The following is a 127,980-nucleotide window of genomic DNA, read 5'->3' as shown; positions in this document are numbered from 1 at the left end:
CTGATAACTTCCCACTTGCTGTATCCAGTGGATACTTTTCAGTTATTATCTATAGAATTTGCTATAGCTTTTGACATTGACAATTTCTTCTTGAAACTTTCCCCTGTTTGGTTGCTATAACACTCTTCTTGATCTTCTCTCCTCTTCCTGCCCCTCTAATCACTCCTTTTCTTTCTCCCTGCGGTGTACTTCTTCCTCAATGTGGCTTTTAAACGTTGTTATTTCCCAGGGCCCTTTAGCTCCCCTCCACCCTTTAAAAAACAAAAAAAAGTTTCATCCTCCCTTGGTTGTTGTGGGATTGGAGGTGAAAGCACCAGCCCACAGCAGGGAGCAGCTCCCTCCCTGCTCTTCCTGCTTTACTTCAAATTCTTATCATACTTTGTTTGGATTACGAATTAGTGTCCCTATTTCCAATCCATTCGCTATAATCCTGTTAGAGATCTTTCTGAAACTACATTTTGATCATGATCTTCAGTGGCTATTCAGTACCTTCATTTGTTCATCAAATATCATTTAAGCACCTGGAATATGTTTTCCCCAAATGCCTTCGTGGCTTGCTCTCCACTAGAATAATCAGTTCTGTGAAGGGAGGGACTTTGGACTCTGTGCCAGGATTTATCATTGTGTAGAACAAGCAAAAATCCCTGCTGTCATGCAGATTATCTTCTAGTAGGGGCTTGACTCTACCTCTGCCAGCCCAGCCAAGGTCATTTCTTGCACTGCCCCGCCCTGACCTCAGCATGCACCCTGAGCTTCTGCCTCTTTTATGATTGTACAAGCTACTTGCTCTGCTTAGGACACCCTGCTCATTCTCCTTGCCTAGTTAATTCCTACCCATCGGTCAAAGCTCAGTTTTCAGACGTCAGCTCCTCTAGGAATCCTTCATTGATCAAGTCTTTATTACGTGCTGCTCTATGTGCTACCCTTGGTACTCTGTGATGACCTCTAGTAAGTCTTTAACATTCTGCATTTAAATTTTATACTTGCTTGTCTGTTTCTGCCCTCACTACACCCCACCCCTCCCACACTAAGAACAAGGAACAGTGTTTTATTTCTGCACTCCCAACATTGGGCACATGTCTCAAACATAGTATGGTTTAATAAATGTTCCATACGTGAATGAATGGCCTAGATTCATGTTTAATTTCTAAGAAACTGATCATAATGATAGGATAGATGACTGGAGAAATTTATTGTTTATTTCAGTAGGTCATTTTTGCTTTCTGATTTTTTTTTTTTTCCAAGAGCCTGAGTCTTTAGTGCCATCTAGTGGAAGTAGCTGCAATAAAAAGCTATGCTACTGGTAAAGCTTGGACAGTGCACGCTGTTCTATCTTGTTTATTTTGAACAGAGCCATAGAAGGTAGAACCTGGTTTCATTGCATTATTGGCGCTTTGATTTACATCTAGAAATTCACTGTACCCTGAGGTGATTCTAATTGTGAGATCTAGCAAGTATAAATCCTCCCTTATAATGGATATTTTCTGATAAATGGGCAACTCCTCAACTTTGAGGCATACGACGCAATGGCTAGAACGGTCTGAGCTTTGAGGCTCTCCTCGTGTAACTGCTTTTAGGTCAGACTGGAAGTAAACAAGAACTAAGTTCCATTATTACTTAACTACCTACCTTTTCAGAAAAAAAATGTTTCGCTGTCTTATCCAAGACCTTCTGGCTCTTCTCGCTTGACTGCTAATCATCTGACCACGTTCTCTGCCCTGAGCCCAGGCACTCTGTAGTTGTCGCAGTCAGGAAGCTGCACCCGATCTTCATTGGTTTGGCATAAATACTAACTATTCTTAGACTATTTATACATTATTGCACACTCTATTCATATCTTTGTGTAAATTCCTTCGCTATATCTATTACGTACTAAAACTCACTAACCTTTGAAAACGCATCTGATACATCATATTAAATTAATGTGGATCAATACTTTGTGATCATATCTCATATAAATTTATCTTCTATATAAAATATACATGATTAAATTAAATCAGTAATAATATAAAGACAATGGCATATTTGGAGGTTGGTGATGATTCTCGTGATTCAAATTAGAGCAGCAGTTGTGGAGTGCTCATTCTGTTATATTAGAGAATGGATCATAAAAGTCATGCTTTGCACTCTTTATAATGTTGCATTGTAATTTAACATACGCTATTTTTTTTCCTTTTAGGATTCTTTTGTGATTTATATTTAATGAACGTGTCAACTTCCAAGATTAATCATGAAAATTTTGATTTGGAAGAGACCCTTTGTTTGGAATATGTTTGCCCTAGATATCTTCATGGCTTATTCTCTACCAAAATGGTAAGTCTTTGAGGGCAAGGACTATTGTCTATTAAATTCCATGTCTATCCACAGTATCTAGATGCATGCCTGTCCCATAGTTGGAGCCCAATAATTATTTATTGAATGGATGTATGAGAAAATTGAGGCGTGGCTAGGTAAAGACATTGGCTTAAGGTCACACAAGACGTTAGTGGTAGAACTGGGCAAGAATCCATGTTTTCTGACTCCGATTCTGTTGAGTGATTCAATATACCACCTCGTCTCTAATCGGTGCTGCTTTTCAACCAGGCCTCTGGGTCCCCTGCCCTGGGTCCTTTGCTTTGAAAGGACCCACTGTGGCCCTTCTCCAGTTACATCCCTTCCCAGGGGCCAAGATATTCTAAGAGTACGTCTCCCCACTACTCTTCACTCCACCCCACCGCCCATTGACACACACACATTCCAGAAGATACTCTAGCTACCAGGGATTCTTGAAATTCCCTGACAGATCGCTGGAAGCCCACTTCCAGGGCCTGTGCTGGCTCTTCTTCGGTTATAGACAGGATAAGTGTGCCCACACCTAGGCCTCAGGAGTGGTAAAGGCCAGCTGTTGTGGGTGGTGGAGCTTGATCAAGTTTGTTGGGATAGCCACACAAATGTGTGTGAGGCCCCTCTGTTGGGTGGAAGGAGAAGAACAGATCATGGGCTGTTTGCGTCTGTTTCTCCTCTTGCTCATGGCCCCTCAGATGTTAGGGGCAGGCCTACCTCCATAATAAATCTGGTTCTCCCCACATATTAAATGTCATTTAAACCAGCACTAAGTGAATACCTGTATTGTGCCAGACGCTGCACTAGGCATTTTCAAATGTATTTTCTCATTTATGTGTTACCCTTAGGAAGACTCAGAAGTGACTTGCCTAAGGACCCACCGCTGACTAGGTGCAGAGCTAAATGCATAGCAGTATCTTCAGGGAGAGTTAAATGCTCTATACTTAACAAGACACACACACGCATGTGTATATAATGTAATTATATATATAATTATATATTTTACATATATATTATATAAAAATGTATATGTATCATATATATGCACGTGTATGTACTTGTCTGGGGGTGTATGTGTGTTACATACATACATATATGCATTGTATGTATATAGACTTTTTTTCATTGATAAAATAATGTTTGATAAAAACAGGTGAACAATTAAGAAAGCGTAAGTAAATAGTAAATCTCCCATGCCATGCCTTGAGTCAGAGACGACCAATGAACTTTTCTGTTGTTGCTGTTGTTAAAGATACTCATATATTTTAAAACTTACCACCAACAAGTTTTGAACTTTTTTTATCTGGGCAACTTTAGATATAAGCTGTGTACAAGTGGAGAGAAAAGTATAACACAGCCCCAAGTAACCATCATTCAGCTTCATCAGTTAATGGCATTCTGTCATTCTTACATATTTCTCCAACTTTTATTATCATTTTTCTTTGTTGGAGTATTTTAAATCAAATCCCAGGTAATCATGTCATTTTATTAAATTAAGATACTTATTTGAAAAGATTTAGATATAAAGATGGAAAAATTTTGACTTTCCATGTAGACTTTTTAGTTTTAAAAATGCCATATACCGTTAAATACCAGTTTTATATATTTATTTTTAAATTTCTTCCTTTATTTCAAAGAGGACTCAGATGGGGGTTAGACATTTAATAATGATTTTTGTAAGTATAAATAAAGCTTACATGATATGTGTGCATTCTGCTTTATGTCATGCTCTTTTTTCTTTGCAGGATTCTGTGGGACTGCCCTTTTATTTTGTTATAATTGGTCCACTTTCTGGTTTTTGCCTTTCCCTTCATTTGGAAGAGCTGTTAGAAATGGTAAGCAAATAAATGCTTTTTTTCCTCATTTCTGTGAGTGATAGAACTTGAAAATGATGAGTATGAAAAGGCAGACTGATTTAACATAGTGCCTTTTCTAATTCAAATGACAGCTAACTTTTCTGAGCTAAAGTGCACCACATCTTGGCAATAGCATTTAGAGCATGAGTAGATTATAATGTTTCATGGCATACAGAGAGGTCTGTACATTAGTTCCAGGAATGTTGCTAGGAAATGTAAATAAATAATGTTTCTAGTTGCAAGGAAATATAAATAATCCCCACTGAGGCAAAGCCTAGTTATTTATTTCCATAATGACAAAAACTACTTTTTTTTTAAGTACCTATTTTCTAGGTAGCATTTAAATCTGCTGTGCATTTTAATAAATTCTACATTTTCTTGCACAGTGTACAGGACTTGAAAGTTTTTCTCCCGTTATTAATGAGGCGTACACCTAATATTAATGAGGTATTTTCAGGAAACTCTGGTGTGATAAATTCCTTCTATTCTTCAGTGTTCCATGCCTCTCTTTTAGACAGAGTCCCATAAGAGAAAGTCTTTGCAGTGATACTGTCTGGAGGGCTGGACTGGGGAGGGGACTCTCTGGCAAGATGCTCCTGAATATCTATGTGAGAGGAGCTGAGAGCCAGCAATCTGGGTGGAAAGAAGATTCAAAGGGTTGGAAGCTGCAGTTGCAGAGCAAAACACTTTTGCCTTATATATGTATCCAGTGTGGCTTGGTGCTGCCACTGCTTTAGACTTAACGCTATCCAGTGTGGGAGCCACTCACTGTAAGTGGCTTTTGAGCACTTGAAATGTTGTTAATATGAATTAGAAACGGTGTATGTGTAAAATACGTGCTGGTTTTCAAAGATTTATTATGAAAAAAAAAGTAAAATATCTCATTTAATAATATTTTATCTTGATAGCACATTAAAATGTTATATAATATATATTTTAAATATAGACTTTTTAGAGTAGTTTTAGATTCACAGAAAAATTGAGCAAAAAATGTGGAGAGTTCTATATGTCCCCCCCACCGCCAGCCTCCCTCACCATCAACACCCTGCACTAGGGAGTTACACTTGTTATAACTGATTAGTTATAATCGATACAAATTATCACCCAAAGTCCATATTTACATTAGGTTTTACTCTTGGTGTTGTACATTCTATAGGTTTTGACAAATGTATAATGACATGTATCCACTATTATAGTATCGTACAGAATAGTTTCACTGTGCTTCACTTGTTTAGCTCTTCTCCCCAAACCGCTAACAACTTTTGTCTATAGTCTTGCCCTTTCCAGAAAGTCATACAGGGAGTAGCCTTTTCAGATTGGCTTCTTTCACTTAATAATATTCATTTAAGATTCTTCCATGTCTTCATGGCTTGATAGCTCGTTTCTTTTTAGCACCGAATAACATTCCAGTGTATGAAATGTACTATAGTTCATTTATCTAAAAGTGATAATATTTTAATTAAAATCCATTAAATAAAATCTATTATTAAATTTATTTTCACTTGTTTCTTTTTCACTTTTTAAATCTGCCTTCTAAAATAAAATTACATAGACTGCTCACATTAAATTTCTACTGGACAGCACTGCTCTAGACTGTGGTAAAACAGTGTTACTGGTAGAGTTTTTCTTCAATACAACATTCTCATTCAAACACCTAAGTTTCTCTGCCTCCTACGAAGAGCATTCTCCTTCTCCAGCACTTGCCTTGATTAGGTCCTTCTGTTGCCCCCAAACTACTTGGGATTGCAATGCTCCTCCCCTAACCCCTCCCAACAGGGACTTATGTTATTTAATTCATTTTGTCAGGACCAGATGATAATTGACTTATTAGGTCTTTTACCACCATACTAGGTTCTCTGGAGCATATAAATACGGGGTCTATGGCCAAGTGGCTTACAATAAAAAAACATTTCCTTAGAAGAACTGAAATAAAACATTAGGAGTTAACAACTTTTTTGTTAGAAATCTTAGAGTTTATCTTACTTTAATTTATATAAGTGATTCATATAATAATATTGTTTCTAAAAACTAATTGAAATGGAGTTTATAATCTGATTTATTCCTCTTTTGTGTTCTCAGTGGTAGTGACATGGCCTGTAAGTGGGCAGTTTTTTCATTCTTGGGGCATAAAAACATCTTACTCTTTAATGTACAAAGAGAGAGAGAGAAAGAGGGACCAGATATATAGTATATCTGTATATTAAAATTTCCTGAGGGAGGCAATTAGAAAATAAATGTCTGAAAATGTTCCTTAGGGTGTTGGTCACAAAAAACAGTTTGAGACACACTGGTTTACTGGACTAGGTATTCCTAGAGTATGCATAACAGAATGTTTTTATAACCAATTAATCTCCAAAGTTTCCAAAGAGTGGAGAGGAGGAAAAAATAGAGGAAAGATAATTGAAAGATGTACATTTATAGGTTGGGGGAAAAGGAGCATCTCAAGAATGTTAGAATTCTCTACCACTAATTGATTATTAACATTTTGCCAAATTAATTAGTTCATTCATTCATTCTCTCTTCCCCCACCCCAACCCATATTATCTAGGTGAACAGAATATAGACACTCATTGCACTACATTGCACTATTTTCTCAAGTGTTTTCTAGGTGTGAACATTTTTGAAATAAAAGTTGGGGTTAAATGCTATCATCTCCACATCCTATCTCTGTCACTCCTGTACCCTAATTCTACATTGGGGCCCTATTGAACCACAGTTTCTTGGTAACATGTTTTCTCTCACCTTTGGTCTTTTGCATGCATTGCTCCCTCTGCTTGGAGATATCATCTGGCCTCCCCATCTTCCTTCACACACAGCCTTTCCCTGGATAACTCCCAGAAGTCTTCTAAGGTTTAACTTCCTCTGGGAAGCCCTCCCTGACTACTCAGCACCACTCAAGCCTAGGTTAAGTGTCCTGCATTTATTCCCTTTGTTGTGATTGTCCTTATTATTGCCCTTGCCATGTATTATTATACCTGTGCATTAAACTTAATCTGTCTTTATTGCACTGTGAGTTCCTTAAAGGCAAGTATTATGACTTATTTTATTCATCTTTTTGTCCTCTGTGGTTATTATGGGGCCTCACACAATATTTGTTAAATAAAGCAACAGTTAGTTTTTCTATGAGATGCATTCTTGTTTTATATAATTCCATTTAAAAGGAAAAAAAACAAGAAATAAAATCTTGATGTTTTATTTATCTTGTAAAGCTTTACTGCTGATAACAGTATAATTTCAGGTTAGATTTTTATAAATATTAAATATAGCTCCCAGATTCCCATTATTACCCCTGTAAAACTCTTGGTGAAATGTCCCTGACAATCCCAGGAGAAATTGGTTTGTTATTTCTCTCAGCTTCAACAGAACTGTCTTTCTGCCTCTGTATTATAGCATTCCGGGGGTGGGGTGGGGTGGGGTGGGGAGATACCAAGATAGGAAGTTTGGAGTTTGGTGAGAGACTTATGAGTGATACTAAGCATTTTTCCAGACGTTTGTATCATTTCTTATAGTTTACAGTACACTTACTCCTCACAAAAGCCCTGCGAAGTAGACATTATTAACTCCTTTTTAAGGATGCTGCTAATAAAAGCCAGAATGTGTTATGAAGGTAAGAGAGTCTCTTTTTTTATTTTCTCGACTTTAGGCATTTCCCCCAAATCTGGGGTCCACTAATTTTAGATCTACAGCACCTTACCAAATTCTGCACTTCTCTTTTGTATAATATTGTGTAGGTACAACCCAAGCTGCAACTTCACTCTTCAGCAGCGGGAACTGCTCTCTAATGAATGATGTACTCCAGATTGAAAATTCCCCAAGTGAAATGCTTGAGATTAAGTAAGGTCAGTTGTTTTTCTAACTTATCAAATCTTTTGGTATATAATTCTATATATTTACCCAAGATGAAGGCTATGATTGCAGCTGTGTGTGCAGTGGGCAGAGACTGGAAAGGGCATGCACAGACATAGTAATCATTATTAGGGTGGTGGATTTAGGAGTGATTTTTTCTCTATAAGTTAAAAATTGTATATAATTTTTAGAGTAGGTACGTACCCAAGTTATTTTGCACATTAATTAAGGGAAGCTAATAGCCACCCATTTTGAATCTTACTAGATTCTTAGCTAATTTAACTCACTCGTTGAGCAGCCATTTTCCCTCTGTCTTTCCATCTCCCATCAAGAAATCTCCCTCCCTCTCCTCTCAATAACATGCATAGTACTCTGCCAGAATCATTGGATCAAACCACAGCATCATGCCACATTGACCTGGAAAGACTTGTTCCGCTATTTCTTAACTCTGTCGTTCCTCTGTTGCAAATCAGGCCTAATGAATTCTTGCTTTTCTCCTCCTGAAGCAAATTACTTTGTTCAGAAGAAGGCAGTCTTAAATTCTACCATGCCTCAAAGGGGTGGTTCTTGGATCAAAAATCAAAAATTAAAATGAAACTGGAGGCAAGAGGATTAGTTTAGAGGCTGGGCAGTTGTTCACGTAAGAGAAGATGCTGAATTAGGCAGGAACAATAAGCATGAAGAGGAGTAGATGGATTATAGAGGCATTTGGGGAGTGTAATTGACAAGAATTGATGACCAATTAATAAGGATGTGTTAGGGATCAGAGATGACTCTGAGACCTCTAGCTTGGATGACTTAAGTAGATACTGCAACTCACAAAAATGAGTTTGTTTTGGATATGTTTAGAATGAAGTAACTTCAGATGGAGGTACTCAGTCAGTAGTTGGAACATGTCTGTATCAAGAGAAGGTGATGAAAACTGGAGATAAAAATTTGAGAATTATCAGATTTTTTTGGTAACTACCAAAAATGTGTGTGATCTTTCAGTTAAAGTGACCCTCTTTCCTTTGGTGTAAATTACATCTGCTCCATAATATATGTTTGAGACATCTTTACTATTTTCATACTGTTAATGGTAGGATTCTGGACCATCGTTTGCCCAGAGAGCAACTGAGTATCTGAAGCAAAGAGGAAAGTCAAAGGGAAGGAATTGATCAGTTAGTGAACTCAAAAGCTATCTGTGCTCTGGGAATAAGAGACTGTGGGTGGTCTTCAAATGACAAGAGAACTTAAGAGACCCACTTTCATGGCCCTTTCTGGCAGTCTAACTCCAGAGGGGTTTTTTTTGTTTGTTTGTTTGTTTTTGTTTTTGTTTTTAAATCACAGCTTGGGTCCTAATACAAATCTGAGCAGAGAGTCCTGTAGGCCTCTTCTTTCCACCCCTGGCAGGGAGCTGGCTCAGTGTGGCCACACCCGTGTGAAAGCTCTTAAACAAAGTTGGTCAGCCTTTGTGCTGCCATTTCAACTGACCAATAGTCCAATGACATTTATACATACTGAGGATTGCCTGACCCTCCCTACAATGGCTGATAGATAGGTAATGTGATTATTCTTTTTCCTTGACTGAGCAGGCTGTGCCTCTGGAGGGCCCTGGAAGCCCTTGACAGGAGAACGACCTAGTACAAGCTTCTGAGCTTTGGAGGATACCCTTTCTAACAAAGCCATTTCCTCAGGGGTCTTCCACAGCAGCATAGTTGCCTGCTCTTCCTTTTCCTCCAAATACATAGAGCATTCGTGTGCAGCAGTGTCGCTCTGCACTGTAATGGGAGTTGGGTGACTACTGTCTACTTGAATGCTTGGCCCTGATGAGTCCGGTGCAGCTACGCCCAGCCTAAGCGCTCTACTCTAACAACAGCTCAGAGGAGTGCTCTGCTCCTTCAAATCTGCTTGGAAGTTTGTTCCCCAAACAAGCCCTCTTTTTTTCTTAATTCAAAAAATTTAAAAAATAATTTAGTACAATTTTTAAAAGTTACTTTGCATTTACAGTTATTGCAAAATATTGGCTGCATTCCTCATGTACAATACATCCTCGAGCCTATCTTATACCCAGTTGTTTGTACCTCCCACTTCCCCACCCCTATACTGCCCCTCCCCCCTCCCCACTGGTACCCACTAGTTTGTTCTCTATATCTGTAAGTCTGCTGCTTTATTTGATATATTCACTAGTTTGTTGTATTTTTTAGATTCCATATATAAGTGATAGTATTTGTCTTTCTCCAACTTATTTCACTTAGCATAATGTCCTCTAAGTCCATCCATGTTGCTGCAAATGGCAAAATTTTATTCTTTTTTATGACTGAGTAGCATTCTATTGTATATATATATACACCACATCTTTATCCAGTCATCCATTGATGGACACTTAGGTTACTTCCATATCTTGGCAATTATAAATAATGCTGCTGTGAACATTGGGGTGCATGTATCTTTTCAAATTAGTGTTTTTGTTTTTTTTGGGTACATACCCAGGAGTGGAACTGCCGGATCATATGGTAGTTGTATTTTTAGTTTTTTTCAGAAACCTCCATACTGTTTTCCACAGTGGCTGCACCAATTTACCTTCCCACCAACAGTGTACACGGGTTGCCTTTTCTCCACATCTTCTCCAACGTTTGTTATTTGTGTTCTTTTTGTTGATAGCCACTCTGACAGGTGTGAGGTGATATCACATTGTGGTTTTGACTTGCATTTCCCTGATGATTAGCGATGTTGAGCATCTTTTCATGTGCTTGTTGGTCATCTGCATTTCCTTTTTGGAAGAATGTCTATTTAGTTCTTCTGACCATTTTTTCAATTGAAATATAGTTGATTTACAGTGTTTTGTTAGTTTCTGCTGTACAGAAAAGTGATTCAGTTATACATATATATACATATTCTTTTTCACATTCTTTTCCCTGATGGTTTATTACAGGATATTGAATATAGTACCTTGTGCTATACAGTAAGACCTTGTTGTTTATCTATTTTATATATAGCAGTTCGTATCTGCTAATCCCAAACTCCTAATTTATCCCTCTCCCCCCATCTCCCTTTCCCCTTTGGTAACCATAAGTTTGTTTTCTATGTCTGTGAGTCTGCTATTGTTTCGTAAATAAGTTCATTTGTGTCATGTTTTAGATTCCATGTATGAGTGATATCATATGGTATTTGTCTTTCTCTTTCTGACTTACTTCACTTAGTATGATAATCTCTAGGTCCATCCATGTTGCTGCAAATTCTTCTGCGCATTTTTTAATTGGGTTTGTTTTTTTGATGTTGAGTCGTATGAGCTGTTTATATATGTTTGATATTAATCCCTTATTGGTCATATCATTTGCAAATATTTTCTCCCATTCAGTAGGTTGGCTTCATTTTGTTGATGGTTTCCTTTGATGTGCAAAAAGTTCCCTGGTGGCGCAGTGGTTGAGAGTCCGCCTGCCAATGCAGGGGACACAGGTTCGTGCCCCGGTCCGGGAAGATCCCACATGCCGCGGAGCGGCTGGGCCCGTGGGCCATGGCCGCTGAGCCTGTGCGTCCGGAGCCTGTGCTCTGCAGCAGGAGAGGCCACAACAGTGAGAGGCCCGTGTACCACAAAAAAAGAAAAAAAAGAAAAAAAAAAAACTTTTTAGTTTAATTAGGTTCCATTTGTTTAATTTTGCTTTTGTTTCCTTTACATTAGGAAATGGATCCAAAAAGATATTGCTGTGATTTATGTCAAAGAGTGTTCTGCCTCTGTTTTCCTCTAGGAGCTTTATAATATTTGGTAGTACATTTAGGTCTTTAATCCATTTTGAGTTTATTTTTTGTATGTGGTGTCAAATAAGCCCTCTTATATTTACATTCTGTAGCACTAGAGTTAGTGTCCCTTTTGCATGACTTTGTTTTGTTTGTGTCCCTTTTGCCTGACTTTGACCAACACACAGATGTTTCACTCTACAAGGACTGCAAAAAGGATTTTAGTGAGAAGGATAGAAAAAAGAAAAAAGCTGTTTTCTATCCTCAGAGCCCCAGGACAGAAAAGATTGTAGTCTACATCTAGCCCAAAGACAGCCTTAGTTCTCAGCAATTTAGTTTAGTCACATGGAGCCACACTGCCCTGTCACTCAATTCTACTTGTTTGAAGATTGGACCCACACTGGTTTTATTTTTCATCTTTTCATGCTCTGTGGTCTTTTGTGACATTTAAAATAGTAACCTGTGGTTTGCGGAGGCCATTAGCCAATTCAGTTCCCTTAACAGCGTCCACCTGCTGAGCCATTGTGCTCTAGTCTTCAAGTGTCCTCTGACCTGGTTTGAAGCAGTAGCTCTTTGGACAAGGCTTTCTCTTGTGTCCCAACTGTTCAAATATTAAACATCTATTCTTGGTCAAATAGGGAGAAAAAAGCTAAGTTGGTCACATCTTTCCTATTATGGTTGCCTTGATATTCAGTTGCCCTTCCCAACCCATATTTAATACTTAATAATAGCTAATTTTATTAGTTGCTTCTTCTGTGCCAGTGTTACGGACTGAACTGTGTTCCCCCACATTCATATGTTGAAGTCCTACCCCCCAGTACCTCAGAATGTGACTGTATTTGGAGATAGGGCCTTTAAAGAGGTGATTAAGGTTAAATGGAGTAATATGGGTGGACCTTAATCTGATATTACAGGTGTCCTTATAAGAAGAGGAACAGACGCCAAGGATGCATGTACACAGAGAAGAGACCATGTAAGGACACATTGAAAAGGTGGCCATCTGCAGGCCAAGAAAAGAGGCCTTAGGAGGAACCAAACCTGCTGACACTTTGATCTTGGATTTCTAGCACTTAGAACTATGAGGAAATAAATTTCTGTTGTCTGAGCCACCCACCGCCATCTCCAGGGAATAGCTGGGTGAATATATTTGCAAGTAACTATTCTTTTTCCTTTCCTATATATACTGGTTAAAATTGTAGGTCTCACAGGTTATCAAAAGTTCAGAAACAGATATAAGTATACATATAAGAACATGCAATATAGTAAAATATTTAAAAAGTCAGTAGGGGTGAGGATGAGTTAATTAAGAAATAGTATTGGAGAATCACTTGAAAAAACAACATTTAACTCCCTTACCTCACAGATTATACAAAAAATTAACTTCAGATGGAATAAAGATTTAAATGTTGAAAAAGAAACATGGAAATACTAAAATATAAAGATTAATATTTTAATGTAATCTAGGGTACAGAAGGCATGTTTAAACATATGTAAACATAAGTACTAAAAGAAGAAACTTTTAAAAATGGGAAAAATTGATAGATTTGATTGCATAAAAAGTGTGGTTGGTCCTGGCAGAGTGGACAGGACCATCTGTGGTCCAGTGGTCAACATTTGTGAATTCAAGGAGGAACTTATAATAATTAAACATGTTCTTTCCAGGTATATTTGAAGCCAAAGAACATGGAACATATAAACTGGTCTCAAGAGACATTTTGGATCATCTGGTAAAGACAATTATAGCAGATTACAACCATCTTCTGAAGTCTTGGAGACAGTCCCCAAGGAACTTTTGGGAACACATGAAGGTGACGTTAGAGTGAGTTAGGAGGAGGCTTACAGTTTCACTGCCAGCCCCTTTGTGAGTTAGGGAAGGGCTTTGGTGGAAATGCCCAAGTGTAATTTAGGAATCATTGCAGTCTCCTCCAGGGAGAAGGGCCGTCTTCCTTACAGATGGCTTCAGATCTTCATGAGCAATGAAGCTGAAAGCTCCCAATGAGTCCTCATAGTTTAATATATATAATAACACAATAGCCAATATTTATATAACGTTACAGATATTTATGGCACTTTTACACATGACCATACTGTTTCAGAAATAGTATGGGTTGTGATGAGAGATTTGAGTTTGAATGCTTTTTCAACCTGTTGGCTTATATGATCTTTGGTAAGTTACTTAACCTCTCAGGACCTGTTTTCCCCTCTGTAAAATGGTGATGGTGATGGTGCTAGGGTCAAGGTGATACCCACCTTATAAGATAAGGACTGAATGAGACAAATACCTAGTATGATGTTTGAGACCTAGGAAGCACTTGATTTCCTTTCTCTAAAGATGGTTATTTGCGTCAGTAGACCTCACATTTCCACAGTAGTTATATGTTTATGAAGGTAACATATTCAAATATGTCTCACAGTGATTCTTAACTCCCGCAATGGGGGTGGAAGTGGTGATGCCTGTATTGTTAAAGAGCACCCCCGCACCCTCAGTGAGAGTCTTTGGTCTACACTTGACACCCCAAGGATCTCTCTCTAGTTGGATATTTTTACTCCTGCTTTACTTCAGTGAAGTGAGGATTATTTACCTCTGTGGGAAGACAGTACATTAAGCTAATGAAAAAGGTAGTCGAGAAATTACCTTCTCATGTGTGGCTAGATGCCAGGGAGCATTGTTTTCTTGGGGTGAGGGGGTGCCTGTGGGGAAGTTGTGATGGAAAGAATGGTGGAAAGACAGAATACTCAGGGTCTAGAGGACCGTTGATTGGGCTGTATGGGAGAAAATGGATAAAAGGGAAGGTGAGAGGAACTGAAGACAATTGTCATTTTTCTCATAGGTCCTCATTTAGCAGTCTGTGACTTGGCTTCTTCTGGGGTACCTACTGCCTCTAAATAGGAACTGCTGTCTTTATGCTGTAAACTTGTCACATTTCCAGTCTCACCTACCCTAGGTATGAGACCTGGACCTACCACTTGGGTCGTATACGGTTATCTGACTCATCAAAGTCATATTAAGTACCATAAGGTCCTGGAATTTTATCCGTCAAAGCCTAATAGTTCTCCTTATAATGATACATAATGGTTACAAATAAATTTTGGGAACTACAAATAAATTTTGGGAACTGCAAATATGGAAGGCAAAGAGAGAAAGGAAATGGTTTCAGTTTGCTATGAACTGCTTACAGGCTAGATTAACTGAGCATCACTTTTGGCTTATTGTAAAGAAGGGATATAGGACTAAGCTATCCATAAAGTTCTTATTCGAAGTATCCTTTAGAGTTTTGGGTAAGGGACCTTATAATTGAAAATGCTAAGGATACTTCTTAGGCCAGGCAATTAGATTTGAACTGAAGAGATAAGATAATGCTGCAGGTGAAATTATGACTTTGAGAAGAGAGAGGCATATCATTATCTGGGGGAGCCTTGCCGTTCATTAGACACAGAGGCTCCTATAGTGGTAACTACAGACACCCCCCCTTCTAAGTTGTGACTTAACTGCTTTGGCCCAGAAGATGCTATCAGTAAACAAAGCTTCCTGGGAATGTCTGCTTGATCCTCTTAAGAGCAAGTTTCCAAAGACTGCCTAGGCCCCCATCCTTATTTTGTCGTCATCTTCAAACTGTCCAAGTGCTCAGCAATGAGGAGCAATAGACAAAAACAACGTGCGATTTTGTGTTAAATTGCATGTATAGACTAGAGAAGAGTAAAATCATAGTGCACAGGACCACTCAAAGACAGCTTCATGGGAAAGAAGAATTTATGCTCGAGAGAGATAGAACTTAAAGAAAGACAAGAGAGCATCTCTAAGGTTCTGTTCTTGTGACTGTTAATTTTTACTCATGGCTCCCATACTGAAACTCCTGGAGATGATTGATGTGAAAGAGGAAATAAGACAATGTTAGAAGGAGCAAGGTGCTCAGGCGTATAGTAAGACAGTCTGAATTAGAGCAGCTGGTTGGATGTATGGAGACTTTACCAGCTGGAGGGAGATTAGGAATTACAAATTTCATTAATAGAACCAAAGCACATCACAGATGCCATCAGGCAGAAGCCTTATTATGCAGTAATGACCCCCTGCACGCCCCATCCCCCAGTTGACAATGCACAGATTGCGGTCACTGTACACTTCCAACAAATCTGGGTATAGCTTGTAGCCAGTACTTCTCCTTGAAGTTTGACTTGTTCCCTCAAATTGTTAATACTTCTGAAATGTTTTAGCTTTTGGCATCTGGATTTGAGCGTCCCTAGATGTTTGTGGTGTACATCATATTCTCGTCTTTGTACTTCAGTTAATACGGTGCATCTGGTGTCTAATTCCTCTGCAAGTATCACTATGTGGTCATGGACAAGGCCAAAGAATTAACCTGGGTTGGGAGTCGTTATGCTTTCACAGTTTACTTTCTCAGTTTGGTTCAGCATTATTCTCTTCTTGCAAACGGCTGTTTGGGAAGAAGCTGGGAACGCAGCAGAGTTATTTCAGAAGTCCCCTGGGAATTTGCTCTTTAGCAATTAAATTATCTTTAGACTTTATTCCAACTACCAGTGTGATTTTGAGCAAGTTATATAGCCTGAGGATAGCCAGTTACCCACACTTCACCCTGGGCCTCTGAGTCTTCATCTGAAAAGTGAAAGGACTAGGAAAGAGGATTTTGAGGTCCTTCCACCTTTAAGATTTTGAGAATTTGATAATTCCTGACTAGTAAGAATCAGATTGTTTTGATACTAGAGCAATGGGTTTGTCCACCCGTGTGTATTCTCCCACGTTCATCTGCCTCAAGTCTACTGTCACCACTTATTTTCCCAGATGGAGACTTGGCAGGCTGGTAAAGCCTAATGTAGTTTCCTTAAGAAACTAGACCCAGCCACCTTGCCCATACTCACAGGCTCCTGTCATTCCCTCCCATTCATTTATCCATTCATTCATCCGTTCATTCAACAAACATTTATTGAAGGCCCGTTATGTGCTATGTACTAATCTTTAAAACCTGATGTATGGCTTTTTATCCATTTTCCCTTATACTCGCGCTCTTTGACAAACTAGGCAGACAACAGCATAGGAAATGTATATTCAGTCATTCTCTTGAATGGTCAGAACTCTAAAATCAAGTTTTCTATAACAAAATGTAATACAGGCACAGTAGGTCCAAAGTGCCAGGGAGGCAGTGGTCAACATGCAAAAAGTGTGGGAAGGGGCCTGGCAAGAAAACATTCTTTTCCATCAAAGTTTCATTCCTCAGGGCCTCATTTCAAAGGTTCATTGCCCCTGCTTTCAGAAATCTCTGTTTCAAGGAAGTTACATGTTTTTGCTGCCTTAATTTGAATTTTGACTAGGCAGAGTGCTGAGATCTAAATTCAGACTGAGAGAACTTGTGATGGAACTCAGGCAGCTCTCTCACAGGACTTGATTTGTAGAGTAGAAAGAAAGGAAAGGAACGTAGAAGCTCAACCAGCTGAAGATAATCCATCAGGAATTCCTGGTTGCCTGAAACTGAGTTCTGGCTCTCTGTGCTGAGGCAGCAGCCAAAGAGAGAGGAACTAATGCCTAATTTTAGGAAGCAAACAGGTTTGTTTGCTCCCCTGTTTTCTAGATCCTTTTCTACTCTACATTAGGGTTTCTTAATCTCAGCACAATTGACATTTTGGGCTGGATAATTCTTTGTTGTGGGTGGCTGGCCTGTTATGTTGTTGGATGTTGAGCAGCATCCCTGGGTTCTGTCCACTAGATGCCAGTAGCACCTCCAAGTTGTGACAACAAAATTGTCTCCAGAATTTCCAAGTGTCCCCTGAGGTGGTGCAAAGCCACCTGGTTGTGTCCCACTGCTGTAGATGCTGGTGAAAGCTGAGGTCATCACTGTCCATGCAGGATGTGAAGTAGAAGCCTCAAACCCTGTGATGGCAGGATATCACACACAGTCAGGATGAGAGGTCTTCTTTTCCTGGACCATTCAAGGATGAACATCATCTGAGAAGTAAAATAGCATTAGTTTGTTTTAAAAATCAGGTGTTCACATAGTTTAGAAAATCAGTGTTGCCCAACTACATTTTTGATGTTAAAATTATGATGATTTTCCACATATCTTAAGCATGTGTCAGGTGGGAGGAGATGCCAGGGCACTTTCGCATTGTAAATGAAAAGTGAATCATTTGACCCATCACTAAAATACAGCTACCTCTGAATTGTGAAGTGGCAGCTGACTGGCAGCTTCTTACTGAATCCACCAGTTTAATTTGTGGATTATAAAGTGTGGATATATTGCAATCAAAACTTTCTAGAAACTTCCTCAGAGCAACATTACAGCAATATAGCTAAAGATTCTGGGACAAATGAGATGCAGTATCCCATTCTCTCACTCCCTGGATGGGGATGGGGAGGTCCCTGAGATATGGGGATATACTCGTCTCTACATTCACTTTACTTCAGAGTCTAATACACTTCTCTAGTTCAGATGAATTGTTTCCCAACTTTTCATATATGTCTTTGAAGATAAATTTATCTTCTTCATATTGAAGTCTTCTGTGGGTTGCTTTTGGCTTCTTCTTCTTGATGTTATTTGTTCACTCCTGAGTTCTAGACATAAATTCATTTCTCCCCAGAACTATAAAACTAGGTCATATCTTGTGGTGAAATAGTTCTGCAGATTCCTGGAATTCTGAAAATAACAGCAATAGGATACCATTACAGCCATTCAACAAACATTTAGCAAGAACTGAAAGTCTCCCTTCCACTTGTTTTTCTGTATTTTGATGATATTCTGTTGAGGCCACATGGTATCATGGGTTGCTAGGGGAAAGGAGATGGCTGGAATCTTCCCTTAAGGAAAGGGATCATCCTCAGAGCAAACAGGAACTGAGAGGAACTATGGGCAGGCTCCTAGATAGAAGTGGAAAGGTGGCTTCTATCTGAGTTCTCAACCAGGCAATGTGTGTGACCTAAAGTGTCATGATCAGTTATAATATGTATCTCAAGTAATGATCTCTTCATTTATTTTTTTAAAATTGATTTAAGGTTATCCCTCTGTAATTCTAGAGAGAAAGAGATGGAGCTGCAGCTAACCAGGTAACAGTATATAACCCTTTGTGTACTGCATGTGAACATGTATGTCTTGGTTTATTTAAAAAAAAAAGACTGCAAATTTTACTGCTCTAAGGGAATACAAGATAAAGATGAATAAGCTATAATTTATAGGTCAGATTATCTAGTCACAGTATATTAAAAACTCATTTCCTTGTGGGACTCAAGGAAAGAAGAAAGGGCTCCTTCTACTAATGAGATACTCAAAGGATAGTTTCCTTAGGGAAATCTCCCTCCAGTGATAACCATGGAGGTCGGAAATGATGGAAACTGGCAGATTTCCTTACAAAGAATCTGTTTTGTGCACTTCACCATAGTGTTTGGAGAACAGGAGAAAGAATGAAAAGCAGATCAAGAGATCCCCAGCCAAGATGGTGGGGTAGAAATACCCTGAGCTCACCTCCTTTCACAGGCACACCAAAATCACAACCATTTGCAGAAAAACCATTGATGAAAAAGACCGGAGCCTACCAGAAAAGATCTTCTACAACTAAAGACATAAAGAAGGAACTACAATGAGACAGGTAGGAGAGGCAGACTCAACGATATAGTCAAGTCTCATACTCCCAGGTGGGTGACCCACAAACTGGAGGATAATTACATTGCAGAGGTTCTCCCAAAGGAGTGAGAGATCTGAGCCCCACATCAGGCTCCCCAGCCCAGGAGTCCTGCACCAGGAAGACAAGCCCCCAGAACATTTGGCTTTGAAGGCCAGTGGGGCTTACTTTTAGGAGAGCCAAAGGGCGGGAGGAGGAGAGACTTCACTCTTAAAGGGTGCACACGAAATCTCACATGCTTTGGAACCCAGGGCAGAAGCAGTAATCTGATAGGAGCCTGGGTCAGACATACCTGCTGATCCTGGAATGTCTCCCAGAGAGGCAGGAGGCAACTGCATATCACCCTAGGAACACAAGAACTGATGGCAGCCATTTTGGGGAGCTCCCACCATGTAGACACTGGTACTGGCAAATGCCATTGTGAAACTCTCCTTCTAGCTCATCAGCACCAAGACCTGGCCCCACCCAACAGCCTATAGTCACCAGTGCTGGGATGCCTCAGGCCAAGCAGCTAACTGGGCAGGGACACAGCCCCACCCATCAGCAGACTGGCTGCCTTAAGACCACCTGAGCCCATAGCTGCCTCTGGACATGGCCTTACCCACCAAAGGGCCCAGGACCCAGCTCCACCCACCAGTGGGCAGGTACCAGCCCCAGAATCCCCTGGACCCTGATGCTGCCCTCCAGGAAGCCTATTCTAGCCTCTGGGCCAGCTTCATCCACAAGGGGGCAGACACTAGATGCAAGAAAACCACAATCCCAGAGCCTGAAGACCTAGCCTGCCACCAGCAGGCCAGACCCTGCCTTGGGGAGCAGCTGGGCCCCAGCCCTAACCACTAGCAGGCCAACGCAAACTTTGAGACACCCCAGACCCAACTGTGTCAGGAACTGCGCCCATGCCCCCCCCCCCCAGCAATCCAAGACCAGCCCTGGGACCCCTGGGCCCTGCAGTTGGACTCTAGGACATGGCTTTGCCCACCAGTAGACCGGCACTAACACCCTTGCTTCACCCATCAGTCAGTGGACAATATTACCAGAGTTTTCTGGACCCTGACTCCATCCACTCATGACCCAGCACTATCCCTGGGTCCCTGTGGGGTTCCACAGTCAGCTGCCTCTGCAGCCAGCAGCCTCCACATGAGACAGGGCCTGGCAACGTTGGACCAAGGGCTAACCAAGCTTACTAGACCTCCCACATAGTCAGCCTGCGACAACAGGAGGACCCATGCAATCCTCATATGAAGAACTCTAGGGCATACAGCTTGAGTGATGAGAGAGGAGTGTGCTGTTGGGACGCATAGGAGGTCTCCCACAAAATATCACTTCTCCAAGGTCGTAAAATGTAACCAGCCTACCAGATACATAAAAATACAAACAGCAAGGTAGCAAAATGAGGTGACAGAGGAACGTGTTCCAGATGAAGGAACAAGATAAAACCCCAGAAGAACAACTAAGTGGAGATAGGCAATCTACCTGAGAAGGATTTCAGGGTAGTGATTGTAAACATGATCAAAGAACTAGGGAGAAGGATGGATCCAAAGAGCGAGAAGTTAAAAGTTTTTAACAAAGAGTTAGAAAATATATATTGATAGAACAACCAAACAGAGATGAAGAATACAATAACTGAAATGAGAAATATACTAGAAGGAATCAACAGTAGACTAAATGATGGATCAGTGAACTGGAAGACAGTAGTGGAAATCACTGACGCTGAACAGAAAAAAGAAAAAGGAATGAAAAGAGGACAGAGACCTCTGGGACAACATCAAGTGTGCTAATATTCACATTATAGGGGTCCCAGAAGGCAAAGAGAGAGAGAAAGGAACTGAAAGCATATCTGAAGACATAATAGCTGAAAACTTCACTCCCCTGGGAAAGGAAATAGACATCCAAGTCCAGAAAGTGCAGGGAGTCCCATCCAGGATTAACCCAAAGAGGAATACACCAAGACACATTGTTATTAAAATAGCAAAAACTGAAGACAGAGAATATTAAAGGCAGCAAGGGAAGAGCAACAAATAACGTACAAGGGAACTCCTATAAGGCTATCAGCTGACTTTTCAGCAGAAACTCTGCAGTTCGGAAGGGAGTGGCACAATATATTTAAAGTGATGAAAGGGAAAAACATACAACCAAGAATACCCTAGCCAGCAAGACTGTTGTTCAGATTTGATGGAGAGATCAAAAGCTTTACAGGCAAGCAAAAGTTAAGAGTTCAGCACCACCAAACCAGCTTTTCAAGAAATGTTAAAGGAACTTCTTTAAGTTAAAAAGAAAAGGCCAAAACTGGAAACATGAAAATTATGAAAGGAAAAAGCTCATAGGTAAAGGCAAACATAAATGTAGGAAATCATATCATGCACAAAGCTAGTAAGAAGCTAAAAGACAAAAGTAGTAAAAATCATCTATATCCTCAGTAAGCAGTTAAGGGATACACAGAACAAATAGATGTAAAGTATGATATCAAAACAGTAATCGTGAGGGAAGGAGAGTACAAACGCAGGGTTGTTAAAATGCATTTGAAACTAAGAGATCAGCAACTTAATACGATCATGTATATATGTGTATAGATTGCTATATAAAAACCTCATGGTAACCACAAATCGAAAACCTATGCTAGATACACAAAAAAGTAAAAGGAATCCAAGCATAACACTAAAGATGGTCATCAAATCACAAGAGAAGAGAACAAAAGAAGAAAGGGACAAGAAAGACAGAAACAAACCCCAAACAATTAACAAAGTGGCAACAAGAACACATACATATCAATAATTACTTTAAATTTAAATGGACTAAATGCTCCAGTCAATAGACTTAGAGTGGCTGAATGGGTAAAAGAACAAGACCTGTATACATGCTGCCTACAAGAGACTCACTTCAGATCTAAAGACACACAGACTGAAAGTGAGGGGATGGAAAAAGTTATTCCATGAAAATTGAAATCAAAAGAAAGCTGGGGTGGCAAAACTTATATTAGACAAAATAAGCTTTAAAATAAAGACTGCTATAAGAGACAAAGAAGGACACTGCATAATGATCGTGGCATCAATCCAAGATGAAGATCTAACAATTGTGAATATATATGCATCCACCATAGGAGCACCTAAATACATAAAGCAAATGTTAATGGACGTAAAGGGAGAAATCAGCAGTAACACAATAATAGTCGGGGACTTTAACACCTCACTTACGTCAATGGACAGATTTTCCAGACAAAAAATCAGTAAGGAAACACGGCCTTGAATGACACATTAGACGAGATGGCCTTAATGTCTATATCTATATCTATCTATCCATATATATATAGATATAGATATAGATATAGATATAGATATCACATTTCATTCAAAAGCAGAATACACATTCTTTCCAAGTGCACATAGAACATTCTCCAGGATACATCACATGCTAGGCAACAAAACAAGCCTTGGTACTTTTAAAAATTGAAATCATATAAAGCATCTTTTCCAATCACAGTGCTATGAAACAAAAGAAGTCAACTACAAGAAAAAAAGACTGCAAAAAAAAAAAAAAAACACACCGAAACGTGGAGGCTAAACAATATGCTACTAAACAACCAATGGGTCAATGAAGAAATCAGAGGAAATAAAAAAGAAATACCTAGAGACAAATGAAAATGAAAACACAATCCCAAAATCTACGGGACACAGCAAAAGCAGTTCTAAGAGGGAAGTTTAGAGCGACACAAGCTTACCTCGGGAAACATCTGACCTGATCCCACAACAGCCCCATAAGAAAGGGTTTCCTCTGATTTCGTTGTTTGCATACCACCTTTGCAATTTTTATAATATCCATGTACTACCTTTTATCTAAGTATACAACTTTATATTTGTATTTCAACCACTTTTTTTAATACATCTTTATTGGAGTATAATTGCTTCACAATACCATGTTAGTTTCTGTTGCACAACGAAATGAATCAGCCATATGCATACACATGTCCCCATATCCCCTCCCTCTTGAGCCTCCCTCCCATCCTCCCTATCCCACCCCTCTAGGTCATCTCAATCACTATTTTTTAAAATAAATGTAAAAATTTTTTTTACCACACTCAAAAAAGCAAAGCAGATCAACAGATTTTTGTCTGCCCTTGAGGACTTAACAATCTAGGCAAGGAATATATGTGCCTTAGAGAGTGTAAGATATTATAAATTATACATGCTCACCAAGGGGATGTGAGATAAAAGGACCAGCAGGAAATGGGTGAAGGAAGTGTGGACCTGAATTAGCATAGAGTAGAGGAGATTTCCAGGAAGGGGCAGAGAGAGAGGGAGCAAGGCTAGAGAGCAGTAGTAGGTAGCTGAGAGAAGGAGGAACCTTAGGGAGAGAAACTTAGAGAGCTGTGACTGCATAGCTGAGGACTTTAACTTTGATATACTAGTGCCCAGAGAGTCACTTTAGGTTGCAGAGTAAAGGACTGCTGTGATGAAAATAGCATTTGAAAAATTTTATTCTGGCACCTTGTTTCCTATCACCTGAAGCAGAGGGAGGAGCAAGTACAAGGTTCTAGAACTAGTCGGGGCATGAGATGATTAGGGTCAATCTGAAAGACAACATGGGCAAATACTGTAGAGCTTGGTAACAAATTGACCTGAAGGACAGAGGGGGACAAAAATAGCTCTAAGGTCGTGAGCCTGGTGCATGGTGGCAGTGCCACTGAGTAATGTGGTAGTGTTGACTGTAACTTCACAAGCTCAGCTGTATACAAATTCCACATGCAGAAGAATATTCAGAGGGAGACGTCCTACCAGTAATTAGAGCCAAAGGAGTGAAGTGAGAGTGGGAAGTCTTAGCAAGAGGGCTAGTTGGTGAGTGCTTTGTCAAGTCTCCAGTCAACAGGGGCTTTGTTGAGGGGGGCTGGGAGGAGGCCACTTATGCGAGCGATTATGCTCATGTCATGATGTTTCATTGTGAAATCCAGAGTAATGAGTCAGGGCCAAATATCTCTTCCTCTTCAGTAAGAGATGTTTGCCTTCAGGGATGACTGAATAAATGAAAAGGTGTTTGAATTTACACAAATATTTGAATTGCATAGAGTTGTTTTTCCTGTGCGCCTGTCAGTCAGGTCTCTACTCTTTGTTAACAAATGCTTACCTTTCACAGTAGCAGTGGAAATAGTGCCTACTGCCCTGACGTTATTAAATGTTTCTCTCTGGGGCTGGTGCTGGGAGCTGCTTGATTCCTGTTAGGGACACAAACACACATAGTGGCTCCCCGACACCATTCGTGATTCATCTCACCTGTCGTACCAGTGACTCTGCATGTTTCTGTGTAGCCAAGGTGCATTATTTAAGCATCAGGTAAGGGCAGAGAGGCAGGAGTACCCAGGTGATGGCAACAGAAGAGACACACAGGGAAGCCTTTGAGTTCAGCAGCTGGAGGTGACTTTGCCTTTTAATCTCAGAGTCTGTAAAGGGAGAGAAAAAAGTTCAGGGTCATAGAGGAAAAGCTGGATGTCTCCTTCACATGGCTGGTTAGCAAAGAAAAATACCCCCAAAAAACAGAACAAATTGTTCCTAATATAACTTGTGCCCTAATTTGAGGGCAGTTTTGTACCCCATTCTCTGCCTTTCTGTAACTAGCTTAAAAGCAGAGCTTTCCCTTTCTGCAAAGAAGTTCCATTCTCTCGTCCACTCCAGTGAGCACTCAGCCAAATGAAAAACGAATCCAATAAACACATTGCTATTGGTTACCAAATAAAGAATAGGTTAAACCAACAGCCATGGCCAGTCCTTGGTGTCAGACACATTTTTTTCCCTCTAGGCAGTGACCTTTACACGTTCTGTGTCATTTGCTTTCATCACACCACTACAGAGTAATGAGAAAGTACTGTTCTCATTTTGAAGTAGAGAAAGGCAGAAGTGAAGAAATTAAATTACTCTTTATTTTCTCCCTCGACAGTCCAGTGTCATTTAGCTCATTTCAGCTCTGACACTTACTAGCTGTGTGACTTCAGGCAAGTTCAGGCAAGTTACTCTATATGTGCTACAGTTTCTTCATCTATAAAATAGGGCCAAAATAATAATAATCAACTTCATAGGATTCTTGTGAGGATTAATGAGTTAATACAAGTAAAGCACTTAGAACCTGGCACCATAGTAAGCATTCAGTTAAGTATTAGCTGTCAAGACAATAACAGTAACCCCACTCAAGCCTAATAAACATTACTTCCATTAAGCTGATCATTTTCCAAATCCACCTCCTTAGCCCGAATTCTGTCCTAAATTCCACATCTGTATTTACAGTTGCTACTGTATGTCAGTTAAAAATATAATTATTCAGCAAATATTTTTGAGCACCTGTTTGAGTTCAAAGGAGTCCAATAAACACCGTCTCCCCAGCTGAGTTCTGAACCAATTAAAGAGCAAGACAAAGTGAGGCAACTGGAAGACTAAAATCACCTTTATTCCTGATAAATCTGATAATAAAGGATTAAGCTTTGTCTGCAGGGAAGTGGGCTGCAGCCCAGACTTCCCCAGTGACAGGCAGCACAAGACTGGGGAAGGCTTCCTCCCACAAGGGCAGATTCTACCCCTGAAAACTGTTGGCTTAGAGGAGAAGAGTAGAATGTATACTTCTGGTTAGCTAGAGAGAAAAGGAAAAATGAGGAGCTGAGCTATTTATACCCAGCTTCTCCTAATAAACTCACTAATCGGGAAAGTTAATTTCTCTTCCTCTGGGGAAGAGTGAAAGAGGAGAGAAGAGAGACTAGAAGGGTTACGTTGGTGGGGATCTCTTCCCGTGGAAGGAAACGAGGAGGGATGAAGCAGTCTCCCCCAGACTTGGTGTATGCTGGGTAATGTGCTAAGCACTGGACATCTCTACCTTTGTACATAGTGGGCACTTTCAACTCAACAGCTCTAAAATCTTCCATCTTTTTACCAGACATGTTGCTTTTCCTACATTCTCATTTTTGTTGTTGGTAGCATTACTAACCTCCTGAGCAACCTGGATATAGCAATAGCAGACCCCTTTTGACTTGTTCCTTCTCTTGTCCTTCACATTTGTGTCACCAAGGCCTGTAGGTTATTTTCTTCATTAACTTTTGATTCTCCCACCTTTCCTTCCCGTTGTCACTGCCCCAGTTAAGGCCCTCGTAATTTCTCCCCTGGACATTGACATAGGCTTCTGACTTCATGCCTTCCTAGTCTATCAAAACCATTCTTTTTCTTCAAAACCCAGCTTGAACTCTTCCTCATCTATTGAGCCACTACAGTCGTAATTAACTGCTCTTTCCTGTGGGTACCGTATCCACACTGATCAACTTCTCTTATGACAACTGTGCTATTCATCTCAGTGTTTCATGGGACTTACAAATTACTTTGTATATATTTGGCACTAAATAGATACTTGTTGAATGAATGACCCAGATGAGCAGTATAGTTAGAGAACACAGGATATAAACCTCATGGCCTCATTCAGTTGTTTAAAAACTTACTTTGTGCATGGTAAGAAGGAATTATGTTATTTTATCTTAATTTTGAGCTATGTCATGCTTCTAAAAGTTGGATATAGTCCTAGTAATGGTACATGGAACACTTGTTCTGATGTATCCTATAAGCACGTATGGAAAAAGAACCTGCTCACTGAATAAAAGCTGTGCCCAATTTCTGTGGTTTGTTTGGTTATTGCCATTTCTATTAGAAGACATTAGTTATATAGTCTGGAGCTTTTAATTGAGATCTAAACTCAAATACTGTTGTTAACACTCATTGTTTTAAATGCCTAATGCTTATTTCCCCCTTCTCTTCTGGGAAGGCCTTCCATCCAGGTACTGCCTCATTGGTCTAAGTATGGGCAGCTGACCCAAGTTGAGCTGTTCTGGGAGTATATTCAATAGAATCAGACTGAGGGATTGAGCTTCCGTCTAGTTACTCTCTTGAGTGAAAGAGACTTTTAAAGGTAGGAGCTCTTGGCAACCATATTCTGCCCTATAGACTAAAACAAGAGAGAGTAAATTAGAGAGCAAAGAGAATAAAGTAGAAATGAGAGACAAAGAATGGAATTTAAGTTCTTGGATCCAGCTGTTATTGAAGCCACACTGCACTTTCTGTCCTTGGTTTCATGAGACATCCTAATACCCTTCTAATAACTTCCTTCTTTTAGCTTAGGCTTCAGTTGGTTTTGTTTTCTGTTATAGGCAACTAAAAGTGTTCTAATTGGTACAGTCACCAGTTTGTTTCACGGGATAGTGGAAGAGCTCTCTCTTTCTCATATATATGATCTTTTATTAGATACTTTTTTTTATTGTGGTAAAAAATGTAATATAAAACTTACTATCTTAACCATTTTAAGTGTACAGTTCAGTAATGTTAAGTATATTCACATTCTTGTGAAAAAAACCTCCAAAACATTTTCATTTTGCAAATCTGAAACTATACCCATTAAACAACAACTCCGTATCCTTTCCCCTTGGCCCCAGCTCCTGGTAACCATCATTGTACTTTCTGTTTCTATGAATTTGATTACTTCAGATACTTTATAAGTGGAATCAAATGGTAGAATCAAATAATATTTATCTTTCTGTGACGGGCTTCACTTATAGCATAATATCCTGAAAATTCATCCATGTTGTAGCATGCAAAAGGATTTCCTTCCTTTTTAAGGCTGAATAATGTTCCATTGTATGTATACCACATTTTGTTTATCCATTCATCTGCTGGTGGACGTTGGGGCTGCTTCCTCCTCTTGGCTATTGTGAATAATGCTGCTGTAAACATGGGTGTGCAAATATATCTTTGCGACACTGCTTTCAGTTTTTTTGTACATAATACACAGAAATGGGACTGCTAGATCATTTGGAGGTTCTATTTTAAGTTTTTTGAGGACCCTCCCACACTGTTTTCTGTAGTGGTTGCACCGTTTTAGTCTCACCATCATACACAAGTATTCCAATTTCTTCTCATCCTCACCAGCACTTGTTGTTTTCTGTTGTTGTTGTTGTTAGTAGCCATTCTGGTTAGTATGAGGTGATACCGTGGTTTCCGTTTACATTTCTCTGATGATTAGGGATGTTGAACATCTTTTCATATACTTGTTGGCCATTTTGTATATCTTCTTTGGAGAAATGTCTGTTCGAGTCCTTTGCCCATTTTTTAACCAAGTTATTTGACTTTTTCATTGTTTAATTATAGAAGTTCTTTACGTATTCTGAATACTAATCACTTACCAAACATATGATTTAAAAATATTTTCTCCCATTCCGTAGGTTGCCTTTTTGTATATATAAATTTTAATTAAAAAATAGCTGATGAGGGACTTCCCTGGTGGCTCAGTGGTTAAGAATCCACCTGCCAGTGCAGGGGACACGGGTTCGATCCCTGGTCCGGGAAGATCCCACATGCTGCAGAGCAACTAAGCCTGTGCGCTACAACTACTGAGCCTGCACTCTAGAGCCTGCGAACCACAAGTACTGAGCCCACGTGCCACAACTACTGAAGCCCGTGTGCCTAGAGCCCATGCTCCGCAACAAGAGAAACCACCACAATGAGAAGCCTGTGCGCCACAACGAAGAGTAGCCCCTGCTCACCACAACTAGAGAGAAAAGCCTGCGCCCAGCAATGAAGACCCAATGTGGCCAAATAAATAAATAAATAAAATTATTTTAAAAATAGCTGATGAAAATATGGTTTATTCAGTTAAATTCAGCAAACATTTAAAGGGCACTTAAAATGAGCAAGGTGTTCTCTTTGGTACTAGGCTTGATATAAGACAGTGGTTCTCCTGATACACTCCTTCCCCTATAGCTTGAATTCAGTTTAACCCCAGCAGGGATGGTTTTAAAATTCATAATTCAGTCTATGCATTTCCTTGACACTAGCTCAACCCTAGGTTTTGTAATATACTAAAGCACTGCAGGGAGACTAGGGTGTTGCGCCTCCCTGGCTCCGGGTCTTCTCAGCCTGGGAGGCCAGCGTAATCTGGAGCTTTCAGATTAATCTTGTGCCAATATTAGTGGAATCTTGAGCAAGTCCTGGAAGGACTGAACAAGAAAGACTAAGGCAGACTCTGAGACCTTTAGTCTTCAAATCAGAAGTCTTCTCAAAGGCAGGATAGACCCAAACCAATTTTGGGGGACTCGGGATGTAGATCACCAGCTGAATATATCAAAGATTTCAAATCATTATCACTTCTTCTCCACTGCTTTACCAAACCAATCCTTCTGAGTTAGGGCCTCAGAATCCTAAACACTGCCCTCCAGACAGTAAGAAGGTATACAAGATGAAAACTCATTGCCACCTTTGACCTGTATGCCATAAAATATTGTTTTGTATTAGTTTTCTTCTTACATAATGCAATCCCAACTGGAATTGTGATCGAGATCTCTGTGAAACTTTCTATGCCCTGGTACGTAATATATCTGTTAAAGAAATTAGATTTTAGTTTACACTAGATTATAACCCCAATAAACCCATACCAAACGTGTAAAGGAACTCACCTGTCACTTTGATATCCCCTGTGGCTTTGGCAATGTTGTTTTCAATCATACAGGAGTATGTGTTGTTGATCGTGACACTGTAGAGTACAGATACAACCTTCATGGTCACATTCTTAGAGTTCAGCTCAAAGCTGGTGTCGGAGACTTCTGAGAAGTTGGCTCCCTGGTCAACTTGGGATGCCCAGACCACTGTTGGCTGGGGAAACCATCAGGGAGCCTCACATCGTAAGCTCTCTGAGGTGGCGTTACAGTCCACGTTCACTTCTGGGATGCTGAAGGCTGCAGGGTTGAAGGTCAAAAAGGGGCAGGGGTCAAGGTCAGACGGATAAGACAATATAGCCTTTGAAGTGCTAGGTCTTAAAAACACATTGAAGTGACTCAGTACTTTCCCAGTGGGCTGTCTATGTATGACCCATTGTATTGTAGATGCAAAAAATGATTTGCTCATAGTATTGCTATACATCACAACACTTTGGACAATATCACAAACTCCAAGGACCTAAGTTCTAGGTATACTTGTTACAACAAATAAATTTCTCCAAGTAAAAGAAGTTCCAGTGATCACACAAAAAAATTATCAATTAGGGAAACTGGGTATTTATTTTCCTAGGCACCTATGAAGCCTCCTGAATTTTATGTAATTTTTCTGCCTGGAGGGTAAAAGCGTGGGGAGGGAGAAGGAAGAAACAAACAGCATTCACCTACCCACAGAAATTCCATACACAGGCCTTGTCATCATGGGGATCTGAAGTTTGCTTGGGTAGAGACTGCCCAGCCCTGGTATCCATGAATAAAGACAGGCATTTGTTTTCTTTTAAGATAATTCTCCTCACTGGAGAGGCAAGTACATTTTGAATTTAAGACTAACTTCCTCCTCTATCTAGGCAGAGAGACACTTATAGAAAATGTTAAGGCCTGGACTTCGGCCTGTAAAATGTTTATTATGCCAAAAGGGCAAGATACAAATCATTAATTTATTTAGCATCTTCCTTTGCCCAGGACTGTGCTAGTGTGGAGTGAGAGGTGGAAGGAAAGCCTTTGCCATGCCCTTCAAGAGCCTGCTGCCTAGCAGGAGAGACGTACTTGGAGCACATACTTGGAGCAGGCAGGGCACAAGCTCCTGGGAGATGATGTGGGAACCTGAGTGCACGTGACAATGAACCACCGTGTATTGAGGGTGTGCTCTGTGCTAGGGACCAAATTCCAGACATTTTTTTTTGTTCCTCACAACAGTCCTAGGGATATCTATTATTGTGCCCATTTAACAAAATAAGCTTTTAATTTTAGAATAACTTTAGATTTACAGAAAGGTTGCAAAGATTAGTACAGAGAGTTCTTGTATACTTCTCACCCAGTTTCCCCTAACATTAACATCTTAAATAACCATGATGCATTTGTCAAAACTGAGAAACTATCATTCGTATATTACTATTAACTAAACCAGCTTTTATTTGGATTTTACCAGTTTTTCCACTAACGTCCATTTTATATCCCAGGATCCCATCCAGAATACCACATTGCACTTATTTGTCATGTCTTTTTAGATTCCTCTGGTCTGTGACAGTTTTTCAGTCTTCCCATGTTTTGCATGATCTGGACAGTTTTGAGGAGTACTGGCCAGGTATTTTGTAGAATGCCCCTCTATTGTAATTTGATGTTTTTCTCAAGATTAGAATGAGGTTATGGGTTTTGGAGAGGAAAACTATAGAAGTAAAAGTGCCCTTCTCATCATGTCACATCAGAGAGTGCATGCTCTTAACACGATTTATCATGGGGATGTTAACTTTGATCACCTGGCTGAGTCTGTGTTTGCCAGGTTTCTTTGGAAGCTGGACTTCACTAAGTCTAACACACCCTAAGTGCGGTGGTCGGGGAGGGGGAAGTTCTAAGCTCCGCTTCCTGCAGGGGGAGAGATCTAAATACATTATTTGGAATTCATCTATAAAGAAGACTTGTTTCATCTCCCTCATATAAGTATGGACTCGTGTATTTATTTTATGCTTAGTTATAATTTAATACTATATTGTTTATTTTGTTGCTCAAATGGTTCCAGCTTTGCCATTGGAAGCCCTTTCAGTTGGCCCCAGTGTCCCTTTGACCTGACTTTATTAACCCCTATTTTAAGATAAAGAAGCTGAGGCTCAGTGAGGTTGCCTTGCCCAGGCCACTGTATGTGCCTAGGTCTGACTAGATCTATGCTTCAAACCACTACATACACATATTATGAAAGGTCCAAGAAAGATCTGTGCAGGCTAGCTTAGCCTGGGATGCCTCAGGATACTTTCTGCCTATCCTTCAAGGCTCCTCCCAAATGTCAAATTCTCTCTATGGGGGCCTTCCTGTCCCTTTCCTCCCTATGCATTTGGATATGATCTCTTTCTTCCTCTGAATCCCCAAATCACTCTATTTATATTTTCTCTTAAAGCATTAATACACTTTACTAATTATTGTAGATACGTTTCTTATCTACATGTTTTTCTTATTTACATATGTTTCTCATCTCTGCCCTGACCCTCAACTCTATAAGCTCTACACTCTCAGCTCTACAGAAGGAAGGACAATTATCTTTGTTTTCTTAATCGCCTTTTTACTCCTTCCAATATCTCAGTCCCTTGTACATAAATTCAGAAAATATGTTAAATTTAGTTGGTAAGAAAGCATGGATTTCATTGGAGGAGGATTAGTGAGTTTATAGGCCAATATTGTTTTGGTCATTTACCTTTGAACTTCTCCTATAATGGGTTCCACTGTCGTGAGTCCCTGGAGATACTGATTTCAGACTTGGGCTAGGGCCTACCTAGCACAGAAAAGCCTCAGACCAGATTATAGTCTTTCTCTCACTAGCAAGACCAAAGGGAAAGAACAGAGAGCTACTGACGGAGAAAACATATTCTGGCAAAATATTTCAGGGAATATATGAGAAAATTCAGAAGAGGCTAGAGTCCTGAGCAAAAGATTTTAAGACCTAATATTATAGTGGGTTACTTCCGGAGCTGGTGTGGGTCTTGGACAGCAAGGATGGCTGCTAGCAGAATTCGGATGGTCTTTGATATTAGTCACTCGTGAGCATAATATGACATTTCATCAGCAATTCACACTCTCTAGTCTCAAATATCTTCTGGCACCTTCTTTCCCTCTCTTCAAAAGTAACTTACCTCCAGTTTTATACTCGAGGTTAGCATTCCCCTTGCCTTTAGAAGTGATGATGTAACACTTATAGGTACCAGCATCTGTGAGTTGCACATTTTTCAGCCTCAGAGAGGCATTGCCAACTATTACTTGATCAGCAAACACTGCTGTCCGACCTCTGAACATTTCATGCTGGTCCGACAGGTCATCTTTGCCTTCTTTGAACTCATGGGCCAAGCCCATTACACCTTCCTTCAGCCACTGTATCACGATATCAGAAAGTTTGATGTCGGGTTCAAAAGTGCAGCTCAGGATTCCATCCTCCCCGGTGTTCCCAGCTGAGGTGAGAGTAGTGAATTGTGATGGAGTGTCTTCCTACAATTCAGGAAACAAGGGTCAATGCCAAGGGAAGCTTTGGAACATCTACAACCAAATCCTTCATTACTAAAAAGCCAAACAGGGACTTCTGTAATAAATTAGAAATATACAAAACAGGAGAGGCATGAAAAAAGAAGACATAAGAATAGAAAGAGTATTACGACGACAGTTTTGATACCTACAGCAGATCTGCTAACAGCAGATAAAAAAGCTACACTTTTTTTTTTTGCGGTACACGGGCCTCTCACTGCTGTGGCCTCTCCCGCTGCGGAGCACAGGCTCCGGATGCGCAGGCTCAGAGGCCATGGCTCACGGGCCCAGCTGCTCCACGGCATGTGGGATCTTCCCGGATCGGGGCATGAACCCATGTCCCCTGCATCGGCAGGCGGACTCTCAACCACTGCGCCACCAGGGAAGCCCCAAAGCTACACTTTTTGAGACCAAGCAACTGAAATCTTGAGACCAAATAAGAGGAGAACGTATTGGACTTGGGTTTTGAAGATGGGAATTCAGATCCTGGTTTTGTCACTTAAGAGCTACGTGACCTTGACTACATCTCTGGATCTCAGAAAAATGGAGGTAATGATATCTGTCTTACCTACCGTAAAGTGCTCTTGTGAGGATCAAATCAAATGGATGTGAACTTGATTTGCAAACTGTAATTACACATATAAGGTATTGTTATTCTCAGTTAACCAGAAGTGGCACAGACGTGAAACCTCACGTTAACTAAATATGGCTAATAATTCTGAAGAATGCTAAATTCTAAGTGTTGTTACTTTTATCTCCACTTGAATGATGAAGAAACGAAGGCATAGAGAATAGAAGTGATTTGGTCAAGGTCAGAGTGCTAGCTATGGCATAATGAAGAATGATACTTAATTAAATTGATTTTTGGCCTAAGATAGAAGTCACACCCTTCTCTCCAAACATATAACAAGTACAAGTATTAATTATGGTGACAGCCACATCCACTGCCTCTTCCCCACTTGCCCAGCTGACAGCCCACTCTGTAAAGGATTGACCAGCTCTCCTCTCTGTACTGGAGGCTGCTGACTGGGGATGCCTACAGGGGTGCTTTAATTAACTGAATCTTCTTGAGAGCCTCCTTCTGTGGCTTGGATATGAAGGTAAGGAGAGGATGGGTCTTTGAGCCCAAGAAGATAGTGGAACAGACCCAAGGAAGTGTGGGGGAGAGACCATGAGAGGAAAAGGTGAAGAGAGTCCCCCGTCACCAGAGCTGCCTTAGATCCTGAGGGTTTTCCGGTCTAGTTCCTGTCCCACTGGGTATCCTTTAAACAAACACCTTATATTTATAATGGTCTGCACAGACCTCTCTTTCTTATAGCCAAGAAAGTCCAACATGATGGATGCTGGGCAATTCTCAACTGGACTTCTCAGATTCCTTATTGGTGTTCCTGCCTCTCATCTTTGCCTCCATCTACCCCATTTTACATGCATTAATCTTACAGGTAGACCTTAAAGTACAATCTGAACATGTCAGTTTCCTAATCGCTAATCTTCCATTGCTCCCAAGGGCTGTGGAATAAACTTCAGACTAACAGCATGGCCTTCAAAGTTAAATATTGCATGCCACATAGGAAATGCCCATAGATATTAGCCCTTTCCAGCCAGACTTCCCACTACATCCTTTCAAAGTCTATATTGTAGTCTTTGCATATCAAGTGATTTATTTATTTATTTATTTATTTATTTTATTTTATTTATTTTTTTTTTGCGGTACGCGGGCCTCTCACTGTTGTGGCCTCTCCCGTTGCGGAGCACAGGGTCCGGACGCGCAGGCTCAGCGGCCATGGCTCATGGGCCCAGCCGCTCCGCGGCATGTGGGATCCTCCCAGACCGGGGCATGAACCCGCGTCCCCTGCATCGGCAGGCAGACTCTCAACCACTGCGCCACCAGGGAAGCCCCCGAGTGATTTATTGATTTGCTGCTTTCAATGAAAAAATACATAAGCAAAGCACACTTGCTATTTTTCAAATGTAAGAGGTAAACATTATGAACATAGGGGATATCTTTGGCATCTTCTGTCTCCCAGCCCTTAAGGGGTTGGAATTGTCTTATTAGCTCCTATGCTTTTATAAAGTAGATGAAGGTAATGGATTAGGGACAGAACTGGAGAAGCAAGCTAGATGAATTTATATTATAAAGAACAGAGAGTTACTGATGGAAGAAAAAGTACCAGTAAAAACGAGGCAGAGGAAACAAAAACCTGTGCATAGGCTGGGTTGGGAGGATGTTTTGGAGGTTTTAGAGTGTAGGAGAAGAGAGGCTTTGGAGTAGCTGCCACGCATGGTCATTCATGTGGGAGATTTGGGAGAAAAATTATGAAAGAAGGTAGTATGAAGTTTAGCTGTGTAATATGAATGCAACACACCCCATCCCCTGCCTTGGCATTTTTTTGAACACTGCTTTAAAGATTTAATTTGCTTTTTAATTGTTTTTACTTGACAGATTGATATCCAAGCCATTGCAGGCTAGTACTGGTTATAATTATACTATGCACCTTCACACACTGTGCATTGTGCACCTACAATTTATAGTTCCCTCCTCTCCTTTATCACCAGTTATCCAAATTCTACTTATATTCAAGGCTATTCAGATGGCAGGACTCGCATTAAACCCCCTTTTGATATGCCAAACCAAAATTAAAAGATCATCTGTCTCCTCTTCCTCAACACGTTTCTTTGCCTTTATTATAGCATCTGTCTCCCTCTACCTTGTCTCTAGTCTGTCTCTGGCACTAATTTGTAAGCTCTTCAAGGGAAAAAAATGTCTTAATCATATTTGTAAGTCCGATAACGCTTTGATGGTTAATTTTATGCGTCAGCTTGACTGGGCCCCAGAGTGCCCAGATATTTGGTCAGATGTTCTGGGTGTGTCTCTGAAGGAGATTAATATTTGAATCAGTAAAGAAGATCACCCTCCTTAATGTGGGTGGGCCTCATCCAATCAATTAAAGACCTAAATAGAACAAAAAGGCTGAGCAAGAGGGAACTGGTGCTGCCTTTGAGCTGGGACACAAGTCTTTCCCTGCCTTCAGACTTGAACAGAAACACTGTCTCTCTTTGGATCTTAAGCCTGCCAGCTTTGGGGCTGGAACTAGCCATTGGCTCTCCTGGTTCTCAAGCCTTTGGACTCAGACTGGAACTAAACTGTCTGGGTCTCCAGCTTGCTGCCTGCAGATCTTAGGACTTCTCAGAGTCCATAATCATGTGAGTCAATTCTTTCTAAATCTCCCCCTCTCTCTGCCTCTCACTCCCTTTCTCCCTATACCTCCACCCTATTGGTTCTGTTTCTCTGGAGAACCTGACATATAAATTCTGGTACCAAGAAGTGGGGTACTGCTGTAATAAGTACCTAAGCATGTGGAAGAAGTTTTGGAACTGGGTAATGGGTAGAGGCTGGAAGAGTTTTGAGGTGCGTGCTAGAAATGTGGATGTTAAGGGCGATTCTGGTGAGATCTCAGATGGGAAATAAGGAACATGTTATTGGAAACTGGAAGGAAACAATCCTTGTTAGAAAATGGCATAAGAACTTGGCTGAATTGTGTTCTAGTGTTTTGTGAAAGGTAAAACTTGTGAGTGATAAAATTGGATATTTAGCTGAGGAGATTTCTAAGCAAAGTGTTGAAAGAGAGGCTTGGTTACTCCTGACTGCTTATACTAAAATATGAGAAAGGAGAGAGATGAATTGGAGAAGGAATTGTTAAGCAAAAAGGAACCATAACTTGAAGATTTGGAAAGTTCTCAGCCTATCCATATTGCAAAAAATGAGAAGACTGTTCTGAAGATAGCGCTCAGGGTGTGGGTGAACAACCATTTAATAAGGAGATCATAGGTATGACTCATGAGGATTTTAACAGCCACCTCAACAGAAGCCAGGAATAGAGATAGGATTATATACTGCCAGCTTGGTACAGAAAAACTAAAGGGAATAGAAAAATGAGACAAAATGAAAGAAAGCTATCAGACTTCGTAGATTTAACAGAACCAGACCATGGATCTATTCAGCTCTATGCTTCAGCAGGTCAAGGGCCTCTATTTCAACAGGCTGGAGGGCCGCTAATGGAAGCCTTAGAGATGGGGCCATCTGGAGCCTGGGGTTGGGGGTGGCAGTGGGACTTCTCAACTGCTAGAATTGTGAGAAAATAAACTTCTATTGTTTAAGCTACCCAGTGTATGGTATTTTGTTATGGCAGCCTAAGCAAACTAAGACAAGTGCCTAGTGCTGTGTTTCTACAGAGAAAAATAATATTTGTTGAGTGAATGAATGAATGAAAGAATGAAAATCAGTAGAAATCAAAGCACTGTTTGAGATGATTCTATCCAAAATGATTGTAGGAGTAAGGAACATTTGGCTAGATTATCCCATCTAAATTTTGGGGAAATGTGAGTCAGTGAAAAAGAAAGCAATGAAAATACACCATGATTCTCAATAAAATCATAGAGCAAGCATAACTATGTTAGAGCAAGGGTAAATTTGATTGTAGTTTATAAAGTTCCATTAAAGTTGAATTGAAAAATTACTTTTTAGAAAAAATACATGATTAGCACAGTTTATGGAGAGAATGAAATTGTAATGACATATCTTAGTTGAGTAATTATGTTACTGAATTAATTTTAATGTGTTGGCCTTGAGCCCACAGGTGGAGAATTTGTTGAACTATCTCTTAGAAAACTTATTAAAAGTAGGCAGCTGTGGAGTGCCCCAGGGACCCACCGCAGGCTCTAGCTCATTTAAGGTTGCATTAAAGATATGGCAGATGGAATGTGTGTAATGTTGATTAAATCCCCCCTCCTTGTAGCAAATCAGGAGGAGGAATAAAAGCCAGTGAGAATCTAAGAAACCATGAGGACCTGGCCATTGCTTTGCACCCAGAAAGCAATCAATAAATACTTATTTGTTAGGTGAATAAATGATGGTTACAAGTGATAAAATGAGATTTACTTTGCAAGCAACAGTATATAAATATTGCTTCTCTCAAAAAGAAATCTGTTTTCAATTTTGCAAACAAATATTGGCTCAAGGAGCTATGTTCTAGGAACCACAGTTTGGCCTAATATGACTCTCCAGACCTCCTAACCACCAGGGGCTCTTGTGTGGTTTGTTGAGGGTAAAAGGGCTTTAAGAGATGGTTAGAAGGAGCTATCTACTGATAGAGAATTTTTTTAAACAGGCACGGGTTTCAAGAATTCCATTGGTCTCTAAGATTCCATCAAACCTCTTTAAAGTTAGAAGTCCCAGCCACTTACTGAAAATGAATTCTCTAGCTCATGAGGGCTGATTACTATCACAGCTCTGGTCTGCATGGGAAAAGAGGAGCTGTCAAAGGGCGGGAGCAAGCTGAAATTGGAACCATTTTGTTTTCACACGAGTGGGCACTATTCAATTGCCCTCTGCAGTAGGAGCAGGAATCTCTTGGGAAGTGGGGTTATAGGTAACACAAGGCAAGGATTCTTTATAGGAGTTACGATTCTGGGTTGCCAGAGCACAGGGAGGAAATAAACACTTTACTAAATGCTTATAGTGACTCATTTTAAGTCAGATAACAACCTTGAGAGGTAGGAATTACTGTTCTACCCATTTTATGAATAGGAATAAAGAGGCTCTGGGGGATTCAATGGCTTGCCTAAAGCCCCGTATCTAGCAAGTAGCGGAGCCAGTATCAAACTCAGTCTTGTCTGAGTCTGTCCTAAGCCTATACTCCTTCCACCACATTTCGCTGATATCCAGGGCCAGACTGAGATATAGAGAGAGCCTATTCACTAAAACAGTATCCCCACCTTACGTAAAAATAAAAAACAATGAAAAACCATAAAACAAGTGTAAGAAAGGCCAACATCTGTCTATTTTCTCAGATGACTACAGTGACAAAATATGTATCAATTTCTTTCCAAACAACTTCAGTGCTCCTGTTTCGGTGCCATAAGCACATGCCTGATTGTTTTATCCAGTGACCAAAGATGGAGCATAATTAGGAGGCAGTGTCCTGTGGCTTCCTGCCCTGGCTTCCCTAACTTCAGAGGAGCTTCTGGGTGTGGCCAGGAAATAGTACAAGTTTTAGGAGATGCTATGTGAATGCATTAATAATAGCAAATTATTATTAATGGCACTGATGGTATCAATGAAAACAATAATAGCAGCCATTTATTACACACGTATGTGTCTGGCACTTTATAAACACTTTCTCGTGTAATATTCCCACAACGACTTTATTTTACCAGTGAAGTTCTGGGAAGTTAAGTCATATCCCAAGGGACACACAGTTAATGTTAGACCTGAGATTAGAACAACTGTGATCCCTAAATGTTTGTACTATACAGAGCTGTTCAAAGTCACCCAGTGGGTGAGTGATAGCACAGGGACTGACAAATTATAGTCAGGGACCTTTCCACTGCACCTCCCTCCTTCTCAAAGGGTCATCCACGAAGGCTGCCCTAAAGCCAGCCTAATGGGAGCTGTTCAGCCTCTCTTCCAAACAACCTACCTCAAAAGCATTTTATGTTTTATGGGGTCCACATTTAGAGCTTGTAAGGAGTGGAATGGCTATGAGAAGGTGACATACACAGCCTCAGGAGAGTTACAAAGAAATAGATTCTTTTCTGTGTTTAGGAATATCTTTACATCTTTAAAATCTGTGTTCTCAGGAATATTGCCTGCAAGGCATACCAGAAAACACCCTTCTCTGCCACATCTCTGCATGAATGTTATCACTGGTATGGAGTGATGGGAAGGAGTGTGGGTTCTGGAAGCAAATTTCCAGGGCTTGAAACACAACTGTGCCTGCTTGCTCGCTGTGTGCAACTTTAGGCAATTTTCTAATCAGGACATAGTAATATTTATCTCCTATTTGTTGTGAGTGGTAAATCAGATAATATATGCAAACTTATTTAGCACAGTGAGGTGAACGCAAAAAGGATTCAAAAGATATCACCATCACCGTCATCATTATCTACCTAATGCTATTTGCTTAATTTCACTGTCTTGTGTATTAACGCAGCTAACATTTTATCTAATCTACTTAAAGTGTGATAATATAATGCTCCCGGGTAAGGGTTATGGTCCTTTTAATAGAGGCAATTTAGAAAAATCCAACTAAACAGTGTTAAAGTAATAAACAGCCCACTTAATCCCGAATAGCCAGCTTTTACCTTATGAAATAGAAAGAAGGCAGAAAGTCTTTCATTGGTGGTAGGGTTTTAATATTATTGGTGGTACACTGCTGAACTGAGTGAACTGTAACTTTTATCTATTCACCCCTCCATGCCTCCGTCCACTTGTCTATTCAAAAAGCACTTAAGGGGCTTCCCTGGTGGTGCACTGGTTGAGAGTCCGCCTGCCGATGTAGGGGACATGGGTTTGTGCCCTGGTCTGGGAAGATCCCACATGCGGCGGAGCGGCTGGGCCCGTGAGCCATGGCCGCTGAGCCTGCGCGTCCGGAGCCTGTGCTCCGCAACGGGAGAGGCCACAACAGTGAGAGGCCCGCGTATTGCAAAAAAAAAAAAAAAAAAAAAAGCACTTAAGGAGTAGCAAAATGTTGACTGTCACAGGGAAGCTGAAGTTATAACTAAAGAAGAGGAGTTAAGGATTAGTGAGGAAGCTACCAAAACGTATGTATTGATATCTTTAAAAGTCCAAAATATTTGCTTTACTAGTCAATATTTTATTTCTATATATATATTGTAGAAGATATAGAAGTATAACATACATACATGAAGTGTACACAGAATTGTGCAGTTTGAAGAATTATCACGACTTCTCCCCATGTACCCAGCACCCACACTGAGAACTAGAACTTTACTATCCCCCAGAAGTCCCCTCGTGCCCCCTCCTGATGGCTGCTCTCTCACTCTTCCCAGGAGAATAATCATTATTCTGCCTTCTAATAGCAGAGGTTCATTTGCCTGGTTTTTATACAGAATGTACTGTCTTGTGTCTGGCTCTGTCGCTCAGCATTATGCTTCTCATATGAAAACGCACCCAGTCTGTCAGTCACCAGGAAATATTTAGAAGTTAAAATCACAACAGTGTCCCACAAGATCCAGTGCCGGTGAGGGCGTGGAGCACTGGGTCCCTCATACACTTCCTGTGAAGAGGGACTTGGTAAATCACTTTGGAAAACTAAATGGCGGTATCTACTAAGGGCTGTTTATTGGCTTTCTGGACGCACTGTTTTGTGAGGTGCTTATTTTAAGATATTAGAAAAAGAATTAAAAGACAGCAACAACTAGGTCCTACTGTACAGCACAGGGAACTCTGTCCAGTCTCCTGGTTTAAGCCATAATGGAAAAGAATATTAAAAAAAAAAAAGAAGGTATATATGTGTATAACAGAGTCACTTTGCTATACAGCAGAAATTAGTACAACATTGTAAATCAACTATACTTCAATAAAAATTTTTTTAAAATAAAAAAGAATTTAAATGGATCATCACTTAAAAAAAAAAAAATTAAGGGACTTCGCTGGTGATCCAGTGGGTAAGATTCCGTGCTTCCAATGCAGGGGACCCAGGTTCGATCCCTGGTCAGGGAACTAGATCCCATATGCATGCCGCAACTAAGAAGTCCGCATACTGCAACTAAAGATCCTGCATGCCGCAGCTAGACATGCTGCAACAAGGATCCCGAGTGCCGCAGCTAAGACCCGGCGCAGCCTAAATAAATATTTTAAAAAAAGAAAGAAAAGACACCAAAACAAAATGGAAAGAGGGACATTAATAAAGATAAAAGCCAAAATTAATTAAATAAGAAAATCAGAGAAAGTAAAAAGAAAACCAAAACCTGGGTCCTTCAAAACTACTATAAAGCTAATTAACACCTGTAAACCTATTTTAAGATATGAGAGAAAAAAAAAAGATATGAGAGCGCGCCCAAGATTAGGAATAGGAAGAGATGAAATAAAGAAAAAACAAATTATAAAAGAATATTAGAATGAAACAGGCTAGTGAGCTCAGAAACAGATCCATTCGCATTTGGATACTTGATTTATGACAAAAATGGCACTAGTGAGAAGTGGGGGAAGGATAGTATTTTGACCAATCTTGCCACTATCTTTGCCCATGCACAAAATTATTCTAGATAGTTGTAGATATAAATGTGAGAGGTTAAACATTAAAGCTTCTACAAGATAACCTAGAAGAAAATGTTTATGACCTTGGGATGGGCAGACTTCTTAAACAAACTGGTTACAAAAAACTCCTGGTATAAAGGAAGAGGTTGATAAATTGGACTATGTTAAAATTAGGAACTTTGCTCATTGAAAGCCATCATTAAGAAGGTGAAAAATCAAGACAGAGTAGAGGAGATTTTGCAATACACATAACCAAATTTCACCCAGAATATATAAAGAGTTCCCACATATCAAAAAGAAAAAGATAACCCAATAGAAAGATGGATGAAAGACAAAATATACATTTTTGTTGATAAAAGAAAATGGAGAAGGATGCTTATGTCTTTTCTAGGCAAACATATCTACAACGAGTTTTCTTCATTTAGGCCTTGTGATTACTATTTAGTGGCAGCACACACACTGGAGGAGAGTGACACAGAGAGAAGACAGCTGGAACTATAAAAACTAAAGTTATGAAGCTTTGGCCACAGACTAAGTTAAAATAAATGTGTCGTCCTGAGTCAGGCACTTTAAGGGAAATGAAGCAAACGACTTGCTTCAGAGAGGACAGCTGCTGGTCTAACTCATTCAATGTCTTAATTAATCTGGCATCCATAATAGATGCTTCTGAGACATGGTGTCCACAGAAGAGAAGACGATTCCTGCAGTTGACATCAGTTAGCTGCATTCAGAAACTCGCCATCCATGCCGCAATGGCTTCTGTTTCCTACATGGAATGGCAGTTATGACCAGGATAAGGATTCTCATTAAGAACCCTGTGTACAAAGACTTGATATCCTTTAACACTTCAGCTGAAGCTTCATTGCAAAGGAATCATCTACTCAGGCCAGCCATTGAGAGAGAATGGCTCAGCCACAGCACTTTGCCTATGATCCCAGCGTGATACCTTCAGCACTATCTGGTAGACAGAACACTCTGACAGACATTGCACTTGATTCTCTCAACTACCTGGTGAGGTAGACATTATTTCCTCCACACCATACATGAGGAAACTGAGGTCCAGGGCGTTACATGAATAAAGTGCAGAGAACACGGTCAATGAGTAGAAGAACCAGTTCTCTACTCTGAAGTTTTCTTGGTCCAAGATCTGTGCTCTTGCCATTCTACCACACTGAATGATTAGGGACTTAGTGACGAGGGGTGAATGGATCGATGATAATGCAATAAATCACATACCTGAAATACCAAAACCGATAAGTGCAGTTGCTCCAGCCAGAATAATGATGGTGCTAATAATGCTGTGGAGAGACAGGAAAACAGGAAATTACTTCTTCATTCCATTTGACGTGCTGCTTCGCAACCTGGGCTCATACCTGTCATTTGCAAGAGGTGTTACATAAAGAGTCTCAACGTTTTCTTCAACATAAGCTATTTCCTAGAAATAGGTACCTTAGAAAGGAATCTCAGCGATCCCATCCCTGTCCGCCTGGGGTGCTGGGATAGATTAAAGGAGTGGCTCTTTTATCTGGCTGTGTGTGCCATCGTTCCTATTTCCAGGTCAGTGAAGACCATACACAAAGACTGCTGGGGAAAACCCGATGGCATTTCTGTAATGCCAGGTGCCACTTGAGGGGGGACTAGTTCCATCCCCAGCCCACCCTGAGCATTACTGCCCATCCCTCTTACATCATTAACCTATCTGTTTTGTCTCCTTCCATAGACTTTAAACTCCTAAGGACAGCGGTCACGTCTTCACTTTGTACCCACTCATCTTTAGTCCACTTCACCCTGCAGATCCTCGACAGGAGTCTGTTTCCTCTTATTAAAAAAGTAAGACAGAAAGTTTAGAAAGTACAAATAAGCAAAAATAAGACAATAAAGTCACCTGTAACTCCACCATCCAGACATAACAACCACTGACTTCTTGATATGTATCTCGCCAGTTTTCAATGAGCAGATTAACAAATGACATTTGGGAAATAAACAAATAAGGAAGTATTGCTTACATTTACTGAGTGCTAGAATTACATAGCAGACATGTTGTTTTAGGCACCGTTTATGGATTATGTCATTTATCCATGTGATAATCTTATGAGGTAAACAAATATATTATGTCCATTTTACAGATGAGGAATGACACAGGGAGGTCAAGCATCTTCCGTACATTCACACGGTTGGTAAGTGGTAGGGCTGGGATTAGAATCTGTCTCCAGAATCTGCACCTGCCTACTTCCTATGCTGCCTCCCAGGGGTGAGGGCTCACAAGTGGTCTGTCCCTCCTCTCTGCCCAGAGGGGCCCATGAGGGGATACCGGCTTTAGCTGGTGAGAGGGACTCAGGCAGAACAGAAGGTGCAGGTCAGAGCTGGCATGGGGGCAAAGCAGTTCCTGGGAAGCTTGCTCAGGGCTGCCTGCTCTGGTGCATAAGTCATCAGGCAGGTGTCCTCGGCCACACGTTCATTGCTGGCAACTCATACCCTCCCCACACCCACGCTGATGTTACGAAATAGGCACGACAAAAGAAAGGCACAGAGAGGCAAAGAATGATGCTATAGAGAGAAAAGGGAAGCACGGGGCATTTTACTTGCTGCCCTGAATAGGCTCATTGTACCCAGCTCTCCTCAGCTCAGGGATGGGCCCACCAGAGAGAAACAACAGACTTACAAGAAACAATCTGAGTAAACAGTTACCCTGGAGGATAAACCCTCATGAGGTACAGCCATAGGGGCAGCAACTGAATAAGCAAAACGAAGCTTTTAATAATAGGGTATCTGCAGTTGATTCCAAGAAGAGGCCACATCTGACCACTTCCCCTCTCTTTACACACCCAGGTGTGGCCTCAGATCTTACTGGTCCAAGTGTGTGAGAACAGGTGGACAAACTCATAGCAAGAGGTATTATACTATCTGGCTCTCTTTGACTACTGAGCTGACAGCAGACTTGCTTTTGTGACCCAGGAACTCACTCACCTTTTGGGTGAATTACTTCATCTCTCTGAGACTCCGTTTATCCATAGAATGGGAATAAGAGTAATTCCTGCTCTACCTTCTGTAAGTGTTACAGGTTGATGTGTGTCCCCCTCCAAATTTGTATTTTGAAGTCCTAAGCCCCAGAACCTCAGAATGTGACTTTATTTGGAAATAGTCATTGTAGATGTGATTAGTTACGATGAAGTCATACTGGAGTAGGGTGGGCCCCTAATTCAACGTGACTGGTGCCCTTAAAAAAAGGGGAAATTTGTGCTCGCAGGGAAAGCACCATGTGAAGATGAAAGCAGAGATCTATAAGCCAAGGAACACCAACGATTGCCAGCAAACTACTAGAAGCTAGGGGAAAGGCCTGGAACAGATTCTCCCTCACAGCCCTCAGAAGGAACTAACCTTGCTGACACCTGGACTGCTAGTCTCCAAAATAGTGAGGCGATATTTTTTTCTGTTGTTACCCAGTTTGTGGTACTTTGTTACAGCAGCCCTAGCAAACCAATACAAATGAGTTGTTTTAAGAACAAAACTGACAATGATTGTTGCATATTCCATAAAGGGCTATTCATATGTTACTTTTTACTATAAAAAATTTACTTGTGGCTTTTTGCTGCAAGCTTATTATCAAAAGCTAGGACTTAAATCTGGAGAATAACCCAACTGGTGATAATGAAAATATCCTAGTAGTTTGATATATCAAAAAAAGCATGTACTAGGCTTGGTGCTCAGCATTCAATGTGCATTTTGTCATTTGCTTGAATTACCAGATCCTGTTCTCCTTAATTTCTCTCATATTCCTCCATTTCTATTTCCACCGTTCCTGGTCACCATCATGTCTCACCGGCATCACTGCAACGCTCTCCTGACAGCCCTGCTTCTGGTCTAGACCTCTCCAACCCATTCTTCACACTGCCAGAATCAGTGGTGACCTCAGAATTTCTGCATGAGTGTGGCTTAGGGGAGATAACCTAGTTGAAAGCGAGGCCGAGGGTGATCACTGAGGCAGTATAATACTGTAATCACAGGCTTCTGGATCCAGCCTGAATAGGTTCAAGTCCCAGCACCACTACTTACTAATTGTGTGACCTCAAATTTCCATTCCTTCTTGTGAAGATTGAGTTAAACACATTTTAAAAGATCACCTAGAACGGTGTCTGGCGCATAGGAAGCTTTAATAATATTAGCTATTATCATTCTTGTTTTTCTGCTATGGTTATATAACAAGCACATGTTTCTAATGAAGTATATATTTTCTTGGTGGTGCTGATGGAAATGGTTGTGAGGACCAACTGTTACCCTTTGGTTAGCTACTGAGCTATTGGTAAGAATGATTACAAAACTAATCATTATACTCCCTCTGCTTAAAACTTCAAGTGCCTTTCTATTTCCCTCATGATAAAAATCCACTTTTTGATGTAGCCAGCATGACCTTCCAAAGGGGGCCTTGCCCTCTCTCTCCAGCCTTGCCTCTCCCCCACACTGCCCCTGGGGTCCTGCACTCCAGTCGCACTGAACCATCACAGGTCTCCCTGCTGCAAACCTACCCTCTCTAAGGAGGGGGTTTGGACAGCAGAGACACTGAACAGACACCTGGATACTCACCAACAGGAAGGGGACAGTGGAGGTTTTAGGTTTCAGTCAAAGCAGCTGAGCCCATCTTCCTTACCCCCAGACCCACATGCTTCGCTCGCTGTGGAAGCAGAACCCTGCCGTCTGGCAGCAAGTTCCCTATCTAAGCAGAAATCACCTTGAGGTTTGTTCTGAGCCGGTATTCCCTTGGGAAACCACTCAACCTCCAGAGCCTTGGAAAGAGAGGCAGGAACTATCCGAGCAGCCAGATGAAATAATTCTTGTCTGCTGCTTATTAATTTTTTAAAAAGATGAATAAAATATTTCACATAAGGTGTTCTTACATTGCTTTGCGGTTTTTACTTCCCCAGAATAATTTCCAATAACTGCTCTCCAGGAAATTTTTAAAGCAAATCTGTGTCTTCTAACCACTGCACCGGAATCCACAGTGCACATTTGTTAGACCCTCCTGACAAAAGAGCGCAGATGAAAGTCAATGCCTTTGGGGGATTTGCTCACTTAATAAACATTTATTAAGTACTTACTATGTGAAAGACATTGTTCTGGGCAATATGGAGAAAGTATAGAGATGACGTAAACAAAGTGCCTGCCCTCAAGGGACTTAGTGTAACTGAGGTAAAACACACACACACACACACACACACACACACACACAAATAAAACATACACAGACATACAGATGCACACACAGACACACATAACACACCACTGTAATAAGACATAATGTGGTGAGGGCTTCCGTGAAGAGAGGAACAAGTTCTCACAGGAATTCTGGGGAGGTAGGAAGTATTTAAATCTGAGAGAAATAGGGAGAATCGAAGTGCAGTTTCGTGACCAAATTTCAAAGAAAGTAAAGAGAAAGGCTTTGTTCAGAAATATATTTAGCTAATTCATGCTGCAATGCAGTCTCTCTCCAGGGCAGAACCAAAAAGAAAAGTGGTTGTTTCTGCTGCACTGCATGGGGTCAGGACCCAAGCATCACACTTTAGTGCTCTGGGCCGGGAGAAGGTGATTTCAGTGGCTGTAGAGCTCTACCTTTCAGGGGAGGGACCAGCCTTGCAGCCTGGGAGTCTGCAAACACATCCATACTACCCGAGGATGGCCTTGCTCAGTTCCTTCACATGTCTTTGCTTCAGCTGCGGCCGCTCTCTGTGGCACTTGAAAGAAATGAGGCATTTCTATTAAGACACGTTGTGTTCCTGAAAAACCTCACATTCTACAAAATCACACAATGAAGGTAACAGGGCTGATGGGAAAAAATAGGGTTAAGAGCAGATTATTCAAAGTCTATGTGACTTTGTAATTGGTCTCTAAGAGACGCAGTAATCGGTACCTTGGGAGGTAAATTGGACGGCCAAAGCAGGCAGCCCACCCAGTAGGCCCAGAAGCTGCTTTGGGGAAAATTTAAAATGCGCAGAAACAATTGAGTCAAAACTCTGACTTAAGGTGCCGTGAGCCAGTGAGACTGCTGTGAAGGTGAGTATGATGGGGGGAAGTGGAACCTGGGAGGTGCAAGGAACCCGGGGTGTGTGTCTCTGGGGCAGGAGCCCCAAGGGCAGGTGTTCATTTAAAATTAAAAGAAAAAAAGAACGGAAAGCCACACTGAGCCCTTCCCACTGAAGTTGTCATTCTTCTCTGCTATTTCAGCTCCCCTTGCATTGGAAAAAGTTGCATGTGAACCAATACTATTTCCATGGTAAGCCATTATTGTTCCCCTATTTTCCAACCACATATGAGCTAATTAGTGCTCTAGAAATCTATATAGCAGCAGACAGACTGTATTAACAAATTACCAAGAAATAAACTGGGATAGAGATACCTACCTCTTAAGGACAATTCTCATTGTATCAGAGGTCCATGAGGGTGATAAAACAATAGCTAATTCTTATTGGTCATGTTCTGTGTGCCAGCGCTATGCATACAGAGTCTCGTTCATTCCTTACAACAATGTTACGAGGTAAGTACCACTATCTTTACCTTTTGGCATGTGGGGAGACTGACGCTTAGCTTAAGTAAATGACCAAGCTCTCACAGCTAGAAAATGGGAGAGCCGGGTCTTAAACCCAGGGAGTCCAACTTGTGAGCCTGTGCTCCTAAGAGCCACACTTCTAGAAAAAAGTGCCATATGGCAGGAGGCTACAAGTTTGGAAGGCTCCCTTGGCCTCACCCCTGCATATCTTCTCTCGCTCCATTTCTGAAAACAAGGCCTTCCTTGATCTGCTACGCCATTGTGTAGAGCACTCATCGCAGAAGACATCAGCCGCTCTTTGTTTTATTCAAACATTAATGGTTTCTCTGTTGTCCAGTTTCAGCCTCCTTCTCAAATACTTAGAAGCTGAGAGACACCACATTCCTTATAGATCATCAGCTTACCTCCACTTGTGTAACTGGTAAATGATTAACGCTCTGAAAATCAGATTAAGTTAGCAAACGTGGGATTAATCTGAATAAATTCTACTCTTAAATATTACAAGCAGAATATTTGAGTAAATCAGGTAAATATTTGAATAAATCAAACATATTACTTTGTTCATAAACTAATAAAGTAACTAGGTTTATAAAGGAATGCTGAAATTGAAGACATTTGTTTCAGCCTATCCAAAAAGTTTCTCTTTCTCTCTCTCTTTTTTTCCCCATAAAAGGAGAAAAGGAATTATTTTAAATACTATATGAAGCACTGGGCTTCAAGGGAAAATTATGTAACTGTTTTCTAGATATTGATTAGTATAGGTTTTAGGTTTCTGAGAAGTTTAGATTGCCATGTACTCAAGTTCTTTTTTTCCCTGAAGAATCCAGGATGTAGAGTATGTTTCCCTAACTCTAAGTGCCTCTCCTTCATCTCTTTATATTGGGAAAAGCAAGGCGAGCGTGGATCCAGGGAACCCAGACCGTGAGCATCAAGAGTGGGGAAGAAATTGGCAAAGAGGAGGCGCTATTACTTGCAGCTTGAGGAGCGTGTGTGGAAGAGGGCGACTCCTTTCTGGGCAGGCCTGCTCTATCCACACTGCGGCGGTCAGCATGGCTTTGTGTTCGGGAAAGGGATTTTAGGAGACTGCGTATGAGAGACTTGGGTGCTCTCAAGGGTCAGGTTGAGGCATCCTTTCTTCTTTCAAGCTGCCACTAGGGGTCGTGACACAGGGTTGTGGGGTCCTCCAAAGCACAGGCCCCAGGATTACATCATACGTGGGCCCCAATGCCACAAAACCAGGGAGACATGACCAGCAAATAGATTTCATCTCGTACACCAACTTCTTTTGAATGATTCTTGGTGGTGGCCTAGGATATTGTGTTGGAAAAGATTGCAAGGCTGCCGCGGGGCTCAGCAAGAGAGAGGGCCACCACTGATGAGAGATTTCTAAGTGAGCATTTCCAAGTGAGCCCTATCCCTGGGTTAACAGCAACACATGAAAGGGGGCTTTCACTGACCGATCACTACGAACTACCTGAGTCTCAGGCTAATTTAATGGCAAAGTAGGGCAGTGTTAGCTGACACTCCAATGTCAGCGAACAGTCCAATGGCAGCGTTAGCTGACACTCCTCCGTGTGCATTTTGGGCCCTAGGCTTTAAGAAGAACACTGATGAACATGTATATTTAGGACAGTGTTTCTCAAGCTCAGCCCTATCGACTATCTGGGCCAGATAATTCTTGGTTGTCGGGCTGTCCTGTGCATTATAGGATGCTTAGCAGCATCCCTGGCCTCTAGTTAGGGTACCAGTAGCACCCCTGCCCCACTTGTGACAACCTAAAATGTCTCCAGATGTGTTACCCCAGTTGAGAATTGTTGATCTTGGAGTAACAGGACCAGGGTGGTGATGTGATTAGAAGACAAGTCTTTTGAAGAATAGTTAGGGAAACCAGGGTAGTTTAATGTCGACAGGACTAACTGTGGTGATGATCATTCCAAAACTTGAAAGGTGCTATACGGGCCTATTCTCCACCACTCTGGAAGCAACGAAGCCAGTAGGTGAAAGTTCTAGGAGGTTAGCTTTAGATTCGGCATACACAGAAACTTTCCAACAGAGCTTTCTGGCACTGGCCTGAGACTGCAGTTTCCCATCACTGTGTGCGGCGTACAAGCAGGGGCTGAGTAGCCACTTAGGGAGAGAAGTGGGAAAGGAAGAGTTTCTGGTACCAAACAAGGGTTGGAGCAATTCTGAAAGTCCCTTTCAAATATAGTATTATAGTTAAATGATTCTGTAATTTGATATTCCCTGGGATTTGCTCTGGCCTTGCCGTTGCCACAGTTACGTATTCTGTATACCCCTCCTAAAACCTTTGTTAACAATGATAGGTGATACTTACTGAGTGCCTGACCTCATTTATCTCATTTAATCCCCACAACAACCCTATGAGGTAGGTCCTATTATCTTTGTTTTACAGGTGGGGAAACCGAGGCCTAGTATTAAGGAACTCATCCAAGGGCTCATCCCTGGGGAATTAGACTCCACTGTCCATGGCCTTCATTATTATACTCTATTTTATATAAATCCAAAGTTTTGAAACTCCCAGGGGTCAAATCCGTGTCCAGGCTCATGTTTTGTATAGTTGTAACCTATGGAAGGACAACATGGCCAGGTTTACATAGATTGAAGGAGTCCCTCTCGCCCAGGAGCTACCTTTTGTCTGAAACTCTGAAAGGAAAACAGGAAGGGGGAATGTCAGGTGGAAAAATACAGAATGTTCATAACTAGACATCTTTCCCTAAACAATGTTGGAGTTTGCAGCGAAGCCATTCTATTTTATTCTTAAGCTGGCTCTATTTATAACCGTCCCCCTGATTGCCCGCGAAGCCCACATTAGCATTTCATCAGGCGGGTGCACAAGCAGAGCGAGACAAAAGTCAATACAAGGTTGATTACTAGTCCTTTTCCTAATCATACCTGTATTTTCCGTTCCTCCTTATTCTCACCGCAGAGAAAAAAAAACATTTCCAGAAGATTCCTTCAGCAGCATAACCGATCCCATTGTGTTTAATAACAAACACACTTCAGCCCTTTTATGAACCTCCATGGCAGCAGGCAGCTTGAATCACTGAGAATGCTGCCATTCATCCTATACCAGTGTCCAAATTAAACACTTCCACCTCCACAGGATTCTTGTAAGGGCCCAAAGAAACAAACCATGCTTTGTAATGTGTAAATATTAGCTATTAAAATTATAAAGGTTAATTTGAATTTTTTACCCCTTCTTGGTACCCCCTAATTTAAACGACTTCTCATTGCTGTCAAGTTCAAACTGAGCCTAGAATTTAAGACCATCCTAAAAGGCCATGCTGTCTGTCTAACCCTTCTCCGCATCTGGAGCCCTGTGTTCCATCAGGCTGATCTCCCCGTTGCCCTCTGCCTAGCACATCCTTCCACCTCCTTTCTGGTTATCAAGAGCGGGTCCCGTTCAAAGCCCAGCTCAGCTCTGTCTGTCCTCTGGCGTCTCTCCTGAAGGCGCAGCCCAGAGCATGCTCTCCTTTCTCTTTCCTTAACAGAGTTTAGAGAGTGGGGCGGGAAGGTGAACCCCAGAACCCGTGAGATAGGAGGAGGGCCAGGCACTGGCATCAGGATGGGAGGCGGAGGCAGGGGCTGGATCTGCGGCGGTCTGATGGGGAAGCACCACGCAGGCTCCCTCCGCTAACCCTTCCTCCCCTCAGTCACTGTGGTCGGGGCCTCGGGCAGACGGAGGGCCCGCAGAGCATGAAAGAGCTAAGGACTGGGCCACCTGCGCAGCTCCCTAAAGCCACATTTGACTGTCTGGCTTTTTATTCCTTGACCTGCCTTCAGGATCACGCGCTGTCACTGAAGAGATTCAGAGCACTGCCTGGGCTGTCCCTTCCCAGAATGCCTAGGCCTGCCATCAGTTTACTGTTTATTCATTAATAAAGCTGGAAACAAGTACATCGGGCACCTGCCGAGCACTTCTCTACCCAAGCACACGTACCTGTCTTAGGCAGTCTGATGCCTCGGCGTCCTGAAATGGGACCCAAGGACATACTTGTACACTCCAAGGCTTCTATCACTCACGCTCTTTATTTCAGTAACACTAAAAAATATCCCCCGAGAAAAGCAGACCACTGTATCCTGGAAATCAGTAGGGATACGGTGTGTAGTCTTCCAAAAGTCCTACCAGGAATTCTACTGCAAATCCTCACCTGCTAGGACTCCCGTTCTCGTGTTTTAGCCATGGGCACAGTTCTGCAGGTGTGGCCATGGAAAGTTTTTGAGGACGGAGGTGTGGCAATCAGGCTGCCGGGCCCATTCTTTGAGGGCCTGGCCTGTCTGAGCTGCACTCGTCAGCCGCCCTGGGGCTGCCCTGTGTGCCATGACAAGCCTTGGCTTCCCACACCAAGGACTGTTCTGAAACCCAGGGCAGGGGAAACACTCCCTGTCCTAGGAGCTCCGGCTGTCCTCAAGTTGAACTCCTTTGTGGACCTATTACAGACGCCAAGTTTCCCTGGCCTTCCTGGAATCTGCGCCCTGCCTCTGCCCTGGAGCTGGGCTTGAACCCAGGCCTTCTGGTAATGATTTCAGATTCTGCTCTCTGTCTTTCCCCCTCTGGTCCAGCCTGAATTCTGGGACCCTGGTCTCAGCTTTCTCCTGTAGATTCATGGTTCCTGCATTCCCCTGATACTATTACATGCAATAAGGTCCTACTGTGTTTTCCTGTACCGACCCCCGACTCCCGTCCCAGACCCTTGTGGGCCACCCTAACCCACTGTGGCCCAGGGCCAGGCATTGACCCAGAGACTGGTTACAGGGCTACAATGAAACACAAGATTTCTTTTTACCTTCTGATTAAGACTTCTACATATTCAGATACCATATTCTAGTAACAGCTTAAGATTTAAATCTCAAGTATTGATTTAAGCATTAAAAAATGAAGAAAGCATATGAATTCTGAAAGGTTAAAAAGTCTGAACACAAATAAAAGCTCAAGGAGAGTCTACATAAATTTGTGGATACTTTATCCCATTTCTTGCCCCACTTCTGGCCCCCTACTTCCATGTTCCATTTGTTCTAAACTATCTTGGGCCCCTAAATAGGCCAGGCTGTTTCTTGTCTCTGTGCTTTGTTCATGTTGTTTTTCCAGTTCTTGGAACATGGTAGGAACTTAATGTTTGTTGAATAAATTCTCCACTTTAGAGAATGCTTCCCCTCAGAGTGTCTAGCACATAGTACTTAAAACTTGAAGTAATGATTAAATTAAATATCAGTACTGTGTTACTAAGGGAAACTAACACATTCTTAATTTTTGAGCAGCCAATTATGGGAGAAATTATCATTTATCTTCTTCTCTAAAGGGAAATATTGGGAGTTTTGGAGTGACATGTACACACTGCTATATTTAAAATAGATAACCAACAAAAACCTACTGTATAGCAAGGGAACTCTGCTCAATATTCTATAATAACCTAAATGGGAAAAGAATTTGAAGAAGAATAGATCCCAGTATACGTATAACTGAATCACTTTGCTGTACACCTGAAACTAACACAGCATTGTTAATCAGCTATACTCCAATATAAAATAAAAAGTTTTTAAAAAAAGAGTAAAAACTAACAAGAAAAGTATAACTATTGACACAAAGATTTAAAAAATTTTTAAAAATAAAGGAAAATAATCTTTTAAAAATTGTAGTATGTGAAATCTTGCCAGTGCTATGAATTATAACAAAATGCCTTGGAGAGTTGGACATAGGAGAAGACCTGGTTGGCTGGGGTCACGAAGGGAACCTGGAAAATGAATTAATTGATAACAGCTATGCTTGATTACTTGTTAATAAACTTGTGTCCTTTCAGTCATTCCTCTCCACAAATGACTTACAAAATAGAGGCATACCTCTAAAAGAAAACTTTACAGGGAATGAAAATTTAAATTTCCAGCAATAGTGAATATAAATATCTTTAAAAAAATCTAACTTTATAAATGCTGGATAAAACAAAACAAAGCAAAACCAGACACATAATTTTGAACACTTGGTTTTGCTGGCAAGAAAAAGAAATGTGCAGAGGCTAAAAATGAAGGAGACACATGAATCCAGACAAGAGAGTGCTGAACAGTGGCTATCTATACTTCCCAGTGACCAAAAGCTTCTGTCTTTAGAGCCATGCAGAACACAGAGACAAAGCTAAGGGCCACATAAGCTAGGGGCTCTAACTGGAGACTCACATAAGCTAGGATCCCTACTTCCCCAAAGGATAATAACCTCACTTGGTCTTGGTTCTGAGTGAAGAGAAAAAAATACTCTCCTGCAAGTGTGTATGTACCAGCCAGTCATCATGCAGGTTTGAGGCCCGAATTCACAACACATCCAGCCCCAAAGAATCCTAAACCAAGAATTAAGTTTAAAGCATTCCTAGTTGGTAAAGTCCCAAAGCTTAATAGAAGAAAAAGGAAATATTCTCTGAAGAAATGTACTCTTCACCAGATGAATGGATAAAGAAGATGTGGTATATATACCCAATAAAATAAGAATGAAATAATGACCATAAGTAAGAATGAAATAATGCCACTTGCAGCAACATGGATGGATGTAGAGATTATCATACTAAGTGAAGTCAGTCAGAAAGGGAAAGACAAATATCATATGATGTCGCTTATATGTGGAATCTAAAAAGTAAGGATGAACTTATTTACAAAACAGAAATAGACTCAGACATAGAAAACAAACTTATGGTTACCAGAGGGGAAAGCAGGGGGAGGGATAAATTAGGAGTTTGGGATTAAAATATACACACTACCATATATGGAGTAGATAACCAACAACGACCTACTATATAGCACAGGGAACTCTACATAATATCCTGCAATAACCTATAATGGAAAAGAATCTAAAAAAGAATATCCATATATATGTGTGTGTGTATACATAGTTTTATATATACAACTGAATAACGTTGCTGTACACCCGAAACTAACACAACATTGTAAATCAACTATATTTCAATAAAAATTTTAGAACATAGAAAATAAAAATGATTTTCCCACCTCAAAAAAAAAAAAAAAGAAAAAAAATGTACTCTCAACCCAGGGCTCAATAAATTTCAGCAAATGAAATTCCCCAAAATACAAGCTCATGATAATACAAAAAAAAAAACCCCACTAAGTACACAGAGAAACAACTACCATGAATAAAAGCTGATAGAAACAAGCAGATTTTTTTTTTTTTTTTTTTGCGGTATGCAGGCCTCTCACTGTTGTGGCCTCTTCCATTGCGGAGCACAGTCTCCGGACGTGCAGGCTCAGCAGCCATGGCTCACGGGCCCTGCTGCTCCGCGGCATGTGGGATCTTCCCAGACCGGGGCACGAACCATGTCCCCTGCATCGGCAGGCAGACTCTCAACCACTGCGCCACCAGGGAAGCCCAAACAAGCAGATTTGGCATGAAAAGACTTTCAATATTGAAACCACTAGATACAGAGCATAAACTAAGATTTTCAAATTTGTTAAAATAAATGAAAGAGGGAATGGAAAGCCTGAGTAAGGAACAAGAGACTAAAAAAACTGATCAGAAAAATTTGAAAAAGAACTAGACAGAATATCTAGAAATGAAAAATAAATAATTGATTTTTAAAACTCGCTGGACAGGTTAAGTAATAGATTGGGTACAATGGGAAGGGAGAATTAGTCAATCAGAAATAAGAGTTGAAGAATTACACATGGCATAGTATAGAGAAACAGGTTAAAAATATAAAAGAGGGGGAGGAGGGGGATCAAGATGGCAAAGTAGGAGAAGCTCACCTGCTCCCACAAACATGTCAAAAACACTCTACATGTGGAAAAGTTCTCACAGAAAACCAACTGGAAACTGGCAGATTTCCTATACAACCAAAGCTGCACATAAGATCCTCATGTAACTAGATAGGACAGGAGGAAAAAAAAAGGCAAAATAGACTTTAAAATGAAGTCCATAAAGAAGGACAATGATGGACATTATATAATGTTAAGAGATCAATACAAGAAGAGGATATTACATTTATTAAGATATATGCACCCAAGAGAGGAGCACCTAAACCCATAAAACAAATACTAACAGACATAAAGGGAGATATTGACAGGAATACAATAATTTTAGGAGATTTTAACACCTCACTCACATCAATGGACAGATAACCCAGACAGAAAATCAATAAGGCACAGAGTTTCTAAATGACAAACAAACCAGTTCAACTTAATTGATAACTACAGGACATTACATCCAAAAACAAAACCCAGAATACACATTCTTTTCAAGTGCACATGGAACATTCTCTAGGATAGACCACATTCTAGGTCACAAAACAAGGCTCAACAAATTTAAGAGGATAGAAATTATTTCAAGCAACTTTTCTGATCTGAAATTAGATATTAACCACAGGAAAAAAAAAACAGGAAAAGAATGAATACTTGGAGACTGAACAACATGCTACTAAAAAACCAGTGGTTAGGGCTTCCCAGGTGGCACACTGGATAAGAATCTGTCTGCCAGTGCAGGGGACATGGGTTCGATCCCTGGTCAGGGAGGATCCTACATGCCGTGGGGCAACTGGGCCCATGCGCCACAACTACTGAGCCTGCATGCCTAGAGCTGGGCCCATGCACCACAACTACTGAGCCTACATGCCTAGAGCCCATGCTCTGCAACAAGAGAAGCCACTGCAATGAGAAGCCCGTTCACCACAACGAAGAGTAGCCCCCACTTGCCGCAACTAGAGAAAGCCCGTGTGCAGCAACGAAGACCCAACACAGCCAAAAATTTTTTTAAAATTAAAAAAAAAAACAGTGGCTCAATGATGAAATCAAAGAAGTCAGAAAATAACACAAGACAAAGGACAATGAAAACACCATGTAACAAAGCATATGGGATGCAGCAAAAGCAGTTCTAAGAAGGAAGTTCATAGTGATATACAAGCCTTCCTCAAGAAACAAGAAAAATCTCAAACAATCTAACCTACCACCTAAAAAAATTAGAAAAAGAAGAACAATCAAAATCCAAAGTTATCAGGAGGAAGGAAATAATGATCAGAGAGGAAATAAATAAAATAGAGATTAAAAAAAACAATAGAAAAGATCAATAAAACCAAGAGATTTTTTTTTTAAGATAAACAAAATCAACAAATCTCTAGCCAGGCTCACCAAGAAGAAAAGAGAGAAGACCCAAACAAACAAAATAATAAATGAAAGACAAGAAATAAAAACTGATACTGCAGAAATATAAAAAATCGTAAGAGAATATTATGAACAGTTGTATGCCAACAAATTAGACAACTTAGAAGAAATGGACAAGTTTCTAGAAACATACAGCCTGCCGAAACTGAGGCAAGAAGAAACAGATAATTTGAACAGATTGATCACTAGAAGTGAAATAGAATCTGTATTAAAAAAAAAAAAAAAAGGAAAAAGAAAAACTCCCTACAAAAAAAAGTCCAGGACTGGATGGCTTCACTGGGGAATTCTACCAAACATACAAAGAAGAACTTATACTTATTCTTCTCAAACTCCTCCAAAATACTGAAGAGGAGGGAACACTCCCAAGTTCATTCTATGAAGCCACCATCACCCTGATACCAAAATCAGATAAAGACACTACAAAAAATAAATAAATAAAATAAAATTACAGGCCAATATCTTTGATGAATACAGATGCAAAAATTCTCAGCAAAATATTAGCAGACTGAATCCAATAAGACATAAATAGAATCATACACCATGATCAAGCTGGATTCATCCCAGGGTCACAAGGATGGTTCAACTATGGAAATCAATCAATGTGATATACCCCATTAACAAAAGGAAAGACCAAAACCATATGATCATCTGAATAGATGCAGAAAAAGCATCTGACAAAATTTAACATTCATTCAAGACAAAAACTCTCACCAAAGTGGGTACAGAGAGAACATATTTCAACATAATAAAAGCCATTTATATCTGTTTGTGTCATCTTTGATTTCTTTCATCAGTGTTTTATACTTTTCTGAGTACAGGTCTTTTACCTCCTTAGGTAGGCTTATTCCTAGGTATTTTATTTATTTTGTTGCAGTGGTGAATGAGATAGTTTCCTTAATTTCTCTTTCTGATTTTTCATTGTCAGTGTATAAGAGTGCAAGAGATTTCTGTGCATTAATTTTATATCTTGCTACTTTACCAAATTCATTGATTAGCTCTAGTAGTTTTCTGGTGGCATCTTTAGGATTTTCTATGTGTAATATCATGTCATCTGCAAACAGTGACAGTTTTACTTCTTCTTTTCCAATTTATATTCCTTTTATTTCTTTCTCTTCTCTGATTGCTGTGGCTAGGACTTCCAGAACTAACAGGACAGCTACATGTAAAAGAATGAAATTAGAACACTCCCTAACACCATACACAAAAATAAACTCGAAATGGATTAAAGACCTAAATATAAGACTGGACACTATAAAACTCTTAGAGGACAACATAGGAAGAACACTCTTTGACATGAATCACAGCAAGATCTTTTTTGACTCACCTTTTGAGTAATGGAAATAAAAACAAAAATAAACAAATGGGACCTAATGAAACTTAAAAGCTTCTGCACAGCAAAGGAAACTATAAACTAGACGAAAAGACAACCCTAAGAATGGGAGAAAATTATTGTAAACGAATCAATGGACAAAGAATTAACCTCCAGAATATACAAACAGCTCATGCAGCTCAATATCAAGAAAACAAACAACCCAATCAAAAAATGGGCAGAAGACCTAAATAGACATTTCTCCAAAGAAGACATACAGATGGTCAACAAACACATGAAAAAATGCTCAACATCACTAGTTATTAGAGAAATGCAAATCAAAACTACAATGAGGTATCACCTCACACTGGTCAGAATGGCCATCATCAAAAAATCTACAAACAGTAAATGCTGGAGAGGGTGTGTAGAAAAGGGAAACCTCTTACACTGTTGGTGGGAATGTAAATTAATACAGCCACTATGGAGAACAGTATGGAGGTTCCTTAAAAAAATAAAAATAGAATTATCATATGAGCCAGCAATCCCCCTTCTGGGCATCTATGCAGAGAAAACCATAACTCAAAAAACACATGACCCTAATGTTCATTGCAGCACTATTTACCATAGCCAGGTCATGGAAGCAATCTAAATGCCCATGGACAGATGAATGGATAAAGAAGATGTGGTACATATATACAATGGAATATTACTCAGTCATAAAAAGGAATGAAATTGGGTCATTTGTAGAGATGTGGATGGACCTAGAGACTGTCATACAGAGTGAAGTAAGTTAGTTAGAAAGAGAAAAACAAATATCGTATATTAATGCATATATGTGGAATCTAGAAAAATGGTACACATGAACAAGTTTGCAAGGCAGAAATAGAGACACAGACGTAGAGAACAAACGTATGGACACCAAGGAGGGAAGGGAGGGTGGGATGAATTGGGAGATTGGGATTGACATATATACACTAACTAATACATATAAAATAGGTAACTAATGAGAAACTGCTGTATAGCACAGGGAACTCCACTTCGCTGTACAGTAGAAACTATCACAACATTGTAAAACAACTATACCCCAATTAAAAAAAAAAAAGCCATTTACTACAAACCCACAGCCAACATAATACCCAACAGTGAAAAACTGACAACTTTCCTGCTAAAATCTGGAATAAGACAAGGGTGCCCACTCTCACCACTTCTATCCAACATAGTACTGGAAGTCCTAGCCACAGCAATCAGACAAGAAAAGAAATAAATGTCATCCAAATTGGAAGGGAAGAGGTAAACCTGTCACTATTTGCAGATGCCATGATACTCTATATAGAGAACCCTAAAGTATCCACACAAAAACTATTAGAACTAATAAACGAATTCAGCAAAGTAGCAGGATAGAAGATTAATATACAGAAATCTGTTGCATTTTTTACACTAATAATGAAATATCATAAAGAGAAAGTTAAAAACAATCCTGTTTAAAATGATATCCAAAAAAAACCCTAGGAATAAACTTAACCAAGGAGGTGAAAGACTTGTATGCTGAAAACTATAAAACATTCATAAAGGAAATTGAAGATGAGTCAAAGAAATGGAAAGGTATCCCACGCTGTTGGATTGGAAGAATTAATATTGTTAAAATGGCTATAATATCCAAAGCAATCTACAGGCTTAATGTAATCCCTACCAAAATACCCATGAGATTTTTCACAGACCTAGAACAAATAATCCTAAAATTTATATGGAACCGTAAAAGATCCAGAATTGCCAAAGCAATCCTGAGGAAAAAGAACAAAGCTGGAGGCATAACCGTCCCAGACTTCAGACAATACTACAAAGCTACAGTAATTGAAACAATGTGGTATTACCACAAAAAATGGCATATAGATCAATGGAACAGAATAGAGAGCCCAGAAATAAACCCACACACCTATGGATAATTAAACTGTGACACAAGAGGCAAGAATATACAATGGAGAAAAGACAGTCTCTTCACCAAGTGGTGTAGGGAAAGCTGGACAGCTACATGTAAATCAATGAAATTAGAACACTTCCTCACACCATCTACAAAAATAAGCGCAAAATGGCTTAAAGACCTAAATATAAGATACGACACCATAAAACTCCTAGAAGACAATGTAGGCAAGACATTTTCGGACATAAATCGTAGAAATATTTTCTTAGATCAGTCTCCCAAGACAAAAGAAATAAAAGCAAAAATTAACAAGTGTGCCCTAATCAAGAGCTTTTACACAGCAAAGGAAACCGTAAACAAAATGAAGACAACCTAGGAGAAAATATTTGCAAATGATGCAACCAACAAGGGGTTAATATCCAAAATATACAAACAGCCCATACAACTCAATATTGAAAAAAGAAACAACCCAATCATAAAATGGGCAGAAGACCTAAATAGACATTTCTCCAAAGAAAGCATACAGATGGCTAACAGGCACATGAAAAGATGCTCAACATTGCTAATTATTAGAGAAATGTAAATCAAAACCACAATGAGGTATCACCTCAGACTGGTCAAAATGGCTATCATCAAGAAGTCTACAACTAATAAATGCTAGAGAGGGTGTGGAGAAAAGGGAACCCTCCTACACTGTTGGTGGGAATGTAAATTGGTGGAGCCACTATGGAAAACAGTACGGAGATTCCTTAAAAAACTAAAAATAGAGCTACCGTAGGAGCCAGCAATCCCACTCCTGGGTATATATCCAGAAAAGATGAAAACTCTAATTGGAAAAGATACATACATCCCAGTGTTCATAGCAGCACTATTTACACTTACCAAGATATGGAAACAGCACAACACAAGTGCTCATCAACAGATGGTCAGCTTGAAAAGATGTGATGTACAATAAAATATTATTCAGCCATAAAAAAGAATGAAATAGTGCCATTTGCAGCAAAATCGATGGACCTAGAGAATATTATACTTAGTGAAGTAAATCAGACAAATATTATATGATATCACTTATATCTGGAATCTAAAAAGGAATACAAATGAACTATATACAAAACAGAAATAGAGTCACAGACCTAGGAAACAAACTTATGGTTACCAAAGGGGAAATGGAGGGCAGAGAGATAAATTAGGAGTTTGGGATTAATAGATAGAAAGTACTATACATAAAATACATAAGCAACAAGGATTTACCGTATAGCATGGGGAACTGTATTCCATATCTTTCACCTATAATGGAAAATAATCTGAAAAAAATATATATAACTGAGTCACTTTGCTGTACACCAGGAACTAACACAACATGGTAAATCAACTATACTTTAATGAAAAAAGAAAGTTTTCACCATAAGAACAATAATTCTATAACTATGTATTGTGATGGATGTTAATTAGACTTGTTGTGGAAATAATTTCTCAATACATACAAATATCAGATCTTTATGTTGTATACCTGAAACTAATATAATATTGTATGTCAATTATACCTCAATAAAAATTTAAAAAATATATATAAAAGAGAGGATAAGACAAATGAAAAACAAAATTTTAATATATATCATACCAGAGGTCCAGAAAGAGAATAGAGAATGAGAGAGAGGCAATACCTGAAGAGAAAAAGTAGTTTTTTAGTATTCATGAAAGATCCCAATCTTCAGATTCAGGAAGCTCAATGCAGCTCAAGTAGTGTAAATAAAAAGAAAGCTACCAGACATTTCATAGTGAAACTGTAAAAGAACAAAGACCCAAAAGATCTTATAGGCAGTAAGAGAGAAAAGACAGATTACCTAAAAAGGAATGAAAATTAGACAAATAGCTTATATTCCAAAGTAACGAAAGAAGCCAGAAAAATGATGGAATTATATTTTCAAAGTGCAAAGAGAAAAGGAAATTTGAGATATGAAGTATATTTGTAGTACCCATTAGGTATTATGGATACTGATATGATATGGAGAGCATGTGGTACCTATGATTAAGGCTTCATCCCAATAGAGAGACTACTAGATTATGCTATAAACACATAAAAGTAAGATTTATACCTTCACCACAGGGGTAAAATCAGCATTAATGGTCATCCAGAGAATTTGTTTCAAGCATATTGAGCAACTTGGAGAAACGAGTCACAGACAAAGCTTTGCTTTCCAGGGATCAAAGCTATCAAGAACTTCAGGAGATGAACCAAAGAAAGCTGTACTGGGTCAGCATAGGGTAACTAGAAGCCCAGGCAGCAGCGGGCTATTCACAGGGCTGATAAGCTTGTCCTATGGCATCTCTCCAACTGCTGACCAACACACTCACAAATGGGGGCCAGAGATCAGAGTTAAGTTTTAACGAACTCATCTAGAAATTTACAATCAGGAAAACTAGATGGAAGTGTTTTTTAACTTGTGTATGCATTTTCTGGTTTTATAGTTTAGTGCCCTTTACACTTTGAATTACATGCTGGTTGGTGACGGCATAGGTGGGCACCTCTAACAAATTTTTTTAATGCTTAGGGCATTATTTCTGAGCTCGAGGTAAGAAATATTTGAGGACTAGGGAGGGAACTACCTTTTTCGATTGGTGCCTTTCTCCATGATGTATATAATGTCTATAGGATAGTGCCTGTCATGTAGCAAATGCACTAGAAACGTTAGTTTCCTTTCCTGCTCTCAAGAGGTTAAAGCCCACATCAAGAACCAGGGTGACTGTGGTACAAAGTATGTATTTCAAGACCAGAGGGGTGGAGGGTGGTCTTAGGGAAGGAAGACCAGAGACACTTGGGGCAGATTCTGTTAGGGACAGAGGGTCCTGCTAGGCCTGGGAGGAATGCCTCCCCAGTTTTCCTTTGGTCTAGAAACTAATTAGCTTTGCCTCTTGCTAACCCAGACAGAGATGAGAAAAGAAACCAATGCTGGTGCCCTCAAAGTTGCCACATTATCCAGTCATGTTAAATGTTGACTTAGATTTCAGAAGTTAGGATAAGAAACTAGCTTTGTTCGTGTCATATTTACAATGTTTCTTAGTTTCCTCCCCCTTTCTAGGCATATCTTACTCAAAACAATGACAGAAACAATTTTTCACATTTTAGTCAAATACAACAGTTCCGGTGGCCACCGAGCTGAGAATCCCAGGAAGGAGCCAGGATCAAAAGGGGCATTTCTTGGACGAAATGCTGCTTCTTGCTCTGAAATGGTGTCTGGTTATGGGAGCAATCTTTCCAAAAATGGGAACTGTGGTTTGACAATGGTTGTGTGTGTTACTTCCAGGTGAGAGAGGTGTGAAAGACATAGTGTGGATTCATAATTATTTGAATTTCTGGGATAATTCAATGGCTCGGAGGGACACTAGGCAAAACAATGGAGAATACAACAGTCCTGTTGGTCCTGAGACACACAGCCTTGGTTTGATCCTCTCCGTGTGTAAAGTGGTTTGTATCTGTTTGGACAGCCAGATGGGACATCTCTAGGGTTCTGGGGCTCAGTGGCATAAACTCCATTTGAGGACCGAACAAAATACAGTTCCCTTCTTCCCTGCCTTAACAGCATTAGAGGAGCAGCTCATTGATAGATTTTTCTGCTATTTTCCAAGCAATTTTATAATGCTATATTTTATGTTGTGACTGGGGGCTGGGAAAGTGCAATGAACTATTCATTCCAAAGGAAAATAAAGAATTGGTAGGAGAGAGAATGAAGAGAGAGAAAAGGTAGGTATAGTGGATGGGTCCCTCACGCCCCCTCTCCACTTCTAATGTCTGGGGAAATGCTTGTCCAGATGTCCTCTGTATGGTCACTGATGTGCGGAACCAAGAGCACAGGAGTGAGACACATGTGAGTGGTCCAGGCCCCAGAACTAGCCCTGTTTCTACAGTATCATAAGTAAGATTCAGAGAGCATGACTATTTTCACATTTGTCTGCCAAGATTTCTGGGCTTCCTTTCAAACCCTTAAAAAAGGGTCCTTTTTCTATCCACTTTAACCAATTATACAGTATTATCCCAAACCCATAATTTAATCACTCCTCCAGGCACTGAGTAACTGGGGATAAATCAATAGCATTTGTTCTGAAGCATGAAGTTCCCAAGAAGACACCACATTCTTTCAGCTCACTTGCAAGCTACACAGACTCCTTATTCTTTTGTGTGTGGCCTTCCTCCAGGTACTGTTTGAGGGAAAATAGTGGCGATGTGCATCAGAAGCTGTCTCCTTGCCCTCACGGTCCCCTGCACATTCTCTGTCCGACAGCTTGTCACATTGCATTGAAATGATCTGTTTATACATCTGTGTCTTCTTTAATCTCCTCTCAATTTCTCAAGAACAGGAACTGTACCTTTATGTTTTTGTGTAATAATAGGATGTTAAATTTAAAGTTTCAGTGGAGATTTGAGATACAGTAGATGCTGCACACAAAAGTGAGACACCACGTCACTCTGGAGAGTTTAAAAAGGGAATCTTTGACAGGCAGTTCCATGATTCTTAGCCACCTCAGTCAGATGAAGGGCTATAAAAAGGAATCAAAGTAGAGAGAGATTTGTGATGCTATTTCTTAGGAGAAAAAAATTTTTTTCTCTGCTGTGAGGACATACTCCTCTCCCTCCTCAACACACAAATACAAAGCACAAAGTTGGGGTGTGGTGGGTACACCGTGGAGTACAGCCAAAGTCATACTTGTGAAATTTAATGTGGTCTAGAACAGGTCAATGAGAGAGAGAGAGAGAGAGAGAGAGAGAGAGAGAGAGAGGGAGGAGGGGGGAGGGAGGAGGGAGGGAGGGAGGGAGGGAGGGAGGGAGAGACAATGGGAGAATATGCATTTGGAGGTCAGTACTCTTTTACAAGGCAAGGAATAGGTGAGTTTGTCCAACAGGCCAGATATCCTAGAGCCATGATGAGTTCCCACCAATAGGAATACCTGGGAGAGGGGACCTGAGCATTGAGAGTCATGTGTGAAGTGGACCTTTGGGGAACCGGGTGCTGAGGAGACATCAGGCAGCTGACGGAGAGGACAAGTTTTCATCAGAGGCTTCAGAAGTTTCAGCATGTATTTCCCTACTGGATGCACTTTAAAAGGTCAGAGGGAGATAAAAATTAAACTGTGCTTTGATTATAACCTACTGGTCATGTTGGATCAATATATCAAGTCACATATATTTCCCTAAGTGTCAGACATAGTGCCTGACTCATCCTGGGCATTTGATAAATGCCAAACTGAGCTAACTGATTTTGGCACATACTCTTCTATGAATCAAAATATGTCCATGAGGCAGCCCAAATGAATGGCAGCCCATATTTTTATTTCAGGGTTATGTCTACTTAAATTACACTTCAGGGAAGATTTTAAGGAAACACTTAAAATTAGCTACTAAATATACATTTAGAAATAAGCTCTTAATTATTATACATAAATATTGTCAAGCTCCAGAGACATGCTCCTACTGTAACCTATATAAAGCCCAAACATCTCATGGTTTGGTTTTTGACAATGTTACAGTCAAAGAAATATCAGTCCAATAGAAGAGTTTGACTGAAACCGATGGACATCTAGGAAAGCATCCGAAGGTATTACATGGATAATGCACAGAAAAACTCAAAAAAAAAAAAAATCCTCTTTCCCAACTTCTGTTCTTATTAGAACAGAAAATTCCCTTCTCAAAAATTTCCCCAAACTCCCTCTGAAATCCACTCCCTGTCTCTTCTCCCTCCTGGCCTCAAATCTATTCTCAGCATTATCCTCTTCCTTTTTTCTCTTATACCCTTTTCAGACTTCTTGGCATGTTTTTTTTTTTTTATTAATTAATTAATTAATTTATTTTTGGCTGCATTGGGCCTTTGTTGCTGCGCACAGGCTTTCTCTAGTTGCAGCGAGTGGGGGCTACTCTTCGTTGCGGTTAGTTGTGGCTCACGGGCCCTAGAGCGCAGGCTCAGTAGTTGTGGCACACGGGCTTAGTTGCTCCGCGGCATGTGGGATCTTCCCCAACCAGGGCTCAAACCCGTGTCCCCTGCATTGACAGGCAGATTCTTAACCACTGTGCCACCAGGGAAGTGCTCTCTACCTGGTTTACTCCATTGAATTCATACTTATGAGTGGGAGGGTGAGGAGACTTAGCAGAAAACACCAAGATTTTCCTGAGGAGTTGGGCAGAGAAAGAAGAGGCTGTGAACTTCATTTTCCTCTCCATAAAAGGGAGACTTGCCAAAGAACAGCTTTAGGAGTAAGAATACAGTAATAAACTATAATGGAAATGAATCTGAAATACGTATATGACTGAATCACTTTGCTGTGATTTGTAACAATTGTAAATCAACTATACTTCAATAAACCATTGAAATAATGGTTTATGGAAAAATGGAAATAATCAATAAACCATAGAAACTAACACACTGTAAATCAACTATACTTCAATAAACCAAAACAAACAAGAACAAAACCCCAAAACACCTGGCCTCTGTTTTACTACCTCTGGGGCTTTATCCACCTCACAATAACTCATCTTTAGCTTGATAATGAAGTGAAACCTTATAAGAAATGTATTTCTTTGGTTTTGTTTGTGATTAAGATGTATAGTGTAATATTTTATCTCATTAGTCATTGATACCTGGGTGTAAATGAATGTCTTAGTTACTTTACTGAGAGCAGGGTTGGATGGTAAATTATGAAAGAGGAGGCTAAGACATAAGAAAGAAAATCTCAATAATGGGGAAAAGTGGGAACATTGGACACAAAATTTGCCATTTTCTTTTTCAAAATGTTGGCAGGGTTAGTTCTGGTCCTGGAGAAAGGCTTATGTAGAAATTATTATTTTGGGGATTCTAGCTGGCTGGTAAGGGTGTGAGTTGGAGCAAACTTTAGGGTGGCGATAGGAGGACAATTTGGCCACAGGTATCAGCAGGTTTCAATGTGCATAGTGAGCCTTGATCCAGTGATTCTACTTCTAGGAGTTCATTCGAAAGAACCAACAGGATGTATTTCCAAGGATGTTAACTATAGCATTGATTGAAATTAAGATAATAGTTGTGAGCAAATAACTGGAAGCACCTACATGTCCAAGAATCGGGAACTGAGTGAGTAAATTAAGGTTCATCATGAGAGGCAATACTACACAGTTGTAAAGAATCACATCATAAGAGAATGTTTACTTATATGAGAAATGTTCACAAAATTGGTAAGTAGAAAGTAGTTTCTAAAATAATATGTACCGTATGCTACCGTTTATTATATCTAAATACAGAGAAAAATGACTGGAAGGATACATTGAAGGTGGTTATCTCCAGGTTCAGGATGATATAGATTTAGACATTTTTTCTTTTGTGCTTTTCTGTATTTTCCAAATTCTCCCCACTAACCCCACATTACTTTTGTAAAACAAATAAGGAGAACATATTTTTAAAAAGAAAGCATTGCTCTAGTTTTTCTAGGTTTGACCTAACTCTCTTTGAGAAGGTGGGTGAACAGGCATCTTTCAGTTAGATGCTCCCACAAAGTTGTTAACTTACGATTTCCTAGGTCAATGGTTTGTACTTTCTGTAGAACTCCCACGGGAAGAGCCAGGACCCAGTGAGTATGTGCTAGAAGTTACCCATAACTTGTTTTTCTTCCTTTAAGTTAGCAGATGTGTTCTTCATAACTCCATAGGCTGTTCACAAGGTGCCCGAGGTGATGATTGGAGAACAGCCTCAGTTTGGGGGACCCAGGTGAACAGCACCAGGAGCCCCAGATAAACTGAGCACATCCTTCACAATTCAACACCTTTTGGGGATGCTGATGAAAGCCACCATCCTGTGCCTTGCTTCTTTACAATTTTGCCTTAAGGGTAGGAAACTGGGAAGCTAGCAGGGTCCTCTACACGTATTAAACAGATTCGCTTGGAGGTCCCACACTTTCTGCTGCAGAAAATTAGCACTTACATTCAGATAACACACTTATTAGAATAAATGGAATATGTTGGGGTCATTATTAGTGAAAGTATAATTACTTATTTGCTGGATCTACAAAAGTCAAGCATTTCATAGTATTTTGCCTATGAGAAATGTCAACCTAGAATACGAGAAAACAACCAGATTTATCTTTTTTTCAAAGTTTTGGTCATGTTCAAAAGCTTTCAAGGTTTTAGTCTTCTCCTACAGTTTAAGCACAGAAGTTTTGGGGGATCTCTTTAAGGGGAAAAAAATTCTTCTGGCGTTCCAAAAGAACCAAGATCTTGATAGCTTTGTAATATCAAAACACTTCTTTCTCATACCAATAGTCCTCTCTGCTAACACTTCAGAGTTTTACTTCTAAAGGCTTTCAAAGAAAGGCAGTGGAACCTGGCATTTGGGGTTTTGTCACTGGGACTCCTGGGAAACTGGGCTCCTGGGCTCTTGATAAAGTGCAGCTACCAAGACCTTGGCTGTAAGGGGAAGTTGCCTTGTAAGATCCACCTTGCACCAGCCTAGCCACCCGACTTCCCCAGCTGCTCCACACACCTAATCATAGTATCAAAAATAAAATAACTTTTTTCTAGACTAGAAAATGGCATAGACTTTGGAGGCAGATAGATCTAGACTCTATTTTTTATTCCCTTTGCTTATATTGTACTAAACAGTTGTGATAATGGATAAGCAGTGAGATTGACGATCCCTGGGAGAAAAGTATCAGTAAGGGGCACCATGGGCCCAGCAGAGTCTGACCATTAAGCAGTGGATCCTGACCTCACCATCTCTTCCTGATTTGAAAATCATTCTCAAAAATGACTTGAGTGGTGACCTAAATGGGAAGGAAATCCAAAAAAGAGGGGATATATATATATATATATATATATATACATAGAGCTGATTCACTTCGCTGTACAGTAGAAACTGACACAACATTGTAAAACAATTATACCCCAATTTAAAAAAAAGGATTTGATTTCATCTGCTGGTTTTGCCATCTTCTAATCATTCTCCCAAACATCCCCATTCACTTTCTCATGTCACTCTATGCCTTGATTTGCTCAGCTGCAAAGTGGGAAGATAAAACCCACCTTATTCAGTTGTTGAGGAGATTAAATCCAGCTCATGCTCATCTCTGCAGCTACCACTCTGCCTTCCTCTTCCCATTCCCCCCCCCCATAGGTCTTGCCCTTTGCCTGGATATTCTCCTCACTTCTCCTTGCTTGGCTAACTCCCACTCAGAAACTACCTGCTCCAGGAAATCTCTAGAATGACGCACCACAAATCACCACCACCACGACTGGGTTAGAAGTTGATCCCAAAGCATTCTGCAACTGGCCTGTGGTGGCACTGAGCATACAGGATTGTAACTGTGTGTTTATCTATCCGTCTCCCCTTCTCGTCTGTACTCTAAATGATGGTGGGCCCTATACCTTGTCCCTGACTGTAATCCTAGGATCTATGGTGCCAGGTACAAAGTAGATGATCAGTAAAAATTTGTTTAATCAATAAGGTACGCAGAACTTGCAGAAGTGTACTGGCACGCGGGAGGAACCCAACATTGGAGGCCATGATTATGAGGCTGTGGGACTGTGAGGTGATCCCATAAGAAGGCCAACCGCAGAACTGACATAAATTGTTGGCCAAGAGATCCAAAATGTCGGGCTACATCCCTAATACAGACAGACCCTCTGGAAGCTGAACCTGAAGAGAAATGAACAATTGGACATAAAGGACCATTGCTTTTTAATATCTCTGCCTATTTTAATGGGTGTATGGGTCTTGGTTCTTTTTAAAGGTTATATTTCTCCAATGGGCAAGGCAGCTTCTCAATGAAAGATGTAGACACGTCAGGTATTGCAAGAGAGCTATGTGTTGCCGTCAGTGTCACTATCATGGCCACCTCTTGTACCTTGTCGCTTTTGATCCTCAAGGCGGTTCTGGGAGGTCCATTTATTGCCCTTACTTAACAAGAAAAATTAAGTGACTGGTATAGGATCACACACAGAAAGGAGCCGAAGTCAAAGTCTTTGTTTTCACTCACATCATGAGAAATCAAACAACCTTGTTCTTTCCTTTCCTGGTAATTATATGTTTGCAGCAAGGTCCCTGAGAGGCCACGGATTTCTTCTGTGAGCATGCTCACTCTGGGCAGTGCCTTCCACTGCAGGGCACAAAACTGTCAGGGTCCCATTTAATGTCATTTAAATCCCACCACACTACAAGTAACAACTTTAAATAAACTCTGTGCTCTCACAGGCAGGCATCACCCTACCTTTCGATTCTCATCTTCCACGTCCCTGGAATATCAGATAATTCCTACCCACACCTAACACCTGCTAGATGACCAGAGGGGCCAGGTGATGTCAAAATGCCTAGTGGCTCCACTGAGAGTCCGTCACGCTGATGTCCACCAGGTAGCATGTGAATGACGGACAACCCTGTTAAAGGCTCTCTGGTGGGAAGAATTCCAGACAGTGGGACAGTGGGTGGGTGGGGGGTGGGTAGGGAGTAGAAGCACAGAGGATTTAGTCCTGGCCAAGCCTCTGTCTCACTGTCTGCTACTTGAATCTACCCTGTCCGACAATTCCAGTCTCTGTCTTAGACATCTGGCTTTGGTCCCTGGAGAACAACATATTCAAAGCTGGCCATGTGCCCACGTTCTTTATACAGCACGTGGGAGGTGCTCCCTGGGGCACCCCAGCCAGGGCGAGCCTCCTGCCTGCCCCCAGATTAGCTTAACTCACCTCCTAGTTGTAAGCAAATTAGATGAACACTTATGAACTGGGATAATAACATCCTGAAAAGATGAACTAATAATTATAATGAGAGAGCAGTCAAAAGAATACCCATGTTTATTTAGTATCTGTCATTTGAGGAATATGGGGTGAGCCATTGCTGTCAGTTCATGAATCCTCCCTACATGTTTATGAGGGAGAAAAAAAGCAGAGGTCGGTCAGGAAGAATCACTGCAGCAGGGGAAGGGCTGAAAAATATGATGACTTTGGATATCAAAGCTGGGCAGGCAGTCCGGCAAGGAAAATATCCACCTGCCCCTCCCTCCTGAGCCTTTGCTCAGCCTTCATGCTGCCCTGGGCTCCTACATTCATGTTCGTTTTTCTATCCATGACTTCTGTTCTTTTGTAATTACTCCAGGCCCGAGTTTTCCAAAGTGTGTCCTGATGTATATTAATAAGTATTATTTTTAAAAGGATTACACTGAGTCAATCACAATCAAATAGATTTCTTTAACTATAGGACTTTTCAAAAGCTCTTAATACGCTAATATGCATAGTGAGTGTCCTAGCGGAGTATGTACTAGGTTGAACCATTTGAAATCCCTCTTTCGGAGGTCAAACACAATTGAACATTGGCAATTTCATGTAGTCCAACCTAATAGTATTCAGCACTTCCAATCTTGCTTGACCACAGAACTCTTCTGGGAAAAACGTTGCTGTATCAGTGTCCTCAGAACTCACTTTGGGAACCACTGTGTAAATACTTAAATACAGAGACTGTTAGGTGCTTGACTGGGCACGTTGCTTGGACCCCAAGAGGCTCACATGTAACAGGATAATAGATTGAGCAGAATGGGCGGTGGGCAGATGGGGGAATCCCGCCAGGCCTTGTGTTTCCAGGAAGGGTGGCCCAATATGGCATTTTCCAACCCAGTAAAAGTGCAGAAATGCACATTACTGTATAGAGTTACAACTGCTGCTATATTAAGGTGTAAGGATTTTTTTTAACTATAAAAGTGCTTTAAAATATTTAATTTTTAAAAAATTAATTTATTTTTTAAAATTTTATTTATTTTTGGCTGTGTTGGGTCTTTGTTGCTGTGCGTGGGCTTTCTCTAATTGCGGTGAGCAGGGTCTACTCTTTGTTGCGGTGTGCAGGCTTCTCATTGTGGTGGCTTCTCTTGCTGTGGAGCACAGGCACTAGGCCCACAGGCTTCAGTAGTTGTGGCATGCGGGCTCAGTAGTTGTGGCGCATGGGCTTAGTTGCTCCGCGGCATGTGGGATCTTCCCGGACCAGGGCTCAAACCCGTGTCCCCTGCATCGGCAGGCTTCCCACCCAGACCTGTCTGGAAACTTAACCCCAGGCTTCAAGGCTTCTGCCAGGGCTCCTTTGGGGTCTGGAAGAAGCTCCCTCTCACACAGCCCTTGCTAGTACGCGACTGGCCCTCCCTCGCCTGGTGAGACTTTATCCTGACCCTGAAGCCTACACCAGCCACTTTTTTTTTTAAACATCTTTATTAGAGTATAATTGCTTTCCAAGGGTTTGTTAGTTTCTGCTGTATAACAAAGTGAATCAGCTATATGTATACATATATCCCCACATCTCCTCCACCAGCCACTTTTAAAGGGCAATTGTCCCCATACTGTTATATTCTGTTCCTGGACCCTGAGGCCTTTTAGCAAAGGGCACAGTCAATCATCGAATATGCGAAATGAGTGAAAGGCTACTTCCTCATCCCAGAGGCGGGTTCCCTGGAGGTGGAGCCTGGTGGTTTTGAGCTGCATGGGGCAGCAGAGGAGGGCGGCTACCACCCGACCAGGCGTAGAGTGGCAGAGGACAACCCCAGGAGATGGGACCAGTGTCATGGGGTAGGGGTGAGGGCGGGATTCAGGAGAGTGTAGCGTCTTGGAGACCATAGAAGAAAGTGTTTCAAGGAGGCAGTCGTGGGACATTCTGTGTTGAATGCTGTTGTGAAGACAAGTAAGATCAGATCAGAGAAGCTGACATTAGATTTGGCAACATGGAGGTCGCTAGAAACATTGACAGTAGTGATAGATGCCTTGGTGCAGTGAGGACAAAACCCCACTGGAGTAAATTAAGGAGAGAATAATAATAGAATTTGCAGTTTAGAGTAAGTGTCTGCTAAACGCTTTACATGCATTCATTCACATATTTCTCACAATCTTACGGTGCAGATTCTAATATCACGCCCATTTTACAGATGAGGAAGCCAGGCCCAGAGACGATAAACAACTTGCCCAAGGCCACACGGCCGGAAAGTGGCGGAGCCTGGGTTGCGACCCGCTGCCAGGTCCAGTCTGCCCCGAGCTTGAGCCACCCCTCAAGCTCCCTCTACAACACCAGCAAGTCATAGTTCACTAACTCTGGGCAGCTTTCAACAAGTTTGCTAAGAAGGGAAAAAGAGAGGGGGCAGGAGAGGTTGTGGAGCTGAGAGAGGGCTTTTCTTTTAAACTAGAAAACACTGACATTCAGGTGGCATGCTGACAGGGATACTGGAGGAGGGGAGAGGAGACGGATCCAGGGCGCAGAGGGGTTGCCCCTCTCTCGGAGCTGGGCTCGTCCTCTGGTACCAGGATGCACGCAGAGAAGAAGGGTACAGATGAGTGTGGCAGGCGGCCGTGGAAGGGAAAAGTTGAGGGAGCCAGAATCTGCCGGGCTCCTATTTTCTCAGTGAAGGATACAGAGAGATAAGAGGCTTGCAGGAGGCCTGGAGAGAGGAGAGGTGTGAAATGGCCTTTTTGGGGTGAGGAGGGAGGAGAACGCAGTGAAAAGCCAAGACAGGGAGCAAAAAGAGACAATTCAAGGATGTCTTTAAGGATGACACTTTAAGGATGCTCTGTTTCTCAAATCTTTCATGCTTTTTATTCTATGAAATTTTTCATTCTAAATCTGCAGGGAAAGAAAGAAGGGAAAGTGTCTTCCCTTTCTCTCATTACTGCTATGCTGGAGCGGTAGGAATACATTTGGAAGATATGTGATAGTAAATCTGAAACATCCCAGGCAGAGGGTTTGGGATTGTGGAAAGCTTCATGGTTTTTTCCTTGGTTTTCGTCAAGGCCCATCTGCCCCTCTTTAGAACACTTCTTAAGGAGAAATGTGGAATGATAAATGATCACGGGTGAAATTTATCTCTATCAGGAGTCAATCCTCGTGCTCTCCCTGAGGAATCACAGAGCCCAGAGAGAAGGCTAAAACAGCATCACCTGAAGGGCTTGTTAAAACACAGATTGCTTAAATTCCATATATATGTGTTAGCATGCAGTATTTGTCTTTCTCTTTCTGACTTACTTCACTCTGTATGACAGACTCTAGGTCTATCCACCTCATTACAAACAGCTCAATTTCACTACCAAACGTAAGGTAGATAGCTAGTGGGAAGCAGCCACATAGCACAGGGATATCAGCTCGACCGCCTGGAGGGGTGGGATAGGGAGGGTGGGAGGGAGGGAGATGCAAGAGGGAAGAGATATGGGGACATATGTATATGTATAACTGATTCACTTTGTTATAAAGCAGAAACTAACACACCATTGTAAAGCAATTATACTCCAATAAAGATGTAAAAAAAAAACCAAAAACCAAAAAACACAGATTGCTGGGCCCTGCCCCCAGTTTGGGATTCGGTAGGTCTGGAGGGGGGAGTGCAAATCTGCATTTCTCGGAGACCCAGACCGTGGAGCAAGTGTTACTACCTCAGGCAGCGAGCACTTTCCCGAATCTCGTAGAACAAGGACTAGAGAAGAAGGTATCTCCACTGAAATCCCAGAAGAATTCAGACACCGAGGTCCCTTAAGCCCAGCTGCTACTTTTGGACTGGTTATTCCTCACCTTCCCTTTGAGTCACTTTGTTATTTTGTAAAAACAATGGGAGGGCATGACTGAATAAGTATCTAACTCATACATTGGTAACTACGTGCAAGGTGCTGCTCTGAGCTCTTTACATGTATTAACTCATTTAGTCTTCACAACAAATGAGAGGCTGGTACAATTATTAACTCCAATTTCCTGAGGAAATGAAAACACAGAGAGGTTAAGCAACTTACTTGGGGTCACCCAGCTAGGAGAGCAGGAATATGAGACTAACCCCCGCACCGACATTATTTCCACTTCTTTTTACGTCAAAGGTAAATATGGATGAAGCTTTGGTCTCTCAGATTTAGGGATCTTTGATGTTTTGGTAAATCGTGGTCAGCTGGGGTCCAGTACGGTTTTTAGCTAGGGTCACTGGGCAATATGGAATCGTTGAAAGAGGATTATTCTACCCATTTTTAACTGCATGACCCTTTGGCAAGTTGCACAATTTCTTTTTATTATCTCATAGATAAAATGAGGGGGTGTACTGACTTTCCGAATTTTCAAGCTTTGAAAGGATGTAATTTTCACTGAGTTTCAATCACTTCTTACTCCTGTACTCACTCATCTAGAGCAGCTGCCTGAAACAACACAGACCCAGGGTTGATAAGCCAAAGGCTCCGGCTTGTTCTGGGGACAGCGCCCTCCTCGGCCGGCTGAGAACTCTTCCGCCCTGGCCATCTGGTCCCTGAGGAGTTTTGCCAGTGTTGAGCTGGGTTCTGCTTTAAGTGGCAGGAGATGAGGCAGAGCTGATCAGAAAGATAATTTTCTAATAAAAGTCAGTATAGAGGTCTAGGTAGGAGCTTGTTGGTCTCTGCTGACCCGGGGCACATTGAGCGGGTCATCTTGCTTCAACATTTGCATCTATGAAATGGAGATAATTAGGAGTGTGGTGTCGTTTAGCTAATTAACCATTACCCAGTGCTTGGTCATAGCTCCATAGTTCCATCGGTCCCCTGAAGGCTATGGCTCTTGACAACAGCAGTGCCTCATCGGAAGATTTATATGCTGAGCTTGTACACTCAAGGACCTCCCAGACTCACCTCACCCACCTTAATGCTTGATACTGGCAGAGCCATACGTTTATTCTAAACCCTAGTCATCCTCAGGTTTACAGAAGAATGGTCTCAGACTCATAGACAACAAAAGGTGGGGTGGACTTTTTTTTTTTCCAAATAAGAAGCTGAAAAACTCTGAATATTCTCCAGAGTGTTGTTAGAGTGACCTGTCATTAAGAGACCCCGGTAGCAATTTATCCAAAGTATACTAGAACGCGTAGTTCACAGCCATGTATCTGGAATTGTAGAGAGATTTGCAGATGAAGACTCTAGCAATTACTCTTAGGATGTGCCAGGCACATAATTATCACATGCCATTCAAACAACTCTAGGAGTTAAGTTCTATTATCAGCCCATTTCATAGGTAGGTAAATTGAGGCCCACACAGTTCAAGGTGGCACAAGGATTTGAACCCAGGTAGTGTGATTCCAGAGCCAAGATGTGTAGCCATGGAGCTACACTGCCTCCCTATGACAAGGGACAAGACAAAGGCCAGGCCCTCGACGAGCCAACCCCACTGAGGGAAACAGGCGAGCACAAGAACAGGTATTCATCAACATGGCTGACCACGAACATAAAAGGAGCAATTAACTGCAACTAGAAAGATCCAGCAAGACCTCAAAGTGGAAGTGGCATTCGAGCTGAATGCCGAAAGAAATGAGTAACATTGCAGCAGGTGGAGATGGGGCTAGAGCAACATGCTCAGGAGGTAACCTGCCCCTGGTGTGGGCAGGAACACAGGTGTCTCCTGTTTAGTCTTTCTTCCAATGTGCAATTTATCTCATTTTCCAACTCTCTGTTCTGCTCATGAGGATGGGCACTCAAGGCCCCAAAGCCTCAGGTTTTATAGGCTCAGAGGGTCTGAAAGTTGGACCCATCTTTTCATACCTCGATGGGGTTTCAAGCGTCAGCATGGCTTGTACTGAGATCCTCCCCAGGCCAGGCCTTTGGAGAGATTTTCTCACTAGGCAAACTTTTGTTATGTTGCCAAGCACCACTTTGGCCATCAAAGTCTGGTATGTATGAGCCAGCCACCAGCTCGAAATCTTGGGGGCAACGGGAAACCAAGATTTTGGAACAAAGTTCCCTGTGCCTCCCTTGTTCTAGCCTCCCTCATTCTCTGTTTCATCCACCTTCCTCTGGTAGACTTCTGCTCCTTTTCTATGCAGTAGCTTCCTTCCTTTGACATGTCTTCATTAATCCCATTGTGGCTGGTGATTTCCCCCGGTCTTAAGTGCTCTGAAGAGTTCTCTTCAGATACAAGAGCCAGAATGAGACAGATGAAGAATCCAGGGAGAAGGAAGGAAGGGAGGGAGGAAGGGAGGGGGGAAGGGAGAAACGGAAGGAGGGAGGAAGGAAAAAGGGAAGGAAAGAAAGAAGAAAGGAAGGAAGAAGGAAAAAGGGAAGGAAAGAAGGAAGAAAGGAAAGAAAGAACAAATGAAAGAAGGAAGGAAAGAAGGAGGGAAGGAAGAAGAGAAAGAAGGGATGGGGAGGCCAGGGAGAAAGAAGAGCAGAGTAACTATGTTAAATCCATGCCACTGGGTCTCACCTCTGCTTTAGCTGTGTCTCTGCTTTCTGGAAGGAGAGCTACAAGATGCTACAGCTATCTGGTATTCTCTGTTGCCAGTGCATGGTCAACACACCCATGAACCTAGACTCAGGATCCTTGCCTCTTCCTGGCCTCATCTGGGTTCAGGAGCTACTTGGCATCATATCTTCCTCACTTTCTGGGCAAAGCCACATGAGTTCTGCTTAAATGCTGCATAGGCCGTATTATTGTCCGGATTGGATCTCCCGACCAGCACCAGGCCTGATACTCCTACCAGTCCAGGGTGCTCCATGAAACTTCTCTGTTGACACCCATGAGACCCTTCTATCCTGGTTTTATCCTACCTCTCCCACCACTTGCTCCCAGTTCTTTCTTTGACTCACCTTCCTCTGCCCACCCTTAAACGTTGGTGTATGTCAGCTTCCCATCCCCGGTCCCTTGCTCCTCTCCTGCTATGTGCTCTCCTTACAAGACATCCCAGCTGACTATTCCCTGCCTCCTGCTTCTGACTCTCAAACTGACATCTCCAGCCCTGACCTCTCCCAGTTTCTCTCAGTGGATGCTGTCCACTGAGCATCTCCGCCTGGAGGCCCCAGGAGAGCCTCAAATTCTACACATGCCCAAGTTAACTCTCATCTCTTCTCCCTCTTTCCCAACTCATTGCATCTAATCCAGGAACATGGGGTTCATTCCAGGCTCCACCTTTTGCCTCTTCCATTCCTATTCTGTACCACCCTAGCTGCCCCTCCATTCATTTACCAAATATCACCAATTTTTTTTTTTACATCTTTATTGGAGTATAATTGCTTTACAATGGTGTGTTAGTTTCTGCTTTATAGCAAAGTAAATCAGTTATACATATACATATGTTCCCATATCTCTTCCCTCTTGCATCTCCCTCACTCCCACCCTCCCTATCCCACCCCTCCAGGTGGTCACAAAGCACCGAGCTGATCTCCCTGTGCTCTGCGGCTGCTTCCCACTAGCTATCTACCTTATCACCAATTTTAAGTCCTAAACATTTCTTGAATAGTTTTCCCCTCTCTGGACCCCTGCTATCATTCTCAGCTTCAGGTCCTCAGCATTCCTTATGTAACTGTTTCCCTGCAATTTCTCTGCCCTCCTATCCATTCTCTATGCTGCCTCTGGAATAACCTGCCTAAGATGAAAGCCACCAAGATTCCCTTGCTTGAGACTTCAATGGCTCTTCATCACCCACACCAAATTCCTAGCTCTGAGTCTTCTTGATAAAGGCCCAGCGTGACCTGGCTCTGCCTCTCCAGCCTCATCTTAGCACGCCCTGCCTCAAACTTCATGCTCGGATAATGATATGGAGTAGCTTGTAACTCTCCAACACCCCATGCTGCTTCGTGAGCTTTATTCTATTATCCTATCCCATCCTGTCCTGTCCTGTCCTGTCCTATCCCCTCTGTCTAGAGGGTCCTTCCCATCCTTCTTCACCTGGATTATGCTAATTCATCCTCAAGACTTAGCCCAGCCATCACCTGGTTCAGGAAACCTTCCCCAAAGCCTCAGGTTAGGAAAGTGCTCCTGTTGCATTCTGCCCTATTGTCTCATGGCTTATGAACAGCAGGTTGGAATTGTCTGTTTGGGAGTCTTTCTTTCCCATTAGCCTAAAATCCTGTCAGTGTTTTAGTTGCCTTCGCACCAGTGCACTAGTGCACTAGTGCCTGGTGCAGTGCTCAGCACATAATAGGTGCTCCGTTAATGCTGTTGATCAGAATGTAGCCCTTCAGATCAGGGATCATAACTTTTCCACCCATAGACTCCTAGCAGGCACTCAAATGTTCCATGGGTCACAGTTATGGGCAATTAATCTACAACAAAGGAGGAAGAATATACAATGGAGAAAAGACAGCCTCTTCAATAAGTGCTGCTGGGAAACCTGGACAGCTACATGTAAAAGAATGAAATTAGAACATTCTCTAACACCATACACAAAAATAAACTCAAAATGGATTAAAGACCTAAATGTAAGACCAAGTAATATAAATATCCTAGAGGAAAACACAGGCAGAACACTCTTTGATATAAATTGAGGCAATATTTTTTTGGATCAGTCTCCTAAAGCAAAGGAAATAAAAGCAAAAATAAACAAATGGAACCTACTTAAAATTAAAAGCTTTTGCATAGCAAAGGAATCCATCGACAAAATGAAAAGACAACCTATTGAATGGGAGAAAATAATATTTGCAAATGATCAGACTGATAAGGGGTTAGTACCCAACATACATAAACAGCTCATACAACTCAACATTAAAAAAACAAACAACCCAATTGAAAAATGGGCAGAAGAACCAAACAGACATTTCTCCAAAGAAGACATACAGATGCCAACAAGCACACGAACAGGTGACCAACGTTGCTAATTACTAGAGAAATGCAAATCAAAACTACAATGGGGTACCACTTCACAATGGTCAGAATGGCAATCATTAATAAGTCTACACATAACAAATGATGGAGAGGGTGTGGAGAAAAAGGAACCTTCCTACACTGTTGTTGGGAATGTAAGCTGGTGCAGCCACTATGGAAAACAGTATGGAGGTTCTTCAAAAAACTAAAAATAGAGTTGTTGTATGATCCAGCAATCCCACTCCTGGGCATATACCTGGACAAAACTATAATTTAAAAGATACATGCACCCCTATGTTCATAGCAGCGTTATTTACAATAGCCAAGACATGGAAACAAACTAAATGTCTATTGGCAGAGGAATGGATAAAGATGTGGTACATATATACAGTGGAATACTACTCAGCCATAAAAAGAATGAGATAATGCCACTTGCAGCAACATGGATGGAACTAGAGATTATCATACTAAGTGAAGTAAGTCGGACAAAGACAAATACCATATCACTTATATGTGGAATCTAAGGTATGACACTGATGAACTTTTATGAAACAGAAACAGACTCACAGACATAGAGAACAGACTTGTGGTTGCCAAGGGGTGGGGGGTGGATGAGGGATGGAGTGGGAGTTTGGGGTTAGCAGATGCCAACTATTATATATAGAATGGATAAACAACAAGGTCCTACTGTATAGCACAGGGAACTATATTCAGTACCTTATGATAAAGCATAATGGAAAAGAATATGAAAAAAAGTGTATGTATGTGTATAACTGAATCACTTTGCTGTACACCTGAAACTAATACAACCTTGTTAATCAACTGTACTCCAATATAAAATAAAAAGTAAAAGAAATAAAAACTAGACAGTCTCATGTCAGTTAAGATCACATTTGGCTGTTTAAAGTTAATAAAAACCTTGACTTCAAAACAGAACAAAAAACACAACATTGTGAGTCAATTATACTTCAATAAAACAAAAAAAACTCCACAACCTGATTAAAAAATGAGAAGAACTGAATAAACATTTTTCCAAAGAGGAAATACAGATGGCCAACAGGCACATGAAAAGATGCTCAGCATCACTAATCATCAGGGAAATGCAAGTCAAAACCACAATGAGATATCACCTCACACCTGTCAGAATGGCCATCATCCAAAAGAACACAAGTAACAAATGTTGGCGAGTATGCGGAGAAAACAGAACCCTTGTGCACTGTTAGTAGGAATGTAAATTGGTGCAGCCACTGTGGAAAACAGTATGGAGGTTTCTCAAAAAACTAAAAACAGAGTTACCATATGATCCAGGAATTCCAATCCTGGGTATATATCTGAAAAAAACAAAACCACTAAGTCTAAAAGATACATGCACCCCAATGTTCATAGCAGCATTATTTACAATTGCCAGTATATGGAAACAACCTAAGTGTCCATCAACAGATGAATGGGTAAAGAAGCTGTGGTATATATATATAATGGAATAATACTCAGCCATAAAAAAGAATGAAATTTTTCCATTTGCAGCAACATGGATGGACTTGGATGACATTATACTAAGTGAAATAAGTCAGACAGTGAAAGACAAATACTGTATGATCTCAATTACATGTGGGATCTAAAAAATACAACAAACTAGTGAATAAAGCAAACAAGAATCAGACTCACAGACCTAGAGAAAAAACTAGTGGTTATAAATGGGAAGAGGGTATGGGGGAGAGGCAACAGAGGGGTAGGATATTAAGAGGTACAAATTGTTATGTATAAAATAAATAAGCTACAAGGATATACTGTACCACACAGGGAGTATAGCCAATATTTTATAATAACTATAAATGGAGTATAACCTTTAAAACTTGTGAATCACTATATTGTACACCTGTAACATTGTACAGCAACTATACTTCAATCAAAAAAAAAAAAAAGAAAAAAAATGTTCCATGGGTGAAGGCTGCTTCCATTGATGGCCATGAAGGGAAAAGGGGAAGACAGTTCTGACCACAAAGCTCCTAAATGTACCATGCAGGCAGGCCTGGTAGAACATACACGCCAGCATTCCATCTCCAAGTGGCATACATTCTGAGTGTGAGATTTGAAGATAGTAAGCTCTCTGGTAATTATTTAAGAAAATAATCCACTGGGTCTGCAGAGGATGGGGAGATCCTCTCATGAACTCTCCTACATCACCAATGGCCATGATCACCTCATGAACTTAATATACTCATAAAATGTATGAGTATATTAAGGAAAATTATGGCCTTGTTAGGGCGGAGAGTGGACACCAGCTTCACCCCGATGGGCTCCACCCGCTTCCCTGGAACAGCCCTCCAGCCCCTGCTTCCCACCCAGCTTGCCCATTGGCCCTCTTCCCAGTGGCCTCTTTGCACGAAGGTTCAGCCATGCTCACCTCCTTCATCCTGGGGGCTACAGAGGGTCCACCTGCATTCCACCCATCATCAGTCATAGATTCCCTTCCACCCTCCCAAATAGCCCTACGCCACCCTGCTCAGCGCCCCCACAAAAGCCTTGACATCCCAGCCTGGCACACACACTGGCATGTGCCAGCCCTCCATGGCAGAAAACCAACCTGACCCTGAACGAGGGTCTTGAGAGGCTGGGGTGTGATGTTAAACTGAGTCCACTTAGGCTCTTGTCTGGCCAGATTCCCGCCAGCCCAATGCTGGATCAGATAAGGGTACAGGTGGGGACCTATGGGACAGCCCAGCAGTCCTCAGCAACCCCCAAAGCCCTCACCCCAGTTTCCTCCACCTGTAAGCGTAGAGAAGAGAGCGCTACCTCCAGAAGATGACCTGCCCCCGGGAAGCCATGGCGGGGGGGAACAGGCCCTTCCCGCAGGGCGCTAGATGCTGGGGTGAGTGGAGCTGCCGCTGCCTTCCTGTTGCCGTGACTCACAGCTGGCCAGGGTGCACCGGCCTTAAATACTGGGCTCAGACGGGAGTGGTCGGTGCAGCTGTAGATGGCTCAGAAGTCCTGCTGCTGAAGTCCCTGCAGGCACAGAGGCTGCCTGTCCCAGCCAGGGAGGCCAGGCATGCAGAACCGCCTTGCCAAGCTTTGACCCGGTGAGAGGGTGGGAAGGAAAAGCTTCCCAGGCCCCCTGCTTCAGGGCTCATATTCACACACGTCAATTCTCCTGACTCTGTGGAAGGCAGAGCTAGGGAGGGAGAGTTCATCTCCACCTAAGAAAGGACTGGAACAGCTCAAAGTGGCAGGTCTGTGCCAGGAAGCCGGGAGGCTGGGAGTCCTTCCTGTGGTGGCTCATGCTCAGACAGAGGCTGGGTCATCCCTGGTGGGATCTCTTGTGGAGGACACTCGTGCCGAGGGACCTCAGAAGACTGTGAGCCAAGATGACAAGAGTACTGAGTCTGTTACTCAAGACTGAGCTCACCTCGGGCCCCTGAGACTGCCCGGCTGGGTGGGCAGATCTCCACTGGTTTCATTTCAGTTAAAGGGTGAGAGGTCCTGCCCTGCCCACCTCACAACTAGTTTGAGACTCCAAAATGACACAGAACGTGCACTACATAGAAGCTATTGCTGTTGGGTGAGTGGGTTAGAAAAACTGGTCTCTGACACTTCATCCAGCACTCAGATTTCCAACAAGGCAGGAAGTCTAAGGCATAAAGCCCTCTCTCTCTCTCTGTATCGTCTCCTCCATCCCCCGAAGGGGAACCCTGGATGGGAAACATACACTGACTGGATGATTCACCAGCTCCTAGCTGGCTACTGTGTTTATTTCAGGGTAAAGATGCCCCAGGACTTCAGTCGAATGACTCCAATGTTGGTGCATGAGCTGCTGGAATAAGCACGGTGCACAGCTGGGAAAGGAAGAGAGAACCGGGTGGTGGGGAGAAGACAGAAGAGGAGAGGGTAATTTAACAGTGGGAAGGTCTGTCTTTGTTTTTATTTCTTTAAATATTTTTTCTCTCTAGGCTTTTTTAAAAAATTCAAGTATAGTTGATTTACAATGTTGTGTTAATTTCTGGTGTACAGCAAAGTGATTAAGTTACACATATATATTCTTTTTCATTATAGGTAATTACAAGATATTGAATGTAGTTCCCTGTGCTATTCAGTGGGTCCTTGTTGATTATCTATTTTATGTATAGTAGTGTGTATCTGTTAATCCCAAACTCCTAATTTATCCCTCCCCCCTTTCCCTTTGGTAACCATAAAGTTGTTTTCTGTGCCTGTGAGTCTGTTTCTATTTTGTAAATAAGGTCATTTGTATCATTTTTTAAAAAAGATTCCACATATAAGTGATATCATAGGCTCTTTGTCTTTCTCTGTCTGACTTACTTCATTCAGTATGACAATCTCTAGGCCCATCCGTGTTGCTGCAAATGGCAATATTTCATTCTCTTTATGTCTGAGTAGTATTCCATTGTATATGTGTACAACATCTTCTTTCTACATTCCTCTGTCGATGGACATTTAGGTGGCTTCCATGTCTTGGCTATTGTAAATAGTGCTGCTATGAACATTGGGGTACATGTATCTTTTCGAATTAGGGTTTTCTTCGGATATATGCCCAGGAGTGGGATTGCTGGATCATACGGCAACTCTATCTTCAGTTGTTTAAGGAACTTCCATCCTGTTTTCCATAGTGGCTGCACCAATTTACATTCCCGGAAACAGTGTAGGAGGGTTGTTGGAAGATCTTTAGAGTCAACCAGAGCCAGGTCCAAATCCTGGGTTCTTAATCACGTGACTTTGGGGAAATTCCTTTACTTTCCTTCAAGGCATCTCTTACTGGGCTGGGGTGCAGAGTACCTGAGGGGGTCCACATGCTTTCCCCTTCTCCAGAGTAAGTAAAGGGGTGACGCCTGGGACTTATGAGGTGCCTGTGCTAACTGGATCCTTTCTGGGTCTGGGGAGGCTGAAGGAAGTGGGAGCAGTGATTTCAGTAATTCCTATAATGTGTCCATTGACAGATGAATAATTAAAGAAGATGTGGTACATATGTACAATGGAATATTACTAAGCCATAAAAATAAACGAAATTGAGTTATTTGTAGTGAGGTGGATGGACCTAGAGTCTGTCATACAGAGTGAAGTAAGTCAGAAAGAGAAAAACAAATACCATATGGTAACACATATATATGGAATCTAAAAAAAAAATGGTTCTGAAGAACCTAGGGTCAGGACAGGAATAAAGACGCAGATGTAGAGAATGGACTTGAGGACACGGGGAGGGGGAAGTGTAAGCTGGGATGAAGTGAGAGAGTGGCATGGACATATATACACTACCAAATGTAGAATAGCTAGCTAGTGGGAAGCAGCCACATAGCACAGGGAGATCAGCTCGGTGCTTTGTGACCTCCTACAGGGGTGGGATAGGGAGGGTGGGAGGGAGACGCAAGAGGAGGGGATATGGGGATATATGTATATGTACAACTGGTTCACTTTGTTATACAGCAGAAACTAACACACCATTGTAAAGCAATTATACTCCAATAAAGATGTTAAAAAAAATTCCTATACATCTGACCCACCCCAAAGGCACAAGGTTTCTGCTCAGTCCTCAACAAGCCTCAAAAAGGACAGCCCCCCCACCACCACCAAACAGCCCGGAGCAGGGTCACCCAGTCTGTCTCCTCCAACCAGCCATCATCACTACAGGATGGGCTAAGGAAGGCCTGGAAGAAAAAACCAAGACAACCCACTGAGAGATAAAGTGACCAACAAGCAGCTTCTGTCAGGAGGAAAGCTTGAGGAGTCCACCCGCCACGAGGGCAAGCACCGTCAGGCAGCGACACAGAGCTAAAAGCCTCTGCAGAAGCAAACAAACATCATCTGGTTCTGTCTCCAAAACGTGAAGAGCGATGCACGTAAAATAACAAAGAAATCATTGCAAAGCAACAGACCAATATTGCAAAATGTTAGAATAACATATGATTTTGTGTGTGTGTGTGTGTGTGTGTGTGTGTGTGTGTGTGTGGAGAGAGAGAGAGAGAGAGAGACAAAGAGAGAGAGGCTTTGAAACTTTCATCTCTCCAGGATCTGAGAGCCTCTCTAGACACTTTCTTCTCTGAGAAATGCTCTGTCCTGTGCCCAGGCCGTTTTCCTTCACCAGTCCCATAAGTGATGGGGTTCTTTGTGATTCTGTCCTCTGCCTTCTCTTCCCACAGGGCCCATGTCCCCTGGGCGACCGTGTCCACGCCTCTGCTTCAACTGCCCCCTTCTGCAGACCGGGACATCTGTACCCCCAGCCCATGGTTCCTGACAGGCCTCCGAGACCACACGTCCCGCTGCTCCACTTGCTGTCCTGCAGGAACCACAAAACCACACGTGTCCAAGCTGGAATGCACCCTTGTCCATCTCTAACCCCACTGCTCCTCCTGGGTTATACCTCTTGGAAACGGCAGCATCCCATGCCAGATTGCTCAAGCCAAAAACCTGGAAGTCAGGGCTTCCCTGGTGGCGCAGTGGATGAGAGTCCACCTGCCGATGCAGGGGACACGGGTTCGTGCCCCGGTCTGGGAAGATCCCACATGCCGCGGAGCGGCTGGGCCCGTGAGCCATGGCCTCTGAGCCTGCGCGTCCGGAGCCTGTGCTCCGCAACGGGAGAGGCTGCAACAGTGAGAGGCCCGCATACCGCAAAAAAAAACCCCAAAAACCTGGAAGTCAGCCTCTACTCTCTTCCCCTTGCCCTTTACACCTCTGTGCTCCCCAAGTCTCATGATTCTTCCTGCTTGTATTAGTTTGCCCCCATCGACATAACAAAGTACTGCAGACTGGATACGGAAATGCATTTCCCCACAGCTCTGGAGGCTGAAATCCAAGATCATGGTATCAGCCGGGTTGGCTTCTTCTGAGGCTTCTCTCCTTGGCCTTAAGATGGTTGTCTTTTCCCTGTGTCCTCACACGGTCTTCCTTCTGTATGTCTATGTGTCTCATCCCCAAGATCGACAAGGAGAAAACAGATTTTGTGTTTGTTTCACACATCTGCTCTACCTTTTGTCCGAATCCTAAATTGTTCTTCTATCTTTTAAGTACAGCAGCCATATAGGATTAAGCTGACCCTAATGACTGTTAACTTAATCACCGCTTTAAAGACCCCTATCGCCAAATACAGTCACAATCTGAGGTACTGGGGGTTAGGACTTCGACATACGAAATTTTTCAGGGGAGGACACATTTCAGCCCATAATACTCCTTTATGCTTCCAAAATCCACCCCCTCTTCTCTATCCCTATTAGTGTCTCTTAAATTCGATCCCCGTTTGAAGTGAATTATTAAACAGTCTCCTATTTCTGTTTCTGCTGGAGTGATTTTTCTAAAATGCAAATCTGATCAGAGTACTTCCTGAGTTAAAATGATCCATGGTTCCCCAGTGTAAGGCCAACTGGCCCGAGGCAGGGGAACGCAATCAGACTCACAGGTTGCATCAGACCGAAACTTTCCGGACCACCCGGTTCCAGAAACTGACCTGGAGACTTTCCGGACCACCCAGTTCCAGGAACTGACCTGGGGACTTTCCACCCGGCCCAGCCTTCCCGCCTTTCGAGGGGCGGGACTAATGGTCCCAAGACTGATGCAACCGACACCAGATATTACCACGATACCCGAAGAGACCACCAAATAAGGAATACCCTGCGCCCTCCCGGATTCACCACACCCCTTTCCCTTCTTCCCCTATAAATTCTGCCCAAACCCTCGCCCGGGCGCGACCTCTCTGGCCCGGGAACCTCGCCCGGGAGCGTTCCCAAATAAAGCTTGTTTAAGCTCTCCTCCGTTTCTTGGTGCCGTTCCTTACACCCAGTGCCTGTGGTGTGGCGTCTACCAACCTTTCCAGATTCTGTTCTCACATTCCTTCTTCTCACTCCATGTACCAGGCATGCTGAGCTGCTTTGGGTGCCCCCCAGATGCCACACTCTCCCAAGCTGCTCCAAGCTGTCTTTGTACGTGCTGCTCTGTCTGCCTGAATCCACCCCCTGCCCTTTCCTTATTTGTGATCAATTCTATGGGAAACTTTCCCCAACTACTTCCACCTGGCAGGTGCCATGCTCTGGGCTCCCATGAGAACCTCATGCCTACTTCTGAGTTCCTAAGTTATGACTGCGGAATTCTCTGACTTCTTCACTAGACACTCCTTAAACTACAAAAAGGTGTCTTGTTTACTTTTATATTTCACAGCAGCATAAGGCACGCACAGAATAAGGGGTGTTACATGTTTGTTGAACAAATGCATGTTTTTCTCTCACAGCACACAATGATAGTACTATTTCCTGTTTATGCATCTATCTCATCGCTAGTCTGTGAGCAACTAGGGGATTAAAACAAGGCCTCATTCATCTTTGTGTCACAAGTTCTAACAGGGATCAAATCGGGGTGTGATCCATCAAACGCATTCTAGAGCAGATGTCTTGTGAGCGGGGTCGACACTGTTAGAAGTGGGAGAGAACAAGTTGCCTTTGAGCTAGAAGAACAGTTTAGAATTAGGACAAAGGGTAAAGCAGATGTGTGATACCAATACGAGGTCTGTTTTCTCCTTGTTGGTCTTGGAAAGACAAAGATCAAGACTAAGAATGAGGCTTCCCTGGTGGCGCAGTGGTTGAGAGTCTGCCTGCCGATGCAGGGGACACGGGTTCCTGCCCTGGTCTGGGAAGATCCCACATGCCGCGGAGCGGCTAGGCCTGTGAGCCATGGCCACTGAGCCTGCGTGTCCGGAGCCTGTGCTCCGCAACGGGAGAGGCCACAACAGTGAGAGGCCCACGTACAGCAAAAAAAAAAAAAAAAAAAGACTAACAATGTACCTAGAACTGAAAGGTCTTCTTGTGAATTTTTTTTTGTTAGTGGGAACCTGCTGTATAGCGCAGGGAGCTCAGCACGTGCTCTGCAGTAACCTAGGTGAGTGGGATGGGGGCCGGGGGGAGGTCCAGGAGGGAGGGGATGTATGTATACATATAGCTGATTTACTTCTTTGTGCGGCAGAAACTAGCACAGCATTGTAAAACAACTATACCCAAGTAAAAAAAAAAATTCTTTAAGCAGTTCATTCACCTGGGGCTCTATTTTCTCATTGAGTATCTCTACATTTCCCTGTGCACCAGCTTAAAGTTTCCTTCCTCGCCTATCCTGGCTGAAGGAAGAGCACCCACTTATGTGTGGGACTTTGCACTTTTCACAAAAGGCCGTGAGCTCACGCGATCCTGACCATAACCCTGTGGGGTGAGTTTTACCAATGGGAAACCGAGTCTCAGAGATTAAGGGATTTGTTCAAGGTCAATAATTTGAGTTTTCCCAGGCCTTCTTGCCTGTGTGTATAGAAGGGATCATAGAGATGTATATAACAAAGCTTTCACTACCTTCTGAACTTTACCATCTAATCTCTGGCAGTCTGCAAGTTTTACCTCTGTGAGTCTCAGGACATGTTACAGAGGTTCTCAGAAAGGCAAACTGTGAAAGAGTCTTACACTGAAGGCCCCAAGGAATCATGTCTTCGTGTATCCAAGCCTCTGTGCAGTCCCCTCCCGCACTGACGCTGGGCTTGACACTGGGACGTTAGCAAGTGTGATGCAGGCGGAGGCCTGAAAGGTGCGTGTGCATTCAGACTTGCCCTCTCTGACTGCTGAAGGCTCTTTCCCCACCTTGTGATAACGCTTCTGGCACAGATGAGCCATCCCAGCTGAGAGCCCTACATCAATCAGCCTCCAGCCAACCTGCTGGCCGCAGCCTGTGAATGACCGCCATTGAACAGAAGAATCGCCCAGCTGAGCCCAGCCCAAATTACTGACCCACATAATCACCAACAAATAAAACAGTTGCTGTTTTAAGCCATTATTTCTGGGGTGGTTTGTTATATAAGCAATAAATACACTGTTCTTTCATCTTATTCTGCTCCATGTCTCTCTCTGATGGTCACTGCCTCTGAGGTCACTTCCGAAGACATCTCACCATTATCACTACTGCAGGAGCCTGCTAAGTCAACCTTAATATCTATAGCCAAAGTGCTGTCTGGCCCCCAAATTACAGTGGTGTTTCATGGAGCACCGAGCAAGCTACGACATGTTATGAACACACACACGCATGCACACACACACGTGTGTGTGTGCATGTTTAAAATTTTTTAAAACTTTAAAATTAAAACTTTAAAAAAAGTTTAAAATTTAAACTCAGAGTTTAAAATTTTTGAAAAGTTTTTTTGTTGCTTTTTGTTTTGGGTGTTGAATCTGCCTTCAGGAAGGAAACACCTGCCGAAAGCAACCACAACACCCACACCTCTGGACCTTTTTATCAATATTTCAGGCTTTTTCTTATACACCAGTACACTCTAAAAGCTGCTCTGAGAAATACTTTGTGTTTTGCGGGGCTGTGGAATCTTACGATACTCTGCTAGAGGGAGAGATCTCATGATACTCTTCAGACCTGGGAAGAGCAGACCTTGTGGTCTTAATATAGCAAACTTCAGAAAGGCTAATTGAAAGGAATGCTGACGTCCAGTAAAATATTACAGAGCTTTCATTTCATGTGAGACTCTGACTTTCTCTTGTTGGTTGCTGATCGCCTCTCATCAGAGAAGGGCTGGCTGCTCCATCACCAGGCAGGCTGGGGACCCACACCCAGGCAGATTCCAGGCTTGTTCTCCATCCCCCCCTTCCCTTATCCTCAGCAAAGCCCTCAGGCCGTTCACCAGTTTACAAGTTTGTGTGACCCCTGCTGTCATCACAGAGTCATAATGTGCTGGAGCCTGGGTACATTCCCTGGCCAGCTGACTCTAAACTCAACGCTACCTTCCACCCCACATCCACAGGAGATATTGCTAGTTGATCACGGGTTTCCTTCCTGCTAGCCTAATGTGGCACCAGAAACCCTTCAAGATAGCATCCAGGCAACCCTCACCAAGCTACTGGAGATGTTCCTTATGTTCTTTGCTAGGGATGCCATAAAAAATTACCGTAAACTGGGTGGCTAAGCAGCATTTATTTTCTCACAGTTCTGGAGGCTGGAAGTCTGACATCAAGGTGATGACAGAGTTGGTTCCTTTTGAGGCCCATGAGGGAAGGATCTGTTCCAGGTCTCCCTCCTTTGCTTGTGGATGGCTCTCTTTTTCCTTTGGATTCATATCATCTTCCCTCTGCACATGTCTGTATCCCAGTTTCCCCTTTTTGTAAGGATATCAGTCATATTGGATTAGGACTCATCCTAATAACCTCGTTTTAACTTGATTACCTCTGTAAAGACCCTATCTCCAAAAAAGGTAACATTCTGAGGTACTGGGGTGGGGTTCATAATGCAGTATATCTTTTTAAGGTGACACAATTCAACTTATAACAGTCCCCTAGACGCAGCCCACTGCTCCTCCCTTTCTATACTCTGCTGCTCTATATGACATGCATGCCCCCTGCTCTGAGCAGGGTACATGATCTGGGGGAGAAAGGTCGGGTGTGAGGCTTATTTGCCTCTGGCATGCATAACCCCAGGCCAGCGATGATGTTCCTGACAAAGCTGGTAGGATGTGGTCCCCAGCCAGCTTCAGGCTCCGTGTGTGTCCTTTCCAAGAGCTGCACGTTAACAGAAAGGACAATAGTGAAAGAATAAAATGTCCTTCTTGTTTGTCCCTCCTCAGGGGAGGGTTATACTTCCCTATCCCACTGGCATCAGGATTGGTTGTGTGACTCCCTTTAGCCCATGAAAAGCAAGTGTTATTTCTGAAAGGAAGCTATAAGAGGCACTGTGTATGTGGTCTTGGTCTCTCTTCTGTACAAGATGGTCAGTGTCCTAGATGGAGGGTGGGTCATCAGCCTGGGTCCTCAAGTAAAGTTGATGGGGGACAGAGCTTACTCCAGACCATGATGGACATGCAGCATGAGCATGAAATAAATCTTTCTTGTAAAAAGCCACTAAGATTTAGGAGTTGTTTGTTACTGGGAATAACTGCCTATCCTGACTGATACAACAACCTTCCCCAACAGAGGACAATTATGTTTTAGTTAAGAATATAAATGCGGAGTGAACACAAGGATAAATTCCAAATGGATCAAAGCTTAAATGTAATCAATGAAGCCATAAAAGTACTAGAAGAAAAGAGGAATTACCTTTATAACCTCAGAGTGGGCGAAGGTCTTTCTACTTACAACTTGAAATCTAGAATCTGTGAAAGAAGAGACTGACAAATTGTAGTACATAAAAATAAAAAACTTCATAGGAAACCAAACTAACAACAGTAACGTGAAGAAAAAGAACCAAAATCCCAAACAAATCCCATAAGTGTGGTAGATTGTTTGCAGATATGGCCACAAATTTCTTCCCTTTGTTCACACCCTTAGGTATTCCCTTCCTACCCTGAATTCAGCCTTAGCCCTGTTACTTGCTTTGGCCTCTGGGCAATAACAAATGTGACACAAGCAGAGCCTTAAAAACACTTGGGCTTTGGTACTTGTCCTCTGGCTGTTTTTGGAACCTGTGACCATCGTGAGAAGAAGACCAGACTAGCCTGCTGGATGGCTTGTGACCCTCGTTACCTCTACTGACAGCCTGTCAACCATCAGACTCATGAGTGAGGCCATCAACCACCAGCTGTCTTTAAAGCGTAAGTGAGCCCAGCTGACACATTGTGGAACAGAGATGAACTATCAGCTAAACCCAGACTATAGCATCACGGGCAAATCAATGGTTGTTGTGATGAGCTGATAAGTTTGGGGATGGTTTCTTACACACACACACACACACACACACACACACACACACACACACACATAACTGATGGCAATAAGCCAAATCAAAAGGCAAACAACCAAAGAAGAAAGTTATTTGCAACTCATATCACAAAGGGCTTACATTTCTAAGAGTAAATTTTTCTTGTATAAAGTTCCTTATTATAAAATACAGAAGACCAACAACCCAATGGAAAAATGAGCAAAGGATATAACATACAGTTCGCAGTAAAGGAAATATAAATAGCTTTTTAAAAATATGAAACATGCTCAATCTCATTCATAATAAGATAAATTCAAATTAAAACTACATTGAGATGCTATTTTCACCTATCAGATTGGCGACAGTACAAGCGTTGGCAACACACTGAGCTGGCACTCATACATTGCAAGCGGGGGTATAACCTGATGGAGGGCAAATTAACAATAGCTATGAAGATGATGTTGTACAATATGTTTGATCCAGTAACATACTTCTAGGAATTCATTGTGCAAATATATTCACATGCAAAATGGCATATGCACAAGGTTATTTACTGCAGCATTGTTTGTAACAGCAAAGAACTGGCAACAACCTAAATGTCCGTCAGTAGGAGACTAGTTGATGAATTACGGCACATCCATGTAATGGAATACCAACGGCGAAAAAGAATAAGGAAGCTGATACATACTGATGTGAAAATAATCCAAGATGTGTTGTTAAAAAATAAAGCAAGTTGCAGAAACACATATATACGCATTTGGATTTGCTTCTATATGCGTAGAGACTCAGAAAAAGATACACAGCAATCTGCTGAAGGATGCGCAGGTTACTTACGGGATGTGGTGGAACGGGATGGACAGTGGACAGGGGTGAGAAGGAGACTTTTCATCACATAGCTTTCTGCAGTTTTTAAGTTTTGAAACTTACAGTATTTATTTATTTAATTTTTATCTATTCAAAAATTTAAATAATCAAATTTAATATTTAGGAAAGGACGTAGCTATGGATGTGTAAAGTTGACCACAGAATGTAAAGAAGCTGAAGCTCAGAGAGGTTAAGTGTCCAAAGGTGCCCCAGCTGGCAGGTGGCAGAGCCAGCGTCTGAGCACAGGTCTATTTGACTCTGAAGTTAGGAACTTGAGAAAAGCTTCTCTAAACTTCCGCTTTCCCAAAGGTAAAATGGGAATCCTAGTAACACCAGCCCTGCCCACACACAGGACTATTGGGAGGCTCACTCCGATGAGTCTGTGTTAGTGAGAGTGCTTTGCAGACCACAGAGGGCTCTAACCACAGATGTTCAATGGATTTCCACATGCTAGATGAGGTACAACCTTTTTTTCTGATCTCACTATTGCCAGCACAAAGGGCTGTGTAGTTTACATATATTATCATTTCACCTAATCTTCATTACAACTCTAGAGGTGAAGTATTTTATTCCCATTTCAGAGATGAAGACATGAGACTCAGATTTACTAATTTAGCTAGCATGTGACACAGTGGGATTTGAGTCCAAGTCTGTTTGACACTGAAGCGGTTGCCTCTCAATTATTGTGCGTGTGTGTGTGTGTGTGTGTTTGGTGGGGATCATCCTACCCCATCCTCAGAAATGGGCTCCTCACCATCTGATGGGCACAGCTGGGATTCATTCCCATTTTCCAATAGATGTGCTCGTGCAGTTCCCCAAGTCGGTAGCCTTGTTTTCTTCTCTCTCCCTGCCCAAAGGTTGCCCATCCTTCAAGGCCCATATCAAACCCATCCTCCCTTTTGAAGACTTTCATGGCCCCATCTCTTATCACTGAACTCTGCTTTCTCTAAATTGTCATTGCTCTTAATGTCTTGATTTTCAGTTTTATACACTTGGAATAGTTATCTTTTCATGTGTATAAGTCTTATTTTCCTTTAATGACTTTTCATTCTTAAGGTTGGAGACTGTCTTATTCATCTTTGTAAATGAGATAAAGTATGTACAAGACCTGGCTTAGAGCCTGGTGCATAGCAAATACTCAACAAGAGTGATTCTCTGGGTCTCCCTCACAACATCTGACACAATACTTTTGCCTGGAACCTACTCAATAAATGATTGCTGATTGAAAGCATAGCTGCCTTGAGGGACTAGGAGACACACGAAAGGGGAAAAACTTACTGTGAGAAGGCAAATGTCCAGGAAAAGGCTGGCATGAGATGGATTCAGAAGTGCTGGCCCAGTGTGATCAATTCCAGAGCTCGGGACCTGACCAGAAAATCAGGTTCCCCACTCTGCCACATGGCCTTCCATAATAAGCCATGTACCCACCTTCCAAAGGGCACTCTTAGGCACCGATGCCTGAGGCCTCATTGACTCAACCCAAATAACTCATGGCAGGTGTGGCCCAGTGAGTGTGGAAAGACCCCCATGAATTCAGATTCACAAGCATATTGAAGGTAACTTACTGTGTGTCAAAGATTCTCACACATGGTATCTATTAATTTAATTGTCCCATCAAGCCTTGAGTTCAGAATAATCGTCCCCACTTTACACCTGAGAAAACTTGGCATCAATTAGGTAGTGACTAACCTACAAAGACACACATACTATCACCATCACCACCACCATGACACATCTTTGTTAAGTCTGAATATTAGGAAATGATTGAATTGAGTACATTTACAGCCATAAGGAGAGTGATAGGAATAGATACCTAGGACATGAGAAACTAGTTATTGGCCTGGTTAATCCACCTTTAAACAAACAGAACAAAAGGTTAACCCACCTTTGAACAAAAGTTGGGTATAAAAAAGTGAATAAGAGGGGAGGATAGAAACTCGAGGGATGGATGATTGACACCTTAAACTCGAGTTTCCAAAATATGACCCATAGGGCGTGGCTGACCTAAGATGTTTAGATGAGCAAAAACATTTTGACTAATTAAAACTCAAGCCAGTAGGCCACTAGTGTCTAATAAGCTCCATCCACAACTACAACAGGTGTGTAACTGCTTCTTCCTGGATTAGCAGGAGCTGGCTTTTATCCATTAATAATAACACTTGAAACTGAATGTAATTCTAGAAAGTATCATTCTACCAAAATTTCTTCTTGAAATAGGACATTATGGAGGATCCTGACAAATAGGATAATAAAGATCAACAAAGTACGTGAACTTGGTCCCTGCTGTAACTTGTAGGCCAAGCATGGACCATTTGAATCCCCATAATTATGAATAAAAGATTCACATGGCCCACACCCAGGGATTTGTGGTCACGTGGCTCACTACTGAGCAAAACTAAGCCCCTCCACTAGTTAAAGCCACGACATGGGAATAAATAATAATTTACTTTTAGAGTTTTGGGGCTTCCGTCTCTTATTTCCTCTACTTGCTTCTAAGTTTCTTGAGGCCTGAGATCAGACTTTGTGTAATTTCGTATATGGGCTTGTTGTATCTTTCAGGCCTTATTTCTAACCATGTCATTTCCTATCAAGTTTCTGATTCCAGGTAGTCAAACACCGCAGTGACCACTGTTGGCATCCAATCTTCATCTTGGCCCCTGTTTTGGTCACGAGATACCCCACACATTCCAAGCTAAAGCCAGAGGCTGCCACTGAACCATCAAAAGGATCTAGTTCCTTAAGAAACAGCGGATCCATTTACAGTGGAAGGAGGGGGAGTGGGGGGCTGTTTTAGAAGCAGATCAGCAAGGCGCTCTTCAGGGTGATTCACTTAGGTGAACAGAAATCGGTTCACTGGCGGGAAAACACAAAGCCAAGCTGGAACCTCAAGCTGAAACCATGGTTCCAAGTGACTATTTTTCACTCTCTGAAATCACACCCTTAGAGGATTTTCTTTTTTCCATCAGAGCCAAGGCTAATGACCTCTGCCAGGGCCTCGTACATCATTCTCTTACCCCAATAATAAAGCCCGTAGTTAATTTCTCAGCTTGCCATTCGTGAGCTACAGGAAGCCAGGCTCCACGCTGACTCACTGCTGTCTTTCCTCTTCGCACTGGTGCAATTAGGTGGGAGTGGTCACGTGACCCGGCAGCTGGGTTGGCCAGCAGGCTTCTGCGGCTATTCGTTAAAGGGGAAAGGCAAGCATCCTTTAAGGAGCCCTGGCCAAAGATCTAGGCGGCCCTTTAAGGGGCCTGGGGGCATGTGCTTATTGCTGGGTTTCACCTGACACCCATCTGTTGTGTGACCTTGATGAAGCCCCATCACCTTTCTGTGATCAATTTCTTCACCTGTAAGTTTACACTAGTGATGCTCTTTACACCTATTGGTTTGATTCTAAACCTTTTAAACCTGGTATTCAGTTACCACTGCATTGGTTTCTCTTCAGAAAGACGTGGTCTTTTCTGTAGATACTACATTCTATTTCCGAAATACAATGGACAGTCTTATAGTTCAGATGATTGGATTTACTGACTCATTACAGTTTTAAAAATAGAACAAGTCACATAAAATTCTACAGATTATCTCCCCGAGGCTGATAGAATTGGTAGCAAAAAGGCAACACTTTCCTCTTTCAGGATTTAACTTGAATGCACATGTTGGGTTGGCATTAGAGGGATTCCTGGGCAATCAAGAATCCAAGTATCAGAGGAGAGAGAGGAGAGAGGCCTGTTGATGCCATCGCTTGGATTTCCTGCATCTGAGTCCTTGGTCTACTACCTCTTAGCCTGCTGGCTGCCTTCCCTCTTGCTGTGCCCAGCACACCTTATCTATCTCTCAAGTCTTCAAAAGCCTCCCCCATGTTGCCTGCCTCAATTCTTCCCCTCACTCCCCTAGCTGGAAGGAGCCCTCTCCTCTTTTCTCTCCCTAAGCACATCTTTGCTATAATACACTGCTTCGAACCATGGATGTTTGTGCCTAGGTTTCATTCTCTTTCTCCAGGGCAGGGTCACATTGTTTGTATCGTTGTATCCCATCACAGAGCACCCACACAGGGTCCTGCCCACAGCAGGCAAATGGAGGACTTTGGGCATGAGGATTCACTGTCCTCATTCCCCTTTCTTTTCTCTTTTGCATGTCATGAACGCTCACCCCATCTGCTCTGTTCTTGGATCTCAAAAAGTTCATCTGCTAAGCCACTTTACTGAGCGCTGTGGTGGGCGCTGTGCAGGCCACCTAGATCTCTCTGGAAATGAAGGAATTATTTCCCCAGATCCTGGGAATGCACTTGGCATTAAGTGCTGTTGGCAGTAAGTGCTCACCTGTCAGCCCACTACACAACTGCCTAGCTAAAGAGAGCCCTTCCTGCAAGGCCATGCCCCCTTCCTAGGGCAATCCCCATGAATAACTGATCTTAATGGGTTATAAAAGCCCAGCCCAGCTCTGAAGGGCCATCCCAGCTTCAGAGCTTCCTGTAGGATTGGCTGAAGCCTTCATTAAGACTGTATCATCACTCAACTTCTTCCTCTGCCCAATTCTGTTTCCTTCCCTTCCCTTTTATACCTATTGATCTGAAGAGCCCTCCTTAATGGAAATCACGCACACTAACCCTGTCTGCTTCCCAGGGAGCCTAACCTTCAACAGGTACCTGCCCAGCAGTAGACATTATTCTCAACAGGGGTTAGAGTGGTGAACAAGTCCCTGCCCCATGGAACATTCCTTCTACTGGGAGGAGACAGAAAATAAACAAATATACATGGAATAAGTTCAAGTGGACAGAATAAGGGAGTTGGTAACTGACTCAGGAACTGGAGGAGGAATGCTATTCTTAAGGAAGAGATTAGCTGAGAAGGCTTCACTGATGAGTAACAACCTGAATAAACTAAGGAAGAGTGATGGGGAGATATTTGGGGAAAGAGTATTGTAGGCAGTTGGAATAGCAACTTCAAAGACATTAGGTCAAAGCAATAGAGAGAAGGATGGTAGCGGATGAGGACCCAGAGAGTGAGATCACATAGGGCTTTGTAATCCATTATAAGGATTTTGGATTTTATCCTGCATGAGATGGGAAGCCATTGAAAATTATGAATAGAGTCACATAGAATTTACATGAGCTTACCTTAAAGAATCACTCTGGATGCAACGAAAAGACTAGATTGGCGGGCTTCCCTGGTGGCGCAGTGGTTGAGAGTCCGCCTGCCGATGCAGGGGACACGGGTTCGTGCCCCGGTCCGGGAAGATCCCACATGCCGCGGAGCGGCTGGGCCCGTGAGCCATGGCCGCTGAGCCTGCGCGTCCGGAGCCTGTGCTCCGCGACGGGAGAGGCCACAACAGTGAGAGGCCCGCGTACCTCAAAAAAAAAAAAAAAAAAAAAAGTAGCAGGGAAACCAGTTAGAAGACTATTGCATCAGTCCAGGAGAGAGCCCAATGGTGGTTTGGGCAGTTATGGTAATGGAGATGGTAAGAGGGTGTTAACTGGGTGGGGAGTGGTACAGGGATGGGGTTGAGGAAGATCACAGAGGATAACTTACATTATTGTAAACATTCTATTTTCTGTATTGGGTGGTATGTTCATAGATATTTATTATAGTGTTTAAAATAATAAAACAATAAATTGAGAAGAAGACCAATCATTAACCAAAAAACAAACAAACAAGAAACGAGTGTGGCATCAACAAAAGGTTATAATTAATTCATTTCTATGCACCTGAAATTTAACGGAAGAAAGAGAGAGAGAGAGTTTATTCAAAATCCAAGAGGAGATGTTAGATACATGCGTCTTAAATTCAGAACCTGGATATAAATTTGAGAGTCATTAGCATACAGATTAGGAAGTAAAATATGGGAATAAATGGGATAGAAAAGAGACGTCTAAGGGCAGAAGCTGGAACATTCCAACATTAAGATGTTGGAGAGCTGAGTAGGAACCAGCAAATGTGACTGAGGAAGAGAAGCCAGTGAGGAAAAAAGGAGGGGTGATGCTCTAGGTCAAATGATTGCTTGAATGGTCAAGTAAATGAGGTCTAAGAATTGGATTTGGCAAAATGGAGGTCATTGGCGATCTCAAAGTTTCAGTAGAGTCCTAGAGATGAAAGCACAATTGGAGTGAGGTCAAGAGAGACTAAGAAGCTAGAAAGTGATAACAGCAAGCGTATAAACGATGCTCTTGTGGATTTTTCTATAAAAGGTTGCAGAATAAGGGTACCATACCATGGCATGGTAGTTGGAAGGATGCATAGTCAAGAGAGGGACAATATAAGATGAAGGTTATTATTCATTCTTCACTGAATATTTATTGAGCACCTACTAACTGCCAGACACAAAATTATGCATTGGGAAAACTGTAGTCAACTCCATCAGCAGATGATTTAAGTGCCCAAGGCCACCCAAAGGCAGCTCTGTTTGACAGTTCTATGTAGGTAGCCAGCACCCAAGCACATACCAGAGAACCCCTTTACTTTCTGCCTCAGGGCTTTCTCCTAGACCAGTCTGTATCCTGATGGGAATTATCCAGTTGAGAGGAAAAACTGATGATGCAGGAGAGAGGAGTCAACTGCAGGAGCAAAATCTTGAGTAGGCAGAAGAGAGTGGGATGCAGTGCACAATTGGGATAGTCAGACTTAGATAGGAGCTGGGACAAGCTGTCCTTTGTGATAAGTGGGAAGGAGCAAATATGGGTAAGGTTGCAAGGGAGGTGGCTGACTTTGTTGTGGGAGTACATAGCTATTCTTCTCAGACTAATTCCATTTTCTCAGTGAAGTAAGTAGCCAGGCCAATAGCTGAGTACTGAGATCTGAGAATTTGAGGGTTTGAGATCTGAGGAAAGAAGAAAAAGTGTAAAACACCTGTCCATAACATTCACTACACATGCTATGTGCCAGGCCCTATTCTAGGTTCTTGGGATATACCAGTGAACAGAACAGAGATCCCTGCCCAAGTAGAGCTCACACTCCAGTGAATTTCCTAGAGAAATGTATTCTGGTTGCCAGGCAGCACTTAGGACCCACCTCAGGTTTAGAATCAAGGCTATAAATGAAAGTGGTCACATGATTTAGTACTGATCAGTTGTTTGAGGGCATCCTTGAATGTTCAGTGTAGAGGCAGAAAAACTTATCCTCTATCCTCTCAGGTTCAGTACCTGAAGCCTGCAAATTAAACTGACAAAAGACAGAGTAACAGGAGGAAGGTTTCTTTTGTATGTACATGGGGGCTTCACAGAAAAGAAGTGAAAACCCTAGGAGGGAGTTAGACCCAAGGACTTATATACCACTTTAACAAAGGGTGATAAATTGTGGAGAAGTGACTAGACAAAGGAAAGAGGGGTGGTTTGGGCTTTTAGGATGGTAAGTTGTGGGAAGGTCACTAGGAAAAGTATGGTAGATAAAGGTTATTTATTAAGGTTTGTTATGCAGACACAAGTCAGTGCTATCTCCAGTGATAAGAGTCATCTCTGGTGATTAAAATTGTTCTCTTTCTGGTGCTAGAGAGGGAGAAAACTTTATAAATGGAAATTTATGCTACCTTTACAAAGGGAAATTTATGCCCTGCACTCAGGCAGTAAGGGGGAGAGCAGAGAGTTTCTCTTGTGTCTGCTATTTCTTAATTGCCTTCAGTTCAAAATAATCCTTAAGCCAAAGTGGCATATTTTGGGGTGGCATATTCTGATCCCCTTCATCAGCTAAGGAAGTCCTGATGTCCAACAGAACAGTGTCTGGAAAATATGAAGTAGAAATAGAAAAATTAAACATAAAAACTAACACTTTTTAATATCTGTCTAAAACTATAGAAAACCCAGCTTTATTTACAAATTCACCTCCTACTTCCACTCTTCTTTATATCCCCATTGCCACCGCTCAAGTTTAAGCTCTCAGTTCTCGGCTGGACTAGTTCAATAGCATCTTAACTTATTTCTCTTTTCCATTATTTTCTCCCTTTAAGCCAGTCTGTAAAACCATAACTGTCAATGTGTCACTCTCCCTCTCAGAAGCCCAAATGGCTTCTCATTCCCTACAGGATAAAGTCTAAACTTATTTTTATTTTCCACGCTCTTTTCAATCTGATTCCCAAAATACCCTCGTCATTCGAGTATCCCCATATTCCCTTACCTGAATATCCTGTTCTATTTAGACTAATTTACTCCATGGCCCTTAACCATTGCATGCTCCTGACATGCCTCATACTCTTCACTTGAAACATACAACCTCCCCACCTATCTTAATGTACTTCTCCACACTCTATGGACGCTCAAGTAGCATCTCTCCTTACCCCCCAACCCCGACCCCTGCCCCACCTAATGCTACCAATTGTTTATATTACCCCTTTAGCTCTTATATGTCTGAAAGTGATATTTATCATTTATGTGTCTAGTTTTCACCTCCCCAGCTAGGCTACAAGCTCTTAGTGAGCAGAAGCCATGCCTTATCCTTCTCTGTCTGATCCTCAACGCTTTTGCACTTGGAAAGTCAACACTTTTTCAGCATTTAATTTTGTGTGCTGACTCAGAGACAAAAAGCATTCCATCAGGGAGCCCTCATGCAACACCTCTGATTGGTGGTTCCGATTACAGGAAGCTCACATGAGAAGTCACCTCCCATTTGTTTTCACTCCATTAGGAAATGCTTTGTGTCAATTCAACATTTTATCCTATGACCCATTAAGTAAAGCTACTTTGAAAGCAATTTAATTAAAACCCTGGGATTTTGCAAGATTGCCAAAAATTCAGTCTCTCCAGGCAGAACTATGGCTTATAAAATGCAGCATTTTCAGATACAGCATAGCAGTGGAGAAGCCCAGCAACTCAGGCTCATTTGAAGATGAAGTTCTGAGAAGTTTCTCCCACATTGGTTGAGGTCACTTGGCTGGTAGAGAGATTTTGCAAATGTAGCTGACTGTCAAAAAGCTGCAACATAAATAATACAGCCTCCTCTTCCCCACACATATACATACATACGTCCTCTCTTTATATGCCTAAATAAATATAAGAGCAATCTGAGTGTGCCAGCACAGCCCCAGCAATTACAGTTAAAAACAGCAATTACCACTTTGTAGCACCTAAAGTTCTTCATTCCCCAGATGAAAAGTCACCCTGTTTGAAACTCTTTTCTGCATTGAGAACTGTCATTTTCCCAGCAAAGATTTACTGAGAGCTTATAATTCACCAAAGGTAAATGGGGTTGCAGTAAACAATACAAAGAAAAATAAGGCTTGGGTTCTTCCCTCAAGGAGTTTACAATCCACTAACAGGAGACGGGTAATATAATGTAACTAAACTCAAGTTCAGGTGCCAGGAGACATGTGTATATCAGAAACGGTCGTAATACACAGAAGGAGAGATAGCTCAGGTGGAAGGGGAAAGGACAGGTCAAGAAAGACTTCAGAAAGTCTGTCTTAAAAGGTGTTCAGTTGATTGACATTTCCTCAATAAGTTAAATATAAAATTACCATATAACTCAGCAATTCCACTCCTGGGTATTTATCCTCCCAAACTGAAAACAGCTACAAACAAAATCTTGTACACAAATATTTATAGCAGCACTGTTCACAATAGCTGAAAGATGCAAACAACCCAAATATCCATCAGTGGCTGAATGGATAAACAAAATATGGTATATCCATACGATGGAATATTATTCGTCCACGAAATGAAATGATGTGCTGATACATGCTACAACATGGATGAGCCTGGAAAACATTATGCTAAGTGAATGAAGCCAGGCACAAAGGCTATAGACCGCATGATTCAGTGTATACGAAATGTCTAGAATAAGCAAATCCATAGAGACCGAAAGCAGATTAGTGGTTGCCAGAGGATGGGGAGGGGGCAGGTGGAAATGGGAAGTAACTGCTTCATGGGTACAGGGTTTCCTTAGGGATGATGAAAATATTCTGGAAATAGATAGTGATAATGGCTGCACAACACTGTGAATGTACAAAATGTCACTGAATTGTATACTTTAAGATGGTTAGAATGGTAAATTTTGTTATATACATGTTGCTGCAATAATAATAATAATTAAAGCACACACAGTTGACACAGGGATGGGAAGAACATTGCAGGAAGAAGGAACAGCATGCTCGAATACAAGCGGCTCCCAAATTGCCTGGTGGCGACTTCAAGAGATTTGATGTGACAGGTGCCAATAGCATCTCCCAGCCATCGTGACAACCAAAAGTGCCCCTACACACTTCCAACCCCACCAAGGTTTTCTTTTCCCAGTCCTTAGCTATTCTGTAGCATTGAGTCTTTCAATAATTCAGTCAAGAAATATTTGTTAAGAGCTTACTACGTGCCATCATGGTTCGAGGCATTAGCAATACTGAGACACATAAGACCCTGCAGCCCCCTTTCCTTTAGCTTCCATCATATTATATCAGCTTCATCTCATGTGTCCAATTGTTCCTTCTACCAAAAGACAAACAAAAAAACTCCCCAAACTAGAAATTTCCCTTATACCCCACAGCTAATCCATCAGCAAGTTATGTCATTTCTACCTTTAAAACACAGGAGATCTCACCATCTCTACTCCTACCATCCATGTCCCAGCCACCATAACCTCTTCCTGGGACCGTCTCAGTACCTCCAGCTGGTCCCTCCACGGCCACACTTGTTCTCCACAGTTTGAAGCAGGCAAGGTGACCCTTCCAAAAAGCAAGTCAGATCACGACACTCTCCTATTCAAAGCCTCCAATGAGTTCTCCACATACCTTAGAATTAACTCTAAAATTCTACAAGGTCTTCTTCTGTGACCTGGCTGTTGCTTGCTCCTTTGCCCTCAGCTTTTACTACTCACCCCCTTCCCATCACTTTTTAGATACTTTTTCTCCACAAAGTACCGGTTTATGCACCAGTTTCCCCAGGAAACTTCTCTTCTCTCAGCTGAATGTTTCTTCCCATTCTTTGTTGCCCGAAGAACTCTGTCATTTCTTACGGCACTTACTCATTTTACCTTTAATAGAGTTACTTATTTATCTGTTTCATTTCCTATAATTCATAAGTTCCATGAGTGCAGGAAATGTGAATTATTCATCTTTGTTTACTCCAGAGGACTCAGCCCAAGAGTTGCTACTCAATAAGTGTTTGTTGAATGAATGACTGAACTCCTGCTTAGTTCAAAATACACTTTGTCATTCTGTGCTTTTTTTCTCTTCCAGCTGTTGAAAAAGAAACCCACAAGATAGTAATCAAAAAAATTTGGATCATTCCTTTCTGCTACAAGAAAAACACTGATAGCCAGGTACTCACAGCCATTTGTGATAATAATCAATTTAGACATTATAGTGAAATTCAAAAACAAATTTATTATAATCAAGGAACATAACACCATTTACTATTTGTAACAAAGAACAAAAAAACCTTGAGTTCTCAATCATGGTCATAAAAGAGAATTCTAAATTAATGCAAAGACTGTCTGTTGTGAATATTCAATTTGTAGAATAATTTAAACATAAGAATGGGGAGAGTCAACATTCAGAGCTCCACCCTTCAAGGTAACTTTTCCTTGTTCCCCAGTTTGGAATAATTTTGCCTTCTCTTAGGCAGATGAAAAACTTGGATGAACTGTGGATAACTGAGACCAACTGCCCACAATAGTCCCCACCACTGCAGGTCTGTTCTACTGCTAGGCTTAGGGAGATGTGTCCACAGCATAGAAGCAGAGACCCCAGAATGGATTTTTTTCCAAGAGCATGATGCTATATATGAGGCAAAATATCAAAATAAAGCTTTTAATGATCCTCTCATATTTTGGGTTAAATGGCTCTTGGGATCTAGCCTGGTAACCTAACCATATAACTTTAATATACATGTTGAATTCCTATCAACAGACCAACTTTTGAAACATCCTCTTTCTGCATTTTAGCAGCTGGAAAAAGTCCTCTCCTTTCCTCACTGAGTCCTGTTGACCTTGCCAAACGTCCTTAGGTCCATGACTCTAATGACCTCTGTCCTGGAGGTATGGAAGATATCACAAGTAGACATGCCATTTGCTGAATGACACTTGAAACCCCACACAAGTGGCATTACTAAGAAAGTAAGAAACAAATTCAAAAATGAAACTGTACGTACAATGAGACACTGAAGATAATTTTTGAAATGTTCTTTCTGTTGAAATATTCTTTCTGAGATTTATTGCGCTAATACTCTATTCATTTGTGCAAAGAACAATTTATTTCTCACACGGTTCACCTGAAACCTATGCTGTTGTTCTTGTCTGCCCAGAAATCATAAACTCACAAGGTTGGAGGAGGCCTTGGAGATCATCTCACCCAATGCCCTCATTTGGCCTACAAACACAATGAAATTGCTTCTGTTTTATCTTTATCATAAATTCTATATGCCACAGTGTTCTGAATGCTTCCTATGGGTTCCAAACATAACCTACTGGGTTTTATAAAACTTCAGGGAAAATTAATACATGGTGATTCTTTGGATAATACAAGACAGAAAATAATACCAGAATCAGTCCTGTAAAGTGGAATTCTGGAAATAAAAGACCACAGACTCAAAATTTTAAATTAAGACTCTGCATGCAGGAAGGATTAATAGGAGAAGAAGCCAACAGCAGTGGCTTAACTCCCAGACTCCTCGGCACTTTGGAGATATGCTGATTCTTTCATCTAACTTTTTGGAAACTAGCTTAGTAATTTAATCAAACAGCCAGAGGCCTCTTTATAAGATCTGTCTTTGTGGTTGGAGATCTCTTTGTCCAACACCTTCTTTTTTTCCCCCTGACAATTGGGAATTTCTTACGGCACTGGAAAGCTATGAGCAGGGGCACCTGGTAATACAGGGGAGTTGTCTTCTGGGGTCTCCGGTGATACAGGAGAGTTATGGGTGCTCCCAGAGAGGGTGAGTGGAGTCTTCTTTAGGTGGTGAAGAAGATGAGGAAATAGAGGAAGGTGGCAGAAAAGCAAATATATTATAAATGGATGCAGATAGAAAACTACTGAAACCAGAATGAGAAAATAGTCTCTGGTTCAAACTCACTAATCCCTCCTTCAGCCATGTCAGTTCCACCTTTATCTGAATTCTGTACATGTATTGAGATTCCGTGCAACATTTCGTTTTTAAAAAGAGTGGTATTAAGGGGTGTTCAAAAAGACTAGAAAACCATTGGTCTATTTTGATTCCCTCAATTTACATCAATTAAAAGACATTAGTAAGCATTTGCTACATTTTGTGAATTATGCTAGTTTCTGGGTTTATAAAGATGAATAAGACACATTTCCCGCTCTTCAAAAGTTTATCATCTTGTGGGAAAGACAGACTCATCAATCACAACAGAGATGATAAGAGCTATGGGTACACAAATGAAGGAGCAATTAATTCAGCCCAAGAGAGTCAAAAAAGCTATAAAAAGATAACATTTGAATTGGTCTTTGAATATGTTAGAAATTTTTCAGGTGGACAAAGAGAATAGGAGAACTCAAGGGCAAGTGTGCCTGGTGTGCAGTGGGAGTTAGATGCCTGCCAGGGTAGTGGAGGATGCTGGGAATGTTCCGGAGAGGGATGCTGTGGCTAGATGCAGTGAGAGACGTGTTGCCACGAGATGTTGACAGTATTGTTTTAAGACGAGGCATGAAAAGATCAGATCTATGCCTTAAATATGCAACTTTGGAAGCAATATGGAGGGTAGAAGATGGAGGAAACCCAGTTGCTAGGCCTGAAAAGAGTCTAATTGGAGGATGATGAGAGCCTGGCCTCTCAGCAGGTCTGGATGGGAAAGAACAAGCACTTACAGGTGGCGTTGGTTGTATTTAGTGATAGCTGGGTATGAAAGGTAAGGAAGAAAAGGGAAAAACATGGACTCATAGGGCTATTTCTTGGGAAAGGGGTGGTTATGTTTCTATCATTCTGTCTGCAAAGAATAGACACTCAGCTTGGGCAAAGTGATAAATATATTACCCCGACAATCCACGTTTGGGTTAAGACACCAAACTGGAGATGCAGCCAGGCATCTAGAATGAGAGAAGTAGATACCATCTAAATTCGTTCTTTCTCTTGTTTTCCCTCCCTCCTATACGTACATTCCTCATTTGTACTTATTTCTAGGTTAATTTTTCACCTCATCTCTGCTTTATTTTAAAACAGCTTAGTTGAGGTATCATTGACATAAAATGAACTGTACATATCTAAACTGTACAATTTGAAAAGTTTTGGAATATGTACCCACCTATGGAATCATGACCACATTCAAGATAGGGACCATATCTATCACCTCCAATTTTCCTTACACCTCTTTGTAATTCCTCTCTCCCACCCCACTCTACCTCTCCTCACCCTCCTCTTCCCAGCAATGACTGATCTGATTTCTGACACTCTAGATTCGTTTGCACTTTCAAGGGTTTTGTATAAATGGAATCATATGGTAGGTGCTTATTTTTGTCTGGCTTCTTTCACTCAGTCTGATTCATGTTGTTGTGTGTATCTGTAGTTCATTCCTTTGTACTCTTGAGTAGTATTCCATCATCTCTGCCTTTTTCTCTGTGTTGGTTTTATTCCTTCTCTGCTGCCTGGCTATCTTATGCAGAAGGAAGTCTGGCCTGTGGAACTCCCAAGGTTTACCTTTTACGGCTGCTTGATTGATTCTCTTCTGGCCCAAGTTCAGAAATTTCGGAGAAGGGCTCTGATTGGTCTATCTTGGGTCAGATGCTCACCTCTGAGCCAAAGGACTGTGGTTGGAGGGGCAGGGACACATGAAGAGCACGGCAAAGCTATGAGAATCTTCTGAATGTGTTTGATTCCAGCCTTCAGCCCATGTGGGAACATCCTTCTGACCTTCCTCCTTGCCCTACCTTCCAGATTCTCACTGAAATTGTAAAATGCATTACACTAGGATCCATTCCAAATGAATCAAATAAGAAAGGTAAAAAATAAAACCTGAAAAGAAAGCTCCTATATAAATTCAGAGTAGAAAAGACCTTCTAACTGTGATATAGAATCTAGATGGCATAAAGTAAAAGATTTAAAACTTAAATTCCATAAAAATAAAAACCATTGCTTGACAAAATCTCCTTGAGCAAAGTAAAAAGACAAATGGCAAACTGGGAGCAAGTTGTTTATAATTCATTTCACAGACAAAGTTTAATGTCTTTAATATTTTAAGAGCTCCTATAGGTCAATAAGAAAAAATCCAATTACCCAGAAAAAAAACTGGGCAAAAATGTTAAGAAACAGTTCACAGATAAAGGAGATACAAGGAACTTTTAAATACATGAATAGCAACCTCTCTTATATTAAGAGAAACATAAATTCAAAATACAATGAAATACCATTTTCACTATTAAATTAGTAAGAAAAAAAGTCTCCCTGGCAAGGCTTGCCAGGGAGAAAGCAAAGAACCAGGTGAGATTCTTGAGGTGCCTTTGTCTCCAGCCAAGGCTCCTGGCTCTCTCCCCAGGGACAGTGCCAGCTATCCTCTCCTCCCTCACTGGTCAAGCCCAGAGCCAGGCCACCCTATCCCTTCCCACAAGCCAACATGAAACAAACAGCGAAAACACCAAGCTTTGTTGCTAGGAAAAAACCACCCTAGGTATTAAAATTATGATGTATTAATGCACGGTGTCGGCAGGGGAGGGGGAAATGGACATTCTCCTACACTGCTGTGGCAAGTGTCAGTCTGTGCCACCTGCAGGTGGGCAATTTAGTAATAACCATCAGAATTGGTGGGAGGGAGGTCCGAGAGGGAGGGGATATAGGTATACACATAGCTGATTCACTTCATCGTACAGCAGAAACTAACACAACATCGTAAAGCAAGTTTACTCCGAAAATAAATAAATAAATAAATAAGCGACATGGTACCTTGAAGTATAAAATGAATAGTGCTTTAAAATGTAAAAAAAAGGGACTTCCCTGGTGGCGCAGTGGTTAAGACTCCATGCTCTCAATGCAGGGGACCTGGGTTCAATCCCTGGTCAGGGAGCTAGATCCCACATGCATGCCACAACTAAGGAGCCCGTCTGCCCCAACTGACAGGGCACAACCAAATAAATAAAATAAAATATATTAAAAAAAAAAGTAAAAATTCGTAATTCATTGGAATACTGTTTGCTACTGCAAGAAATTGGCAACAAGTTAAATGTCTACCAGGACTTCCCTGGTGGCACAGTGGTTGGGAATCCGCCTGCCGATACAGAGGACACGGGTTTGAACTGGGACACGGTTGGTCCGGGAAGATCCTACATGCTGTGGATCAACTAAGCCCGTGCACCACAACTACTGAGCCTGTGCTCTAGAGCCTGCTAGCCACAATTACTGAAGCCCACGTGCCACAATTACTGAAGCCCACGTGCCACAACTACTGAAGCCCACGTGCCCTAGAGCCCACGCACTGCAACTACTGAGCCTGCACACCACAACTACTGAAGCCCGCATGCCTAGAGCCCGTGCTCTACAACAAGAGAAGCCACTGCAGTGAGAAGCCCGCGCACCACAATGAAGAGCAGCCCCCGCTCACTGCAAGTAGAGAAAGCCCGCAAGCAGCAACGAAGACCCAACGCAGCCAAAAAATTTAAAAAAAAGAAAGAAAATCTATGAACTAAAATAAGTAAATAAATAAATAAAAATAAATGTCTACCAGTAAGAGGTTGGTTAAGCCCATTATGATCATACATCCATTCAATAGAATACTCTGTAGTTGTAAAAAGAGAATGAGGGCACATCTTATGAATTAAAAGATTTCCAAGATGGATTATAAAGTGGAAAAAAAAAGGTAAGATGCAGAGTAAAATGCATAGCATGCTCTCATTTGTATAGAAAGGAAGAGATTGCATCGTAAATTTGTACTTACTTGTATAGTACTTAAAATCTCTGGAGGAATACACAGGAAATGTTAACATGGTTCCCAGTTTGGGAAGGTGAAGAGGAATTGGACACATGGAAGACAGGGGTAGAAAATACATATTGATGGATATGTATTTATTTAATTTTGAATCTTATAAATGTATTATCTTCTTAAAAGATTAAGTGATTTTTGAAAAATTCTATTGCCTTGTTGAACCAAGCCATTTTTTTCTAAACTTTTTGGTTCAAGGAAAGTTTAACTTTCAGGTTTGCCTTAGTTTAGCAAAGCAGCATGTTTATGTTTAGTGTCATGATTTTGGTTTAAGTCCTGGTTACCTACTTATCTAAATCACACAAATACACATATTCACACACACACTGAGGTACACACTAAGCATAGACATTCTTGGACACTCCTCTAGATCAGCATAAGATCTAAGTGGAGGATAAAGCAAACAGAACTCCAAAACAGAGTTAAGCAAGTAGGCATCTCTACGGAGAGAGAATACAGGGTGGAGGAAGAACGATTTGGGAGGTAACTAGAGGGGGAAAGAGAAAGTGAATGGTGGGCGAGGGGATGGGGTGGTGGGAGATGAAGGATGGGATCAACAGAAATAGAATTCAGTCCCTTCCTGTCTCTTGCTGCAATTGCTACAGGTGCCTGCAAGGAGACAATCATCTCTGATTCAGCAGATCTCAGAGCTAGTCATAGCCTTCTGGTGACAACTCAGGGGTTTATCCAAGAGGCCCTGGATGACCCCACCCCATGAGTCCCCGTCCTGTACTCTCTTTAATTTAAGGCACACTCAGCGGAGCTCTGAGGACGGCTAAGAGCCCTCTGGACACATTTGGAGCCTATCCTGATCTCCCCACACTTTATTTCTGATAAGCAAAGAGAAGACTGAAAGGGAAGGTCTACTTTAATGTCCCCAGTTAGGGAGGTGAAGGGATTACTGTGTCACCCTGCCAGGTTCAAATGGAGTCCTCCCTCCAGACCTCGCTTGCTGGCTTTAAGGCCTCTGGGGCTAGAATCTTCATTCCTGCCTCAGGTACAGATGTGTCTCCTTAAAGCTTCCAACTCATTTTCTGCAGCACCTCCCTTACATCACCACCGGACAGTGTTTTCAGCCAGGTGCTGGACTTGCACGGAGTGTGATCTCAGTCCTGCTCTGGGTGCTTCCAGCTCACATGAAAAACTCTGACGTACAGGGTCATAGGTCCCTCATAACAGAGCTATTAGGAGGAGAAATGGGATGATAAATAATTGCTGACATTTATCTAGCACTTAGTATGCACTAAACAACTTACATAATTAGTCAATTTAATCTTCACGACTACCTTACGCATCTGATGTACTGTTATTATCCCATTTTACAGATAGAGAAAGTAAGGCTTAGAGGTTAACCGACTTGCTCATGTTTGCAGGGTTGGTGAGAAGGGAGCTAGAATTTGAACCCAGATCTGTATGAGCCCAGAGGTTTAAGGACAGTGCTTCATCCCGGAACGTTTATGTGAAACACTTTGTAAACTAAGGTTCTGCACACATTACTTGTTATTGTTTCTATGGAACATGATAATAGCCAGCAGTTATTGAGGATTCATGGTGTGCCACATATTTTACATATATCATCTCATTTAATCTTAGTAATGCCCTTTGAATATATTACTGTCTACGTAAGGTTTCCTGGTCCAGGGTTACACAGCTGATGAATTTTGAACACTGGCAGTCTGACAGCAAGGCCTCCCCTACACTATGCTCTCTTCCCAAAGATTAAAAGATTCACGAAAAATAGTCAATCAGGTGTTAATATTCTGACTGGAAACAATCTGAGAATTGTGATGTCCTGTTTTGCGGCAGCTCAGAATTTCAGCGCTTGCGCAGATCCATTCTGAGGAAGACAGAAGTGGGAGGGGCACACATTTTGTCCGAGTACCTAACTCCACTGCAGTTCTGTGTCTCAGTTACATAGGGCTCTATGCCCTTTCTATAAGGCCATTAAAGATCAATAGTTAGCACAATTGTTAATTTAAGCTCTCCTTTCCTTCCCCCCTCCCTCTAATAGGTCATTAGTCCCATCAGACAGGTTGACACGTCTTTCTGTTGGATTTTCTTCTGACTCTCCATGGAAGAGTGCTGATCTGCAAACAAACCTTCAACTCAACTGTGCACAGATAAACCAACCTCCACTCTGACAGGAAACGACATTCAACTGTCCTGAAGAACTGATTTTAATCGTTCTGCATGTACTACAAAAATTCTGTTTACACATTTCATATGTCCACAACATTACTTCTGAGTAATCTTTAAGATGAGAGAGAGGGGGGGGGGAGAGAGAGAGAGAGAGAGAGACTGTTTTTCCTTGACTGGGACTCTTTTGTATCCACCTATATCTACCAACATGCTTTGCACAGAGTACCTGTTTGCTGAATGAACGTTATTTTCAGATTTAGAAAACACTATTTCAATCAAAGAGTGTTTATTATTTTTCGTAGAACTTCCTCTGTACCATCAAAATTTCTCCTGACCAAACAGTGTCAGTAACCTGTCCTGCATAAAGCACGTACTATGTGCCAGGCCCTCAGATGCTGAGACACAAATGTGATGAAATCTAGTTCCTCCACTCCAAGAACTCACAATCTATGCTTTAGCCTTTTTCCCTGAGTGGGGGTGGGGGTCCTATTGGTCCCTTAAGGACATAGAGGTGCTTCTGGAGTACAGAATTCTTTCCTATATTTCCGGGTCCCCAGATGTAAGCACAAGTTGCAAAACCAGGTGGCTTAGAAAGGAAAAGCCAGCCAGTCGTGCTTGTGCTCGCAATGCCCTTGTTATTGTTCTGGGTGGAAGGCAGAAGACTGAGGAGCAGAGAAATGACAGATGAAACCCTTTAATTTGCTAGCAATTAATTCTGTTACTTACTTTAAATCAAAATGTTCAGCCTTTCCCAGTCACTCATCAACAACTGTTAACATCAGTGTCTTCTCAGCATTTGGAAGGCTCTGAGTATAAACAGCCCATTGCCTGGCAATGAAAGATAAATTGTAGAACCCTGACTAAGCATAATGCTCTGGGAATGAACTTTACCAGTTCATTGATTCTTCTACTTACTGGAGACTTAGCCAAAATACATTAAAAAAAATTTAACATTCATGCATTCATCCCATCAACTAATCAACATAACATAGAGCGGTTAAGAGCAATCTCTGGAGCTGCGCTGCCTGGATTCAATCCCAGCTCCGTCACTTGGTTACCTTGGACAGCTTGCTTACCTCTCTGTGCTCCTGTCTCCTTATCTGTAAAACGGAGATGATAACAGTACTTATCTCATAGCATAATTATGAAATTATATTATATATATATATTATATATCATATATATATATTATATATATATATTATATATTTGATATATATTATATATCAAAATATATAAAGTTCAAAGGATGGTGCCTACTATATTGTAAGTGCTACATAACCTACATAATAATAATACTGTTGTCATTGTTGACCACTCCATATTCTGTCCATGAAAGGGCAATAAGCAGGATAAGTTTGATCCCTGCCTCGCAGTGAATTTCTACTATTATAAAAACATTGAAACACTATAGAATCATACAGAGTAAAATATGAAAATCTACCCCCATCTCCCCCGATTCTACTCCCCAGAGGTAACCATCATTAATAATTTTATGTGTGTCCTTCCAGACTATTTTTCTAGGCATATGAAAATATATACATAAACATAAGTTGTTTGTTTTTATTTAAAAAAATCATTTTGCTAACAATATATCATGCACATTTTTTGCAGGTCAGCCCGTACAGACTTATCTCATTTGAAGTGGCTGCCTTTGTTTTCTTTATAAGATAAACCATACTCTTAAATTTAAGTTTCTTCCTATTGATGCACATTAGATTGTTTTCAATGTTTCACTAATGAAAACAACACCGAAGTGAACATCCTTATACATGTAGCTTTGTACATTTGTAGACTATTTCTTAAGCATAAGTTCCTTAAAATGGATGTTATAGCCCATTTCCCCATAATATGAAAGTGTCCACTTTGACAAAGCAGGAATAAAGCAGGGTTGAAAGGACAGCCTCAGAGCCATTATGACAAATTCCCATCCCATCTCCCACTGGGCTGTGGCTGCCACTGTGGGAGAATAGCCAATTGGGTTGAAAGTCTAGCAAAAGCCTAGGAAATTGATTTTTTGAATGAATCTCTCATAACAGCTTATTTGGTTGCAGTTCTCCTCTTCCTGAAGATGTGGTAGAAACATTCCCATTAATGGAGAGCTGTGAATAGCCAAGTTCCAAGTAATTAAGGCTTTCATCTTCATCTCAGAATCTCATTCACATCTCTTTTCTCTCCTAGTCCATTCTCCCCAAGGCATTGTGACCTGGCACAAAAACCTATGACTGTATGACTTCCATTCTCCTTCAAATATTTAGAGCACCTGATCGATGAAAGAAGGAGCAAGTGAGCAAAGAGGGAGGAAGAGCTAAAAGAAACAACAGCCAAATGGGGATCATGATATGTTTAAACTAGAAAATCATTCAAGGGAAACCTCATGCTATAACTATTCACAGATAATGACAAGTTGGGTAAATGCCTTTGTGGTCCTGAGCTAAGCTAAAGACATCACCCTGGATACGTGAGTTAGGTTACAGGCTTAGGTTCCCTGCAAAGAGACCCAAAATACAGTGGCTTAATCGAGACAGAAGTTTAATTCTCCCTGTTGGGAAGTCCACAGATAGGTGGGAGTTTTAGAGCAGACACATAGTACTGTTCCCTAAGGTCATCCAGGGATACAGGCATGGGGGCAGCTCTTCCATCCTCAGGGGTGGCTCCCATCTTTGGTTTAAGGTGGCCATTGCAGTGGCTGTCCTTCCCCACACAGTGGGAAATGGAGAGTGGAGTACAAGCCCTTTTCTCTATAAAGAATGTTGTACTGACATTGTTCACATCACTTCTCCTCACATTCCAGTAGCAAGAATGTAGTTATATGTCCCTCCTAGCTGCAAGGGAGGCTGGGAAATGTGGCTGCTTCCTGGATGACAATTTGCTCAGACAAATCTTGGTGTTTTATGAAGAAGAAGAAGAGGAAGAAGGAGGAGGAGAAGAAGAAGAAGAAAGGGGAGGGGAAGGAGGGCGGGGACAGGCAGAGAAGGGAAAGATAAATATGGGGGGTTTGTAGAATTTGGAACTGGGGGGTTTGTAGAATTTGGAACTAGCGGGTAGCACGAGAGCATGGCAGCAAGGGGTAAAACCATTCAGGCAAGAGTTGATGACAAGTGTCTTCCCGCTTAAACATCCTTTGGGGGCGCCTTCCTGGGATCCCCAGACTAGATCAGGACCCTTGTTTTACCCTGTGACACCACTCTGGGCTTCTCCTTTCAAAGCTCTGATTATACTTGTAATTGATTATTTGTCCAATGACCATCTTCCCTGCTAGAATGGGAATTCCATGAGGACAGAAACCATGTCTGTCTTATTCGATACTGTATCTTCAGTGTTATCATAGGGCTTGGTACTAGTAGGGCCCAATAAATGTTTGTTTAATGAAGGGGAAAGAAAGTCAAGAGAAACCTAGACTCTTCTCTCAAGACAGTCACAGCCTAATTGGAGAAGTGGGGATACAGACACATATGCAGTTACTACACTCGGCAAGTCCTGTAAGAGTGGAATTCAGAAAGTGACATGAGAGCACAAAGAAAATAACCTCCAACTGAGAAGGTGGCAGCTGACACTGAACGTCACAGAGCTGAGGTCTTGGTTCTACTCCTCAGCCAAGCAATGGAGAAATCAGATTGCATCCAATGGGATTGCCAGTCTTGATGTGTGATTAGAGATTACGCCTCAGATAAATGCTTAACTGCCTCAGGCCCCTAACCACACACTGAGTACCCATTCTTTCAAGACTCAACTTTGAATATCACTTTTATATAACAATTTCTCTGATTCACCCTACCCCACCCTACCCTGTTCAGACAGCACAGATCCCTTCCTCCCTATGTCCCCCATTGTATCCTACACTTCAGTCTGTCACAGCACCTACAGCCCTTCAGAGCACTTATGGTTCAGATGTCTGAGACGCTCCCCAGTGAAAGCTTCCTGAGGGCAGGGGCTGTGCTTATGTATCCTTGTTTCCTAGCATATCACACAGGGCCTGGAGTTCAGAAGGCATTCAACAAATATTGAATGATGGAAGTCAGTCCATGGCTAGGCATCACATACTTCCAGACCGAGGAATCTGTACTCATTAAAATACTTACTGCCTTTACAGTCATTTCTTTACAGATGGGTAGAAACTTGGCAGGTAGTTGTGGGCCCTGATCCTTTGGTTAGAGGGAAGGGGATTCTTAACTGGGACCAGTGGGACTTTCTTATGGTTTCCATTGTCTCAGCATCATTGGCCCAGGGACAATGAGTGGGAAATGACACAAGTACCAATGGTTCAGAAGATGCTGTTGCCGCAATGAAGCAGGTACCACCTGAAGTTCAAGTGGCTTCGGTGGCTGGTTTGGGATGTGTAAACACCACTGTTAAAGAGCTCTTGGATACACCAGAGCATAGTGCTTGATGGGATACCTGGACAAGATCCCATCCTTTGAGAAAACTTGGATGTACATTATTTGTTAGTGCTATGTTTTGGGATGTGGTCCAAAATGCTTCAGATTCCTCAAGTTGTTTTCATTTCCTTCATTTTGGAGAGCTCAGACCAATGAGGGATTCACTCAGAGACTGCTGGGCACTGAATGTAAGCTGTTCTTCTCAGAGTCAGCTGGTAGATCCCAGAGAGGTCACGGTCAAAGAGAGCCAAAACATGGTAATGCCAAACACACCAATAACCACCAGGACTTGTTATGTTCTAGGGCTAATCTACTTGTTCAAAGTGCTTTCATATAATCATTTTATTTGATCTTGCCAGAAATCCCATCAGACAGGCAGAGAATGTACGGGCCCAGAAAGACAAGGTGAGTCGCTCAAGGTCACCTAGCAAGGTTGTGGTGGAGCAAAGGAAAAACAAAAGCCAACATTCTCCAAGGAAAGGACAACAGATGGAAGAAAGCTACAGAAAGATCAGTTTTCACTCAGTTCAAAGGGAAAGCTCTAGCTGACAGAGCTGTGTTGTTGAGTCAAGGGGTAACTGTGTCCCATGTGCCTAGGTGTTGGTGGGCTGCAGGGCAGGAAAGCTCTGGAGGAAGTGGAGGGCAGGAGTTGAGGGTTCTTGCACATGACGACCCTTAGGTTTCTTCCACCCCTGGCATTTCTGATGTTAGGGGGAATGTCATCAGTTGGTCCTAGAAGAACCTGAAGCTTAGAAATAAGCAACCAGCACTTAGCTTACCCCTCTAGGTGAGGTGTGGGACTGTGACCTACTCCTTTGCTCTCTACCTGTATGCTGCCCTCTGGGCCTCCCCTGGTACCCCACCCTCCCCTTCACCCCCATGCCCAGTCTGCAGTCCCAATGCTCAGTGTAGCCTGCTCTCACCTGAACACTATTGTATGCTGCTGTAAAAGCACTGAGCACACTCTGGAGAACCTGTGTCACTAGGAGCAGCCTGGCCAGCTGGCCATGGGCTCATGGCCGCCCCCATCGAGCTGTGGCTGCCTCGTCCAAGCTTGTGTCAAGCGCTCAGCTTGGGCCACACAGTTAGAAGTTCACACTTAGCACCAAAGGGAAGACTAGTTTTCTAGTTCCAAGGGTAGAACTTGAGCAAGTTCTTTCTCTCTATGTGAATGGACTTTGCACAGTTTCAGGTTTCCAAGAGAATACATTAAAAACACAAGCCAGCTTTAATATGGTCTCCCAAGTTCCTGACCCACATTAGGGAGGAAAAGGAGAGGACCCCTGGCCAGAGAAGAAAGTTGAGATTACAGTTTTTTAGTCTATCACACAAAAACACTTTAAACAGAGCACTGACACCTATTCTAGTCTATCTTATCCTATCCTATCCTACCCTATTTTATCCCAATAGACGCCACCACTGAAGCAAATTGCATCAGTTTTATGACTAAGACTTACAAGCCTTAATTACTCTGGGGGATAGTTGAGTAACCAAAGAAAGAAAGTCTTGCTACAAAATGGGACTTATCTGGAGGACTCTAGGCTCTAATGAAAGGATGATCCTCTTAATTAATAGTTGACTTCTTTTCTGCAGAGTCTTTGACTGGATGCACACCTCATAGATGCTCTGGCCATCCATCAGTCTGGCATATGCTCTTTTCTTTTTCAAAACACTTTCCTTTCTAATTCCCCATTCTCAGCCTCCTTCACCAAACACTTTCCTTTCTAATTCCCCATTCTCAGCCTCCTTCACCTGACTAATTTCCGCTCACTCCTCAGGTCTCAGTTTAGGTCTTACTTCCCTTGGAAAGCTTTTCTTGCCCCTCAAGAATGAAGTAAATATTCTTCTTATATCTTCCCAATGGTGTAACCACATTCAGTTGAGCAACTGTGCACCACAGGACCCTAAGGAAGACCACTGACGTCAGAGACGTGTTGCATAGTATACAACCTGCAAAACTGTCTATGGCTGCCCCACTCTCATAGTCCTCTGTACTTCTCCCCAGAGTAGCAACTACCCTTGAATGGTAAGTGCCTGTTTTCTAATGAAGCTTCTTGAGGAAAAGGATCTTGTCTTGAGCACTATCGTATCCCCAGGGCCTCAAACTGATCTTGGCACTTAGTAAGGACTCAATAAATGTTTGTTAAATTAACTTACAAATATTTTTTAAAAACCATTAAACTCACACATGCCTCAGACCACACATTATCACTGCTTCCTGTTTCCTTTTTACCTTCTTCCACTTCTTTCCCTGTATCCTGCTACCCGTCAGTCAAAATCTTGCATCTGGGCCCTGTCAACACAGGGACATTCTATCAGAGCAGGGAAAGCCTTTCATGGTTGTTTGAGTTTCCTTGGGCTGCCATAAAAAGGTACTGCAAACTGGGTGGCTTAAAATAACAGACATTTATTGTCTCACAGTTGGGAAGGATAGAAGTTCAAGATCAAGGTGTTGGCAGTGCCATGCTCCCTCTAAAACATGTAGGCAAGAATACTTCTTTGCCTCTCATAGCTTCTGTTTTTTTCTGGCCATCCTCGGCATTCTTTGGATTATAGATGCATCACTCCAATCTCTGCCACCCTCATCATGTGGCCATCTTCTCCCTGCGCATCTGTGTCTTCATATGGTCATCTTCTTACTAGGACACCTATCATGTTGAATCAGGGCTCATGCTAATGACTTCATCTTAACTTGATTGAATCTACCAAGACCCTATTTCTGAATAAGGTCATCTTCACAGGTACTAGAGATTAGGACTTCAATGTATCTTTGGTATATAATTCAACCCATAACAGTGGTATAGACAGTGGTTTTTCAAACTCTAGCATGCATCAGAATAACCTAGAGGATTTGTTAAAATACAGATTGCTGGGTCACATATCCACAGTTCCTGATTCAGGAGATCTGGGGTGGGGCCTAAGAATGTGCATTTCTAACAGCTTCCCACGTGATGCTGATGCTGCTGGCCCTGGTAGCACACTCTGAGAACCACTAGTGTAGGACCCTGCAACTCAAAATGCAGTCCATTGACCAGCAGCATCAGCATCACGTGGGAAGCTGTTAGAAACACAGACTCTCTCTCCGTCCATACCTTAGATCTATGGAATTAAAATTCCATTCTAATAAGTGATGTGCTCTAGCACAAGCTTGAAAGTCAGCGGGCCCTGGATATAGAGGCAAGGTTCTATAAGGTTAAGCCAGTAGGTGCAGTCTCAGTCAAGTTCACCTCTTCATAGAGGCCTCACAGAGCCTTAATTGGTATCTGGCTCACAGAAGAGGGCACTTATTTCTTATAGGCGCCCACCCCCACATCTACCCTCAAACCTACCGAAGCTTGGGGGACACTGGGAAGTCATACCTGAGATCAAGTTTTCAGACAAACAACTGAATTTCAGGTTGTACATACCACCTTTGCCAGAAAGAAAATAGGGTTAACTCTGAGAAGCCAGTGAAACATACTGAGAGAGGCTGACAGGCCAGAGGGAATTACAAGACCCCAGAAGTGCAAAAAAGCACGTAAAAAAAATGTATTATGAGGGTTTTTCTTGGACCACGCCTGATCTCTTGACGTATCTTTCTTTCTTTTAGTGCAATCTGTTACATAACTATTTATTTTCATGGCTACTCTAATTTGAGAAATAGGTTTACTTTGTTGTGATATGGTGTGTGCTTTAAAAGAGAGAGAGAGTAGAAAACGATACAGCTCCTGTGAGTTCCTCTGAATGCACTGAAAGAATGTGCAATTCCATCTAATATAGTTCCCAGTGATATTGTTTGGGGTGAGATATTTGTTCTGGCAAGGACTGTTCTCAGTGATTCTTATCATGGTGTTCTAAATAAAGAACCAAGCCCCAACCTGACCCCTGAACTAACATAAAGGAAAGCTCTGATATCCAAAAGGTTCCAGTGACTCAGGCCACACCTTTTTTCACTGGGCTGCGTCTGTGGCCTCTCCGCGGCTTTGAAGCTAAGCCAGCCAGAGTCATTTGCTGCTTACCGGTTCATCTGCACCCACTGAAGGCAGTTTACAAAGACTTGTCCATCTCCTTAAGAGATGCTCCCGGGGCTTCCCTGGTGGCGCAGTGGTTAAAAATCCGCCTGCCAATGCAAGGGACACGGGTTCGAGTCCCGGTCTGGGAAGATCCCACATGCCGCGCAGCAACTAAGCCCAGGAGCCACAACTACTGAGCCCGCAGTCCTAGAGCCCATGCTCCACAACAAGGAGAAGCCTCTGCGATGAGAAGCCCGCGCACCACAACCAAGAGTAGCCCCCATTCGCCACAACTAGAGAAAGCCCGCGCACGGCAACGAAGACCTAACACAGCCATAAATAAATAAATAAATAAATAAATAGATGCTCCCGAAGTCAGTCCTCTCGTGAAAATCTGACTTACAAGCAGTAGCAGAGAAGAGTTTCAGAGCTGACACCTGTCTTACAGCTCATCAACTTCAATCTCTTCCTTTTATAGGTGCAGAGAAAAGTGACTCAACCTGGCTCACACAACTAGCCTATGGGACAACCTGGAGTAAATTTCAGGTCCACAGTCACTTTCCAGCATTTTCCATGCCACCCCTTCATCCTGCCACCTGCCTTGGAGATGAACGGACTGAAACTAACCCTAAACTAATAACCTGCCATGTTGCTCCAAACCATCCCCAGCCTACATCTGTGCTCTCTGCTCTTAATCGAGGACAGGAGCGTTAGCCCCAAATTCTGTTTCCAAGGCAGTACAACGTCAGGGATAAACCTACCACCCGCAAACCATGGAATAAGGGGCTGTGTAACAGGACTGGGCAATTCAGGGGCACATGGGAGTCGCACAGGTAGGTGAACAGAACCGGCCTGCTGGACTAGGTTCTGTGGAAACTGGGAGCACAGGCCCCATCTAACCGGGCAGCTAATACTCACCTCCAGTAGATGGGAGCCTTTGGACTGAGGGCCCAATGTTGCCAGACAGACCCATTTTTAAAAAGATGGTAGAATTTTGAATGTGTTTATAAGTGAAATCTCTTGCATTTAAAATATTGGCTCACATTTTAAATGTCTTTCAAGATGCTGGCAGGCTAAACACAACCCAGCCCATGGGCCACCAACACAGCATTGCTCAGCACAGCCGTGGGTCCAGGATGGACACTACAGCCAGACAGACCAGTGTGAATCCTGGCTCAGCCCCTCTCTGTGACCTTGGGCAAGATACCTCTCTAAACTTCAGTTTCCTCATCCATAAAACTAGGATATTATTGGTCCTATTTCACAGTATTCTTGGGAAGATTAAGTGCCATCATGTAGGTGAAACACTCAGAAGGCTTCCAGGCACACAATCAATCCTTGATATAAATGAGCACTGCCACTATTATAACACTGAATCACGACGACCTGAAGGTCTCCAGTCAACAGCTTCACCCAGAAAGCTCTCTAAAGCTAAGCCAGCACTCGTCATCCCCCGCAGCCAGTTCCTGGCTCAGTGTCTCCTGTGACCCCGTGACCCCTGCTGAGCATCCTTTGTTAGCATAACACAGCACCCAGCACGTCGTTCCCGGTGGGGCTGGACAAATTGATCAGACAAAGCAGGCTGCTCAAACCGCTCGGGGGTCACCTGGAGGGTGCCAGGGCGTGGCCAGGGGCTGTGAGCCTACGCAGAGAAAGCATGGCTCAGGCACGGGGCTCGCTGTGTTGGACGAGGAGATGAACACGGGTCCAGGACCAGCTTGGGTGATCTAAGAATGAGGCCTCCGACCTGAGAGAGTTTGGTTCTGTTCAGGCAGACGCGAATGATGTGCCTGAGACCGGGATCTGGCCTGCGGTGTCTGAAGGGGCGCATGAGGGCTTAAAAGTGGTTGAAAACTCTTTGGAATGCTGCCCAACCAGTGCTTTGGGTGTTACTTAAATTCCCAGCGAGGATGGAAAGGAATTAATAAAGAGAGATGCTGGGAATTCCCTGGGGGCCCAGTGGTTAGGATTCCGCACTTTCACTGCGAGGGGTTCGATCCCTGGTCGATCCCACGAGCTTCGTTGTGTGACCAAAAAGAAAAAAAGAAAGAGCGAGGTGCTAACTTGACCCTCGATCCCGTGGTGCTTGGTATGGGGCGGCTGTGGGGTGAGGGTGGGCTCGGGGAGTGGGGGGGTCTTAGTGCCCTTGTGGAAATGCAGGCAAATTCGCCTCTGCTCGCTGAAGGCTGGGAGCTGGATCTCTTCAGGGGATAAAACAGCTGCTGAAGCAGGCAGGGCTTCCGAGGGCACAGTCCAAGGTGGGCACGTTTAGGATGGAGGAACACGTGCAGGGCTCAGGCAGGAGGGATGGAAACACTGAAGACAGCCTTGATAGGATAAACTCTCTTTTGAAGAGGTTTAAAAAATGCGCTAAAAGTTATTTTGCTTAACACTGTCTGTGGAAACCACAGAGGTCACTGAAATTGTAAATGGCCCCCTATTGGGCAATAGATAAGGCTATTTTCAAGATGCACTGTTCTGTGGACGCTACTGTCTTGAATATTTTATAAATTCCTGATGTATTTGAATATTGGGAAAATGCGTCTTATTCTATTTCCAGTTCTTTTCATGGACATGGAAGAAAATAGACCAAGAGGAAGGGTTTAATATTTATGCAGTACCTAGTATCCCTTTTTTTTTCTAGAAAATATATTCACCCTCCTTTTTTTCCAAATCCAATTCTCCTCTCAGCGCTACAAAAGAATTCATTGTTTACAGGAATTACAGGGAAGCATGCTGTAGCATAGTTCCAAGATGTGGTATTGTGTGGTTGTTCATTTGCCAGTTTTTTGGAGTCAGTCAGAATTGAGTTTCAGATCTTACCCAGCCACTTCCTAGATGTGGACTTGGGCAAATTACTGAAACTTTCCAAGCTTAGTTTCCCACAGCTATAAAATGAAGCTAATAGTAGCCTCTACCTCAGAAGACTGTTCCGAAAATCAAATGAGCTAATGGATGTAAAGCACTTAGAAGTATCTGATTAAGTGCTAAATTAATGGTAGCTATTGTTAAAATTTCCCTCCAAGTTAACTCTTTAAAAATCTACATCTTAAAAAATGGTTTTTCCTTCAAGTGAGGTATACCTGTGTTGAGGATGTGCTTCAATTTCTGGAGAGAGAACACAGAAGAAGTAAATCCTTCCCACTACTCTACATAGCTCATGTTGTAGGTGGGCTTCACCTAAAAGCCGTCTGGCTGAGTCATCACGGGGAAGGCCTCAGAAGACTCCCCAGGAGTTTCAGACCCAGACTGACCTTCAGGGTTTCCTGAGTTGGAGCAAAGTGACAAGAGCTTTATACTCACTACTGATCAGTCACTGGATGTGGGCCACCTGGACACAGGGGCTAACCTGGGTGGGGAGGCTCTCTGCAGGGGGGCAGCTGAAGGTCACCAGCCAACAGCATTGAAATGGAAGGGGCACCTGGTGGCAAATCCCAGTTTCCACTACAGCTCAGCTGTACTGTTTCTGTCTTTTATAAAAAAAACTACATTTTTCTTCCAAAGAGCTCTCAGCACTTCACAGACTAGCATGTTTTTCTCACCCATTTGCAGAAAGCTCTTGAGAAGCGAGGGGCTCCCCGCCTTGCCCATGCCCAGTTTTCACATAAAGAAAAGTGAACATGGCAAGCCAGTAACATTGAGAGGGCATCACACACAGGGCTCCTGCCATTCAGCCAGGGTTCTGCTACTGCATTATTGCTTGCTTCTTATTTTGCCACCATATCCGGGTGCTGTGAAGCCAAACTTGAATGTTGTTTTGGGTTTTGTTTCATGGCAATGATGACTTCTCAAGGCTCTGCCCCATTTTAAGTGCATCATGACCTGTCTCAAGCATCTTGCACTCCCATACCTCACTTCCAGGACTAGGATTAAGTGGGAATGGATGAGGATGTCTCAAACCTCTGCCACTCAAACGAAGCAAGGGAGCCTGAGGGAAACAGAACTTCTTGCTTGGACACCCAGGAGCCAGGCCTTCCTACACCTTAGTCCTCACCCTACTCCCTCAGCTATGTTAGGAACCTGCCCAGTTATCTCAAATCACAGTCAGCACAACGGACAGCTTCCCAAGAGGGTCACTTACACAGTCCAGGGTGAATCCCAAGTGCACCCACTTGGGGAACAGTCTTGATGTTTGGACATTGTAGGAGATTTCTAAGTTGGCTGACAGATATGCAATTTCTGGCCCTAGAAAAATTGCAATTTCAGTATTCCTGGAGGAGTCACCAATATATCCTCTTTTTTTCCTACACAATAAGCATTTGAAACATACAGTGCATTAATTTCCCTTGGAGTTCAGCTGGTCCACAAGGCATTGTTTTTACCTCTTTTTGTACATCAGGAAAGGGGGTCCTGGAGCCATCAGAGGTTCCCAGATTCTCTCTTCAGACAAACAGAAAGAGAGCAGGGGTGACTTATTTCAGACAAAAAGGATTCATGTCAAAAAGCATTAAATGAGTCAAAGAAAGGGGCCTCCCTGGTGGCACAGTGGTTGAGAGTCCGCCTGCCGATGCAGGGGACACGGGTTCGTGCCCCAGTCCGGGAAGATCCCACATGCCGTGGAGCGGCTAGGCCCATGAGCCATGGCTGCTGAGCCTGCACGTCTGGAGCCTGTGCTCCGCAATGGGAGAGGCCCGCGAACGGCAAAAAAAAAAAAAAAAAAAAAAAAATTAAAAAGCTATCTCTAAAAATGAAAAGTGAAAGGAAACAATCCTAACTTGTGTCTAAATGGTGGCGTAACCACATGGAAAGAAACTAGTCAAAGTGACTTTAAGACATAGGAATTTAACTGTTTATCTCTAGTAGTATATAATCTAAGAACAAAACATTACATAAAAAATTTCAAACTATTTACAGTAATCATATTATTAGCGGCAGCAATGGTGTTATTGTGTGTGCATTTTGGGATAAAGCAAATGAGTACTTACGGTACTGCATTAGTCTCCTAAGACAGCCATACCGACTGGGTGGCTTAACGGAAATTTATTTTCTCAAGGTTCTAGAGGCTAGTAGTCCAAAATCAAGGTGCCATTTAGGGTGGGTTCTGGCGAGGTCTCTCTTTCTGACTTGTAGACAGCTGTCATCTTGCTGTGTCCGTGGTTTTTCCTCTGAGCACAGGCAGAGAAAGAGCTCTCTGTATCTCTTACTCTTCTTACAAGTGCCACTCTTATGACCTCATTTAACCTTAATTACCTCCCTAAAGGCCCTATCTCCAAATACAGTCTCATTGGGGTTAAGGCTTCAACATATCAATTTGGGAGGGACACAATTCAGTCCATAATAGGTATCCTTGAGAATTGAAATTTCTGATATGGGAGAAAGGGAATATGGATGTAAGATGAATAAGGCTAAATAAAAACTCCGTAGTCCTGAATTCAAATGAAACTCTCAGTATCAGCCCATAATTTATTTTAATGAATAATTATTTATAATTGATATTAATTTTAATATAAATATGTTATAATTATATAATATATACAATATAACATATATTACATAAATATGTATACTACATCTATCCGTTGAAAAGACATAGAAACAAAGACCAATCCACTAACAATGAGACCCCTAGTACCCCAGATTATAGCCTATAAATACCATTTCCCATTAAAATGAACCAGAGCTCCTTAGAGAATGTCTGATTCCGGGCTTGAGGAGGGAAATGTACAAGCTGGGCATAGAATATCTTGTCATCCAGGTAGCAGAGAAGTTATTAAAGTTATTTCAAAGGCCTCAGGAACTGACTTGAGTAGTCTTCTCCTAGACTAAGATGGGATAATTTGATCTAGAAATTGATTTTGACTACAGAATATCTGAGCCTGATTGCCCATTCTGACTAGCAATTTTATGAATCATCCGATGTGGCTTTAAGACAGTAATTTGACTGTGTATCTCTCATAGTATATACTCTAAGGACAAAAAAAATTACAGAAAAACTCTTAATGATTTCCGCTTCAGCTTCAAAAAATAGATCAGAATTGTTTTTGTTACTTGCAACTAAAGAAGCCCAACAGATAGCCTGAGGAAAATTGCCTAGCACAAGGTAGGGCATAATAGATATTCAATAAATGTTGGCCTTCTTCCTAGGAGTCAAAAACCTACAATGACTTCTTTTCAGATGTTAAAATCTGTACAGGAAATTTCCTCTCTGTGCATGAGGGAAATTCTGCCTCTGTTCACACCCTCTGTAGCTCTCCCCAATTCCTCTAACTCAAGGCAAGAATATGTGTA

The 127,980-nt window shown here is 41.9% G+C and overlaps 1 protein-coding gene and 1 long non-coding RNA gene across 2 annotated transcripts; one reads left to right on the top strand and one right to left on the bottom strand.

Annotated features, from left to right (window-relative positions):
* Positions 1–8,029: 8,029 nt before the first annotated feature.
* LOC149750670 (uncharacterized) lies at positions 8,030–28,998 on the top strand. The gene is made up of 2 exons (XR_016394237.1): positions 8,030–12,894; positions 13,404–28,998. It is a non-coding gene; the product is annotated as an uncharacterized LOC149750670 (long non-coding RNA).
* Positions 20,270–86,839, bottom strand: VTCN1 (V-set domain containing T cell activation inhibitor 1). The gene is given in 7 exon segments (XM_089917155.1): positions 20,270–24,792; positions 29,824–30,102; positions 32,979–33,306; positions 33,308–33,327; positions 43,658–43,719; positions 83,686–83,726; positions 83,728–86,839. Coding segments are annotated over 7 exon segments (1,065 nt in total). The 5' UTR covers positions 83,941–86,839; the 3' UTR covers positions 20,270–24,670.
* Positions 86,840–127,980: the final 41,141 nt, after the last annotated feature.

The sequence above is a fragment of the Delphinapterus leucas genome, chromosome 1 (assembly GCF_059928025.1).
Source record: "Delphinapterus leucas isolate spDelLeu-1000000601 "Yukka" chromosome 1, BTC_Dleu_Yukka2, whole genome shotgun sequence".
NCBI classification, from domain to species: domain Eukaryota; kingdom Metazoa; phylum Chordata; class Mammalia; order Artiodactyla; family Monodontidae; genus Delphinapterus; species Delphinapterus leucas.
Note: the sequence above shows the minus strand (reverse complement) of the source record. Positions and strands in the feature narration are given on the sequence as shown.